Source organism: Urocampus carinirostris, chromosome 5, assembly GCF_059441175.1.
Source record: "Urocampus carinirostris isolate Australia breed hairy pipefish chromosome 5, RoL_Ucar_1.0, whole genome shotgun sequence".
NCBI lineage: Eukaryota > Metazoa > Chordata > Actinopteri > Syngnathiformes > Syngnathidae > Urocampus > Urocampus carinirostris.
The window spans coordinates 46,396,257-46,503,153 of NC_142353.1; the positions used below are offsets into that span (position 1 = coordinate 46,396,257).

Sequence of the window (106,897 nt, forward strand, 5' to 3'; positions counted from 1 at the left end):
AGACATCTATCTATCTATCTCTATCGAGACGTCTATTTATCTCTATCTAGAGATTTGTCTATCTATCTATATATCTATCTATCTATCTATCTTGACATCGATCTAGACATCTATCTATCCATCTCTATCTATCTATTTATCTCTATCTATCTATCTATCTATCTATCTATCTTGACATCTATCTAGACATCTATCAAGCCATCTATTTAGACATCTATCTATCTATCTCTATCGAGACATCTATTTATCTCTATCTAGAGATTTGTCTATCTATCTATATATCTATCTATCTATCTATCTTGACATCGATCTAGACATCTATCTATCCATCTCTATCTATCTATTTATCTCTATCTATCTATCTATCTATCTATCTATCTATCTATCTATCTATCTATCTATCTATCTATCTATCTATCTATCTATCTAGACATCTATTTAGACATCTATCTAGACATCGCTCTCTCGTTGTTGTGCTCTCTCTATTTTTCTCACTCTGTTCTCGTTTTTTCTATCTATTACCTTCTCTCTCTCTTTCACTCTGTCTCCCTTGTCTTGTCTTTTTAACTCTCTCACTTTTTTTTTCTCTCTCTTTCTTTTCTTCTTTGCATGGCTTACTCCCTATTAGTGTGTGAGTTTGTGTGAATGGGTAAGTGTGAAGCACATTGTAAAATGCTTCATAGACTTGAAAAGCGCTTTATAAATAAAGACCATTTACCATTTAGCATCTTGATTATCCTCAAAACGTTTGAAGGCTGACTTCCTATTGGTGTGTGTGTGAATGGGTAAGTATGAAGCACATTGTAAAGCGCTTTGGGAGCTCTTCAGTGACTTGAAAAGTGCCATACAAATCCAGACCATTTACCATTTAGCATCTTGATTATCCTCAAAACGTCTGGAGGCTGACTCCCTATTGGTGTGTGAGTGTGTGTGTGAATGGGTTAAGTGTGAAGCACATTGAAAAGCGCTTTGGGAGCTCTTCATTGACTTGAAAAGCGCTATAGAAATGCAGACCATTTACCATTTAGCATCTTGATTATCCTCAAAACGTTTGGAGGCTGACTCCCTATTGGTGTGTGTGTGTGTGTGTGTGTGTGTGTGTGTGTGTGTGTGTGTGTGTGTGTGTGTGTGTGTGTGTGTGTGTGAATGGGTAAGTGTGAAGCACATTGTAAAGCGCTTTGGGAGCTCTTCCGTGACTTGAAAAACGCTATAGAAATGCAAACCATTTACCATTTAAACGTATGTGTGTGGTAATAAGAACATAAAACCAGGAAATATCGTAAATGTATTTACAAAAAAAAAATCATGTCACGAAAATGACGTAGCATAAAAATAATCACCGAAAATACTCCATGAATTTAAAAGGAAAATAACATTAGGGAGTCCTGGTCCAATCAGGTACGCGCTAGCGGTTGACGGTGTCCGTGCACCAATCAGATGTGTTTTCTGCTTCCGGTCTACCTAACATGGCTAACTAGTAGCACCGCTAGCAAGTTGCGGAAAGCCGTCGAGCGTCGTCAATTTCGGTGTCACATTCCCTTTTACCTTCTGTTCCCAGGACTTGTTTAGGAGACATTTTTACAACTAGAGAGGGGCGTCTGAATCTCACGCTTGGTGAGTATAGACCAAATGCGAACGCTTTGAGTGGGGACTTTAGACAAAAATCATGGTTTGTTGTATTGGGGAGGGGGGGGGGGGGGGGTGCACTCCCCTCGAATACACGATCCGATGCCTCGTTTTTGTGATGCTAATCTATAAAATTGGAAATAGTCTGCATTTCTATAGCGATTTTCAAGTAAAAAAAGAAATAAAGACCCCCCAAAGCGCTTTACAAAGAGCTTCACAATTACCCATTCACACACACACACTCACACACCAATAGCGGCCATGCAGCCATGCAAGGCAACTACCTGCTTAACGGGGGCATTAGGGATTCAGTGTCTTGCCCAAGGACACTTCCACATATAACGTTACCGTCTTCCCTTTTCTTGCAATTCTAGCAAAACACATTTCATGATTGTCCCGAGTTGAAAACTTCTCGTTTTACTTTAAAAGCCTCATTTTCTATAAAGGAGCGCGTCCTAATTGAAAAAGGCTTCGTTAACTGACTAGGATGAGAGAAAAATGCACTTTTGCGTCCAGTTTGATTGTACATGACAACAAAAGGGTTTTTCATAACAAGCTGGAAGCTAACATACAGTAATGCTAACATTAGCACAGCTAGCCTTATCCCAGTCGCCATACTAAACGAATCCTTCATGATTATGTGAAAACTAATTCTCGCTATTCCCACTTGCACCACAGGTATTTAATGTTTAAAAATCAGTACAGTTTGCATTAAGCATTTAGCTTTACGTGTTAGGAATCAAGCAGGCCCCCCATCAGGTAGCTAGCTGTCGGCCTGTAGTTGTTGTTGTTCGCTCGTCATAAACGTTTCTCATTTTGGAGCGTTTCGAAAATGTCTTCGAAATGTCTTTATTCTATTTATAAACATTGACTCCATCGTGCATCTCTCGTGTGTTCTCCATCCCGATAGATCTGGCTTCACATCGGGCCATTTTCGTGTCCGAAGGGGGCTTGACGTAGCAGGGACCGAAACGGAGTCCTCTGGAGACTCTTGGATTGTCCAGCCAAAATGTCTTCTATCTTGCCATTCACTCCTCCCGTGGTGAAGAGACTTTTGGGCTGGAAGAAGACGACCAATGGACCCGGCGGAGCGGGTGGAGGAGAACAGAATGGCCAGGAGGAGAAATGGTGTGAGAAAGCTGTCAAGAGTTTAGTGAAAAAGCTGAAGAAGACTGGGCAACTGGACGAACTGGAGAAAGCCATCACGACACAGAACTGCAACACCAAGTGTGTCACCATTCCCAGGTAAAATGTCAAACAAGTCCTATCATTAAAGAAGTCGTGTCATGACGAGTGGTCGAACGCTTAAGTCAAGTCAAGTCACATTTATTTATGACGCCCTTAATCACAAAAATGTCTCAAAGGACTGCACAGGATTACAATTACACAATTGCACAATGACCTGATCTTAAACCAGCATGCGGGCAAGGAACAACTCAAAAACCTCAGTGTGAGGAAAAAAGAGAAACCTTGAGAAAGGACCTCACATGTGGTAATCCCCCTTCCAGGATTGACCAGGGTGAATCACAATTAGCATTACTGTACACAGAATAGTAAACACTAGGTGAGATGTTGAAAATGTCTGGAAAGTGCAGGACAGCAACCACGCCCCCAGCCTGTAAACTAATCCAGAAAGCCTATGACGGCCACGACGCAGCTTCCCATCTCTGCCAGCCTGTAAATGGAGGGGTTGACATGCATCAGGTCAGACGCTGGTCCGCTGACTCATCTCAAATCGTCCTTCTCCTTCGTATCACCACTAAGCAGGACAATACAGAATATGAGGTGGGCATCAATCATTTGCTTTGGAATAGAAGTGTGTCTTAAGCCTCGATTTAAAAATTTCCGTTGAGGTTGCAGATCTTATCTCCGGAGGCAGGGCGTTCCATAACACCGGGGCCCGGATGGAGAATGCTCTCGAGCCCGCAGACTTCTTGGGTCTCGGAGTCACCAGTAGACCGGCATTTTCCTAGCGCAGACTCCGTGCAGGAACATAGGGGGAAATCAAATCGGAGAGATAAGAGGGTGCAAGCCCATGCAAACATTTATACGTTAATAAGAGAACCTTAAAGTCACGTCTTAAGTGGACTGGGAGCCAGTGCAAGTTGGCCAATACAGGAGTAATATGCTCAAACTTTTTGGTCTTAGTCAAAAGTCTAGCTGCCGCATTCTGAACCAGCTGCAAACTTTTAATGCTAGACATCGGGAGACCAGAAAGCAATACATGACAGTAATCGAGCCAAAAAGTAATAAAAGCATGAATTAAAACCTCTGCATCTGATTGGGACAGCATCGAACGAATCTTCGCAATATTACGGAGGTGGTAGAAAGCTATTCTAGTAATATTTTTCACGTGTGACTGAAACGACTGATTAGGATCAAATATAACACCTGGATTTTTGATCGAGTCACTATGGGTGCTTAAAGAAATGTCTGCTGTATCATGTCGCATCCTTGATGACCAGACTCGCGTGCAGTGGGAACACCGATACGCTGGCAAAGATGTTCTTCTGTCTCAAGATAACACCTAATTTATCGCCTGAGAACTGTTCGAGACCTTACCGAATGAATTTGTTTTGTGTTTTGGAATGTGTGTTTACTACAAAAAAAAACGTAGAGTGTATTTTTTCCTCTTGCCACAAATAACAGCAATATTGTTAGTTTTTTTGCAGCCGTTTTTGTCTCACACATAGCATTCTAAACAATAATTGTTGGTTATTGGACTACAAATGTATTTGTGCTCTAGAAATGGAGAAACTTTTAGGGGCAAAAAAACATCCAGGCTCTCAATTTAACTCGCCATCTTCTTTAGTTTTACTCAGTTTCTACATCCATCCATTATCTGCACCGCTTATCCTCAGTAGGGTCGCGGGGGTGCTGGAGCACATCCCAGCTATCTTCGGGCAGTTGGAAGGGGACACCCTGAACTGGTTGCCAGCCAATCGCAGGGTACGCAGGGACGGACAATTCGCTTACTCAGTTTCTATTTCCTGCGAATTGAAATCATTCCTTTTGAAAAGGATCTGTATGTATTTGTGCACTACAAATGGAGCAAGTTTCATTGGCAAAAAAAAAAACCAAACATCCTGGATGAGTTTTTTACCCATACTCGCCTCGATTCAACTTTCCATCTTCTTTAGTTTCAATCAGTTTATCTCTTTCCTGCTAGTTGAAATCATTCCTTTTGAAAATGTCTCATCATTTTAAATGAAAATGAACAGGGATCTGTTCCATTATCGTGTGTAGTTATCGCTCTTTGCATATGTGATATTTGTAAACGCCATTCCTCAAGGTAGAGTTCTGTCAATGATGACATAGTTTTCTTTATTTTTCACTCTGAAGGCAACAAGAGCCTACTTAAAAAACATGGGTAAACACGGGGTATGAATTTTGATAAATTCTGGTGTTTTCTTTTTTTTCACAGTTTAATTCATTTCTTTTTTATATGTGCAGCAACTGCTCTGAAATATGGGGGCTGAGTACACCAAATACGATAGAACAATGGGATACATCAGGACTTTACAGCTATTCTGACCAAACAAGGTAAATGTTCTCAATACTAAATGCCATTGTTAATTTCCTATTTGATATTTATAGCAGTAAGTGCCGAATGCAAACACACGTATTTGATTGAAATAATCAGATATTTTGCTCCCTTCGGATTTCCTTTTAGATCCCTCGACGGCCGCTTGCAGGTCTCCCACAGGAAGGGGCTTCCTCATGTTATCTATTGCCGCTTGTGGCGGTGGCCCGACCTTCACAGCCACCATGAACTGCGTGCTATCGAGGCCTGCGAGTATGCCTTTCACCTCAAGAAGGATGAGGTCTGCATCAACCCCTACCACTATCAGAGGGTCGAAACCCCAGGTACGTTGGATTTCTAGACCTCATCTGTTATACTTGATATGACAGTTTCTATAACTGGACCATTCCTCCCTGAAAGTACTTTCTGAATTTGTTGAGTTGGATTTTTTTCCCCTCTTGAGACACCAAATATGTTTTTGTTAATCTTCAGTGACAAGTGTTAGCTATAACAGAATTATCCCAATATCTGTAGACTATTTTCACATTGTTGAAGTGCAAGAGCGCTACTAATGTTCAATACAGTTTGTAATTGATCATTTCCCTAGGTAAAAGTGAATGTGCACCCGGTGTAATGGTTCACCTAGTAGGCCTGGGTGATGACGCCTAAAAATATCATCTTCGGGATCTGAACATCAGATGTCAGGCACAGTTTTAGGATAACTAATGATGATCATCTTACTAAAGGTGTTATTATACACATTCCAAGTCAGCTTTATATCGTGATTTCAATACAGAAATCCACTCTATGCAAATATGTGTCAGACCCGTTGTTACAATGTGATGAAGCCAAGAAATGATGACTCCTGCAGGGTATATTGCTGTTTAAAGGAGTAATGTATTTGAGCTCATTATTAGTGAGTTATTTTATCCCGAGAGTAAAATCCCTTAAACATGTTTTGATGAATATCTCTATGTTTCGAAGACTAATAGTGCAGAAACTAAGTGAACTCTGTTGGCTTTTACTATTCCTACAGTTCTGCCTCCAGTACTTGTGCCAAGACACTCTGAAATCCTGACTGAGCTGCCGCCTTTAGATGACTACACTCATTCCATACCTGAGAACACCAACTTTCCTGCGGGGATCGATCCTCCAAATAACTACATACCTGGTGAGGTTGCATTTGTGTCACGTCAGCTTCGGATGTAGACTTGGTCTGAAACATCTTAATGATAGACTTTTTGTTCGACTCTCTCGGAGTCAAATATCCTAATCATCAAATTAACACTTAAGCTTTTTATAGACCAGGGCCATAATTTTGGTTGGGGTTCGGATTTCCAACCATTTTTCTGCAAGATGTGATATAATTAATACCGAAGGCGTATAGGTAAAAGTGGACGTGTTGTTGTTGTTTTTTAGCCAGATGTGGCAGTCGGGATGTGAAACTATATTTTTTGCAGTGAAAATAATGCATGATTATGATTCTGTTCTTTAAACTCATTGTGAGATGTCAATGTATATTCAAAGAATACAAATGTTCAGGTCAAGTCCTGTTTATTTGTTTGGCCCTTAATCACAAAGAGTCTCAAAGGACTGCACAGACCACAGACTATTATGAGAGCATCCCCTGATCTAAAACCGACATGAGGGCAAGGAAAAACTCAAAAACCTCAACAGGAGGAAAATGAAGAAAACTTGAGAAGGGCCCGCACATTAGGTCATCCCTCTTCCAGGCTGCAACGGATGTTGCAATAATAAATAATACACAGATATTGTCAACATAAAATATAGGTTATTGTGACGAGGACTCAAACTCTGATTCCTGATTTTATTTGGTTTCGATCTCAGCTTTTAGATCATTAAACCTCCTGTATTTAACAAAAACTACCAAAACTCGTTCTGCATTCATTACCTACCCCGTAGTCATAAAGTGTTATCAATTACTAGCTTGTATAGGCGTAACCAGATTGCTCAAGCACCCCCAAATTCCACCCAAGCACCCTCAAAAATGATAACATGTTAAAAACTCTTTTCCTTAAAAAAAAAGACAGGCTAGGCTTAAATATGATGGAAAAACCCTATCTAAAAAAAGTAGAACAAAACAAAAATGTGAACAACGCAGCTGCCTTGAAATAGTGCCGTCCATTTTATTGAATTAAATTTAAATTGACAGTTTTAGTTCAGTCAAGTCATGTTTATTTGTATAGCCCTTAATCAGAGTCTCAAAGGGCTGCACAGACCATAGATTTGCAAACCACAGACTACTATGACACCATCACCTGATCTAAAACCTACATGAGGGCAAATAATACACAGATATTGTCCACATAAAATATTGGTTATTCATATGCTATAGAATAGAATTGTGTTTTAAGCTTTGTTTTAAACATTCCCACTGAGGTTGCAGATCGAATCTGTTACATTTAAGTATTTTTGTTTTGCCTTTCAAAACACACAGAGACATGGTCTTTGTCGCTATATACTATTGAATTGTCCTGTCCTTCCTTCATTTGAACAGAAACCCCTCCACCGGGCTACATCAGTGAGGATGGGGAGGCCAGTGATCAACAAATGAATCAAAGCATGGATACAGGTAACACAACCTTGAGTTTCAAATTGTAGCAGTGCTCCTGAAGGCATGCCGTTTGAAGGTTACATATTGCACTGTACATTCTTTTGTCAACAAGTTGCACACTTTAGCCTTCTCCTTTTGAATCGCAGATCTTTTTTATTTTTCATCCTTTTGCCAGGTTCTCCCGCAGAGATGTCTCCTAGCACGCTGTCACCTGTGAATCACAGCATGGGTAAGACTGCAATGCACTTGAATGGATACATTTCATATTTACTCTGAACTCGGGATCGACTGATATGGGTTTTTCAGGACAGATACCGATTATTGGCATTAACGCAACGGATACTTGTTGCTGATATTCATCTGCTGTAAAAGCTTAATAGTTGGCGTGAGAAATTTTTAATAATGCAAAAAGAAACAAAAAACTGTTGTTTTCAATTTATATACAATTTTTAATAGCTCACTGATACATTTTCACTGTAAATAAATGAGAATTTTTACACAACTTACATGACTAATCTTTCACTTAAGCCAAAAACTCATGCTGCAGGAAATAAAATTGGGCTTTGCAGCAACTTGTTTAAAGGTACATGAAAACTTTATTAGCTTCTTGATTTTTAAAAAAAAAGGTCAATTTAACCAACACGACTTAAATAAACTTAAAACTAAATGTGCATGGAAATTTCAACAGATCGGGCAAACTGAAAAGTGTGGGCACTGCTGTTTTAGGGCTAGAGTGACGAACTAATCTTATGGTAACAGCTAATCAATCAGCCTTCCACTTTAGCTTACACGCTTGATTGATGAACGAATGCTAGGATAAGAGCTGATCCATCAGATTTCACCCGAAGGTGCTTCACTAAAACAAGTAAAGTGCTCTTTTTGGGCTTAATCACACTCATGCTTTTCTTCTATTTTAAAATCTCTATATTATCGGCGGCTTGATTCCGGTCTGCAGCGTTTGGTGTCCGTAAAGTTTTGTCTCGGTGGCTCTGCCTTAGTCGCTTTTCCCATCAGAAGGCGTGAGTTGGGGAGAGAGGGCGAGGGGAGGAGCAAGCAAAGCTCTCGCCTGCTCCTCTAACCCAGTTTTAAATATATTTAATCGGCCGAATGATGAAAAAGTCCGGTACCGATATCCGTCAAATTCCCCAATATTGCCGCACGATAATCGATCGACCTCTACTCCGAACCGTAATATGAGGACAATTTCTCCATCCTTAAGTAGACCTCCAACCGGTGACTTACTCCGAACCGGCGTTCTGGTGCTCGATAGCCTACTACGAGCTGAATCAACGCGTCGGGGAGACGTTTCATGCCTCACAACCTTCGCTGACTGTGGACGGATTTACCGACCCTTCTAACTCCGAGCGATTCTGCTTGGGTCTTCTCTCTAACGTCAACAGGAATGCCACAGTGGAGATGACAAGAAGGCATATAGGTAATATGCAGGTTCATGCACGGAAAGCCATTCTATTTGAAAACGATATTTTCAAAGCCACGATTTTGTTAAGAGAACTCTTTTAGCAACTCCGATTCCCACGCTGTGTATAATATTGACTGTATATAGTCTAACTGTGGTCTCGTTTCTGTGCATTCAGGAAGAGGCGTCAGACTATATTACATCGGTGGGGAGGTGTTTGCCGAGTGTCTGAGTGATAGTGCCATCTTTGTCCAGAGTCCTAACTGCAATCAGCGGTATGGATGGCATCCGGCAACAGTCTGTAAAATTCCACCAGGTGATTTGCTGAAACGGTTTGTTTCATGTTTAATAGCAGGCGAAGGTTTACCCACTTTATGAAACCGGCAACTCAAATTCCAGGTGCTTCCAATTCTTCCTCTATTCCAAAACCCTTCATACCACAAAAAGCCTTTAGCTTCTTTTTATGCAAGTTTACTTTTTAATGAGAGTTAAACTGCATCGATGGTATGTCTATGCAAAAACGGTGTATGTTGATGCTGAAAATATCGATTGCATTTTGTACGAACGTCATTTGTATCGAATTAAAATTGTTAATTGGTTTACTGCAAAATTAAAATGTATTTGCTGTTGAACTGAGCATTGTTTAAAGCAGGGGTCAGCAACCTTTTTGATGTGGAGTGCCACTTTCAAATTTTCTTGTAAACCGTGTGCCACACCAAGATTAATGACTCGCACATTTTTTTTTTTTATATCCAACAGAGCTGTCATTTAACACCAGTCCGGATATACACCATGGATATACATTGAAATCGTATAACTCACCATTTTATCTTCCACTATTCTTGTTCATCACTAAACTAAAAAATGGATTAGAGCAACATGTGGAAAGGCCTGTAGCCAACCACGACTTCAACATTTTACCACAATAATTAACCAGAATCAAGCATTCTTCATCAACAATGAACTACAATCAAAAACAAGTGATATGGACAGCTAAAATATCATTCATCAATGAAATCTTATTGCAGAAAATATTAAAACTTGAAATAACAGCAGCAAGGCAGAAGGCTACTTGAAAATAAGTGCAACGCGCTTTAATGTCTAATTCATGTTTCGTCTCGTAATGACGTTTAACACTTGATGTGCGAGGTACAGCGCTCTCGTGGCATAATGCACAAACGGCACGGTCATTTTTTTTGCACAAAGTCCCAGTCATCTGTCCACGCTGGCTGAAAAGAACGAGACTTTTTTTGCTGGAGGAGCCGTCATGATTCATTCATTTATAGCACGCCGGTGTTTCTGTGGCTGCGTTAAAACACAGATCTTTCCCCCTCGGCGAGGCGCGGCACAGAAACGCACTCACGAAGCAGAGGAGGAGGGGCGCACAACTGAAAATGTCTAAATTTCAGGTATAGGTGCGCTTTTAAAAAAAAAAATCATTGTTATTTGTATTATTTTGCCGTGCGCTTGCGTGCCACTGCTGGCATGCGTGTCATAGGTTGCTGACCTCTGGTTTAAAGTATTACTGACTTGTGTTGCATGAATATTAATATGTCAATATGCAAGCTGATTTGACGTTCTCCCGTTTAATTTTTCATTTGAGAACGGATGCATACAAAGTCAATCAATAATTTAGTCACAAATGAGGTATAATTTTAGCACCATACCTCTTTCCGTCCACTTGACTTCTACGCTGAGTCATTATTTTAAGACATCAGTTTTACCCCCAAGCAATGTCCCCTCTAAGCTGCGCGCGTGTGCAATCGCGCACTGCCCGCACATTCTCAGCGCACAAGAAAATCAATCCAACGCAATGTTCCCTCTAAGCTGCGTGTGGGCGCAATTGCGCACCCACCTCCCAGAGCTTTTCCGCGCACAAGAAAATCGAGCCAGCTCCCAAAAATCAGGGCTCGAAATTGCTCATTAAGAAGCGAATTAAGTCAAAGTGACAGTGCATGAAGGTCAAAATACAAGGGTTCCCCTGACGCTGTGTTCTAAATGCGGTATTTTGACGTCAAGGTCGAAGTCGAACAAAGTTGAGTTGAGTCAGTAGAGTTTTTCGAGAACCGGCTTCTTCGGCTCGGCTCACTAAAGAGAACCGGCTCTTTCGGGTCCTAAACGGCTCTTCGGGTTGTTTTTGCTTCTTTCATCCCTACACGACCAAATATTATGTAAAATTGTGCACAAAATGACTTAAAGGAAGGGGGGGAAATAGAACAAAAAAGAAAAAAAAATACCGAAATGAAAAAGTAGTGAAAAGCTGAGAAGAAAGAAACAAAGGGAAGAGAAAAAAGACGGAAAATTCTGGGAAAAAACGGAAAAAAAGGGAAGAAAGAAACAAAGGGAAAAAAGTAAACGGAGAACAAAAAGAAAAAGTAACGGCTAGGAAAAAATAAACACGATGAGATTTTTTTTTTTAAAGGAATTAAAAAAGGGGGGGAAAAAAACGGAAAAACAAGAAAAAGTTTGGTTTGCATTCAAATCATTTCCAATGATACCAAGTCAATCTTGTTGCCAACATTGTACTGCTACTCAAAAATGTAATTAATTACAGTTGTGTATCGTGCAACCGACTCAATAGGCTCCCAAAACTGTTAGTATTATGCGACAAAAGATACCAGGAAAAAAAAGAAATGGGAATCTTGTGAAAGAATTGTAAAAACAAATGACATTTGTAGGCCATCATACATGAGTCAATTCATTCAAAAGTGAAACATTTTTTGCATTGCTGGAAACTCAGCAAAATGTATTTTGATGTCCAGTTTTGGACAATGATTTAGTTGCCACACTTGGGATTGCTGTTGCACACTGTTGTTTCAAGCGTTGCTCACCCACTTTGTGTGAACGCTCAGACCCGTAGAAAATTCGAGGGAACATTGCCCTCAAGTGTTCATATACTTATCAACCCCCTTCTATGTGTACCTATTTCTCCCCATTCAGGTTGCAATTTGAAAATCTTCAACAATCAAGAATTTGCAGCTTTGCTCGCCCAGTCTGTTAACCAGGGCTTCGAAGCGGTCTACCAACTCACCAGGATGTGCACCATCCGCATGAGCTTCGTCAAAGGCTGGGGAGCAGAGTACAGGTGATCGTGTCACAAATATGAAGCTCTTGAACAGAGCACATGAGTGGAATTCTACACACAGTGTTAAATGACCGTAAGCGGCCAGAAGCGTTTTTCTTTAGATGTCTTTCCAGTACATACCTGTCGCGCTCCAGGGCTCCATGCCCTTACAAACTGTCGTATTTTCCCTCACAAAATACAAAATAATCTTACACCATATTTTTTTTCAAAAGTGTTTATTGATGTAGTTTAACATGTTATATTGTACAGTACTTGTGTTTCGTTACATCGTTCTGTACTTATTCTTAATATATATCTATTATCTATCTATCTACCTTGGTCATATCTCTCAAGAGGGGTGACCGACAGCAAGACAAACACATACAACAACAAAGAAAATAAAAGGGGGAAAAAAAAACACACTCCAAATTTTTGGGGCCATGGCCAACCCAATTGCCCAAACACCCAAACAAGTTAGGCACCTCGGCACCCAAGTCAGTCCCTCCAGATGAAACGGAACACCAGAAAGCGGCCATGTCACTCGGGTCAGGGTGACACAACACACTCTTTTGTTCAACAGCTTTCACTGGTTTACCCCTGCCGCATTATAGGGGTGCCCAGCCCATCCTTAAGAACGCAAAAAAATCTTTAAAATAATAATAAATAAATAAATCAGGAACAGTTGTTACAATATCCATGAATAATACTTTAAATTAAAATTTGTAAATAAAGATATTTTTTGGAGGAAAAAAATGAGTCGGCATCTCTATTTTGTAAACCAAAGCACAATATCAAGCGTCGATGCTCGTATTTTCAATTTCAAACAGACGATTTAACATGGACAGAAAATACCAAGCTTTGCAGCCTTGTGACTGGGAAACATGTTTTTCATAAGTCTTGTGAAGTAATCGGCAACTGTTGGAGGTATTTTGTGCTCAAATGGCAAAACGTCATTTCTGCAGCTGTCGAGGAGTAGCTTTATTGTTTTAATAAGCTTATTTGTAAGGTGCCGTTTGAGAAAAAGTGTTTGAGAGCTCTCTTTAAAGAGTTGAGCCGAAAGAGCCAGTTCTCTAAAAAGAGACGGACTTTCTTTCACTACATCAAACCGCTCGCTTCGTTTGCAAAGAAAAAAAACGATGCCGAGATAGAGGCTACCGCGGCGAACTGGTTTGACTTGATTGATATGCCGTTTGGTGATGTAGTGGATGGTACCCATCATTGTCAAATTTGTGTTTTTTTGTATGTCGTACACGTCTGAAAATACATCATAAACGTACTTTGTATGGCAAAAACGTACAGGTTCACAGGTATAACAGTAGGGCTAGTTTGATAACTCGTAAGAAATGCTCTCTTTCGCTTTGGACCATAAATACCGTATCTGCGAATGGTAAAATGTATTTTAATGTTTTTTTTTGTTTTGTTTTTCCAGAAGGCAGACTGTGACGAGCACTCCATGTTGGATTGAGTTGCATTTGAACGGTCCTCTACAGTGGCTAGACAAAGTCTTGACCCAGATGGGTTCCCCTTCCGCACGCTGTTCCAGTATGTCCTAGAGAAAAAAACGGAACACCCCTCGTAAGAAAACGACGACCACCATCAAATTTTAAGATTGAAATCCCGACAGACCGATTTTTCTTTTGTGGATCCTCACCACAGACCTTCGTTCGACACTCGCCCGCCCCCTTATAAGAATCCAAAATTTGGCACTTTGTGAGTCTTCTTTGTCACGCACCTTGTTAAACTGCTTCTCCCCAAATCATATATGAATAGTCACATCTATATGAGGTCAAAAAAATCAAATCTAAAGTGTTCTTGTGTAGCGAAGGAGGGGAAAATACCAAAAATGTTGGAATATTTCTCAGTCGAGGGCTTGCGATAGTGCTCTGGACCTGCCTTCCAGTATTATTCTGAGAATATCTTTCATTTCTCAAAGAAATATCCCCCGTGTTTTGTCAGGATTCAGGTATCTTTTTCAAGGTGGCCGTGGAGCGGAACTTTTCTATATCAAAGAAATGAAATCGACCTCGCTGTACGCTAGACTTGAATCCCCCGCCTCCCCGTTTTTGTTTTAACTCCTGTGTCGTTATAAGACATACGACTTACTTAACTGACAAATAGGAATGTTGGTTTGAAAATCCAAAAGACGTAAACAAACTGAAAGTTCAGTGTGTTTGTTCATTTCTTTGTCATTATATGGCAGTATTTGTGTCCACGGCGAAGTCCCGTCGTAAAGCCCGGGTTTACGAGCTAGGCTCCGAGGGACGCGCCGGGGACCGGGACCAGAGAGGATCGGCTTCTTTTGTCTTTTCCGAGGAGAGGCATTTTATCGTCTCATCGGGATTCGTTGAAGGTATCAATGAGTACGCATCATCGGTTTTAGCCTATATCCCAATTGTTTTGCTACTTTTTTGTATTCTCATGTATTTTTATATAGAAATCGACTTCAAATGTTCTGTCATTCACACTTTCTATTAAAGTCATATTTTCCAAAAAAAGAAAAACAGCTCTAAGGTAAACTGACTTTGAGGGCTCGGATCATTCCGTTATTTGGCCCAAAGGGTTCCGTTTGCAGCTCCTTGTCGTCGTTGCTTGAGTATTTGCAACTGTGCTATATAGCTCGGGGGTCGGGAACCTATATGGCTCAATATCCCGAGTATAAATGGCTCGGAGATAAAAAGCTATTTTCCTTTGCAGCGTTCCAATTCTGATACGTCGAGTTCGGTGCCGAAGCTAGGCTGCCGGTTCCGGGATATAAAAGGCACAGTCTTAACTACAATTTACAGTCAAGGTATCGCACGACGAGACCTCTTTTTCGGCTGTACTTGAAGCTCGTGAAATAATGTATTTTCACTGTTGAGAAAAATCCACTGAACTATCTGTAAACACCCAAAAACGCCGTCCAAGCACATAGAGTAATTTGATTAAGTGGGCGCGAGGGATGGCCAGATCTCTACACACATAGCGTGCCCACCTCACACACGCCCACTGCGCTGAATGTAAATACACCCGTGAATTTAACCTTTGCCTTTTTTGGGTGACATTTTTATAAAAGGACTCTGCTTGCACCTTGTTTTGAAACCGTTCTTTACGGGGGGAAAATGGGGTTTAACAATTTTAAGACAAGTTAAAGTGGAATATTTGTTGAAATGGGACACAGGCTCTGGCATTATTTTGTCATAAATGTTATCAAATCAGTGAAATCAAATGAGCTGAAGAATTAGCTTTTGTCTGGAGAGCGGGTTGACTGAATTTTGTCTTGAAATATACGATAAGGCTTTCGATCCAGAAAAAAATTGGACATATTTTGCTATTCAGGCTCTTTGGGTCCAAAAGGTTCCCGACCCCCGCTTTGGCTCATCATCTCTTGACAAACACCGTGATAGTAGCCTTTTTGTGCTTGGTGGAGATGTCATGTCAGCTAGAATTCAAAAATCTTCTCCTCGCACGGGAGTTGACTTTTCTGTACTCCAAAGAAAAGTGCTAATGTGCCCCCTCACTGGGACCGTTGGTGTTGTGTATTGTATTGTTCTGTCTCTTCAGATCTCGTATTCCGCCACTTCTTTGCTCTTCCCTTCTTGTCAGTGTGTCGCCGGTGCAAGTTTGAACATGTCTCCTTGATCCTTTGTTGTAAATGTGTTGACTTTGAGGCGCTAGCGATTGTACTTGAAAGTGTATCGAGTGACGCTCGGATTTGAGGACGTCGACTATGTTAAGAGGGTTTCGGCGTCGTTCTGATCTTTGGCCTACAACATATGAATGTGAAAAAAAAACCCCGATGTGGACCGTACGTACAAACGCATATTAGTCGTACAGTATTGTGTATTTAACGGTTCTCTTTTTACAACGCAATCAATACAGTAGATGTTGCAATGTTACCAGTAGAGGGCGGTATTATTAGAGCTGGGTTTTCCTCTGACCACAAGCTTTCTCAGGCGTGGGGCATATTATGCAGACCTAATGAAAACACTAATAAAGGGTTTTATTCTCACCTCTTGTGCTTACTCGTTATTTTTTCTTGGTATTTTTGGGTTGACCCACATGGGGCAGCAGTGAGGCACGGTCACAATTCCAAATAAATAGAATAGAATAGAATAGAATATACCTTTATTGTCATTGTTACAAAATGGGTTGAACATATTGTGACAACGACATTGGACGTGGCAATCCAGGTCCACATTTACAGTGAGGATGGAAGAGAACAAAGAAGATGTTTGTATTGTCCTTGTTGCAGGCCTTGTTTTGCTCCGGAAGGGGGGTGAGGGACAGACAGAGATGGTCGGATCCAGCGAGTTGGGGGGAGGGGGGAAGCTCTGTACGCATGTTTGATGTTACTGTACACGCGGCCCAGTGTTTTCCCCCCCTGGTTGCACAGTCCACGTATTGAATGAATTCAGGAAGTACGGTCCTTAAGCATGCCTGATTAAAGTCGCCGGCGACGATAAAAGCCCTGTCTAGGGACAATTTGAATCGGCCAATTAACCTGACATGCATGTTTTTGGAATGTGGGAGGAAACCATGCAAGCACAGGGAGAACATGCAAACTCCGTATAGGAACGTTCGATCCCATGACCTCAGGACTGTGCCACAGGCGCTAACCACTGCTCTGTCGTGCTGCCACAATACTACTACAGTAATGCTATATGACAAAATACCACTACAGAATTATTTACTCCCAAAATACTACTATGGAAATACTACAAAACATTACAAAAATACTACTAAAATACTGCTTTGAAAATACATCAATTATACTTCTACGGGCATACCAAAAAATACCAATACATACTACTATAATATAAAAAACTACAAGAGAAATATTACTCAAAAAAAAACTAGTACAAGAGGTTTACACCAGAAATACTGCAAATGACACTAAAAGCGATGCTACAAAAATACTATAAAAATAAAACTACAGTGACACTGTTCTACAAAAATACTACAGAAATACTAGATATACAACAAACATTCTTATATGGAAATACTACAAAGTACAAAAGAGACAAAACAAAAATAATACGACAGTAATACTACAAAATACTATAATCATAAAACTACTGTCATAATACGAAAATACTCTAAATTTACAACAAAAAATCTACTTTCGAAATACATCAAAATTACTACTAAACACTAAAAAATAGTACTGATGAAATACTACGTAAAATTACTCCAGAAGTACCACTAAAATAGCACGTAAATAAAACCACAGGAACAACCAAAAACTACAGAACTTCAAAAAATCTATCTCTATCCATCTATCTCTATACCTATCTATATCTATATTTATCTCTATCCATCTCTAGCTACCTATATCTATCTATGAATCTCTATCTCTATCCATCCATTTCTATCTATCCATCTCTATCTATATATCTCTATTTGTCTCATATCTATGAATTTCTATCTATCCATCTCTATATCTATCTCTATCCATCGTTCTCTATCCATCTCTATCTATGAATCTCTATATCTCTATCTATGAATCTCTATCCGTCTCTCTCTCTCTCTCTCTCTCTCTCTCTCTATCGTTATCTCTCCCTATCTATCTATGAATCTCTATCCATATCTATCTCTATATTTATCTATCTCTATAGTTATCTCTATCAATCCATATCTATCTCTATGAATCTCTAATTATCTCTATAAATCTCTATCTATGAATCTCTATCCATCTATGGATCTTTATCGATCTCTATCCATCTCGATCTCTATTCAGCTCTATATCTATCAATCTTTTTCGATCTATCTTTATCGATCTATCTATCTAGACATCTCTCTATCTCGTTTATTATTATACAGACGCAGTTGGGTTTTGTGAATCTACCGACTAAGTTTTCCCCTTTTAGGCCGCCGTAGATGACGCACTCGCCAATAGTGGAGTGAAGAAGATGGCATTTACACTTTATTCTCTCATCCAAGCTGCGATTCTCTGCGTCAACGCCGTCGCCGTTCTGCACGAAGAACGCTTTTTGAGTCGAAGTGAGTTTCGGAGACGCAACATTTTGACGAAGTCGACATTTGATCCGGTGACTTGCTCGATTGTTGTTGTTAGCAACCAAGCTAACGTAAAGTAGTACTTCGTTATCGAGGTCATGGTACAAATTGCACCGTGTTACAAAACGTTTTGAAATATCGCGAGGAAAGCTTCAATAAATAAGTGCACAAGACTTAAAAAAATGTATCCCTAGCCCATGTGTAAAAAGGGCTATTCATATTTTATATATTGACTTTTTTGTCATTTGATATAAAAATAAATAGCAGTGGTGCAGTGAAAATTTTGCCTAAATTGTCCAATTTTAATCATTTGGACTGCAGGAATAAAATTAGTATAATGACTTAATGATTGAGGAAGATCTTACGTCTAGTCTCTCATGACTATTGGCAAGGTTGGGTAGGGTTACTTTACCTGGATTACTTTCAATGACTTTTGGATGACTCCGATACCAAATATGCTAATAAAAGACTAAAGAAACCACATATGAATAAAATGATGACTCACAACACATGGTAAACTTTCTCTCTTGGCTTTGATCTCTTTGATCTCCGGCAAAAAGAACATCAAATGTGACAGAAACAAGATGAAAATAAATCCAAACAGCTTGCCAACATCATTTTTGCCGTTCCATGGATTCCGTTACTCCCCAAGCCTGCACAAAATGGAGTCATTTGATTCATATTTAGTTTCTTTTGGCATTAAAGAACACAAAATGCTACGCTTTTTTGTCAGTGATGGACAATTCGGGGCCATTCGTATCCACAAAATGAGTCCGAATAAGGATCATTTTCATTTCAATTTGCTTTTTGTCCTCCGTATTGCAACCTCTCTTGAACCGTTCTCGCGCTTAATGTGCATGCTGTGGCAGTCAACCGTCTCCCTTGCCTGCTCAACACTCGTATTAGCCAAACAACCAAAAGTGACTTACGTTCAGTTAGAGACCCCGGTGGGGACCGATCGCACCCCGGCGGCCAGCCAGGGTTCAAACACAGGACGGTAAACGACGAACCCCTCCCGTTGTCACGGTAACTCTTCTGTGCGTAGTGGGATGGGGAACGGACCGCGGCGTCGGCGGATTCGGCGACGAACCGGGTATCAAATCCCAACTGATGACCTTGATCCGCTCCGTGCGCACCGTCATGAGAGGTGAGTCGCCGAACGTCTCCCGAAGGTCTGGGACGGACACCGATCCCTTCCCGATGTGTTCCCGCAGTGCCTCTGATCGCCGTGAATTCCGTCTGCATGGTTCTGTTGCTGCTGTTCGGATGAACGGGATCGGGAACGCGGACGGAATCCGTCCTCTTCGGAATCTCAGGAAAGCTTACGGGTTCCATACTGTAAGAAACAAATGTATGAAAATAAATTGTCCTTAATGTACCCCCACCCAAAAACTTCACGGCCTGAATGATATATATTGAATTAATAAATGAAAATGAAGGAATTTGGACCTGGGGTCTCACTGACCTTCAAAACGAAGGGGTTTTGCACCTAAATCCCATGACCTCAGTGTCAAACTCCTTTTAACTCGGGGGCCACACGATAGAACAAACATTCTGTCGGGGCCGGAGTAGTAGATTGAAAGAGAAAGAAATAAGAGAAAGAGGGAGGGAAAAGGAGAGAGGGCGGGACAAAGAAAGAAAAAGAGGGAGATTGAGAGAGCGCAAGAAACAAAAGATAAAAAGTCACAAGAGAGGGGGAAAAGAAAGGGAGAGGAAGAAGGAAATCCAAAGAGAAATAGAAAGACAGAATGAGAGATAAGAGAAAAGAAAGCGCGAAGGGTAGGAAGAGAGAAAAGGAAAATGTGAAGTTAGAGCAAAAGAAGTTAAAAAAGACACAGAGAGAGAAAGAGACAAAGAGCAACAAAGGAAGAGAAAAAGAGACAGGGAGTGAAAGAGACAGAGTGGGAGAAAAGGGGTGGAAAAGAAAGAGAGAGAGAGAGAGAGAGAGAGAAAGAAATACAAGTACAGTGTCTTTGTTCGAGGCACCAGGCTTTGGCAACATCAAGTGGACATATTTCAACCCGCATCTTGTTTTTCTCTTGCGCTTCTCTGAGTGTTGTCTCGCCGGCCGGATTCAATCCCTCAGCGGGCCTGATCTAGCCCGCGGGCCGCCTGTTTGACACCTGTGTCCTAAAACCTGATACCACGTATTCCCACCGTTATTTGATTTTACAGCCTCTGAGACACATCCGCTATTCCAATGAATAACCTTAAACCGGTTCACAATCCTTTCGTCATCTTTGGGGCAGGGAGGGATGACGTTTTGTGCACGTCCGCGATCACTTAACCCCAAAATAAGGGGCTGAGAACTTTTTTGAACCATGCTAAATTTATTGCACCCTGGTCGTTCTGGAGGGGGGATTCCCACTTGCCATGGTTTCTTTTTTCCTCACGTTGAGACTTTGGGTTTTCCCTTGCCCGCATGTTGGTTTCAGATCAGTCCTTTCAGACATTTTTGTGATTAAGGGCCAAAGAAAGAAATGGGACTTGACTTCACTGGAGACACAACGTGAGGGTTATGTGTTATTCAACATATACCGTCATCGGATTGTTATACCGTGAGTTCAATGTAAATGAAATATGAAATACTTTATATTAATTTCCAACTACTCCATAATAAAGATGTGAAATAGTTTGGAGTATTTTTGTAAATCATTGTGTTGTTTTTATCACCTTTTGTGGCGATGTTGTCGAGTTTAAAGGGACAGCGTGTGGCGTTTGACCACGAGATGTCGCCGTAAACACGAGCGCTACAAAGCACAAGGAGGAAAACAAACTAAGGAGACCCAAGAGTGACCAAACTGCAACATTTTTCAGGTTTGTTTTTGCACAGCCTTTTTCCAACGAAAGGGAAAATCAGTATATGGAAGATAGGCAAGAAAAGAAATAAAGGAAAAATTAGAAATAGGAAAGGTAAATGAAAACAAGGAATAGAGAAAAAGAAAGGAGGAACAAAGGAAAATAAATCAAAAGAAAAAAATAAAGGAACAAAGAGAGAAAAACAAACAGGGAAAATAAAAGAAAAGAAGAAAAATAAATCAAGAAATTGAGAAAAACAAAGGGGAGTATAAAGGTAATAAATAAGCGAAAAGGAAAGAAAAAACACGGAATAAGGACAGGAAAAAGTACAATAATTAGAATAGATATTTAAATAAGTAAAAAAGAGAAAGGACGGGAAAAAAGCAAAGGTAAAAAAGACAGGTTTTCTTTTGTTTTTCGGGCAATACCTGTAGCAGTCATTATGTCATCTCCCTCAAGGTGAGCCTCAGATTTGTCAAATACACTGTTCTCCACCTACAAGTATTATAAAACACGTTTATATAATAGTTTATTTCTATTTTGCTCATTATTCAAATCAATATATATTTTTTAACAAAATAAATTATTACATGCGTAATTCTTGGCATGACATTTTAATACCAAAGAAGAAGAGTCTCCCCGCCCCCATCCTTTGTGTCCCATCGCAGTTGCCGTCCTTCAGCCATACTTCCGGTGTAAACATTGCTCAACGCTCAAGTTTGCACATTTGGTGTAACTTACTGACTTAAAATGAGAAACTTTCAGAATTACATTTTTGCTTCGTTATCTTTATGCTCTCTCTATTTCGTGTACGCGCACATCTACTCTTCTCACAAACTATTAAGAAGAAATTCACTTCGATCTGAGAAACTCCCAAAGTTTTCCTATCTTTTTCTGAAATATTTGCATGGAGCGCTCACCCGGAAAAGAGGAATTTTGCAGAATCCGCGAGGGAAGAAGACATCGAATGTCGCCTACGCCGTCGAAGACTGCAGGTGAGGAAGAAAGATGGAGAGAAAGGCTAAAAGAGGAGAGGGGAAAGCGAGAGGATTAAAAAAATGGAGAGGAAGAAAGATGGAGAGAAAGGCTAAAAGAGGAGAGGAAGAAAGATTGAGAGAAAGGCTAAAAAAGAAGAGGAGAAAGCGAGAGATTTTAAAAAATGGAGAGGAAGAAAGATGGAGAGAAAGGCTTAAAGAGGAGAGGAGAAAGCGAGAGAATTTAAAAAATGGAGAGAAAGGCTAAAAGAGGAGAAGAGAAAGCGAGAGAATTTAAAAAATGGAGAGAAAGGCTAAAAGAGGAGAAGAGAAAGCGAGAGAATTTAAAAAATGGAGAGGAAGAAAGATGGAGAGAAAGGCTAAAAAAGAAGAGGAGAAAGCAAGAGAATTTAAAAAATTGAGAGAAAGAAAGAATGAGAGAAAGGCTAAAAAGGGGGGGGAGAAAGCGAGAGGATTTAAAAAGAGGAGAGGAAGAAAGATTGAGAGAAAGGCTAAAAGAGGAGAGGAAGAAAGATTGAGAGAAAGGCTAAAAAAGAAGAGGAGAAAGCGAGAGATTTTAAAAAATGGAGAGGAAGAAAGATGGAGAGAAAGGCTTAAAGAGGAGAGGAGAAAGCGAGAGAATTTAAAAAATGGAGAGAAAGGCTAAAAGAGGAGAAGAGAAAGCGAGAGAATTTAAAAAATGGAGAGAAAGGCTAAAAGAGGAGAAGAGAAAGCGAGAGAATTTAAAAAATGGAGAGGAAGAAAGATGGAGAGAAAGGCTAAAAAAGAAGAGGAGAAAGCAAGAGAATTTAAAAAATTGAGAGAAAGAAAGAATGAGAGAAAGGCTAAAAAGGGGGGGAGAAAGCGAGAGGATTTAAAAAGAGGAGAGGAAGAAAGATTGAGAGAAAGGCTAAAAAAGAAGAGGAGAAAGTGAGAGATTTTAAAAAATGGAGAGGAAGAAAGATTGAGAGAAAGGCTAAAAAAGGAGAGGGAGAGCGAGAGAATTTAAAAATGGAGAGGAAGAAAGATTGAGAGAAAGGCTAATAAAGAGGAGAAAGCAAGAGAATTTAAAAAATTGAGAGAAAGAAAGAATGAGAGAAAGGCTAAAAGAGGAGAGGAGAAAGCGAGAGAATTTAAAAAATGGAGAGAAAGGCTAAAAGAGGAGAAGAGAAAGGGAGAGAATTTAAAAAATGGAGAGGAAGAAAGATGGAGAGAAAGGCTAAAAAAGAAGAGGAGAAAGCAAGAGAATTTAAAAAATTGAGAGAAAGAAAGAATGAGAGAAAGGCTAAAAGAGGAGAGGAGAAAGCGAGAGAATTTAAAAAATGGAGAGAAAGGCTAAAAGAGGAGAAGAGAAAGGGAGAGAATTTAAAAAATGGAGAGGAAGAAAGATGGAGAGAAAGGCTAAAAAAGAAGAGGAGAAAGCAAGAGAATTTAAAAAATTGAGAGAAAGAAAGAATGAGAGAAAGGCTAAAAAGGGGGGGAGAAAGCGAGAGGATTTAAAAAGAGGAGAGGAAGAAAGATTGAGAGAAAGGCTAAAAAAGAAGAGGAGAAAGTGAGAGATTTTAAAAAATGGAGAGGAAGAAAGATTGAGAGAAAGGCTAAAAAAGGAGAGGGAGAGCGAGAGAATTTAAAAATGGAGAGGAAGAAAGATTGAGAGAAAGGCTAATAAAGAGGAGAAAGCAAGAGAATTTAAAAAATTGAGAGAAAGAAAGAATGAGAGAAAGGCTAAAAGAGGAGAGGAGAAAGCGAGAGAATTTAAAAAATGGAGAGAAAGGCTAAAAGAGGAGAAGAGAAAGGGAGAGAATTTAAAAAATGGAGAGGAAGAAAGATGGAGAGAAAGGCTAAAAAAGAAGAGGAGAAAGCAAGAGAATTTAAAAAATTGAGAGAAAGAAAGAATGAGAGAAAGGCTAAAAAGGGGGGGAGAAAGCGAGAGGATTTAAAAAGAGGAGAGGAAGAAAGATTGAGAGAAAGGCTAAAAAAGAAGCGGAGAAAGTGAGAGATTTTAAAAAATGGAGAGGAAGAAAGATTGAGAGAAAGGCTAAAAAAGGAGAGGGAGAGCGAGAGAATTTAAAAATGGAGAGGAAGAAAGATTGAGAGAAAGGCTAATAAAGAGGAGAAAGCAAGAGAATTTAAAAAATTGAGAGAAAGAAAAAATGAGAGAAAGGCTAAAAGAGAAGAGGAGAAAGCGAGAGAATTTAAAAAAATATAGACGAAGAAGGATTGACAGAAAGGCTAAAAAGGAGAGGAGAAAGCGAGAGAATTAAAAAAATGGAGAGGAAGAAAGATTTAGAGAAAGGCTAAAAAAGTTGAGATGAAGGGAGAGAATTTAAAAAATGGAGAGGAAGAAAGATTGAAAGAAGGGATAAAAAGGAGAGGAAAAGGGAGATAATTAAAATAAATAGAAACAGAGAAAGAAAAAAGACTAACGAGGGATTGAAAAAAATTGAGGGATACAGGAGACTGAAAGAGAGAATAAAGAGCAAAAGAGACCAAAAATGGACAGCTAAAGAAAGATGGGGAGAAAAAAAAGAGTGAAAGAGCTGAAAAGAAGAAAGTGGGAGCATAAAAAGTGCGTGAATAAAAAGAGAGCAAGACAAAAAAATAGGAGATTGAGGGAAAAATGAGAGAATGAAAGAGAGTGGAAAAAAATAAAAAGAAATAAATTGACAGAAAAAAGGGAAAAATAAAGCAAAGGACAAAGATAGAGAAGAAGAGAGCGAGACGAATAGAGAGAGAGAAAAAGAGAAGCTAGAACGCTTGAAACAACAGTGAGCAACGGCAATCCCAAGTGTGGCAACTAAGTCATTCTCAAACATGTCCAAAACTTGACATCACGTTAATTTTTTTTCCTCTCTTCCTTTTGTTTTTTCATTTTGGTATTTGTTTCTTTTTTGTTCTATTCCCCCCTTCTTTTAAGTCATTTCGTGCATAATTTTAGATAATATTTGGTCATTTTGGGATGAAAGAAAGAAGCAAAAACAACCCCAAGAGCCGTTTAGGACCCGAAAGAGCCGGTTCATTTTAGTGAGCGGAGCCAAAGAAGCCTGTTCACAAAAAACTCTACTGACTTGACTCGACTTCGTTCTACTTCGACCTTGACTTCCAAATACCGCATTTGGAACACAGCGTCAGGGGAACCCGTGTATTTTGACCTTCATGCACTGTAACTTTGCCTTAATTGGCTTCTTAATGAGCAATTTGGAGCCCTGATTTTGGTGAGCTAGCTCGATTTTCTTGTGCGCAATTGATAATGACGAGTAAGGTTTGTTTTCAGACTGGACGCGGCGCTCCTGAGGAAATTTTGCCAAAAGACAGGTTACGGTTGGGATTATCCAGACAGTGAATACAGAGACCTTCCTCAGTGTTTCCCTGAAGTTCTCTGCAGCACTCTTCTGCTGATGGCCATTACTCATCAGAACTTCCGGCTTAGCCCGTTCGGTGAGTCGAAGTGTATGCTTGCCAAATCACGTTTTTGCAATTCTTTCGGAATTTCTCTTTAATCCGTGTGAATCGATCCACGGATTCCTCACTAGAACTCTTGTACTGTCTATTCTGAAAATTCATGTTCCTCCAGAATCCATGAGGTTAAAAGTGGCGTCCCCCAAGGTTTAACTCTAGGCCCACTTCCCGTTGGAGATGTCATCATGAGACACTGAGTCTCCATAGCAACACAGAAGAGATTTGATTGTCTTATTGTACCACAGATCTTTTATACAGCACTTCAAGAGGCAATTTATCGCCTAAAATTGTTTTATGAATAAGTCTGATTTCATTTATATGCATGAATTGCAGAAAGTGCATCTGATTTACTTTTTAAAGCATATTTTTGGACTCTAACAAGTACTTGCTTAAACCGGTCTAGACAAAGGGCTGGTTTGAAGTTGGGATTTTTCCACTACCTCTAAAGACCGACGAACTGGCCGTGCTGGTGAAAAACATCAAAGCGTACAGGGAGTGCAGTTTGCTGTGTTTTATGGAAACATGGCTCGCGTCCAGCATCCCGGACGCTAACGTGGAGCTACACGGCTTCAGCGCTGTTAGGGCAGACAGAGACACAAAAGCCTGCAGGAAGCGGAGAGGAGGCAGACTCGCTATCTACATGAACAGGAGGTGGTGTAACCCCGGGCACAAAGATTTCCATCTGCTGCAGGGACGTCCAACTTTTGGCCTAGCGTGTGACGTCATCCACTCCGCTGTTGCTAAACTACAACACAGCACCCTGAGGCCATCCTGTTAGTAAACAACAAAAGGATACTGCTGGAAGTGTGAATTTCGCTCCGGGCATGAATAAAGTATTTATCTATCTATCCATCTATCTGTCCAGACATCTATCTATCTAGACATCCATCCATCTATCTAGACATAGATGAAATGAAATGAAATGATGTGCATTTCTATAGCGCTTTTCAAGTCAATGACTTCCCAAAGCGCTTTACATTGTGCTTCACATTTCCCAATAGCTGCCGTGATCTGTGCAGCCATGTAAGGCGCTAACCTGCTTATTGGGGGTATTGGGGATTCAGTGTCTTACCCAAGGACACTTTGGCATGTAACACGGATCCCAAGACGAGCGCTCTACCTCCTGAGCTACTGCCGCCCCAGATCTAGTCATATAGCTATCTAGACATCGATCTATCTATCTATCTATCTAAAGTTTGCTGTTTGTCATAGCCCGCCCTCCTGGCATAAAAGTGATTGTTAGCCGTTAAATGTCGACATCATTTCTGTAACGGAAGCTGTTCATGTTTTCCCAAGCCCGAGTCGTATTCCTGATCTGCCAACGGCCTTCGCAGGTCTGGTTTGCGTGCGCCGGAGTATCAAAACGCATCGGCCGGTCGACGAGTTGAAGAAAGGTCCCTTCAGGTTGCGAGTCGAAGTCCTGGTGTACAGAAGCGTGGATGTCGGCGTGGAGGTGGACGTCTTGCTTTCCGCCACTTCCCGTTCCCAGAGTCCGGTGTGGGAGAGCATCATAACGCTTCTGTCCAGGAACAATCACCGACAAGTCCACGACGAGAGTGAGCATGTACATTTTCTTAAGTCCGATACACAGTGTTTGTTTTTTTTCTGAAACAAAACGTAATTAGTTACTGTTACACCTCGAAATGAAACGCAATAAGAGACAAGAGACATTCGTTTCAGATCATGAGGAGATGCGATCAGTTCAAGACCTGACTAGAACCTCAGCCGTTCCTCTTTTTTTATAACTGTTTAGTCGCAGAGGATTTTTATACATAACAAGCGGGCACCGTTGTATACAAAACAGACCAGAGTAGCACAAACATGACACTGCCGTCACGGTTGCCATGGCACCCAATCGGCCTGCCCGTGTGGCGCCAGCTGCGGCTCGTTGACAGATTGGCTTTCCTTCTATTTAAGTTCAGTGTTCTCACCCTCCGTCGGTCATTCCGTCAACGAACCTCTGCCCCGCAAGACGCGGGTTTTGACTCGGTCCTGTTTCCTGTTGGTATTTCCTGTCCCGTATCGTTCACTTTTATTTTGTCCTGTTTGATTTCAGTTTCCAGTTTTGTTTCCGACTATTTTTGTCCCATTTATTATTTTTTTATTATTGGGCGCCATGGCAACCGTGACAGGGTGTTTCGTATTTGCCCAGAAAATGTCCAATTCATACAACAACTTCTTTTTGAATGAAATAGTGTCTTTCCCTGGCAACGAGCTCCTTTAACTGTAGAGTAAATCAGTCGCTAACTCGGTTGCTTTTTGGAAGAAGTAGAGAGTCACTAATAACTCATTACTTTTAAAAGTACTGTGCCCAACAGATTACAGACACCAAAAATATTTACCAATTACCGTATTTTCACTCATAGAAGCCGACGCCCTTTCAACTGCTTTAAAACGTCCACATAATACAATATTTTGAAGAAAACATACACACCAACTGGTGGAAACAGTGAAACCTTCATATTTCTTGACGAGTGCAATAATGAGAGCTTGCAAATAACACTTATCCGAGATAGTCCATATCCATTTTGTCTCTGGGTTTCAAACCGCTGGAAGATCTCCTTCTCCATTACCAGGTACGGTCCAATACATGTTTTTTCCCCTTAGCAACGAAACAGAATTCATATTATGTGTGTATATATATCTCATCTCATCTCATCAGCTGCACCGCTTATCCTCAGTAGGGTCGCGGGGGTGCTGGAGCCCATCCCAGCAATCATCGGGCAGTGGGCAGGGGACACCCTGGACTGGTTGCCAGCCAATCGCAGGGCACACAGGGACAGACAACTCATTCGCTCATTCACACCTAGGGACAATTTGGACCGGCATATTCACCTGAAATGCATGTTTTTGGAATGTGGGAGGAAACCGGAGTGCCCGGAGGAAACCCACGCAAGCACGGGGAGAACATACAAACTCCGCACAGTAAGGCCGCGAGCTGGATTTGAACCCACTTAGGAGGTTCCCACGACCACAGAACTGTGCCGCACATATATATATTAGTTTATATATAAGTTATTTTCATTCCACTATTGTTACAATGCACTATTCTTCCTCATCCTATTATTTTTATTACTTGGGCCAGGTTTTCCAAGCACTAGAATAGCATAGAACATACCTTTATTGTCATTGTTACAAAATGGGTTGAGCTTATTGTGACATCAAAATTGGACGTGGCACTCCAGTTCCCATTTTACAGTGAGGATAAAAGGAAATAAAGAAGATAAAGGAACAAAGAAGACGTTTGTATTGTCCTTGTTGCAGGCTTTGTTTTTCTCCGGAGGGGGGTGTATGAGGGGGCGAGGGACCGACAGAGATGGTCGGATCCAGCTAGGTGGGGGGAGGGGGAAACTCTGTACGCATGTTTGATGTTACTGTACACACGGTCCTTTGTTTTTTCCCCCCTGGTTGCAAAGTCGACATATTGAATGAATTATCTCCGGAGGCAGGGCATTCCGTAGCACAGGGGCCCGGATGGAGAAGCCTGCAGACTTCTTGGCTCTGGGAGTCACAAGTAGACCGGCATTTTGCGAGCGCAGACTCCGTGCAGGAACAGAGCGATAAGAGGGTGCAAGTCCATGCAAACATTTGTATGCTAATAAGAGAACCTTAAAGTCACATCTTAAGTGGGCTGGGAGCCAGTGCAAGTTAGCCAATACAGGAGTAATATGCTTTTTGGTTTTAGTCAAAAGTCTAGCTGCCGCATTCTGAACCAGCTGCAAACTTTTGATGCTAGACATCTTGGTTGAGATTGTATTAAGGTAAAGAAAGGTACACACTCTGAGTCAAAGATTAGGTTTTGATAGCCCTTCAATCAGAGGCACGTCCCATCTGAGCTTTCCCCTAGGTCTGCTTCCAAGACCGGCTCAGGGAGGAATCACGCACACCCAATGGCTACCGGCTCATTTATTGAAAACACATCTGATTGGCTTAAACAAGATCACATGAATACATGAAACGAATCTGATTGGTCTAAACTAAAATGCCATGTTTAAATGAAGCAAATAATGCTAGTCGCTCGATGGGTTGCGAGGATAATAAACCAGCAGGAAAAAAAAAAATATTAGACGATTTACCAACAACTGCATTGAAATGTTAAAACTGGAAATAAAACGTATTGGAAAAAAATACAATTGAAAATCTTTATGTAAGAGGATATTTTTGTTTATTTTTTCTAGGTTTTAGCGCGGCGTACCATGTCTCATCTGTTTGCATCGTTGATATCAATGACAATAAATAGTGTCTTTGAAATCATTGCGGCAGGTGAAGACGACGGCCCGCCGGCAGAAACGCACCGAGTGGATCTCCAAGTCCCGTTGAGTGCCGGGCCGCCCAGCGCCTGGTCCCTCTTGGACTTTTGGGTCCTCTTTGTTCCGGCCTCTTTGCTGGGATTCAAGTCCCGACCCGTTCCCAGTCTCTGGATGTTCTCCGTCTGCCTGGCTGAAATCGAGAAGCGCAACGGTAAATCAACTCTGTGTTTATATAGCGCGTTGTACTCAGAGGAGCCGGGAATCGAACCTGTGACCGCTCTACCCCTGGGCTAGCGCTGCCTCGTGAATTTTTCACGGAGAGCGACACGGCGGATGAGTGGTTAGCGCTTCTGAGGCACAGTTCTGAGGTCATGGGTTCAAAAGTAGTTACCGGCCTTCCTTGTGGTGGGTTTTGCATATTCTCCCTGTGCTTGTGTGGGTTCCACCCAGGTACTCTGGTTGCCCTGCCCCTGCTCCCCACCCTGTGCCTTCTGACCGGATAAGCGACCAGGGGCAGAGCACACCGTAGCAGCTCGGCTACATGCCTGTGTCCGTGAAAGAAAGCGTGTTCGCGATTAGCAGAAAGCGTCGTTGACTTGTTGTAGGGAAGCACGTTTAGGTGGAGACGATCAATTAGCTCTTATCATAACATGAGTTCATCAATCAAGCTTGTCTGTTTGCTATTAGGAGAAAGTATAAAAAACACACTAAAGCCAAAGTGGACGTGATGAGCTCTTATCATAACATGTGTTGGTCCATCTAGTTGTTAACGAATGTTAAAAACGCACAAAGAATTATGGAAACACAATAACATGCATAAACACACACAAAAACGAACGTAAAAACACAAAAATGTATGTAAACGGGCACAAAAACGTACTTAAACGTATACGTACGTAAACACGCAAGCTAACGTACGTGAAAAACGCACAAAAACATGTAAACTCATAAAATATACGTCAATACACATAAAAACATACTGCTTTTGACTGTCTGTAATGGTAACAAAATCCATCCATCCATGATCTGCACCGCATATCCTCAGTAGGGTCGCGGGAGCACTAGAGCCCGTCCGAGCTATCTTTGGGCAGTGGGCAGGGGACACCCTCAACTGCTTGCCAATTAACGTGACATGCTTGTTTCTGGAATATGGGAGGAAACCGGAGTGCCCGAAGGAAACCCACGCCAGCACGGGGAGAACATGCAAACTCCACACAGGAGGTTCGATCTCATGACCTCAGAACGGTGCCACACACGCGCTAACCACTGCGCCGCCGTGCTCAGAAAAAAAAATCATTTGTTACATATAGGGGCGACACTTTCTCCGAAGGTGGAGCGCCCGTCTTGGGACCGAGAGGTCGTAGGTTCGATTCTCGGCTTCTCCGGGTTAAACGTCAAAATGTCCTTGGGCAAGACACTAAACCTTAGTCATATTTTACCGTCCGTGGCTGATCCTATGATAATAAGCGGTTGAAGAAACGGACTGGGAACCCCATTTTATTTTTTTTCACCTCTCAAGGAAACGGAGTCCTGACCTCACCGCTTAACATACTGGTCCAGTTTAAGGAAGGTCTGATGGCGCCGAGCAAAGCCAGCCTTTTGTTCTGGAGGGAGGGGTCATCCCCCCGAGACCTCCGCTTCCGTTTGCAACAACACCGAGGCAGCGCGTCCTACTTAGAGGGATCCGTATCCAGGACCTGACCCGTGAAATCCCCAACATCAATGTATACGATATTCATTCAAATCAGCTGAACTTGGGATCCGTTTTTGTTGAGGAAAGAGAAGTCAAACATTTACAACTCTTTCACAATTTCTAAAAAAAAATAGCCTCGTTTAGAGCTGTTAACTGGTCGTTTTCAAAGAAAGGCCATGACATACCTTCAGAAAAATGTGTCAAATACGTGTTTAATTTTTTTCAGATTGGGAATAAATTTGACCTGAGACCAGGTAAGGCTTCAATCTATTGTCTCCCCTCCTTGATGCCCATGTTTCACTCATCTGCGGGCATTTGATTGCAAAAAAAGAATAAAAACCTTCTATTTTTAGCATTTACAGCGGTGACTTGAATTTTGGACAAAACCTTGAGAGTGTTCCTATTTATAAGAGACCAAAAGTGTCTATATTATCCAAACGGTTGAAGGAGAGGATTCGATTGGGTATGTCTTGGGTTGGGATTTGAGGCCGATTCCACAGGACTGTTAAGGCTTTAAACATTGACAGACGCGGGATCAGATGGGAGAACGAGAGATGGGAGGCTCGACAAGACTAATTATACTCATTTTTCAAATCAGCCGAAAATAACTATGCATAGCGCAACTTAAGGTCCATTTTTCTCGAGAAAAGAGAAGTCAAACATTTACAACTCTTTCACAATTTCTAAAAAAAAATAGCCTAAGTCAAATACACGGTTGCAGAGAGTTTAGAGCTGTTAACTAGTCTTCTCCAAAGAAACGCCATATTCTCCAAACGGTTGAAGAAGAGCATTCGATTGGGTATGTCTTGGATTGGGATTTGAGGCCCATTCCACAGGACTGTTAAGGTTTTAAACATTGACAGACGCGGGATCAGATGGGAGAACGAGACACGGGAGGCTCAACGAGACTAATTAGACTCATTATTCAAATCACCCGAAAATAACTATGCATAGCGCAATTTAAGATCCATTTTTCTCGAGGAAAGAGAAGTCAAACATTAACAACTCTTTCACAATTTCTAAAAAAATTGCCAAAGTCAAATACACGGTTGCAGAGAGTTTAGAGCTGTTAACTGGTCGTCTCCAAAGAAACGCCATATTCTCCAAACAGTTGAAGAAGAGCATTCGATTGGGTATGTCTTGGATTGGGATTTGAGGCCGATTCCACAGGACTGTTAAGGCTTTAAACATTGACAGACGCGGGATCAGATGGGAGAACGAGACACGGGAGGCTCAACGAGACTAATTAGACTCATTATTCAAATCACCCGAAAATAACTATGCATAGCGCAACTTAAGATCCATTTTTCTCGAGGAAAGAGAAGTCAAACATTTACAACTCTTTCACAATTTCTAAAAAAAAAATAGCCTAAGTCAAATACACGGTTGCAGAGAGTTTAGAGTTTAAACATTGGAATCTAAGAATAAACCTTTTTTTACAACCCTAAAGATTTGTTTACCAAATAAAAGTCCTCTACACCGTACCTGTTAACATTTATTTATTCATTGTTTTTACCAATAGTTACATTGAGCATTGTTAGGAAAAAAACTATATTCTAAATGTATCGTTTACCAAATTGTTCGAATGAGTTATCTAAGTCCATTAACCAATTACAAACTTTATCCTCCTAACAATGCATGCTCCTTTCTTAATTTTAGGGAAAAAATTATTGACAAGAGACAGGCTTTTTCACACGGGCAATTTATTGTTAAGTGAATTCCATCAAATTTAGCCAAATTATTGTCAAATGAGTCTAATTAGTTTTTGTCCAGCCTTGCTCCCGTCTGTCTCTGCTCTCTCTTCCGTGTTCCGTCCTTTTGACACGTCGGGGCATTGGCGCGCTGACTCCTCCCCTGAGGCGGGCCAGGTGCCAACCTCCTCCTCGCCGGAAGACGCCGCCACGTCTAGGGGACTCACAACAAGAAAGCTCATCAGAAACCTCGTCTCCTTTTCCCGCGTCACCCCTTGTCCTCGTTCTGGTTTTTATGTCAACATAATTCCTGTCCGGGCCACACTGACCTTTCAAGCCTCCCCTGTGAAAAATCCCCACTGCATTCGATAAAATTTAATTTGTGTTATATGAAATCCCTTATAGTCAATTCAATAAAATAAAAAATCCTTCAGAGGCAAGACTGCATTTAAGTGAGGGATGACTGGATTTCACGTTTCAGCGTGTCCAGAAAAAAGACATTTATTTGGTTCCGAATCAGATCATCGATTATGGGGTCTAGATCGACCTCTTTGGGAGAGCTATTTTAAAAGTTGGCTAACGCTAAAAAAGATACACCAGGCATTCGACTTTTTTACAACTGGCAGTTGGAGAGGGGGAGTGGCCAGGAGAGGAGGAATTTACCCGCTCCCGTCTCCTGGCCGCGCTCCTAACTCTGGGGGGCCTTCCCCCATCAAACTATTTTATTTAAGTAGAACAAAGACAAAGGAGAAAGAAACGCCCCTTTGGGCGCTTCTAATATTTGAAACAGAAACGTGATACTGTCTGGTTAGAAATACACACTTTTGAGGAAATACGTTTAAGCCCACTTTACAATAAGGAAAGACTACAAAAAACTGCTTTAGCCATGTTCTATATTTTCTCCCATTTTTCTTCTTTGACTATAATTTCCCCTCGTTTTTGTGACGACAGCCATTTTTAAAAGGAGTCAAACCAGAATTTACTGTCTGAAGTGTTGGATCCCACACGGGTGGTAGGGGCACCATATCCCGGGGTGTGCCTTGGGCAAGTACAGCCTGGTGGCGCCCATCCTTCTCCAGTCCAATAAATGTTTCCACCCGGTCTTAAACCGGGGACCTTTCGCGCGTTAGGCGACCGTGCTAACCAATGCACGACTCTAACATAAAGTGTGTGGAGTGGAAGTCATTTCAATATTTGATTCCTGCCCATAATGCCTTTTTGCATTTTTCATGGATGTTAGGGATTCGCTTTCTTTATTATTTATCAGAACACCTTGACGCTTTACCACGAAAAGAACGGAATTTTTGTGCTCCTCTGCGCCGTCGTGACATTTACTGGGGAAATATTGCTTATACAGTGGCTTGCGAAAGTATTTGGCCCCTTTGAACTTGGATAGATTCATCCCTGTAGGGAAATTCACACTTCCAGCAGTATCCTTTTGTTAACAGATGAACAGGATGGCCTCGGGGTGCTGTGTTGTAGTTTAGCCACAGCGGAGTGAATGACGTCACACGCTAGGCCAAAAGTGCGACATCCCTGCGACAGATGGAAATATTTGTGCCCAGGGTTACACCGCCTCGTGTTTTGTCACATTTCAGAAATAAAAGGCTTGGGTGAGTAACTTCACGCGTTTGGGTCCTGATCCTGTTCTGGTTCAGTTTTTGAGTGTGTTGACATACGTACTTGTGCATGTTTACATACGTTATCGTGCATGTTTACATGTTTTGTGCATGTTTACGTATGTTTTACTGCATATTCACGTACGCTGAGTGCGCTCTCTCTTACTTTGTCAGTCCGTCAACGAACCTCTGCCCCGCAAGACGTGGGTTTTGACTCAGTCCTGTTTCCTGTTGGTATTTCCTGTCTGGTATTGTTCCCGTTTATTTTTGTCCTGTTTAATATCGGTTTCCAGTTTCGTTCCCGTCTATTTTTTGTCCTTTTTGAATTCGATATCCTGTTTCAATATCAATCCTGTCTGTCCCGTCCTGTCTGGTATCGACCCCATCCGACCGATATCCACTCGGGCAATTGGTATCGACCTTGTCAGCCTCTGGCTTCCTATCATGCCTAACGTGCCTGACTCCCCATTTCCCGTAAAATAAAAGGCTTGTGTGAGAAACGTCACGCGTTTGGGTCCTGATCCTGTTCTGGTTCCTCAGAGTTTTTGGATGTGTTGACATACGTACTTGTGCATGTTTACATACGTTATCGTGCATGTTTACATGTTTTGTGCATGTTTACGTATGTTTTACTGCATATTCACGTACGCTGAGTGCGCTCTCTCTTACTTTGTCAGTCCGTCAACGAACCTCTGCCCCGCAAGACGTGGGTTTTGACTCGGTCCTGTTTCCTGTTGGCATTTCCTGTCCGGTATTGTTCCCGTTTATTTTTGTCCTGTTTAATATATCGGTTTCCAGTTTTGTTCCCGTCTATTTTTGTCGTATTTAAATACGATATCCTGTTTTGATATCAATCCTGTCTGTCCCGTCCTGTCCGGTATTGACCCGATCTGTCCGATATCCACTCGGGCAATTGGTATCGACCTCGTCGGCCTCTGGCTTCCTATCATTTCACTCTCCCAGGCCAGAATGACGTTGAATATCAACACTATATTTTACAGGCAGTGAGGTAGGTTATCCTAGATGTGAAAAAGACCCTGTGGCGCCAGCTGCGGCTCATTGACAGATTGGCTTCCCTGCTATTTAAACCTAGTCCTGTCACTCTCCTTATGTCAGTCCGTCAAGGAACCTCTGCCCCGCAAGATGTGGGTTTTGACTCGGTCTTGTTGCCTGTTGGCATTTCCTGTCCGGTATCGTTCTCATTTATTTTTGTCCTGTTTAATATCGGTTTCCAGTTCCTTTCCCGTCTAGTTTCGTCCTGTTTATCATTCTCTACAGTTTTCATTCCCGTCTAGTTTGTCCTGTTTAATTCCGATATCCTGTTTCATTATCATTCCTGTCGGTCCCGTCCTGTCCGGTATCGACCCCATCCGTCCGATATCAACTCTGGCAATCGGAATCGTTCTTATCGGTCTCTGGCTTCCTGTCTTTCCGTGCACGACTCCCCATTTCCCGTCAAATCAAAGGCTTGTGTGAGTAACGTCACGCGTTTGGGTCCTGATCCTGTTCTGGTTCATGACAAACCAAAACAAAAGCGAAGCGGCTTTTGAGCGTCATAACAGCGAGAAAAATGGCCGGCTAAAAGAAAAAACACAAATTGAAGGAAATAACGACATACTACATATATATCGGGTGTATTTGGAGTATTGATATTGGTGTTCATTGATTGGAGCGTCCTGCAATGTGGGCGTCGGCTTCCCCGGCATGAGGGCGTGGCCATCTCTGAGAGCGACGCTCGTGATGGGGATACACGACCGCTCTTCCTCCCGATGGAGAGATTTTCTTTTCTTTTTTTTTTTCTCTGAATGTTATTCATTTCATCTTTCAATCTGCACACTGCACTTTTCTTCTTCTTCTGTGGTGATTTCATTTCTTTCTTTTTTTTTTTTGCCGGATTATAAAAATTGCTTCGAAGACAAAGGTAAGACACATCTGGCTGTGTGGAATTCATTTGTTTTGAACGGCATGGATAAAATCTTGCGAGATGAGATTAGACATGGCACTCCGGGAAAAACAAAGAGAGAAATAAGAAAAACAAAACGTAGACTGGCCTGAGTTGTGCAATGAAAGAATAGTGCATAACTATTATTTCCCCCAACATTTTTACTGCACTGTTTCTGGTGTTTTTCAAGAATGTTTTTTTCTTTTAATGTATAGTTTGTTTTTGTTGATTGTCGTTTATTAATAAGTTAATTTGTTGAATAAACATTTAAGTTTCAAGTTGCTTAGAATAAAACAAGTGGAAATGAGTTGAAATGTCATTTTCCTTTTTTTATTTTGTCCTCCCTAGCTTTTTCATTTTTTTATTGCGTTTTCTTCTTTTTTTTCATGCTTGTTTCTTCTTATTCTTTTTTTTATATTCTTTGTTTTTCCCCTCGATGTTCTTTCTTTGCTTGATCATTTTTTTGTCCTTTTACCTTCCTTATTTTCTTTCTATGTTATGTTTTCTCCTTCTTTTGTTTCTTTTTCTTTTGTCTTTCTTTTTCTTCTTTATTTCATTTATTTTTCTCTTTTTTCCCTTTTGTTCTGTTTTGTTGTCCCCCCTTTAACTTATGTTGCCTTCATTTTTTTCCCCTAGATTTGCCTTTTTCTTGATTTCTTTTTTTTCTCCTTTTTACCTTCCCTTTTTCTTTCTACTTTATGTTTTCTTCTTCTTTAGTTTATTTTTTAATCTCCAAACAGAAGAGCAGCTTCAGCGACAGACTGCTGTCACAGTATCTATCTATCTATCTAGACATCTGTCTGTCTGTCTGTCTGTCTGTCTTTTTCATCCTAGCTTTTTCCTTTCTCTTTCTTTTTCTTTTTTTAAATTTATTTTTCTCTTTTTCCTTTTTCTTCTGTTCTCCCCCCTTTGACTTGTTTTTTTCTTCGTTTTTCTCTATTTTTGGAATGTCATTCTATTCTTTTGTCCTCCTTTTCTTTCAGACTGCCCTCACCTTTACAGTTTTTTCGGGTGGGCAGCGTGGGTCCACGGGTGGGCACTGAAAGCCCCCCCGGTAACGCCCCTGCTTGTAAACATCAGGATTTTCAAAAATGATACAGCGGGGTTTCAGCGGAACACTTAGTATAGGTCATCAAAGATTGAGTAGGATTGTGTTTTTTTTTTTTTTTTTGAACTCTTAAACAAACTGAAAGATCATTGAATTGGTCTTCTCTTTAAAATGCCACTTCCTATTCTAATGTTAACAGAATTGCAGAAAAGTGAGGTTTTTCAAACTGAAGGAAATGAAAGCTCGCATCCTTTTGGTTTTCAGCGCCAGACGGAAACACGGCCGTTATCATTTATTCATAGAGTCCCGATTCTGTCACGCCTCCGAGTCACTCGAGCGAAAGAGGGTCAGTGTGTGCCGAGGTCTGTCTCTGAATATTCTGCTTCTAGCGGCTGCTTCAAATCATCTTGAAGTAAAGTTACTCACTACTTCTTCCAAAAAGTAGCCGAGTGTCACAGACCAGGAACGGAGACGGGACCCGACGGCGTCCGTTTTACTCAGTTTCTCGAGCGAAGGCAAAGTCGAGAGTGAGGAAAAAAACAGGTCGATAGCCGGGACGGAGGAGCGAAACAGTAACGGGTCCAGAAAAGAGGTCGGCGACAGGTATCAGTGACAGGATAGAGTCGGAGAGTCACAAAAGCTTGCCTAGCTGGGAGCATAGGTTGGCAGACGGACTGACAACAGGTGACAGGAAGGAGTGGGTTTATATAGTGGCAGGGAGCCAATCAGACTCCGAGGCAGTTGGCATCAAAGGTAATCGTGGTAATCATGACACTGACTTAGTAACTGAATGACTCGAACGTCAAAGAAACTCGTTACCAGGGAAAGTCACTCTTCCCAGGACTTGAGAATGAAGGTGATGTCAAGAACCGGAACCGAAGAAGGACCCAGACGCGTGATGTTTCTCACACAAGCTTTTATTTTACGGGAAATGGGGAGTTATGCACGTGAGGCAGCAGTCTGGCGTGGAGTGAGAGGAAGCCAGAGGCCGATGAGATAGATACCAATTGCACGAGTAGATATCGGACGGATGGGGTCGATACCGGACAGGGCGGGACAGACAGGATTGATATAACACTGGAGAGAGAAATCAAACAGGACAAACTAGACGGGAACGAAACTGGAGATCGATATTAAACAGGACAAAATAGACGGGAAGGATACTGGACAGGAAACACAAGCAGCAAACCGAGTCCAAACCCACGTTTTGCGGGTGCAGAGGTTTGTTGACGGCCTGACAAAGGGTGAGCGAGAGCACTGAGCTGAAATAGAAGGGGAGCCAATCTGTCAACGAGCCACAGCTGGCGCCGCATGGGCGGGGCCGATTGGGCGCCATGGCAACCGTGACAGTTGATGTATTTGTAGTGAGCAGTATTCCGGTCAGTTGTACAAGAGAAGAATAGACGGGTAGTTGTGTTCTATTGATTTCACCTCACCAGCAACACATTTCTCCTACACTTTAATTCCCACGGAAATAAACAATATCATAGAATAACAATTGGCAGTAAACAATGTCAAATAAGTTTTATCAATTCAATCTTTAACTCTCACAACCGGAGACAACGGGTCAAGTAGACAGCGGTCCAGTTTTTTCTTCACTACAAAAGTCGACTGTAAACCTTTATTAAGTGTAGAATAAATCACTATCTCTAGTCAGACAACTGCTCAAGTAGACATATGCTACTGTACTTCAAGTATTTTCACACAAAAGAATGTCCAGACCAGAACGGAAACAGGACTCACTTGCGTGACGTTTACCACAAGTTTTATTGAAAGAGAGAGGAAGGGCTGCGCCCACAATCCGGTGTTCGCTGGGCGCAGGAAGCAAGTTGCTCTCGTACTCTGATTGTGATCCGAACACGGAAGTGGATCTTCCCCAGCGAGCGATGGCGGTGTCGGGGACGGAAAAACAGGTCAGTAGCCAGGACTGGGAGAGCGAGACGTGGTCGGGGTCAGAAACGATTCGTAAGCCAGAACGGGAGAGTAGACGTCGTCGGGAACAAAAAGGGGTTGTAAGCCGGGAAGGGAGAGCAGACGTGGTCAGGATCAAAACAGGTCGTAGCCGGAGACAAACAGGAGCAAAAACGGGACAGGTTGGAGTTAGGGTTGGAAAAGGCTTGCCTAGTGTTAACTGAGGTTTGCAGACGGACTGACAAAAGGGGACAGATAGGAGTGGGTATAAATCGGAACAGGGAGCCAATCATGACAGTTCAACAGTATGAAATGCACATAACACCTGTGTAAAATAAATCCAACTCTCACATCCTGAAACAACTGGTCAAGTAGAAATAGGGAACAAAACAAAAACGTAGAAGATAAAAAAACAAAAAAGAAATAAAATGTTTCATTTTAATTGAAATGATTAATAGATAGGTATCTAAAAATGATCTATTCACTGTAATAATTGGTGTCAGACCTACAGGCAACGTTATGATTGCCTCATTTGCTCTGTTTTTACTCAGCCTAAAACAAGTACATGAAGACTCCAAGAAAAGGGGACTGTCATGGCAACGCCCTCTCACCACCAACAGGAGGCAGCGGTGTGCAAATTTCCCATGACGACCAGAAGGTGGCCTTGGCAACCCGCTCTCCCCATGGTCACGTCATCAAAAGGAGAGACACTAGCTCTCAAAGGCTTTCCATGTGGACCCTGAGTTCCAGCACGCAGGACTATCTAGGTCCAGAAGACAACTCCACAGACCCTCCCGATACCCTGACCGAGACCTCCACCCTGAACTTTGCGGAAGACCGAGGAGACGATGGCGGTGTCCCTGGAGGTGGGGTGACCGCGGTGTTCCTCAAGGAGTTTGTGCTCATTGATGACGACGAGGACGGAGACATGTCCCTGAGAGAGAAAACGGTCCACGACTCGACGGTCATGGACGGGAGAGCCGCCGACTTGGTTTGCGGGAGATCGGTCGATAGTTCCGTCGAGGCGGGACTCCGGAGTAGACGGGGATCTTCGGCCCCTGAAGATCGGCTTCCTGAACGGGAGCCTACCCCGGGACATCCCTGCTGCACTTGTGCCATCCTATGATCGTCTTTAGGGTCTGTCCACCAGAGGGCGCCCTATGGGTTTGTCATCGGGACAGGCTTGTCCGAATTAGCCTGACCCTTCGTAAGGACACTTTGGACTTTGTGGGCTCAGTTTTCACCATCACTGTTTACAGTTTTCATCCTGATTTGTGAGGTTTGGTTTTTGTTTCCGTTTTTTGTCGTTGTTGACCAAGGGTCTTTCAAGCCACAAGCTACTTTTTGTTACCGATTTGCGCAAAGGGGACCCACATTCATATACATTTCTAAAATCGCTAGGTGGCTTGCTAAATAGCTAAAGAGAAGCTTGATACTTAGCTAAAAAAAGTCAACCAGTAAAAAAAATTCAAAGAGAGCTAGAAAGCTAGCTAACATTTAGCTTGATAACTTGCAATATTAAAGACAAAATGTTAGCTAGAAAGCATGCGGAAATGTAACATGCCAGCTAGGTCGCTAGGTGGGATGATTGCTAACTACAAAGCTAAAAAGGTAGCCACATAGCTAGCTAAAATAAACTGCTCATGTTTGGCTCATTCGCTCATTGCAAACAAATGTAAAAAGGTACCTAAATAGTTTGCTAAGTAGCTAAATCGGTAGCTTGATAGTTAGCTAGAAAGGTGAACGGGTGAAAAACTAAAAGGGAGCTAGACGGCTAGCTAAATGAGTAAAAAGCCATCTGAGTAGAAAAATTTCTATCCAGCTAAAATCAAAGGTAGACAACTAAATACAAAGGAGGCCAGGATTTAGCCTGATAACTAGCAAAAGGTAAAATGTTAGCTAGAAAGCATGCGAAAATGTAACATGCTAACTAGGTTGCTTGCTCAATAGCTAAAAAGGTAGGAAGATGGCTAACTACAAAGCTAAAAAGGTAGCCACATAGCTAGCTAAAATAAACTGCTCATGTTTGGCTCATTTGCTCATTGCAAACAAATGTAAAAAGGTACCTAAATAGTTTGCTAAATAGCTAAATCGGTAGCTTGATAGTTAGCTAGAAAGGTGAACGGGTGAAAAACTAAAAGGGAGCTAGACGGCTAGCTAAATGAGTAAAAAGCCATCTAGATAGAAAATATTCTATCCAGCTAAAAACAAAGCTAGAAATAGAAAGGAGGCCAGAATTTAGCCTGATAACTAGCAAAAGGTAAAATGTTAGCTAGCTAGCATGCAAACAATTGTAAAAGCTAGTTGATAGCTTGCCAAATAGCTGAAAAGGTAGCTTGAAAGGTAGCTAGAAAAGTAAACGGGTACAAAGCAAAAAAAGGGTAGTCGCTAAAAGGGTAAAAAAAGCCTTTGAAATAGTCAGATGAAAAGCTTAAAACAAACCCTCGCAGTCAGCTTTCCTTTTTTTTTGGTAACTTAGTTTTTTTTTTTAATTGTGCAACTTTCCTTTTTTTATTTACAGTCGCCCTGACTGAAATGTAGTGGGCTAAAATTCTCACAGAAGAGTAAAAGCCATCTCAATAGTCAAATGAAAAGCTTCAAACAAAGCTAGATAGCTAGCTAGAAAGGAGGCCAACGTTTAGTTTAAAATGAAAAGAAAAGGGAGCTAGCTAAAGGGGTATATAGCTAACTATATAGCCGGATGAAAATGAACGGAAGGCTTTAATTGGCATATATTTGTTTGAACTAAAACGTTTTAGTGAGATTTATCAATTGTCTTATTTAATAGTTCACGGTTTTACTTTCAATATCCTGTGACCACTTTAACGGAACTATCAAAACGGCGATGTGGTTTCAGTCGGGCTTTTCAGAGTAGACGCTAAGTCTACTCACAATACACATAGAAACTTGTGTTAGAGAGGTTTTCTTTGGACCACGCCCAGAAAGTGCTTACTCTCTAACAAACGTTTATCGCCATTGTCACGAGTACCGATGCGAATCACCCGTGCCTCGGACTCTGATCGGCTCCCGATTCCGTACTCGTACCTACTCCTCTGTCCCCTTTTGTCGGTCCGTCTACGAACCTCAGTTAACACCAGGCAAGCCTTTTTGGACCCTGACTCCCACCTGTCCCGTTTTTTGCTCCTTTCTGTTCCCCCGGCTCGGACCCGTTTTTGATCCCGACCACGTCTACTCTCCCGTACCGGCTTTCGACCTCTTTTTTTTGTCGCTTTCCAGTCTGCGTTTCCCCAAGCTAAATAAACTGTAGAGGAAATGAATTTGAGTGAAAGGACAAAAATATTGAACTGGAAAAAAACTTCAAATATTGTTTTATTATCAAATCTTACATCACTGGATCATGATTTCATTGTGAGCCTCCGAAAAGACCTCCAACCCTCGAGTTTTACTGTGTTTTTTCAGCGAAAAGGGGCTTGACTCCCCTGATCTACCTTTATACCGGTATTTGGTTTTTCTTATTCACTGTATGAGTATTTTTTCTTTTTTTTTAAATCATTCTTTAATATGATTATTTTTGTTTTTAGATCATTTTCGAAGTAGGGTTTTATGAAAATGTGTTATTGCAACATCCATCAGAGAGACAGCTAGCTCTAAAGCTAAAAAGGTAGCCAGATAGCTAGCTAAAAAAATACACTTTGTTTTGCTCATTCGCTTTATAAAACCCATAAAATGGAATTGAGTTTGTTGTATTTCCTGTAAAACAAACAAAAAATATATGCATCAAATCTCTTTCTACTCTCTTAATTAACTGCTCGAAAATAATAATCACTTATTGAATTCATTGTGTCCATCGAATTGATTTTTTGGAATTTGTAAAATAAAAAGGTATCGTGTTATTTCTGTTATTTCTGTGTCATTGAATTCATGATTAAACACGGGGTTAAATAGACTCAGTCAACCTTAAAAAAAATCGATTTGCTCGGAAATCACAATGACCCGGCACCGGTGAGCTCTTTTCGGAACCGGTCCGCGGGCACCCGAGCTGTCCTCGCGGGGGGCACGTCGGAGACCCCCTGTTGTCCACCATTTTGTTTGTTACTTTGTTGAGGATACTCTCATTAAATTGAGTACCTTGCCTGCGTTTGGGTCCACTGCCAAACTACAACAACTACCTTGCATTTCGAGCACATTGGCACACGCTTTGTTTTCTTTTCATAAGAGGGATCTATTTTATGCGGGTGAACAAACCCCAACCCCCCAAAAAGCGCTTGGAGAAGGATGGGCGCCGCCAGGCTGTACTTGCCCAAGGCACACCCCAGGAAGTCTATCTAAAAAAAACAAAATGAGATTGAATTTTTTTTCCAAACAAAAGCTGATTTGAGAAAATAAATGGGAAGAATTCCCGTTTCGTGTCGGTTTCTTTCTCTTAACGGGACGCTGTGTATTTTTCGACCACTAGATGTTGCTATAGTGTGTCGTGCAACAGAAAATGACTCTACAAGTAGTTAAGTAGGTAAGTAGGGAGGTAGGTAGGTAGTTAAGTATGTAAGTAAGTAAGTAAGTAAGTAAGTAGGTAAGTAAGTAGGTAGGTAGTTAAGTAAGTAGGTAGGTAGGCAGGTAAGTAAGTAAGTAGGTAGATAGTTGAGTAGGTAGGTAAGTAGGTAGGTTGATAGGTAGTCAAGTAGGTAAGTAAGTAAGTAGGGAGGTAGGTAGGTAGTTAAGTATGTAAGTAAGTAAGTAGTTACCTACTTAAGTAGGTAGGTAGTTAAGTAGGTAGGTAGGTAGGTAGGTAGGTAAGTAAGTAAGTAGGTAGATAGTTGAGTAGGTAAGTAAGTAGGTAAGTAGGTAGGTTGATAGGTAGTCAGGTAAGTAAGTAAGTAAGTAGGGAGGTAGGTAGGTAGTTAAGTATGTAAGTAAGTAAGTAAGTAAGTAGGTAAGTAAGTAGGTAGGTAAGTAGGTATGTAATTATGTAAGTAGGTAAGTAGTTAAGTAAGTAAGTAAGTAGGTAAGTAAATAGGTAGGTAGGTAGGTAGGTAGGTAGGAAGGAAGGTAGGTAGGTAGGTAGTTAAATAGGTAAGTAAGTAGGTAGGTAGGTAGATAGTTGAGTAGATAGATAGATAGATAGATAGATAGATAGATAGATAGATAGATAGATAGATAGATAGATAGATAGATAGATAGATAGATAGATAGATAGATAGATACTTTATTCATCCCCGAAGGGAAACGAGAGGCATCCTTCTTCTTGACGCTGCCTCCCCAACACGCTGTCGCATAGAAGAGTAGGTAAGTAGGTGAGTAGGTAGGTTGATAGGTAGTCAAGTAGGTAAGTAAGTAGGGAGGTTGGTAGGTAGTTAAGCAAGTAAGTAAGTAAGTAAGTAGGGAAGTATGTAAGTAGGTAGGTAGGTAAGTAGTTAAGTAGGTAAGTAAGTAAGTAAGTAAGTGGGTAGGTAGGTAAGTAGTTAAATAGGTAAGTAAGTAAGTAAGTAGGTAAGTAAGTAAGTAAGTAGGTAGTTAAGTATGTAAGTAAGTAAGTAAGTAGTTACCTACTTAAGTAGGTAGGTAGTTAAGTAGGTAGGTAGGTAAATAGGTAAGTAAGTAAGTAGGTAAGTAGGTAGGTTGATAGGTAGTCAAATAGGTAAGTAAGTAGGGGGGTAGGTAGGTAGTTAAGTAAGTAGGTAAGTAGTTAAGTAAGTAGGTCGGTAGGTAGCTAAGTAGGTATTATCCTCAATTTACCATTTAGTCATTTTGTTTTCACGTATTTGTGAAGTTTTTTGTAGACGGGGGGGGGGGGGGGGGGGGGGCTTAATCAGTGGGGAGCAGGCATTGGTAAGGGGCCAAAGCCCAATAGTTTGAGTGACAGACAACAGTTGGGAAAAGTCGAGCGAACGGGGAGATAAGGCTTATCTCCCCCTCCCACTGCAACCGACGGGACCCCCCCTAAAGGTTCTCTCCCTTACACTTGACAGGCGAAGACCACTCGAGAGTTCTTTCGTTCTCCGACAGGTTTCCGCGCTTGTTTCGAAAGCCGTCTTTTGGAACCGACGGTGTCAAGGATGTCTCAAGGGTTGCGCGGACGGTGGTGAAACCCTCGCATCAAAACCTTCACCGGACGTGTCACCATCTGCTAAACCGCAAAAACCAGCCACCCTGAAAATCTTATCTCAGTTCCGCAGCCTCCTCGGGGTGTCCTTCCCCAGAGGATCCAAAATGAAAGAAGGAACCGGAAGGACCACTCTCCCGAAATGAAGACAAGAGGACACCGAGCAGAAGATGGACGAGAGACGCTCCGTGGCTTTTTCCGGTTTTCTTCTCTGGGTAGCCGCAGGTGAGCCGAGGAACGCGAAACGGGTTTCCGCCGGGATTTTTACATTCGTATTCGAGATTCAATTGAGCTGGACTAGTAGGTTGAAGAAAAAGAAAGAAAAAAAGGAAAAGAGAAAATGAGACGGGGAAAGAAGAGGGAAAGGAAGAGAGAGAGAACACGGCGTAAGAGACAGAGAAGGTGAGAGACAGAAACATGGAGAAAAAATGAGAGGAATAGAGAGAGAGAACGAGATAGACAGAAAGTGAAAAAAAGGAGAGAGAAACAGAGAGAGAAAAAAAGGAAAAAGAGACTGAAAAAGAAAGAAAGTGAGAAAGAGAAAGATCAAAACAACACAAAAAGGAGAAAAAGAGTAGGAAAAAGAGGACAAGAGTGAGCATTAGAAAAACAGTGAGAAAGAGTGAGACAAAGTGAGAAAAAAGAAGGAAAGAGCAAAAGAGAGAGAAATAGAAAAAAAGAGAAAAAGTGGGATAGAGAGAGGGTGAGAAGGAAAGAGAAAGAAAGAGAAAGTTAGAGAGAGAAAGAAAGAAAAACAAAGAGAGCAAGACAGAGAAAGAAAACAAAGAAAAAAATAAAACAGAGAGAAGATAACGAGGGAAAGAGAGAGTGTGAAAAGGGAAGAGAAAAAAAGAGCAAGAAAGAAAAAAAAAACAGGCTGAGGTTTGGTTTGCCAGGGGCGGACTAGACTGGAACACAGGACGGACTAAGGGTGAGGTCGAGGCGGGCGTGAGCAAGACTGAGAGGGAGTCGAAATCAGGTACAACAGGTATCAGGCAGGAAACGGGGCAAAAACAGAATCGGGTCCAGAAAAGAGGTCGACAACAGGTATCAGGTAGGAAACGGGGCAAAAACAGGTCGATGGCCGGGACGGAGGAGCAAAAACAGAAACGGGGCCAGAAAAAGGTTAGCAACAGGTATCAGGCAGGAAACAGGGCAGGATAGAGTCAGGAGTCACAAAAGTTTGCCTAGCGTATCTGAGGTTCGCAGACGGACTGACAGGCGGTGACAGAAAGAAGGGGGTTTAAAAAAGAGGAAACAGCCAATCGGCGTCCGCGACTCAGGTGCCCCGCATCAGTAATCATCACAGTTGCAGCCAGAACCCCGTTTTACTTTAAAAGAGTCAACCAAAACAGGTTCAAGCTACAACCCGCACGTGGTATTTATTGGTCAGAGATCCACAGAACATTCCATACTTTACTTCAAGTACATCGATTAGCTCTATGCCCTGTAAAAGACAAGGAAAAATGGAGATATTTAAGAGTTAGATTTAAGACTTGAAATGTATGACCTTTTTAACGCTTTAAGACTTTTTCTGTCACGAACCAGAACAGGAAACAGGCAGCAGAACCCACTTGCGTAACGTTACTCACAGTTTCACACAGTTACTCACAGGGGAGAAGAAGAACGAGCGCACGCTCGATCCGGGGATCGTCGGTCGCGGAAGTAGATCGATCGGAACGAGGAAGTGGTCAAAATCAAACAAATCAGGGTGAGAACAAAACAGTAGCAAAACATAGGCAAAAACGGGGATTCACAGGGCTTGACGTGTCAAAACAGAGTTTGGCAGACGCTCCGACAAAAGGAGACTCACAGGACAGCGTTTAAGTAGTTACAGGCAGGGTTGGGTAGGGTTACTTTAACTGGATTACTTTCAATTACCTTTGGATTACTCCAATACCAAATATGCTAATAAAAGACAAAAGAAACCAAATAGGGATAAAATGATGACTCACAACACGTGGTAAGTTTTCTCTCCTGGCTTTGATCTCTTTGATCTCCGGCAAAACGAACATCACATGCGACAGAAACAAAATGAAAATCAATCCAAACAGCTTGCCGACATCATTTTTGCCGTTCCATGTAATCCATTACTTCCCAAGGTTGCACAAAATTTTGTCATTTTATTCCTATTGAGTTTCTTTTGTCTTTTATCAGCATATTTGGAGTATTGGAGTCATCCAAAAGTAACTGAAAGTAATCCAGTTAAAGTAACCCTACCCAACCCTGGTCACAGGGAGCAATCTGTCAACGCGTCTCAGCCGGTGTCCATGGGCGGGGTCAATTGGGCGCCGTGGCAACCGTGACAGAACCTGGCGCCACACGGCGGGGACCAATTGGGCACCATGGCAATCGTGAAGTTTTCAAGACCTTGGGGGAACCCTGTAAAATGATATATTTGGTGATTGAGTCCATTGACTTTCTAAAAGAAGGAATCTTCTTCTTTTAGTGGCGCCATCTACTGCAAACCTTCTGGATGTGTGCGCCAGCTGCCACATCAACGCAACATGCGATGACAAACCTGACAATGCTGGGAAAGTTTGTAACTGCAAGTACGGTTTTGTAGGAAACGGAAGAACTTTCTGTCAAGGTAGGAAATCCATATTTACCGTAATTTCCGCACTATAAGGCGCACCGAGTTATAGGGCGCACCCCGAAAAAATCGTTTTTGGTCCTACTTTTAAAATACATAAGACGCACCTAATTATAAGGCGCTACAATGGGAACGTGGACAAAACAGTCAGATGGTTCAGTCCAACTTATTACCCCCTTAACATTCCCAAAGCTCGCAAAAAAGCAAATACGTGACTCAGACATGTCCGGAAACAGTGTCTGTACGATGTCACTCAAATGCATCGTTCCATCATTCGGAAGTTTAAAGTCTTGGGATTCAAGAAATGCCAACCATTCCTTAGTTTCTATTTTCTTTTTCGCTCGCAACTTTACTGCGCATATGACAATAAACACTTGGAATTGAGTTGAATTTATCTGCACCGCTTATCACAGAAACATCGAGTTCAGCCTGAAACAAGATACAGGGATAATATATAGCCGGAGTAGCTCACCGAAGTCGTTGTGTTCATAAAAATGTGCAGCCGTGGTCCTCTTATATCCATGAGTGTAGTCAATCCAGGAGAATAAAATATTTACAAATATCAGTCAGCCACGTGCTATACGCATTCATTTTTTTCGGCCAATTGCAGGCTTTGTTTTGCCCCTTTAGCCTACCCGAGCCTGTAAATGATAAAAAAGGATCCGCCCCCTTGACCTCCGAATAAGTTTAGCCAATAGTGATCGATTCAAATGATGATTGACACATTGGTTAGCCAATGAAACTCCGGTAAATAAATCCCAGCATACACCGCGGACTATTTGGCGTTCGGGGGAAAATCTAGTCGGCGACTGCTTGCCTTAGTAGCGAGACTTTGCCACTTAATATTGATCCATATATAAGGCGCACTGTATTATAAGGCGCATGGTCAGCTTTTGAAAAAAATAAAGGCTTTTAGGTGCGCCTTATAGTGCGGAAATTACGGTATATCATTCACATTGTTATTATTTTGGGTGGTCCAAGAGGCGTGCGAGGGGTCGGTGAACCACTGACAATGGTTCCAAGAATTTAGCTGGCAGTCTTGGAGATTCAGAAAGGCAGGCGAGACTGAGACAAGAAGGCTTAGGACCGTACCATATTGAGATTGCCCTCCGTGGCAGAATGAGAGCCATGACGGATGGAAAGAGGCACTTGAGCGCACCGCAGTTGAGAAGAAACAAGTGCCAATAACCACGACCGTAAAATAGAACCACCACGTTTTACGACGGTGATTTATTGTCGTGCCGATTGCCAACTTTCGTTTTTTAAGAAATATTGATTGGCTGGATTAAAAACAAAACAAAAAACAGTGCACATTCACGTGAATTGGGGTAAGATTCTGCAGAGTATCGTGAATTCCCCAACAAGTTATGCCAAATACACTCCATGTAGCTACTGTAGCTAAAATAAAAATTAGCAGCTTTCGGTTACAGTCCATATTAGATTTGATGGCACCCTAGATAAAACACATTAGCATACACAGCTAACGTTACCTTACCCTGGCAATAATGAGCAACCTAACCAGCCACGAAGATCAGCACGGGTGTATGGCTATACTCCATTTACAATTGTTAGGAATGAATCTTAAAAATGTAGTGTTGACCAAATTGTTCGAATGACTCCATTAACCAAACACAAACTTCATTCTCCTAACAATGCATGCTCATTTCTTAAATTAGGGAAAATACTTAGAAGAGACAGGCATTTCCACTTAGGGCAGATTTATTCTCTTAAAGTATTTAACTAAGTGAACTCCATCGAATTAGTGGTGCTCGAGTCTTTGTCGAGCCTCTCTCTCGATTCTCCCTCGATCTCTTCCCTTTCTCGATCGTCAGAAGTTCTCCCAGCCCACGCCTTTTTACGCAAGCCGGCGCGTCAGGAACCCCCCCACCCCCACGTGGGCTCCACGGCTCCACCACCTCGGCTCGATGTCTGTCCTTGCGCGTCTGGCCTCCTCTGTCAGAGTCCTGATATCAACAGAACTAAACAAAATATTTGCATTCGGAACGGCATGACTTGAAGCTCACTCAGTGAAAATCTTCATTGTACTCAATAAATGTCACTTGTATTTAATCGTTTAAAATATAAAATCCTTCACAATATAGTGGTACAGATGTGAATATGTCAGGAGATAGACTCTAGAGATTGCTAGCTAGCATTGCAAATGCTAGCCTCAGTTTCTCTAAATAGCTTTTTGTTGTTTACTGTTTACTGGCCTCACCCACTGTTGACTACGGTTTACTAGCATTGGTCATAGTGTCGTCACGTGGTTAGGTCACGTGTCTGCAAAGGGTCCGTGGGCAATGAACTAGCACAGAGCCCAAAAAACTCGGTGCTAATGAAGTGGGAGAGGTGTGATTAGAAAACCATCAGGATAAGTGACACAAGTCAAGTCATGTTTATGTGTTTGGCCCTTAATCACAAAGAGTCTCAAAGGGCCGCACAGACCACAGACTATTATGACACCATCACCTGATACTGTTAACATAAAATATAGGTTATTCATATGCTATAGAAGTTTGTTTTAAGCTAAGATTGATAAAGTTGCAGATCGGATCTCAGGGGGAAGAGCATTCCACAGCACCAAGGCCCCCAATGGAAAACACTGTCGGATTTCTTCTTGGCTCTTGGGATCCCGAGTAGACCAGTGTTTTCAGAGCAAAAGCTCTGGACAGGAACATAGGAGGAAATTCAATCTGAGGGAGCAAATCCATGCCTGATTTTGTACAATACCAAGAGAACCTTCAAATCACATATTAAGCTAACAGGGAGCCAATGCAGGTTAGCTCAAATCGGGGTCATGTGATCTAAGTTTCTCGCTGCAGCATTTTGTACCAGCTGAAGGCTTTTGATTTTAGACTTCGGGAGACCGGGGAGTAGGGCATTACAGCCATCGAGACGGGAGTTAACAAACGCGTGAATTATAATCCCCGCATCCGACTGAGACAGTCTAGAGCGAATTTTAGTCTGGGTTTGAAATTTGAAGCCAGGAAGCAAGGGACCAAAAGACTCAGGAGTAAGAGAGAAAGTCCAACCCGACTACAGGACTGCGACATTGTGATTTGTCTTCATGTAGATAAAGACGAATGTCAGATAGGAGCCCTTAAGATCTGCGGGCAGCACACCAGATGCCACAATACCCACGGCGGCTTCTACTGCACTTGCGTCGCCGGATACGTGGCGTCCAATCACATGCCGGTCTTCATTCCGAACGACGGAACCCATTGCCAGGGTGAGTCCACTGCCGCCAATGTTCCCTCTAATTTCGCAGGGGCAGTAGCTCAGGAGGTAGAGCGCTCGTCTTGGGATCAGGGGGATCCCAGTTCGAATCCCGGCTCGTCCGTGTTACATGTCAAAGTGTCCTTGGGTAAGACACTGAACCCCTAATACCCCCAATAAGCAGGTTAGCGCCTTACATGGCTGCAAGGCCGCTATTGGGAAATGTGGAGCACATTGTAAAGCGCTTTGGGAAGTCATTGACTTGAAAAGCGCTATAGAAATGCAGATTGTTTCATTTCATTTCATTTCATTTCATTTTTATGTTTTCTATTTACTTTTTTTCCTTTGTTTCTTTCTTATCTTTTTTTCTGGCTTTTTTCTGAATTTTTCCTTCTTTTTTCTCTTCCTTTTGTTTCGTTTCTTTTTTCTCAACTTTTCACTACTTTTTCATTTTGCTATTTTTTTCTTTTTTGTTCTATTCCTCCATTCCTTTAAGTCATTTTGTGCATCATTTTACATAATATTTGGCCGTGTAGGAATTAAAGAAGCAAAAACAACTTGAAGAGCCGTTTAGGACCCGAAAGAGCCGATTCCTTTTTAGTGAGCCGAGCCGAAGAAGCCGGTTCTCGAAAAACTCTGCTGACTTTACTCAACTTGGTTCTACTTCGACCTTGACTTCAAAATACCGCATTGAGAACACAGCGTCAGGGGAACCCGTGTATTTTGACCTTCATGCACTGTAACTTTGACTTAATTGGTTTCTTAATTAGCAATTTCGAGCCCTGATTTTTGTGAGCTGGCTAGATTTTCTGCACACACGCAGCTTAGAGGGAACATTGACTACAGCAAACCAAATCGAGCACATTATAAAATCCGTTCCCGATCGGCTACCCAGACATAGACGAGTGCGGCGTGGACGGGATCTGCGGAGAAGGAGGTCAATGCGGGAACCTGGATGGCCATTTTGAATGCAGGTGTCGGCCGGGGTACCGGGTCCGGAACGGGACGGAACCCTTCCGCCCTCTCAAAGACCGGGCGTCGTGTCAAGGTCGGTTTGTGTTGCCGTGTTGCGACGAGCGCCGTCTTGAACGGGTTTTGGGGATCTTTCTGTTCAGTTGTGGATTGCGGCCGGCCGACGTCGGCGGAGGGCGCGACGGCGCTGTCGATAACGGGGACGACGTTCGGCAGCGTGGCCGTTTTCCGCTGCGGAGGCGGCTTCCTGCGAAAGGGCGGAAACCACGTTTCGCGGTGCGGCCCTGATGGTGTTTGGCGAGGACTCAGCTTGATCTGCGAAGGTAGGAGACGACAGGAAGTGACGTCAGGCTTTTGATATCCTATTTCCTCTCGAGGGATCGAGACGGTCGGCTCGATGAAATCTCTCTTGACTCGCACCGATTTACCCTTGCTCTCACACACGCGGTGGAATAGACCCTTTCATTTGTTTGTAAACATTGTGATGCATGCTGTGGGTGGGGCTAAGCCTAGAGGCAGAATCTAGATAGATAGATACCATAGATAGATACCATAGATGACATAGATGACATAGATGACATAGATAGATGTCTAGATAGATAGATGTATAGATAGATGTATAGATAGATGTATAGATAGATAGATAGATAGATAGATAGATAGATAGATAGATAGATAGATAGATAGATAGATAGATAGATAGATAGATAGATAGATAGATAGATAGATAGATAGATAGATAGATAGATAGATAGATAGATGCCATAGATAGATGTCTAGATAGATACCATAGATACCATAGATAGATATATACCATAGATAGATACCATAGATAGATAGATATATACCATAGATATATACCATAGATAGATAGATATATACCATAGATATATACCATAGATAGATAGATATATACCATAGATAGATAGATACCATAGATAGATAGATATATAGATAGATACCATAGATAGATGTCTAGATAGATAGATGTCTAGATAGATAGATGTCTAGATAGATAGATAGATAGATAGATAGATAGATAGATAGATAGATAGATAGATAGATAGATAGATAGATAGATAGATAGATAGATAGATAGATAGATAGATAGATAGATAGATAGATAGATAGATAGATAGATAGATAGATAGATAGATAGATAGATAGATAGATAGATAGATGCCATAGATAGATGTCTAGATAGATACCATAGATACCATAGATAGATATATACCATAGATAGATACCATAGATAGATAGATATATACCATAGATATATACCATAGATAGATAGATATATACCATAGATAGATAGATACCATAGATAGATAGATAGATAGATAGATAGATAGATAGATAGATAGATAGATAGATAGATAGATAGATAGATAGATAGATAGATAGATAGATAGATAGATAGATAGATGGATGGATGGATGGATGGATAGATAGATAGATAGATAGATAGATAGATAGATAGATAGATAGATAGATAGATAGATAGATGTCTAGATAGATGTCTAGATAGATGTCTAGATAGATGTCTAGATAGATAGATAGATAGATAGATAGATAGATAGATAGATAGATAGATAGATAGATAGATAGATAGATAGATAGATAGATAGATAGATAGATAGATAGATAGATAGATAGATGCCATAGATAGATGTCTAGATAGATACCATAGATACCATAGATAGATATATACCATAGATAGATACCATAGATAGATAGATATATACCATAGATATATACCATAGATAGATAGATATATACCATAGATAGATAGATACCATAGATAGATAGATAGATAGATAGATAGATAGATAGATAGATAGATAGATAGATAGATAGATAGATAGATGCCATAGATAGATGTCTAGATAGATACCATAGATACCATAGATAGATATATACCATAGATAGATACCATAGATAGATAGATATATACCATAGATATATACCATAGATAGATAGATATATACCATAGATAGATAGATACCATAGATAGATAGATAGATAGATAGATAGATAGATAGATAGATAGATAGATAGATAGATAGATAGATAGATAGATAGATAGATAGATAGATAGATAGATAGATAGATAGATAGATAGATAGATAGATAGATAGATAGATAGATGGATGGATGGATGGATGGATAGATAGATAGATAGATAGATAGATAGATAGATAGATAGATAGATAGATAGATAGATAGATAGATGTCTAGATAGATGTCTAGATAGATAGATAGATAGATAGATAGATGTCTAGATAGATAGATAGATAGATAGATAGATAGATAGATAGATAGATAGATAGATAGATAGATAGATAGATAGATAGATAGATAGATAGATAGATAGATAGATAGATAGATGTCTAGATAGATACCATAGATACCATAGATAGATATATACCATAGATAGATACCACAGATAGATACCACAGATAGATAGATACCATAGATAGATAGATAGATAGATAGATAGATAGATAGATACCATAGATAGATACCATAGATGGATAGATAGATAGATAGATAGATAGATATAGATGTCCAGATAGATAGATGTCTAGATAGATAGATGGATAGATAGATGCCATAGATAGATGTCTAGATAGATAGATACCATAGATAGATACCATAGATAGATACCATAGATAGATACCATAGATGGATAGATAGATAGATAGATAGATATAGATGTCCAGATAGATAGATGTCTAGATAGATAGATGGATAGATAGATGCCATAGATAGATGTCTAGATAGATAGATACCATAGATAGATAGATAGATAGATACCATAGATACCATAGATAGATATATACCACAGATAGATACCACAGATAGATACCACAGATAGATAGATAGATAGATAGATAGATACCATCGACAGATAGATAGACAGATAGATGGATACTTTATTGATCTCCTTACGGAAATTCACACTTCCAGCAATATCCTTGTGTTAATTATTAACAGATTAACAGGATGGCCTCAGGGTGCTGTGCGAGTCCGCCTCCTCTCCGCTTCCTGCAATTTTTTGTGTCTCTGTCTGCCCTAACAGCACTGAAGCCGGGTAGCTCCACGTTGTACACTTTGATGTTTTTCACCAGCACAGCCAGTTCGCCGGTCTTATTTGGTACCATGATTACGGACGGTACTGAAGGCTTATAACGCCACTAGCCGTTTAGCTGGCTCCGGCTCTGCAGCCACGATAGGGCCCCCTCCATCACGCCGGGACTAGAATTCTTCAAGGCAAGGAGTTGATTTCTTGAATAAATGCGTTAAAACCCATAACCATAGGATAGAAAGTCATCCAAACGAGACAAAAAACAGCGAAGATAGAAACAGACACTTAAAACAAGAAATCAAAAAAAGGGCAAAATAACACGGAGCTGCTGGAAAGGCTGCCGCTCGCAGCGGCGCCTATGATGTCATAGCACAAGGACATAAACATTTATTCCTAAATCTATTTGTAGTATGTCATGTGTTTAAACGACATCATTTTGTTCACTCTTCTTCCAAGAAATTACATGCGGAACACCTCCCGCAGTGCCACACGCTGGCCACATTTGGAATGGCACTTCCACCCCCGGCAGTACTGCAAACTACTACTGTAAAGGAGGATTTCACTCCAGTTCCATATCATTATGCACGCGGAACGCTACTTGGACACAGCCCAACATTTCCTGCAAAGGTAACCGAAGAGCTTCACCGATTGGCCGAAAATCCTTCGGTCACCTGATTCTTCTCCCGCGTAGAAGTCGACTGCGGTTCTCCGCCTGACATCCCTCATACGCTTCGATTATGGGATGGCAAATCCACAGCGGGGTCCCGGGTGACTTACGAGTGTCGATCTGGATATTCCGGCCTCGGAGGAATCCGTACGAGTGCTTGTACGCAGAAGGGGAAATGGGAAGAGCTGTCTTTGCGTTGCCAAGGTGATAAGAAGATACGGTCGTATGCAAAAGTTCGCGTCCCCCCTGATCGTTTTCAAGATTTTCCTTTATCAATCATCGGTTGTTAGGATCAGCAATTTCAGTTCAATACAGTGAATACTGAGAAGTGAAAAAAGTTCATAGGATTTGCATAAAGTGTGTAATAATTAAAAAAATTGGCAGGTTGTTTTATTGATTTGAATACCTTTAGCACTAATTATTGGAACCAATGTTCCCTCTAAGCTGCACATTCCCAACGCACAAGAAAATCGAGCCAGCTCACAAAAATCAGGGCTCCAAATTGCCAATTGAGAAGCGAACTAAGTCAAAGTTGCAGTGCATGAAGGTCAAAATACACGGGTTCCCCTGACGCTGTGTTCTAATCCAATATTTTGAAGTCAAGGTCGAAGTAGAACGAAGTTGAGTCAAGTCAGTAGAGTTTTTCGAGAACCGGCTTCTTCGGCTCGGCTCACTAAAAAGAACCGGCTCTTTCGGGTCCCAAACGGCTCTTCAGGTTGTTTTTTGCTTCTTTCATCCCTACACGACTAAATATTATGTAAAATTGCGAACAAAATGACTTAAAAGAAGGGGGGAATGGAACAAAAAAGAAAAAAGGACCAAAATGAAAAAGTAGTGAAAAGCTGAGAAAAAAGGAACTAAAAGGAAGAGAAAAAAGAATTACAAATTCAGAAAAAAAGCCCCAAAAAAAGAAAAGAAAGATACAAAGGAAAACAAAAAGAAAAAACAAACAGCTAGGAAAAAACAAACACAATGAGGTTTCTTTTAAAGGAATTTAAAAAAATTGATAAAAAACAGGGAAAAAGAAGAAAAAGTTTGTGTTGCATTCAAATCATTTCCAATGATACCAAGTAATTCTTGTTGCCAACATTGTACTTCCACTAAAAAATGTAATTAAATACAGTTGTGTATCGTGCAACCGACTCAATAAGCCGCCAAAAATGTTAGTATTATGCCACAAACGATACCAGGAATAAAAGAAAAGGAAATCTTTCGAAAGAATTGTAAAAACAAACGACATTTGTAGTACATGAGTCAATTCATTCAAAAGAGAAAAATAATTTAGCGTTGCCGGAAACTGTAAGTTGATGTCAAGTTTTGGACATGTTTGATGATTAATTATCTTGCCACACTTGGGGTTGCCGTTGCTCACTGTGGTTTCAAGCGTTGCTCACCCACTTTGTGTGAACGCTCAGACCCCTGCAAAATGACAGGGAACATTGATTGGAACACAACATTTGTTTTGTAAGCTCATTGACCCATGACTTACATACACAGTTGAAGCCAATCATGAGAAAGAGTATTTAAGGCTGCCAGTTGCAAGTTGTTCTTCTCTTTGCATCTTCTCTGAAGAGTGGCAACATGGAAGCCTCAGAACAACTGTCATATGACCTGAAAACAAAAACTGTTCAACATCATGGTTTAGGGAAGGATACAAAAAGCAAGCTCAAAGATTTCAGCTGTCAGTTTCCATGGTGAGGAACATAGTGAGGAAATGGAGGCTCACAGGCACAGTTCTAGTTAAGGCCCGGAGTGGCAGGCCAAGAAAAATCTCAGATAAGCAGAGGCGAATAATGGTGAGAACAGTCAAAATCAACCCACAGACCAGCTCCAAAGACCTACAACATGATCTTGCTGCAGATGGTGTCACTGCGCATCGTTCAACTATTAAACAGAGTCGCTTGAGGTATGCTAAATCACATTTGGACTAGCCAGTTTCGTTTTGGGATGAGGTGCTGTGGACTGAAACTAAATTGGAGTTACCTGGACATAAAAGGGGTGGTATGCATGGTCGAAGAAGAACACAGCATTCCGAGACAAACACTTGCTACCCACAGTAAAATTTGGTGGTGGTGCCATCTTGCTGTGGGGCTGTGGGGCCAGTGCAGGTACTCGCAATCTTGTTAAAGGTCCCATAGATTCCAGTCAGTATCAGCAGATTCTCGCAAACAATGTTCTAGAATCAGTGACAAAGCTGAAGTTGCGCCTGGGCTGGATACTTCAACAAGACCCAAACGCTGCTAAAATGTTACTCAGGCATTCATGCAAAGGAACAAGTCCAATGTTCTGGAATGGCCATCTTAGTCCCCAGACCTGAATATATTGAAAATCTCTGGTGTGATTTAAAGCGGGCTGTCCATGCTCGAAACCTGATTGAAGTGGAGATGTTTTGTAAAGAAGAATGGTCCAAAATACCTTCAACTGGAATCCAGACCCTCATAGGAAGCGTTTAGTGGCTGTTATTTCTGCAAAAGGAGGATTTACTAAATATTGGGTTACCCTAACCCTAACCCAACCCCTAACCCTAACCCTAGCCCTAACCCTAACCCATTTTTCTGTTGGGGTGCCCAAATTTATGCACCAACCAATTTTTGTTTAAGCAATAATGTACGTTTTCTGGAAATCCTATGAACTTGATTTCACTACTCAAACGTCACTGTGTTTGTGTCACGAGGTGGGACCGGCAAACAGAACGGAGGCAGGAGGCAGGAAGGGAGAACTCAACTGCGTACGAGCAAAGCTTTTATTTACCAAAATAAAAGGGACAAAACAGAACAAAAACATTCTTACACTCAGAATGGTCAGGTACAGGTTTCCTCCGACTTAAACTAAACAGGACAAAGCATAACAGAACAGAAAAGATGTAATGATCCAACGCCCGCAATACCCACAACCCAACCTTAAGTAGCAGCCATGCAATTAGCTGATCTGCTTCAGCTGGTGACCAGGGGGCGGGGCAGACCGGTCGCCACGGCGACCATGACAGTTTGTCTGCTTTTTGATCTCTTTAACTGAAGTTGCTGATCCCAACAACCAATGATTGATAAAGGAAAATCTGGAAAATGATCCCAAACTTTTGCATAAGACTGGAACAATTCTGACCATTTGTCATCTTTTTTTTGTAGAAATGAAATGTCAAGAGCCTGTTTTGAAATCTCACGCCAAAAGACTGTGGGATGGCGCGTCGCATGCCGGAAGCACGGTTTTTTATAAATGCGACGAAGGATATATCCCGAGGAGCTCGAGGAACTTCTCAGTGTGTGGACAGGATGGACTGTGGGAGGAATCCGATCTTTGGTGTGAAGGTGCATCCTTTACGGATTAGAAATCAGCCTATTTCTTCCATTTTCACCGCTTGATAAGGCGCACCCGCAAAATATGAATTTGTGTCTCTATAAACAAGTCGTCATTCGGGACGGGAGAGCATACGTGGTCGAGATCAAAACAGATCGCAAAAGATCGTAACGGCTTGCCGTGTAAAACAGAGATTCGCAGACGGACCGACAAAAGGGGACTGACAGGACAGAGTTTAAATACTGACAGGGAGCCAATCTGTCAATAAGCTGCAGCTGGTGCCACGTGGGTGGGGCCAATTGGGCGCCGTGGCAACCGTCACACTTTTGTCCACAAAGCCCATGAACTGAATGATGTATTTGAATTTCTAAAATAGCAACTTATCGTGTCGTTTCTATGTTATTACTAGGTTAATGGTGAAAAACAGGATTATGGATGGATAGATAGATAGATAGATAGATAGATAGATAGATAGATAGATAGATAGATAGATAGATAGATTGATTGATAGATAGATCTATGTTAGATAGATAGATAGATAGATAGATCTATGTTAGATAGATAGATAGATAGATAGATAGATAGATAGCTCTATGTCTAGATAGATTGATAGATAGATAGATGAATCTATGTCTAGATAGAGAGATAGATGGATCTATGTCTAGATAGATAGATAGATCGATCTATGTTAGTTAGATGGATAGATCTATGTTAGATAGATAGATAGATAGATAGATAGATAGATAGATAGATAGATAGATAGATAGATAGATAGATAGATAGATAGATAGATAGATAGATGTCTTGGCAAATAGATGTCTAGATAGATATATAAATGTCTAGATAGATGTCTAGATAGATGGATAGATAGATAGATAGCTCTATGTCTAGATAGATGTCTAGATAGATAGATAGATAGATAGATAGCTCTATGTCTAGATAGATTGATAGATAGATAGATGAATCTATTTCTAGATAGAGAGATAGATGGATCTATGTCTAGATAGATAGATAGATTGATCTATGTTACTTAGATGGATAGATCTATGTTAGATAGATAGATAGATAGATAGATAGATGGATGTCTAGATAGATAGATGGATGTCTAGATAGATAGATAGATAGATCTATGTCTAGATAGATAGATGTCTAGATAGATAGATACTTTTTTCATCCCCGTATGGAAATCCAGACTTCCAGCAGTATCCTTGTGTTGATTATTAACAGATTAACAGGATGGCCACGGGGTGCTGTGTTGTAGTTTAGCAACTGAATGAATGATGTAACACGCTAGTTCAAAAGTTGGACGTCCCTGCAGCAGATGGAAATCTTTGGGTTACACCGCCTCGTGTTCACGCAGATAGCCAGTCCGCCTCCTCTCGGCTTCCCGCAGGCTTTGGTGTCTCTGTCTGCCCTAACAGCGCTGAAGCCGGGTAGCTCCGGGTAGCTCCATAAAAACCCAATGACCCAGCATTGGTGAGCTACTTTCAAAACAGGTCCGCAGGCACCTCAACTGTCCACAGGGGGCACCCTGTCGGAGACCCTTGGTATAAACAGTAAATATTTCTTTTTTTACAAATCAAGAAATTGTACAGAACACAACATTTGCCATTTTCAAGTGGTGGCCTTTTCAAGCGTATTGTTTTTTGTCTTATTAATCTTTCATTTAACCGTGAATCTATCCTTAATATGTCTGTGTGCAGAAATAACATGTGGCCCCCCGCAAGCCTTGCCCCATACTAACCTGTTGTGGGACCGCTCTTCTCGTCCTGGAAGTCTTGTGTTCTATGAGTGCCAAGATGGCTACTACCGGGAGAGTGGAGAGAATATTTCCAGCTGTCTAACGTCCGGAGTTTGGAAAAATGTATCGTTGACTTGCAAAGGTATCGCCATTGAAGATTGAACCACGGGAACCAAGTTTTATTTCATTGATTTACTGTATTTTCGCGACGATAGGGTTAAGAGTCTCGATTTCTGATTTTTAACACGACACAGGGCGCACCGCAGGATAGTGTCATGGTTGCCATGACGTCCAATTTGCCCCGCCCGTGTGGCGCCATCTGCGGCTCGTTGAGAGATTGGATTTCTGTCTATATAAAGCTCGGCGCTCTCCTGCTTCCTTTGTCAGCACGTCAAACAAATTTCTTCCCCGCTAGACGTGGGTTTTGACTGGGTCCTGTTTTCCTGTAGTCTGGTATTGTTCCTGTTAATTTTTGTCCTGTTGAATTTTCTCCAGTTTTCGTTCCCGTCTAGTTACTCCTGTTTATTTTCAATATCCTGATTCATTATCTACCCTGTCTGTCCCGCCCTGTCCGGCATCGACCCCATCTGTCCGATATCAACTCGGGCAATCGGTATCGACTTCGTCAGCCTCTGGCTTCCTATCATATCACACCAGACTGCTGCCTAACGTGCATGACTCCCTATTTTCTGTAAAATGAAAGGCTCGTGTGAGAACGTCACGCGTATGGGTCCTGATCCTGTTCTGGTTCCTGACAGTTTTTGGGCGTGTTGACATATGTACTTGTGCATGTCTACATACGTCATCGTGCATGTTTACACGTTTTTCTGCATATTTACGTACGCTCAGTGCGCTCTCTCTTACTTTGTCAGTCCGTCAACGAACCTCTGCCCCGCAAGACGTGGGTTCTGACTCCTGTTTTCCTGTTGGTATATCCAGTCTGGTATTGTTCCTGTTCATTTTTGTCCTTTTTAATTTCGGGTTCCAGTTTTGTTTCCGTCTGTTTTCGTCCTGTTCATTATCCTCTCCAGTTTTTGTTCCTATCTGTCCTGTTTATTTTCGATATCCTGATTCGTTACCTATCTTGTCGGTCCCGTCCTGTCTGGTATCGACCCCATCTGTTCAGTATCAACTCAGGCAATTGGAATCGATCTCGTCCGCCTCTGGCTTCTTATCATTTTACGCCAGGCTGCTGTGGGTTCTGATTGGCTCCCTGTCCCTATTTAAACCCAGTCCTGTCAATTACCCGTTGACAGTCCATCTGCAAACCTCTGTTTGTACAAGGCAAGCCTTTTTCAACCCTGACTCCCGCCTGTCCTGTTTTTTTGCTCGTTTGTCCCCCTGCAACGACCTATTTTGTTCCCGACCACGTCTGCTCTCAGGTCCCGGCTTACGACCCATTTTTGATCCCGACCACGCTTTGCTCTCCCAGTCCCAACTACCGACCCGTTTTTCCGTCCCTGACATCGCCCTCGCTTGCTACAGAAGATCCGTTACAAATGCACAGGTCAGAAATTTTCCAACAAAGACGGTGCTTCTCGAATATTTTCTGTCCAGGCCCCCCTCGGAAGAAGAAATCCTCTTTACGCTTTCTGTTTTTCGCTGAAAAATACCCCACAGCCTCCTATCGGCATGATGTCTTGCTTTGTCGTCATTTCTTGATTGTCAGCTTATTTTATTTGGCAGGGGCAGAAAATGAGTCATAAGCCGGGACAGGATAGCAGACGTGATCAGGGACAAAAAAAGGTCGAAAGCCTGGACAGGAGAGCGGACGTGATCAGGGACAAAAAAAGGTCGAAAGCTTGGACAGGAGAGCAGATGTGGTCAGGATCAAAAACAGGTTGAAGCCAGGGGGACAGACGGGAGCAAAAACAGGTGGGAGTCAGGGTCAAAAAAGGCTTGCCTAGTGTTAACTGAGGTTCGCAGACGGACTGACAACAGCCGACAGATAGGACTGGGTTTAAATAGGGAAAGCGAGCGAGTCGTAACCCGGGACAGGAGAGCAGACGTGGTCGGGGACAAAAAGAGGTCGAAAGCCAGGACGGGAGAGTAGATGTGGTCAGGATCAAAAACAGGTTGAAGCCAGGGGGACAGACGGGAGCAAAAACAGGTGGGAGTCAGGGTCAAAAAAGGCTCGCCTAGTGTTAACTGAGGTTCGCAGACGGACTGACAACAGGTGAAAGAGAGATGTGGGTTTAAATAGGGACAGGGAGCCAATCAGCAGATGGCGCTAAACGAGCGAGAACGGGCGATTCACATCGGTAATCATGACACTTTAATGATTTGAATGGATGGTTGTTTCATTTTTGGAAATAAATAAGTTGCAACAGTTACTTATTTGAGTCGTTTTTTTCACCAAGTACTCTTTTACTTTTACTCAAGTAATCATTCGGATGACTACTTTTTACTTTGACTGTTTTCAAAATGTCTTTTTTTCTCTTGTCGCCCTCAGAAATGAAGCCAGCCATCCATCAACTCCTTCTTTTAAATGAGAAATGTTTACAATGGAGAGCCGAAAAGTATGGAGAAAAAACTGAAATGTACCAGGTAAGCTAAAGCGTAGCTAGCCGGCTTGCTAACTAGCTAAAAAGGTAGCTCCATAGTTAGCTAGAAAGGCAAAACACTAAAAGGGAGCTATAGAGCTGGCTTTATAGGTAAAAACCCAACTAAATAACAAGATAGAAAGCTAAAAAACAGAGAAAGTATTTAGCTAGCTATAAAGGAAGCCAAAATTTAGCTTGATATCTAGCAAAAAGGATACAATGTTCGGGAGATAACATGCAAAAAATGTTCAAAGCTAACTAGATAGCTTGCTTACTAGCTAAAAAGGTAGCTCCATAGTTAGCCAGAAAGGCAAAACACTAAAAGGGAGCTACGGAGCTGGCTTTATAGGTAAAAACCCAACTAAATAAAAGAGATAGAAAGCTAAAAAACAGAGAAAGTATTTAGCTAGCTATAAAGGAAGCCAAAATTTAGCTTGATACCTAGCAAAAAGGATACAATGTTAGCGAGATAGCGTGCAAAAAAATGTAAAAAGCTAACTAGATAGCTTGCTAACTAGCTACAAAGGTAGCTCCATAGTTAGCTAGAAAGGCAAAACACTAAAAGGGAGCTACAGAGCTGGCTTTATAGGTAAAAACCCAACTAAATAATAATATAGAAAGCTAAAAAACACAGAAACTATTTAGCTAGCTATAAAGGAAGCCAACATTTAGCTTGATACAGAGCAAAAAGGATACAATGTTAGCTAGATAGCATTTAGAAAATTGAAAAAGCTAGCTAGACAAATTGCTGAATAGCTCAAAAATATTTTGACAGTTAACTAGATGGGTAAACAGGTAAAAGGAAGCTTGAAGCCAACTAAATAGCCGGATAGAAAGCTAGACAAAAGATAGATACTGTCAGAACCAGAACAGGAGGAGGACCCAGACGCATACCGTTTTCACACAGGCTTTATTTTACGGGAATGTAGCAGTCATGCGCATGAGAACAAACGCCAGTGATTCGGCAAAGGGAAAATGTAAAGAAGTCCAACGTGGAAAAACAGGAAGCCAGAGGCCGACGAGATCGATACCAGATCCCGGACCGACGGGGTCGATATCGGACAGGACGGGACAGACAGGATCGATACCAGATACACGAGCAGATGCCGGACAAACGGGGTCGATACCTGACAAGACCGGACAGCCAGGATAGATACCAGATACACGATTTGATACCGGACAGACGGGATCGATACTGGACAGAACGGGGACGAAAGGATCGATACCAGATACTGGAGACTGCAGTCAGATATCAGACGGGATGAGACAGACGGGATCGGACCCAGATTTCTGGGAACTGACGCAGGATATCGGACAGGATGAGACAGGCGGAATCGATACCGGATTCCGGAGACTGTAACAAGATATCAGACAGGACGAGACGGACGGGATCGATACCAGACACTGGAGACTGTAGTCAGATATCAGACAGGACGAGACAGACGAGATCGATACCAGACACTGGAGACTGTAGTCAGATATCAGACAGGACGAGACAGACGAGATCGATACCAGACACGAGATTGAAGTCGGATATCAAACAGGACGAGATAGACGGGATCGATACCAGATACACGAGCAGATGCCGGACAAACGGGGTCGATACCTGACAGTGCCGGACAGCCAGGATCGATACCAGATACCCAAGCAGATAGCGGACAGACGGGATCGATACCAGATACTGGAGACTGGAGTCAGATATCAGACGGGATGAGACAGACGGGATCGGTACCGGATACTAGAGACTGGAGTCAGATATCAGACAGGACGAGACAGACGGGATCGATCCCAGATACTGGAAACTGGCGCAGGATATCAGACAGGATGAGACAGGCGGAATCGATACTGGATACCGGAGACTGTAGCAAGATATCAGACAGGACGAGACAAACAGGATCGATACCAGACACTGGAGACTGTAGTCAAATATCTGACAGGACAAGACAGACGAGATCGATACCAGACAGGATTCACAAGTGGGATAGCGGACAGAGTCAAAACACACGTCTTGCGGGTGCAGAGGATTGTTGACGAACTGACAAGGGGTGAGTGAGAGCACTGAGCTTAAATAGTGGGGAAGCCAATCAGGCAACGAGCTGCAGCTAGCGGCAAACGGGCGGGGCCAAGTCAGGGCAATGGGCCACCATGACAGATACTGTAGATAGCAAAAAGGAGGCCAACATTTAGCTTGATACTTAGCAAAATGATTACAATGTTAGCGAGAGAGCATGCAAAAAATGAAAAAAAGCTAACTAGATAGCTGGCTAAAAAGCTAAAAAGTTAGGAAGCTAGCCATAAAGCTAAAAAGGTAGCCAGCTAGTTAGTTAGCTAAAAAAAATTCTTTATTTTGTTGTATTTCCTGTACTAAATAAAACTGTGAGAAACGTTACGCGAGTGGGTCCTGTCTCCGTTCTGGTCCTGACACTTATCACATGATTACTATGTTGTTACTATGTCATTACCAGGTCAATTATTAAAAATAGGGTTCAATCGACTCAAGGCGACCGATTAAAAAATGGTTCTTCTGGAAAATTCCACTGACCACAGGTCCGCAAGCTCCTGAACTGTCCTTAGGGCCCACCATGGAGTAGAGCAATTATTTGGGTCCTAATTTTTATTCATTTTGTAAGGTGATCTACACGGGATCCAGAGATTACGAGAAGAGCTTTTTGGACAAACGGAAACGGATTCTGAGATGGAAGGCGGACAAGATGGAGGTTTGCCTCCACCTGCTTCCAGCCACCAACTACAGCATCTCTGTGACCGCCTTGTCTTCTAGATTCACACTCAACATCGCAGTTAACACCACTTTGACAGGTAGGGTGTCCCCGTAAATAGGCGTCCTGAGGGCCCCCACCACACCTCCGCTATTGTCAAATATGTCAGGACCCGAACAGAAAACAGGAAGCAGAACCCACTCGCGTAACGTTACTCAGAGTTTATTAAAAGAAAGGAGCGCACACTCGATCCGGAGATCGTTGGTCGCGGGGAGTAGATTGCTCGGGACGCGGAAGTGGTCAACATTAAACAGATCGTGGCGAAAGCGAAGCAGGAGCAAAAAACGCAGGGAAAAGATTTACAGGGCTTGGCGAAACAAGAGCAAAAACACTGGAAAAACAGAGATTCTCAGGGAGTTTGGCAGACGCTCCGACAAAAGGCGACTCACAGGACTGTGTTAAAGTAGTCTCAAGGAGCAATCCGTCAACGCGTTTCAGCCGGTGTCCATGGGCGGGGACCAATTGGGCACCCTGGCAACCGTGACAAAAACAAAACCACCAAACCCACTCTCCAGACAAAAACGAATTCTTCCGCACATTTTATTTCATTGTCTGACGTTTGATGATTTGATCAAATCTATAAAATATTCTCAATGTCAGAGCTTGTGTCCTATAATAATATCAATACACCACTTAAAATTTGTCTCCCTCCTGCAGTAACTTAGGAGTACTGAGGTTTAATTGACCGCCCTAAACCATGGTTTCCAAACAAGGTGCAAGCAAAGTCCTTTGGTAAAAATGTCACAAAATACTGCAAACGAGGATATGAATGAAACTTTATCTAGACCGTAACAAAAAAGCAAGTCAGAAAACCAAAACGATGTGAACATGATATGTCAAAAAAGGGGTGGGAAGAAGCATATGTTTATGTCATGCTACTGTCAGGACCAGGACAGGAAACAGGAAGCAGAACCCACTCGCGTAACGTTACTCGTAGTTTATTGGGGAGAAGAGGAACGAGCGCACCCTCGATCCGGGGATCGTTGGTCGCGGAAGTAGACTGATCGGAATGAGGAAGCGGTCGACATCAAACAGATCGGGGCAAGGGCAAAACAGGAGCAAAAATACAGGAAAAACGGAGATTCTCAGGTTTTTACGTGTCAAAACAGAGTTTGGCAGACGCTCCGACAAAAGGCGACTCACAGGACAGTGTTTAAGTAGTCACAGGGAGCAATCTGTCAACGCGTTTCAGCCGGTGTCCATGGGCGGGGCCAATTGGGCGCCCTGGCAACCGTGACAAAATACGCTATTTGCACAATATACAGCATAGATATAATGACTTCCCCTTCTTCCCCGTAGGAACGTGCAATAATAAGGCACGATACACATAACTAAGAACAGCAAGAAAAAATAGCAGCAAGATGCTGTCCTTGAGCCTGCTGGTTCTGGCTCTAAGGAAGACTATTCCTTTCATTCTTATTACAGATTGAAAACTTTTGGCGTTCTTAAAACGAATATAAACATTCATTGAACGAATATCATAAGGGAGGGGGCAATTGCACCCTGGGTAAAAAAAGGGTGTGTCTTATAAACGTGTTTTTTATTCTTCCAGTGAAACATTTCAACATTGAATGTGATTTGACTTTTTCTTTTTTTTTAAATTCTATAATCAAGTTTTTTTTTTTTTTTTTTTTTTTAAATTGTTCAACATGGCAGCACGGCAGCGCAATGGTTGGCGCGCGTGCGGCACAGTTCTGAGGTCATGAGATCGAACCTCCTGTGTGGAGTTTGCATGATCTCCCCGGGCTTGTGTGGGTTTCCTCTGGGCACTCCGGTTTCCTCCTACATTCCAGGAACATGCAATTCAGGTTAATTTGCCCGTCATAATTGTGTGCCCTGCGATTGGCTGGCAAGCAGTTGAGGGTGTCCCCTGCCCACTGCCCGAAGACAGCTGGGATGGGCTCCAGCACCCCCGCGACCCTACTGAGGATAAGCCGTGCAGATAATGGATGGATGGATGGATGGATGGATGGATGGAGAATTCTGCAATGTTGAGCAAATTCTGACATAAAACCAAATATTAGCCCCTTCATTGGATACCAGATCGAGAGTTGAAATGATTTTTAAGATTGACCATTTGCATATTATCCTCTTCTTATTACAGTGTGTATTTTGCATAACACTATTTAAGTGCTCTTTATTAACATGCTACATTATTTTATATTATTTTTCATAGTATTTTATAACACAAGGATACTGCTGAAAGTGTGAATTTCCCTACGGGGATGAAGAAAGTATCGATCTATCGATCTAACTATCTATCTATCTAGACATCTATCTATCTAGACGTCTATGGTATCTATCTATCTATGGTATCTCTGGTATCTCTGGTATCTATCTATCTATCTATCTATCTATCTATCTATCTATCTATCTATCTATCTATCTATCTATCTAGACATCTATCTATCTATCTATCTATACATCTATCTATCTATACATCTATCTATCTAGACGTCTATGGTATCTATCTATCTATCTATCTATCTATCTATCTATCTATCTATCTATCTATCTATACATCTATCTATCTATACATCTATCTATCTATCTATCTATCTATCTATCTATACATCTATCTATCTATACATCTATCTATCTATCTAGACGTCTATGGTATCTATCTATCTATGGTATCTATGGTATCTATGGTATCTATGGTATCTATGGTATCTATGGTATCTATCTATCTATCTATCTATCTATCTATCTATCTATCTATCTATCTATCTATCTATCTATCTATCTATCTATCTATCTATCTATCTATCTATCTATCTATCTATCTATCTATCTATCTATCTATCTATCTATTTAGACATCTAGACATCTATCTATCTATCTATCTATCTATCTATCTATCTATCTATCTATCTATCTATCTATCTATCTATCTATCTATCTATCTATCTATCTATTTATCCATCTATGGTATCTATGGTATCTATCTATCTATACATCTATCTATCTAGACGTCTATGGTATCTATCTATCTATGGTATCTCTGGTATCTCTGGTATCTATCTATCTATCTATCTATCTATACATCTATCTATCTATCTATCTATCTATCTATCTATCTATCTATCTATCTATCTATCTATCTATCTATCTATCTATCTATCTATCTAGACATCTATCTATCTATCTATCTATACATCTATCTATCTATACATCTATCTATCTAGACGTCTATGGTATCTATCTATCTATCTATCTATCTATCTATCTATCTATCTATCTATCTATCTATCTATCTATCTATCTATCTATACATCTATCTATCTATACATCTATCTATCTATCTATCTATCTATCTATCTATACATCTATCTATCTATACATCTATCTATCTATCTAGACGTCTATGGTATCTATCTATCTATGGTATCTATGGTATCTATGGTATCTATGGTATCTATGGTATCTATGGTATCTATCTATCTATCTATCTATCTATCTATCTATCTATCTATCTATCTATCTATCTATCTATCTATCTATCTATCTATCTATCTATCTATCTATCTATCTATCTATCTATCTATCTATCTATCTATCTATTTAGACATCTAGACATCTATCTATCTATCTATCTATCTATCTATCTATCTATCTATCTATCTATCTATCTATCTATCTATCTATCTATCTATCTATCTATCTATCTATTTATCCATCTATGGTATCTATGGTATCTATCTATCTATACATCTATCTATCTAGACGTCTATGGTATCTATCTATCTATGGTATCTATGGTATCTATGGTATCTATCTATCTATCTATCTATCTATCTATCTATCTATCTATCTATCTATCTATCTATCTATCTATCTATCTATCTATCTATCTATCTATCTATCTATCTATCTATTTAGACATCTAGACATCTATCTATCTATCTATACATCTATCTATCTATCTATCCATCTATGGTATCTATGGTATCTATCTATCTATACATCTATCTATCTAGACGTCTATGGTATCTATCTATCTATGGTATCTATGGTATCTATGGTATCTATGGTATCTATGGTATCTATCTATCTATCTATCTATCTATCTATCTATCTATCTATCTATCTATCTATCTATCTATCTATCTATCTATCTATTTAGACATCTAGACATCTATCTATCTATCTATACATCTATCTATCTATCTATCCATCTACGGTATCTATGGTATCTATCTATCTATACATCTATCTATCTAGACGTCTATGGTATCTATCTATCTATGGTATCTATGGTATCTATGGTATCTATCTATCTATCTATCTATCTATCTATCTATCTATCTATTTAGACATCTATCTATCTATCTATACATCTATCTATCTATCTATCCATCTATGGTATCTATGGTATCTATCTATCTATACATCTATCTATCTAGACGTCTATGGTATCTATCTATCTATGGTATCTATGGTATCTATGGTATCTATGGTATCTATCTATCTATCTATCTATCTATCTATCTATCTATCTATCTATCTATCTATCTATCTATCTATCTATTTAGACATCTAGACATCTATCTATCTATCTATACATCTATCTATCTATCTATCCATCTATGGTATCTATGGTATCTATTTATCTATACATCTATCTATCTAGACGTCTATGGTATCTATCTATCTATGGTATCTATGGTATCTATGGTATCTATCTATCTATCTATCTATCCATCTATCTATCTATCTATCTATCTATCTATTTAGACATCTATCTATCTATCTATACATCTATCTATCTATCTATCTATCCATCTATGGTATCTATGGTATCTATCTATCTATACATCTATCTATCTAGACGTCTATGGTATCTATCTATCTATGGTATCTATGGTATCTATCTATCTATCTATCTATCTATCTATCTATCTATCTATCTATCTATCTATCTATCTATCTATCTATCTATCTATCTATCTATCTATCTATCTATCTATCTATCTATCTATCTATCTATCTATCTATTTAGACATCTAGACATCTATCTATATAGACATCTCTCTGTCTGTCTGTCTATCTATATCTATTTAATTCTCTCTAACAAATTCTTCCGTTTTTGTCTGCACGATTTGACTTTGAACTGGAGAGACTGTGCAGAAATTTCGCCATTTCCACTGAAAATGTCTTGACACGTGACATCATTCGACAGCTCCCGCCGTCCCCGATGTCCGCTACCGAGAATACGATACTCCGGTACCGACTCTGAGCTTTCGCCGCTCACCCGCAACTCTGGACCCTATAAGGTAAATTCACAACGGAGAGACGTACCTGTACGTGGTCGCTAAGGGATTGAATCCGGCCCGCGAGACAACACTCAGAGAAGCGCAGGAGAAAAACAAGCTGCAGGTTGAAATATGTCAACTTGATGTTGCCAAAGACAGGTGCCTCGAACAAAGACACTGTACTTGTACTTTTTTATCTCTCTCTCTCTCTCTCTCTTTTCTCTTTCTTTCTTTCATTCTTCCTTTCTTTCTTTCTTTTTTTCTCTTTTCCGCCCTTTTTCTCTCACTCTGTGTCTCTCTTTTTCTCTTCCTTTGTTGCTCTTTGTCTCTTTCTCTCTCGGTGTATTTTAACCTCTTTTGCTCTGACTTCCTTTTTCCCTTCTCTCTTTTCTCTTTCTCTCTTCATACCCTTCGCGCTTTCTTTTCTCACCTATCTCCCTCTGTCTTTCTATTTCTCTTGGGATTTCCTTCTTCCTCTCCCTTTCTTTTCCCCCTCTCTCACGACTTTTTGTCTTTTGTTTCTCACGCTCTCTCCCTCTCTCTCCTTTTCTTTCTTCGTCCCACCCTCTCTCCTTTTCCCTCCCTCTTTCTCTTATTTCTTTCTCTCTTTTTCTTTCTCTTTAATCAACTAGTCTGGCCCCCGACAGAATGGTTTTTCTATCGGGCTGTAAGTCAGGACGGGAGAGCAGACGAGATCAGGATCCAAACAGGGTTGTAGCCGGGGACAAACGGGATCAAAATCGGCACAGGCGGGAGTCAGGGTCGAAAAAGGCTTGCCTAGTAAACACAAAGATTTGCAGACGGACTGACAAACGGAGAGTGACAGGACTGGGTTTAAATGGCAGGGAAGCCAATCTGTCAACGAGCTGCAGCTGGCGCCACACAGGCGGTGCCAATTGGGCGCCATGGCAACCATGGCACAAACAAAAAACAAGGACCTAATGTATTTTTTTGCTTTCAATCTTAAAATAAAAAAAATACTATTGGAAATAATACAACTGAAACGCATCAAAAATACTACTACAGTATATAATTCAAAAATACTAAAATACTAAGCCGGGAAGGGAGAGCAGACGTGGTCGGGATCAAAAAAAGGGTCGTAAGCCGGGACGGGAGAGCAGACGAGATCGGGAACCAAACGGGTCGTAGCCAGGGACATACGGGAGCAAAAACGGGACAGGCTCTCTCTTTTCTTTTCTCTCTTCCAACCTTTCGCGCTTTCTTTTCTCTTTTCTCTCCTTCTATTTTTTATTGGATTTTTTTTCTTCCTCTCCCTTTCTTTTCCCCCTCTCACGACTTTCTATCTTTTGTTTCTCACGCTCTCTCCCTCTCTCTCTTTTTCTTTCTTCGTCCCGCCCTCTCTCCTTTTCCCTCCCTCTTTCTCTTATTTCTTTATCTCTCTTTTTCTTTCTCTTGAATCAACTAGTCCGGCCCCCGACAGAATGTTTGTTCTATGGTGTGGCCCTCGAGTTAAAATGAGTTTGACAAAAAGGCCAGACGTCGCCTACTGTAGTGCTACATTGAGAGGAAAGATGAGGAAAGTTATGTTAAAGCTGTTGGCAGCGGGCAGCGTGAAGCCAAATAAAATAAGATGTCAATCAAGAAATGACGAGAAGACAAGACTTCACGCCGATATTTTTCAGCGAAAAGAGGATTTCTTCTTCCGAGGGGGGCCTGGACAGAAAATATTCAAGAAGCACTGTCTTTGTTGGAAAAATTCTGATTTGTGCATTTGTAGTGGATCTTTTGCAGCGAGCGGGGGCGATGTCAGAGACGGAAAAACAGGTCGGTAGTCGGTACTGGGAGAGCAAAGCGTGGTCGGGATCAAAAATGGGTCATAAGCCGGGACAGGAGAGCAGACGTGGTCGGGATCAAAAATGGGTCGTAAGCCGGGACGGTAGAGCCGACGTGGTCGTGAAGAAAATAGGTCGTCGCCGGAGACAAACGGGAGCAAAAAACAGGACAGGCGGGAGTCAGGGTCGAAAAAGGCTTGCCTAGTATACACAGAGGTCAGCAGACGGACTGACAACAGGGGACAGACAGGACTGGGTTCAAATAGTGACAGGGAGCCAAAATAAGACGATTTGAATGTCAACTGTTTTTTTTTTCTTTTCATGTTCCAGTTTTTACCAAGCGTTGGTACTTCCCATCGATGGAATGATGCTGTTTAACTGTTCTTCTCCTCCGAACGAAGATCGGGGCCACATTGCGGCTGAGATGGCCGCCAAACAAGCCGGAACAGAAATCTCTTTCAATCTAGGAGACGCTCACTATTACGGAGGCTACTTCAATACTCCTCTCCAGAAAGGAAGGAGCTACTACGTGGTTCTGCGCGTGGTCAGTCGGTGGAACGAGGTGAGCGCGAGGACGGCACGATAAAAGAATACCAGGACTTATTTTTCTGTGTGTGGTTTTAGGAATCCAAAAGTTCCTGTGTCCTATGGGCTAAAATAACAGGTAGGTTCTGAAACTCCGACTACTTTCATTGAAAAAGACATCAGTGCCAAGACCAGAACAGAGACAGGACCCACTTGCGTTGCGTTCCTCAAAAGTTTTATTGGGAAGAGAGGAAAGGGTTGCACCCGCGATCCAGTGATCGCTGGAGGCGGGAAGCAGGTCGCTCTGAACGCGGAAGTGGAACTTCCGTGGCGAGCGATGGCGGTGTCGGGAACGGAAAACGGGTATTCGGGACAGGAGAGCAAAAACGTGGTCGGGGACAAAAAGAGGTTGAAAACCGGGACGGGAGAGCATACGTGGTCAGGAAAAAAACGGATCGAAGCCGGGGGATAGACGGGAGCAAAAAACGGGACAGGTGGGAGTTTAAATAAGGAGAGGGAGCGAGTCGTAAGCCGGGACAGGAGAGCAAAAACGTGGTCAGGGACAAAAAGAGGTTGAAAGCCAGGACGGGAGAGCATACGTGGTCAGGAAAAAAACAGATCGAAGCCGGGGGATAGACGGGAGCAAAAAACGGGACAGGTGGGAGTTTAAATAAGGAGAGGGAGCGAGTCGTAAGCCGGGACAGAAGAGCAGACGTGGTCAAGGACAAAACGAGGTCAAAGCCAGGGTACAGATGGGAGCAAAAAACGGTACAGGTGGGAGTTTAAATAAGGAGAGGGAGCGAGTCGTAAGCCGGGACAGGAGAGCAAAAACGTGGTCAGGGACAAAAAGAGGCTGAAAACCGTGACGGGAGAGTATACGTGGTCAGGATCAAAAACGGATCGAAGCCGGGGGATAGACGGGAGCAAAAAACGGGACAGGAGGGAGTCAGGGCCGAAAAAGGCTTGCCTAGTATACACTGAGGTTCGCAGACGGACTGACAACAGGGGGTTCAAATAGTGACAGGGAGCCAATCAGAACCGAGCACAGGTGAGTCACATCAGTAATCATGACAATGTATTATTACTTTGTTGTTATCAAGTTAATGATTGAAAATAGGGTTGAATAGACAGGCACCTCAACTGCCTTTAGGGGGCGCCACGTGGGAGACCCCCGCTGACGCTTTATTTGAGTTCATGCAAATATCGGTCGGGGCGATTACGGATCCAGATTTGCAAAAATCTATGCATGTTGGTTCCAGGCACGTCTTATATTCTGAAGATTTCCTCGTTGTGTGCTGCCGCCTCCGTCGGATTCATCGCTCTGGCACTTTTGCTCGGATACGCCTCCACCCGGTAAGGATGCTATGCGTGAAAGGAATAATAATAATAATAATAATAATAAGTATAATAAAGTCAAACTTGATATGAAATGTGACAGAAGAGAATATACTTACGTCGCCTCGCCGAGTTCCTCCAACTGAGCGCCACATAACAAGGGGGTGAGGTGGGAGGAGTTGAAGGAGGAGGGGGTGAGCGAAGCAGTAACTCACCATGACTAAGCATTGTGTCAGGGCCTCCCCCTCCCCTTCACAATAAGAGTGTCCCCACCGTGTCCTCAGTTGACATAAGCTCGCGCTCAATGGCGTCAAGTCAATAAATGCTTTTAAAAAGGTAAGGTATATTTTTTAGACCTGCGAAGCTCCGAACCCGCAAAAGTGGAACCGCCAACTAGCGAGGTTCCACTGTATTCTATTTTACTTCTTTAGTTAATATTAAATTGTTATGTATAATTGCTGCTGACATTGGAATAGGTCATTTTATTGTCACAAGCCAGAAACGGAGACAGGACCCAATAGCGTTCGTTTTACTCAGCTTTATTGATAAAGAGAGAGCGGTGCTTGCTTCCACCATCCCATGATCGTCGGTGTAAACTATTGCCTAAAAAGTGTGTATTTCTAACCAGATGGTATCACGCTTCTCTGTTTCAAATATTGGTAGCGCCCAAAGGGGCGTTTCTTTCTTTCTTTGTCTCTGTCCTACGTAAATAAAACAGTTTGAGGGGGGGAAGGGCACCCCAGTGTTAGGAGCGCGGCCAGGAGACGGACGTAAGTTCCTCCTCTCCTGGCCCCTCCCCCTCTCCAACTGCCGGTTGTAAAAAGTTGAATGCCTGGTGTATCTTTTAGCGTTAGCCAACTTTTAAAATAGCTCTCCCACACCATGTAAGAGGTCAATTTAGAACCCACAGTCGGACGCGGGTAGCTGATGGCAGGAACGCGGAAGTGGCACCGTGTCGAGCGAGGGTAATTGTAGGCAGCGGGAAAACAGGTCGATGGCTGGGACGGAGGAGCAAATGCGGTAACGAGTCCAGAAAAGAGGTCGGCAACAGGTATCAAACAGGAAACAGGGCAAAACGGGTCGATGGCCGGGACAAAAGAGCAAAAGCAGAAACGGATCCAGAAAAGGGTCGGCAACAGGTGGCAGGCAGAAACAGGGCAAAACAGGTCGATGACCGGGACGGAGGAGCAAAAGCAGAAACGGGTCCAGAAAAAGGTCAGCAACGGGTATCAGGCAGGAAACAGGGCAAATACAGGTCGATGGCCGGGACAGAGGAGCAAAGGCAGTAACGAGTCCAAAAAAGAGGTCGGCAACAGGTATCAGGCAGGAAACAGGGCAAAACGGGTCGATGGCCAGGACAAAAGAGCAAAAGCAGAAACGGGTCCAGATACAGGTCGGCAACAGGTATCAGGTAGGAAACAGGGCAAAACAGGTCGATGGCCGGGACAGAGGAGCAAAAGCAGAAACAGGTCCAGAAAAAGGTTGGCAACAGGTAGCAGGCGGGAAAAAGGGCAAAACGGGTCAATGGCTGGGACAGAGGAGCAAAGTCAGTAACGAGTCCAGAAAAGAGGTCGGCAACAGGTATCAGGCAGGAAACGGGGCAAAACGGGTCGATGGCCGGGACGGAGGAGCAAAAGCAGAAACGGGTCCAGAAAAAGGTCGGCAACAGGTATCTGGCAGGAAATAGGGCAAAACAGGTCGATGGCCGGGACAGAGGAGCAAAAGCAGAAACAGGTCCAGAAAAAGGTTGGCAACAGGTAGCAGGTGGGAAAAAGGGCAAAACGGGTCAATGGCTGGGACAGAGGAGCAAAGTCAGTAACGAGTCCAGAAAAGATGTCGGCAACAGGTATCAGGCAGGAAACGGGGCAGGAGAATGTCGGCCAGTACAGAGCTTGCCTAGCTGAAAGCGTAGGTTCGTAGACGGTCTGACGGCTTCCTCTTGGAAGACGGGGGTTTAAAAAGAGTCCGGGAGCCAATCAGCGACCAGGGCTGTTGGCGCCAACGAGGCAGGTGCCCCCAATCAGTAATCATGACATTTATTTTGAAAACTTTGACATAAGATCATTTGTATGCATTTCTTTGACTTGATTTAATGGATGTTTGCTCAATTCCTTCACAGGTTTTGGAAGAAAAAATGACAGTCATTTTCTGCACTTTGTAAATACTTCCAATAAATATTGACCAGTGTTGAATATTTCTCCTTTTCAGTGTGAAAACGTATTTCTTTATTCATTTTGTGAAATAATGGATCGCTATTGTACCTCTTCAATTTGTATATTTGAATGAAGCGTTGATCAAAAAGCCATTTCTGTCAGAACCAGAACGGAAACAGGACCCAAATGCGTAACGTTTCTCAAAAGTTTCTTGACAGAAAGAGGAAGGTATAAAACCAACAATTACATGTTTTTGTTTTTTTATGTTGTTAGTTTTAGATATTAGGTGAGTGTAAAAATCAAATTATTGCTCATGTTAATCGGGATCATAATAAGTCGGGTAGATGTGTTTTGTGCATGTCTTCGGGTCAAAATGACCCACCATTGTCATTGCCAGGTGTCACGAAGCGGGTCGGGAAGCAGGAAATAGGAACTCATTTGCGTAGACGATCTGTCACTTTAATTGAGAAAGAAAAGTTGTCCGACACACAAACGGACCAAAAACAAAACAAAGCAGGCTCAAAGGCTGTCAAAGATTACAAACTAGGCATTTCTCAGAATCAAACAGAACTTGCAGGAATCTGGCAGAATGTTACACCGGAGTGCAACAAAGTCCAACAAGCAAAACAAGAATAAACGGGTATCAACAAGTTTTCAACAAGGGTAAACAACGATCTGGCAAAGGGCAGTTCCAAAAGGCGCGTTTAAGTACCCATAGGAGTAATCAGGAAATGCAGGTCAGCCGGTGTCAAGGGGAGGGGCCAGCTGGGCGCCATGACAACCGTGCAGGACAGGACAGAAAGAAAATCCCCTGCATTAGTTTTTATTTAGCTTTAATTGTTATGACTTTTCATAGATCGGTCTTAGCAGTAAAACACATATACTTTCGATTCACATTTCCATTTAAGCTGTATAAAAAAGTACAAAGATATTCCTTAAAGGGACAGTGGGTCATATTTGACCGCTAGATGTCACTGTATGGTGTGGTGCAAGCACAGATGAGTGCAACAAAGCACAAATAAAATTACAAACTACGGAGACTACAAATGACGGAACCGCACTATTTATCTTATTTAATAAACAAAAAGAAAGAAGAAAAAATATATAAGGGCGATAAGAGAAAAAGACAGAGAAAAAAAATAAAAACGAAAGGCAAAATAAAGAATAAGACAAGGGAGATAGGAAGGGAAAAAGAATGAAAAAAGAAATATAAATAAGAAAAAATAAACAAATAAACTACTAAATAGGAGTCAAGTCAAGTCATTTTTATTTGTATAGTCCTTAATCACAAAGGGTCTAGAAGGGGGGCTGTAGATTATGCAAACAGGTTAGTGTGAAATACATTGTAAAGCGCTTTGGGAGGTCTTCGGTGACTTGAAAAGCATCCCTGAAAAACACTGAAACTGTAGCATTTTGCTATAATTATTTCCATTTTTATATTCAGTGTTTCCTGGTTTGGGACACTCACACTAGTAGAGTTTGCTTCAATAGCTGAAAATCCTGTGGCCATTTTCAGTTCGGATAACCCCGCCTCAGATCCTTTTCCTCACATGGTCAGTCTGTGCGTTATCCTCCAAAAACGTGCAATTTGAACCATACATAGGGTAGGATATCGGGATCATACTCCTATTTTATATCCTGCAGTCCAAATGATTAAAATTGGATGATTTAGTAAATGTTTTCACTTCACAACTGCTATTTAAGGTCAACAAAATCATAGTGACAGAAAACATGCAAAAATGATTCATTCGGAAAGAGGGAAATGATAACTTAAGGGGTTGTCGTGAATTCCTAATCCCAAAGGTGAGAACCACCAGGAAAAGGACGTGTGTGTCTGTGTGCGGAGTCAAACTTTGGAACAATTTACAAGACGATATTAAACAATGTCCAACTATTCACGTGTTCCAATTTAAATACTGCAGTCCAAATGATTAAAATTGAATGATTTAGTCAAATTTTTCTCTTCGCAACTGCTATTTAAGGTCAACAAAAACACAGTGCCAGAAAACATCCATAAATGATTCATTCGGAAGGAGGGAAATGATAACTTAAGGGGCTGTAGTCAATTCAAAATCCCAAACTGTGAGAACAACCAGGAAAAGGATGTGTGTGTCTGTGTGCGGAGTCAAACTTTGGAACAATTTACAGATCAAACAATGTCCAACTATTATTTTTGTTCTCTATTTACTTTTTTCCTACATTTCTTTCTTTTCTTTTTTTCTGGCTTTTTTTCTAAATTTTTCCTTCTTTTTTTTCTCTTCCTTTTGTTTCCTTTTTTCTCAGCTTTTCATTACTTTTTCATTTTGGTATTTTTTTCTTTTTTGTTCTATTCCCCCATTCCTTTAAGTCATTTTGTGCATAATTGTACCTAATATTTGGTCGTGTAGGGATTAAAGAAGCAAAAACAACCCGAAGAGTCGTTTAGGACCCGAAAGAGCCGGTTCCTTTGAGTGAGCCGAGCTGAAGAACCCGGTTCTCGACAAACTATACTAACTTTACTCAACTTTGTTCTTCTTCGACTCGACTTCCAAATACCGCATTTAGAACACAGCGTCAGGGGAACCCTTGTATTTTGACCTTCATGCACTGTAACTTTGACTTAATTCTCTTTTTAATTATCAATTTGGAGCCCTGATTTTTGTGAGCTGGCTAGATTTTCTTGTGCACTGAGAATGTGCGAGCAGTGCGCAATTGCACACGCGCGCAGCTTAGAGGGAACACTGCTCACTGTCCCTTTAAAAAGAGGACAAAAGACGAGGGTTAAATGAACAGTAGCGTGTCATTAAACTCCGAGGCACAGGGAGGCGCTGTCGCCTTTATGTCAGAGAGTATGTATCACTGCTTACCTAACGACAGCGGGAACTGGAAGAGGAGGCCGGGGAGAAGCTGTCTTCTGCTCGCCATCGTTTTGTTGACAAAACAAACTACGCGGTGAGTGTGTTTAAATGACGAACCACCATTAATTCATGAATTGGCCGGCACTTAGCTGCTAGCATAACAGACTGCTGTGATGCGGAAGAGCTGAAGAACGCAAAGGCTAACGTTTTTAGCGCATTGCATCAGCTAGTATCTTTCATGAGAAGTCGTTGTCAGCTTTTGTGTTATACATGTAGTTCTGACACCGCTTAAATCATCTAAAATTATATTTTACGTAGCAATGGCTATTTTGTCGAGACTCTCAGATGCCCTAACGTTATCTGTTGTGAAGAGCTCTGATTGGTTAATCACTGGATGACGTCACATACGGCGTGAGGTTCCAGTTTGGCTTTAAACATAACTTTATCTTTTTACAAGGTTAACGTTTTAAATATACAGGGTTGGGTAGGGTTACTTGAACTTTTGGATGACTCCAATAGCAAATATGCTAATAAAAGACAAAAGAAACTAAATAGGAATCAAATGATGACTCACAACACGTGGTAAGCTTTCTCTCCTGGCTTTGATCTCTTGCAAAACCAACATAAAATGCGACAGAAACAAAATGAAAATACATCCAAACAGCTTTTTGCTGTTCCGTGTATTCCGTTACTCCCCAAGCCTGCACAAAATGGAGTCATTTTATTCATATTTAGGGTTTTTTTTTGTCTTTTCTTTGCATATTTGGTATTTGAGTCATCCAAAAGTCATTGAAAGTAATCCAGATAAAGTAACCCTACCCAACCCTGTAAATATCATCGTTAATGTCAATAGTATTGCCCTTTCCACATCGGTTAACTGCTGTTAGAAGTGTCGATAAAAATTGTTCAAACCTCACATTGTTTATTTGCTGTTTAAAGTGTCAATAAAACTGTTCAAACTAAAAAAAAAACTAATGTCTTTGAATCAATATCCATGCAGCGTTTCACTAACTCGCCTTCCTTTATTCGGGTTGATAAAGGTAACATCAAAACATACGAGTAGAAAGTAAACATGGCGAATAAAAGTTCCATTGTTCGATACTTTACTCATACACGTAGAATTTGTTTGTAAAATAACACACAAGTACTAATATCTGACATTTGATTTGTATTATTAGATAGATAGATACTTTATTTATCTCCGTAGGAAAATTCACACTTCCAGCAGTATCCTTTTGTTGTTTATTAACAGATGAACAGGATGGCCTCGGGGTGCTGTGTTGTAGTTTAGCAACAGCGGAGTGGATGACGTCACACGCTAGGCCAAAAGTTCCACGTCTCTGCAGCATGTTTTGTGCATTATGCCTCGAGAGCGTTGTACCTCACACATCAAGTGTTACACGTCATTACGAGATAAAACATGAACATGAATTCAAGGATGAGTCCGACATGGCGGAGACATTAAAACGCGCTGTGTCCAGGTAGGGCAAACAAACACAGACCCTGAAGACCTTTGTCACTGCTAAAAACGCCACCACTGAAGCAAGCTATCGCATTGCTCACTGCATAGCAAAGCACGGAAAACCATTTACTGATGGCGAATATTTTAAAGAAGCCTGTGTGTGTGCGCGTGCCTTTTGCTTTGCTGCTGTTTTTTTCAAGTTTTGATATTTTCTCCAATAAGATTTCATTGATGAATGGTATAGTAGCTGTCAGGGTTGGGTAGGGTTACTTTAACTGGATTACTTTCAATGACTTTTGGATGACTCCAATACCAAATATGCTAATAAAAGACAAAAGAAACTCAATATGAATAAAATGACTCAATTTTGTGCAGGCTTGGGGAGTAACAGAACACATGGAACGGCAAAATTGATGTTGGCAAGCTGTTTGGATTGATTTTCATTTTGTTTCTGTCGCATTTTATGTTTGTTTTGCCGGAGAACAGAGAGATCAAAGCCAGGAGAGAAAGCTTACCACGTGTTGTGAGTCATCATTTTAATGATATCAAGTAATTCTTGTTGGCAACATTGTACTTCCACTCAAAAATGTGATTAAATACAGTTGTGTATCGTGCAACCGACTCAATAAGCCCCCCAAAATGTTAACATTGACAAAATATATCAGGAAATAAAAAGAAATGGATATCTTGTGAAAGAATTGTAAGAACAAATGACGTTTGTAGGCCATCGTACATAAGTCAATTCATTCAAAAGTGAAAAATAATTTTGCATTGCCGGAAACTCAGTAAAATGTAACTTGATGTCAAGTTTTGGACATGTTTGCTCATGACTTAGTTGCCACACTTGGTTGCCGTTGCTCACTGTTGTTTCAAGCGTTGCTCATCGACTTTGTGTGAACGCTCAGACCCCTAAGGAAAATGACAGGGAACATTGGTCCCTGCGTCCTAGATGCATGATTTTTGCTGGGGACGCACAGTCTCAAATCAACGTGCGTCCCCGTGACGCAACTTTTCTGACACAAAATTGTCATTATAACCCGATGACTTTTTTTTCTAAACAAAGATTTACCGCACTCCAAACTTTTCGTCAGGCAGATCCGGCAGATGTTGTTTTGGTCTCGCGGTTCGAGTTTTCGTCTGCACGCCCATCTCGAGTTGTGTGGTGAAAAGTTTTCTTTTTAAAGAACCGGCTTTTTCGGCTCAACTCATCCAACGGCTCACTTGCTTTGATGCATTATATTACGAATTATGATGTTGTATAATAAAGTTAAGAAAAAAAGGAAGTATAAAAGGAGAAAATGAAAAAAGACAGGTATATTACCAACAATAATTTGATGCAGAAAATGAATTCATAATTTGATGATTAAAACTGGATGAATACATAGATTTTTTATTATATATTTGTGGCCGATTTACGATTTCAACCTCGATAACACATAATTTTGGGGAGCCATAGATCTCTGTTGGGACCCATAGATTTTTGAGCATGCAAGTCCCCGGGACTCATCACGTTTCAGAGGTAAAATGAACACTGAGGACTTTTTCTCCAGTTAAAAGACATTGTGATACACAATCTGCTCATAATGTGTGGCGGAGTAATGCACCATGTCGTAAAGACAGTAGTCACTTTTTTAAACTTTTTGAAGCGCGTTACAGTAAAAAGTTTACAGGAACGCGTTCTTTTATAACACTGTTCATGACACGCTTTGTGTGTTGCTCTATGAAATGAAATGATCTGCATTTCTCTAGCGCTTTTCAAGTCAATGACTTCCCAAAGCGCTTTACAGTGTGCTTCACATTTCCCAATAGCGGCCTTGTATTGCAGCCATGTAAGACGCTAACCTGCTTATTGGGGGTACTAGGGGTTCAGTGCCTTACCCAAGGACACTTCGACATGTAACACGGACAAGCCGGGATTCGAACTGGGATCCCTTGATACCAAGAAGAGCGCTCTACCTCCTGAGCTACTGCCGCCCCTACTAAACATACGAGTGTATGATTGAATAGTGTATAACTACATTTCCAATTCAATGGCCTATCAAATGAACATGAGCTCTTTATTTTCAACAGGTGTCCCGCTGCCACCTGTAACTCACTATGGCCCAGAACCAGGTCGTCCTGCAGTTCCACTTTGCCACGTACGGCGACTCCATGCTGCAGAAGATGAACCTCCTCCGGCTCCAACGGCGCTTCTGCGACGTCACCGTCTGCATCAACCATCTTAAAGTCCCCGGGCACAAAGTGATCTTTGCCGCCGGTTCCTCTTTCCTGAGAGACCAGTTCATCCTTCAGCAGGACTCCAACGAAGTGCAGATCTCCATGATCCAGGAGGCAAAAGTTGGCCAGCAGCTCTTGTTGTCCTGCTACACAGGCCAACTGGAGTTTCCTGAGCTCGAGCTGGTCAATTACCTCACGGTGGCGAGCTTCCTTCAAATGGGCCACATTGTTGAGCAATGCACTCAAGCCCTCAACAAGTTCATCAAGCCACAGCTTCTTCACAGACTAGAAGATAATGAGATGAGAAGCGAACAGGAGCCCAGCCAGGGCCAAACGGGTCAGAAGATCGAGCATATAGAGGACGGTATCGGTACGGACGACGAGGACGATGTCATTATCCAACCTCAATCGCCTCAAATGCTGGCTGACAAGGGAGAGAGCGACATCAGCATCGTAAAAGTGGAGTCCGCGGAGGCTACCTTCCCCTGCAGCTCCCCGGCGGTTTTGCGGTCCCCCGAGCCCCAGCATTCACTCATCAACTCCACCGTCGATAGTCGTGGGAGTGAATCCACGGCACCCCTGGGTATGCCGGATGAGACTTATAACCCGGCATCCCGGTCCAACCCCGCAGAGAAAACCGGCGGTCACCAGAGGATCTACGACAAACCTCTCCAGTGGTACCACCAGTGTCCCAAGTGCAGCCGCGTTTTCCGGCAGTTGGAGAAATACGCCAACCACCTGAAGATCCACAAGCTCTTCATGTGCCTCCTGTGCGGCAAGACCTTCACGCAAAAGGGAAACCTGCACCGGCACATGCGCGTCCACGCCGGCATTAAACCCTTCCAGTGCAGAATATGCGGAAAGACCTTTACTCAGAAGTGCTCTTTGCTGGATCACTTGAACCTGCACAGCGGGGACAAGCCTCACCGCTGCAATTACTGCGACATGATGTTCGCTCACAAGCCCGTTCTCCGCAAGCACCTCAAACAGATCCACGGCAAGAACAGCGTGGACAACGCCAACGAAGGCAACCTGCACGAAGGCGTGCCCGAGGACAACGACGCCGCTGCGCCCTTTTACCCTCAATCCAACAATTATGAGACGGAATCCAAGGACACTTATTACGGGAAAGTGACTTTTTAATACCTGCCCTGTATTTATTAGTCGTGAAGGCTTTGCGAAAGCATCGCAGAGCAGCCGGTTACATTTGAACTGTTGTGGTAACAAGTGAAAGGACTTGCAGGTAAGCTGTAGCCGCACTTTCGGTAAGTTTACTGAGACAATGGCTATGCAGGGTTGGGTAGGGTTACTTTAACTTGATTACTTTCAATGACTTTTGGATGACTCCAATACCTAATATGCTAATAAAAGACAAAAGAAACTAAATAGGAATAAAATGACTCCATTTTGTGCAGGCTTGGGGAGTAACGGAATACATTATATATATACCACAGCCATATCCCCCTAGTGGGAGGTGGTCTAGAGTCATTTCTGACTCTTTTTGGGAGATTGATTCAGAGGAGGGGATTCCCAGCCCCCTTGCTCAACCTAACTGAGGTGTTGGGAGTCATTAGGTGAGCAAACCCCCCAATTCCAACCCCTAATGCTGAACGCCAAGCAGGGAGGCAACGGGTACCAATGTCTTAGGTATGACTCGGCCGAGGCTTGAACCACAACCTCCCAATCTCGGGCCGGGCGCCATACCCCCAAGGCCACCGGGCTGGTCAACGGAATACATGGAACGGCAAAAATGATGTTGGCAAGCTGTTTGGATTTATTTTAATTTGTTTCTGTCGCATTTTATGTTCGTTTTGCCGGATATCAAAGAGTTAAAAGCCAGGAGAGAAAGCTTACCACGTGTTGTGAGTCATCATTTTAATCATATTGAGTTTCTTTTGTCTTTTATGAGCATATTTGGTATTGGAGTCATCCAAAAGTCATTGTAAGTAATCCAGTTAGAGTAACCCTACCCAACCCTGTGGCTATGTATACATGTAAAAACTGATTAGATTGAGACCAAAATTTGGGTTTTTGGACCAAATAGAGAGGTTCCTCTTCATACAAGCACCTCTGAACACGATATTTTCGATGTACACGTTTTTTCAACAATACCTCAATAAGGAAAATCCAGTTCATATGCACTCAATGAGGGTACCATTAAAGACCACTCCAGACCCCTCATTACTCGTGACTGCTTTCTGCCAGCATTGGGTTGTCCAGTTTGCTATGCAAACTATCTATCTACCTTGGTCATATTCTTCAAAAGGGGTGACCGACTGCTAGACAAACACATACAATAACAAAGAAACTAAAAGAAGGAAAAAATAGCAAAAAACACACGCAAACATTTTTGGACCATGGCCAACCCAAATTCCCAAACACCCAAATAAGTTAGGCACCTCGGCACCTAAGTCGGTCATGCTTTCGTCTCTCCAGATGAGATGGGCCATGTCACTCGGGTCAGGGTGACACAACACACTCTTCAGGGCCCGACAGCTTTCACTGGTTTACCCCTGCCGCATCATACAGGTGCCCTGCCCATCCCTTAGAACGCGTCCAAACATCCCACTATCCTTTTACACCTCTCCACTCATTCCTATCACCAACAATGCAAACTACTACAGGCAAAAGAACAAAAACATTGTGCTTTCAAAATGTGTGCGCATGTTCCTTTAAAATGGCAGTAACTAAGTGTACAGTAAGCGCTTACGTATCATCGACAGTCTCTCGATCTCATACCTGTCAACCTTCGCCGATTGCTCCCCTTAAAAATGATTGCATTTCCTCCTTATTAAGCAATAAAATACCTTACAAACACAACGCGCAAACTACTTACTCCCTGCAAAACAGACTACTTTATGTTGAATACCGCTACAGTATTAGCAATCTACAATGACGTCGTTTGCTTCCTCAGACGGACGATTCGGAGTCAAAATGGGCAAGAAAATATCAGTCTTTTGAAAAAAAAAAGTATGAAATTTTTATATTGCATAAAAAATGTGAAATGATTAAAAAAAAAAAGTATAAAATACTGGAAAACGTATAAGTTTACATGGACTTGCAACCACCCAGTTACGGTACTAATATTAAACTTTTTATTTAGTTACTATCTTATTTATTTCATGACTGTATTTCTTTTCCTAATAATTACTCTTTGACTGTTTTTAGGAATCAGGATATTGCGTTTCATAGCTAGTTAGGGTTAGCTTGTATTGTTTTGGGAAAACTGGAGCAGACCAATTTGTTTTTAATTATTTAATCTATACACCGAAGCCTTACCACCCCCAAGCAATGTTCCCTGTAATTTTGCAGGGGTCTGAGCGTTGACACAAAGTCGATGAGCAACGCTTGAAACAACCGTGAGCAACGGCAATCCCAAGTGTGGCAACTGAGCCATTATCTAACATGTCCAAAACTTGACATCACGTTACATTTTGCTGAGTTTCCGGCAATGCAAAATGAATTTTCACTTCTGAATGAATTGACTCATGTACAATTGCCTACAAACGTCATTTGTTTTTACGATTCTTTCACAAGATTTCCATTTCTTTTTTTTTCCTGGTATTTTTTGTCACATAATACTAACATTTTTGGGGGCTTATTGAGTGGGTTGCACGATACACAACTGCATTCAATCGCATTTTTTAGAGGAAATACAATGTTGGCAACAAGAGTGACTTGGTGTTATTGGAAATGATTTGAATGCAACACAAACTTTTTCTTCTTTTTCCCCTGTTTTTTTCTATTTTTTTTTTAATTCCTTTAAAAAATCTCATTGTGTTTATTTTTTCCTAGCTGTTCCTTTTTTCTTTTTGATCCCTATTTACTTTTTTCCCCTTTGTTTCTTTCTTTTCTTTTTTTCTGGCTTTTTTCTGAATTTCCTTCTTTTTTCTCTTTTTGGTATTTTTTTTCTTTTTTTTTCTATTCCCCCTTCCTTGGAACACACATAATTTTCCTGATGGTTCTCACCTTTGCGATCATGAATTTACGACAGCCCCTTAAGTTATAATTTTCATTTATGGATATTTTCTGGCACTATGTTTTTGTTGACCTTAAATGGCAGTTGTGCAGTGAAAAATGTGACTAAATCATCTATTACGGACTAAACTCCACTACCAAAGTACTCAGTCCTGCTGCCGAGTCAGCCACCAAAGCAGAGTCATCTGACTTACATGCAATCCCTACACTCCCTGCTCTTAAAGGCAGCTCACACACCACTCCGTCCATATACAAATTGAACAGATATCGTTATTTCATATCGGGAATATTCGCTCGATACACAATTGGAGCGACGAGCGCACTCTTGGAACGATTTAAGTCTGTAAGAAGAGGTACCACTGTAATCCTTTGACATGGCTCGCATATCATTTTTAACTGTTCCACGATTTCGATTTGTTCTCTACTATATGGAAGCCCTATGCCAAAACGTGGATGAGGTTTTTTCTTAAGAAAAGTGATCGGAGTGTGTTTTTCATGTTCAAATTGTAAAGTTATTGAATGTAACCCTCTACAAAAAAAGAACGCAGACACTGATTTAACTGGTGTATGTCTTGGATTAATAACAAGTGTTATTTCAATAGAACTACGGAAGTACTGTATTATTTTTGCTGGCATTTTTTAAGTGCTACAACAAATGAAAAGAAAAAAAACTCCATCAATAAATCGGTAACTCATGCGCTTCTCACTTGATTACTGTACTATAACGTACTACTCTCGGGTCTCCTGAAGTCGAGCGTCAAGAGCCTGCAGCGGCTACAAGCGAGGCTTTTAACCAATAGAAGAAAGATTGATCACATGATTGAGCTAACTTGCATTGGCTCCCTGTTCGCTTAAGATGTGATTTCTAGGTTCTTTTGGTAGTATACAAAATCATGCATGGACCCCTATGTTACTGCTTGGAAAACCCTGTTGTTTTTGTGATCCCAAGAGCCAAGAAGAAATCCGACAGTGTTTTCCATTGGGGGCCTTGGTGCTGTGGAATGCTATTCCCCCTGAGATTCCATCTGCAACCTCAGTGGAAATATTTCAATCTAAGCTTAAAACACACTTCTACTCTATAGCATTGGAATAAACTTATATTTGATGTTGACAATATCTGTGTATTCAACATCCTTTTTGGCCTGGTCATCCTGGAAGAGGGAGGACCTCATGTGCAGTCCCTTCTCAAGGTTTCTTCATTTTCCTCATGTTGAGGTTTTTGAGTTTTTCCTCGCCATCATGTAGGTTTTAGATCAGGGGACGGTGTCTTAATCGTCTGTAGGCTTCTTGCGATTAAGGGTGTCACAAATGAACATGACTTGACTATTATAACATTTTGGATTTAATGTATTCAACTTAATACGCAGGGCAGTTCTGAGGTCATGAGATCGAACTACCTGTGTGGAGTTTGCATGTTCTCCCCGTGCCTGCGGGGGGGGATTTCCTCCCACATTCCACAAACATGCTTGTCAAGTTGATTGGCTGGTCCAAATTGTCCCTAGGTGTGAATGAGTGAGTGGATTGTCCGTTTCTGTGTAGCAAGCAGTTCAGGGTGTCCTTTGCCCACTGCCTGAAGATAGTTGGGATGGGCACCAGCACCACCGGGACCCTACTGAGGATAAGCGGTGCAGATAATGGATGGATGGAACTTAATACGCTGAAAACAGTGTTGATTTTACCTGTGAAAAGTGAATATAACACACTGCCCCTTTATGAAACTAATTTTCAAATGTTTTTACAAGACGGCTATACCAATACCAAATATGCTAATAAAAGACAAAAGAATCTAGGAATCAAATGATTCCATTTTCTGCAGGCTTGAGGAGTAACGGAACACATGGAACGGCAAAAATGATGTCGGGAAGCTGTTTGGATTTATTTTCATTTTGTTTCTGTCGCATTTGATGTTCGTTTTGCCAGAGATCACAGAGATCAAAGCCAGGAGAGAAAGCTTACCACGTGTTGTGAGTCATTTGATTCCTATTTTGTTTCTTTTGTCTTTTATTAGCATATTTGGTATTGGAGTCATCCAAAAGTCATTGAAAGTAATCCAGTTCAAGTAACCCTAGATAAACAGATATGGCACACAAACACATCCTAATTTATTCTAATACTACTAATAAACCACTTTAAAAAAAAATACATTTTAAAACAACTAAAAAAATAAATAAGGAAAATAAACATTCACCGCCTGGTTGTGTTAGTTCGGTCCAGTTCCTCTAGATGGCGGTAAACGCTGTGTCGTCGCTGTTAACCCCCCGCGAACTGGAAGCAAAAGAAGATCATCGAAGTAAACCTCTGGTCGAAGGAATCGCCATTATTTATTTTCTACCCTTTTATGAAATGTTTGTCATGTATATGTTATTTATAAAGTCTTACTTTTGATATGAAGCCGTAATTTAACGTTGTGGGCAAACAAGCGGCGACCTCGAGATGCCATCCTAAAACTGCTAGCCTGGCAGCTAACGCGATGTTTCCGTTTTTCTCGACGAGTATTTGACAATGAGGGATGTAGTTTTGTGCAAACAACAGGTTTGATTTAGGGAAGCGAGTTGGAGGATTTTTCCCTTGGAAAGACGAGAGCAGAATGACAGGTGAGTTGGATGACATCGACTCTGCGCCTGCCGTCAATGTCTTCGTTTTTGCTGACTTTTTCAATCAAGTCCTGTTTATTTGTGACGCACTCAGAAAAGCGCAAGAGGAAAACAAGCTGCAGGTTGAAATAGGTCCACTTGATGTTGCCAAAGCCAGGTGCCTCCAACAAAGACACTGTACTTGTATTTCTTTCTCTCTCTCACTCTCTTTCTTTACCTCCTTTTCTCCCTCTCTCTCTCTTTCACTCTCTGTGTCTCTCTTTTTCTCTTTCTTTGTTGCTCTTTGTCTCTTTCTTTCTGTGTGTCCTTTTTTCCTTTTCTCTTTCTCTCTTCATACCCTTCACGCTTTCTTTTCTCTTTTCTCTCCTTCTGTCTTTCTATTTCTCTTTGGATTTCTTTCTTCCTCTCCCTTTCTTTTTCCCCCTCTCTCACGACTTTTTATCTTTTGTTTCTCACGCTCTCACTCTCTCTCTCTCTCTTTTCCATCCCTTTTCTCCCACTCTCTGTTTCTGTCTCTTTCACTCTCTGTGTCTTTTTAAATTAATTTGCTCTAACTTCCTTTTTTTCCTTTTCTCTTTCTCTCTTCCTACCCTTCGCACTTTCTTTTCTCTTTTCTCTCCTTCTGTCTTTCTAATTCTCTTTGGATTTCTTTCTTCCTCTCCCTTTCTTTTCCCCTTTCACGACTTCTCTTTTTATCTCTTTTGTTTCTCACGCTCTCTCACTCTCTCTCTCTCTTTCTCTTCCTTTGTTGCTCTTTGTCTTTTTCTCTCTCTGTGTCTTTTAACCTCTTTGGCTCTAACTTCCTTTTTTCCTTTTCTCTCTTTTCTCATTCTCTCTTCCTACCCTTCGCCCTTTCTTTTCTCTTTTCTCTCCTTCTGTCTTTCTGTTTCTCTTTGGATTTCTTTCTTCCTCTCCCTTTCTTTTTCCCCCTCTCTCACGACTTTTTATGTTTTGTTTCTCACACTCTCTCCCTCTCTCTCTCTCTCTTTTTCTTTCTTTGTCCCGGCCTCTTTCCTTTACCCTCCCTCTTTCTCTTATTTCTTTATCTCTTTTTCTTTCTCTTTCATCTACTAGTCCGGCCCTCGACAGAATGTTTCTTCTATCGTGTGGCCCCCGAGTTCAAATGAGTTTGACACCCCTGAGCTAGCGATTAGAAGTGGGTTTTATATGAATAACTTATATTTTATGTTGACAATATCCGTGTATTATCTGTTATTGCAACATCCGTTGCAGCCTGCTCATCCTGGAAGGTGGATGACATCATTCAGATTCAGATCTACTTTATTGTCATTCTTGTACACGTGTATACAGAACGAAATGTCGATACATCTGACCCGCACAGTTTCCTTGAATGTACAGATATAAATAAAATGTTGTATTGAGTTGGGGTATTGAGTACTAATAATATACTAAAAAATTATGGCTATGTATAGTATTTTACAGTAGTGCAAAGAGTGCAAGAGGAGCAGCTAACCAGATGTGCAAAATGGGCAGTCAGGTAAACAAGTCAGGTAAACAGTAACAATAACACTGTAGTACAATAGTGCAGAGGAGAACAGATGTGCAAGGAGTGGCTAGCTATAAAGAACTGCCAGTAGTGCCAAAAAGTCAAACAAAACCAACAGATGTACAGATTAGCAGCAGTTTAGATTTACTATGTGTTTGAGTGACCGTTTAACAGTCGAATGGCCAGGGGGACAAGACTATTGCGGAACCTGGTGGTCCTGCACGGCACACTGCAGTACCTCTTCCCAGAGGCTAGCAGAGTGAACAGTCCATGATGGGGGTGAGAGGGGTCCCTGATAATGTCTTGGCTTGGGATAGGCAGCGCTTCTGGCCAATGTCCTGAATGGAGGGGAGAGAGGTCCCGATGATTTTCTCTGCTGTCCTTGTCACCCTCCTCACACTACCCCAGTCGGAAGCGCTGCAGCCTCCACACCACACAGAGATACAGCTGGTCAGGATACTCTCTATGGTGCCCATCATGTGTAGTCCCTTCTCAAGGTTTCTTCATTTTCCTCATGTTGAGGTTTTTGAGTTTTTCCTTGCCCTCGTGTAGGTTTTAGATCAGGGGATGCTGTCATAATAGTCTGTGGTTTGCAATCATCTGTGCAGCCCTCCAAATGTTATTGAAAGTAATCAAGTTAAAGTAACCCTACCCGACCCTGCTCACTTAGATAAAAAGATGGATGTCACTTCACTTCTGAAAAAACTGAAATGTTACTGATTGATCTCCCCAGATGACGCCATACTACTGGACGTGCCTGTCATTCAGCAGCTGTATCATTGGGATTGCGGCTTAGCATGCTCCAGGATGGCGCTCAAGTAAGCATCCGTGTCACTTTTTTTTGTTTTCCCTTTTTTCTCTTATAAGTCAGGAGTTGCTACATCTTGCTGATGTGCAACCATGATACATTAATGGTCAAAACTAGGATTATTTATCTATCTATATCTCATCCATCTATCTTCCTGACATCAACTGGACATCTATCTATCTTGACATCTATCTATCTCAACATCAATCTATTTATCCATCTAGACATCTATCTAGACATTGATCTATCTATCTATCTAGACATGTATCTAGACATCGATCCATCTATCCCACTAGACATCGATCTATCTAGACATCTATCTACACATCGATCTAACTATCTATTTAGGCATCTAGACATCTATCTATCTTGACATCGATCTATAGATACATAGATACTTTATTCATCCCCGTAGCGAAATTCCCACTTCCACCAGTATCCTTTTGTTGTTTATTAACAGATGAACAGGATGGCCTCGGGGTGCTGTGTTGTAGTTTAGCCACAGCGGAGTGGATGACGTCACACGCTAGGCCAAAAGTTCCACGTCCCTGCGGCAGATGGAAGTCTTTGTGCCCAGGGTTACACCACCTCGTGTTCACGTAGATAGCGAGTCTGCCTCACCTAATACCGTACCTGTATAGCATACTACCTATACTACTAAATAAAACATTATTGGTTGCTTATTAGGAATCCATAGAGCTCGATGTCTTTAAAAGAGGGTTCTCAAATTCGGTATACTTAGGGGCCACCAGTAATTGGGTCAGAGAGAGGTGGCGCCGCATCAGGTTTTCCAAGGCAAAAAGTCCGCAAAGGTCAAAGTTAAGATGCATCCAATGTCGTTTAAGCTTCAGTTCTACAGCAAGTCGAGTCCTATTTATTTGTTTGGCCCTTAATCGCAAGGAGTCTCAAAGGGCTGCACAGATTACAGACTATTGCAAACCACAGACTAATATGACACCATCCCCTGATCTAAAACCTACATGAGGGCAAGGAAAAGCGACAAAGCTAAAGGGAGATAAAGATAAAGAGAGAGATGAAGATAAAGAGAGACAAGGATAAGGAGAAATAAAGATAAAGAGAAATAACAATAAAGAGAGAGTGAGAGAAATAACGGTAAAGAGATAAAGAAGTCAAGTCAAGTCATTTTTATTTGTGACGCCCTTAATCACACAGAGTCTCAAAGGGCTTCACAGGTTATTACACAGACTATTTTTTCAGACTATTATGACACCATCCCCTGATCTGGAACCAACATGAGGGCAAGGAAAGTCTCAAAAACCTCTACATGAGGAAAATGAAGAAACCTTGAGAAGGGACCGCACACTTGGCATCCCCCTTTCAGGATTACCAGACAGCAAAGGATGTTGCAATCACAAATAATACACAGATATTGTTCACAAAAAGTATAGGTCATTCATATGCTATAGAGTAGAAGTGTGTTTTAAGCCTAGATATAAACAGTTCCACTGAGGTTGCAGATCGGATCTCAGGGGGGAGAGCATTCCACAGCACCAAGGCACCCACTGTCGGATTTCTTCTTGGCTCTTGGGATCACGAGTAGACCAGTGTTTTCAAAGCGAAAGCTCTGTTCCGGAACATAGGGGGAAGTTCAATCTGAGGGAGCAAATCCATGCGTGATTTTGTATAATACTAAGAGAACCTTGAAGTCACATCTTAGGCTAACAGGGAGCCAATGCAGGTTAGCCAAAATCGGCGTGATGTGATCGGACTTTTTTTGTCCTAGTTAATAGCCTCGCTGCAGCATTTTGTACCAGCTGAAGACTCTTGATTCTGGACTTCGGGAGACCAGAGAGTAGTGCATTACAGTCATCGAGACGGGAGGTCACAAACGCGTGAATTATGATCTCCGCATCCGACTGAGACAGTATAGGACGAATTTTAGTAATGTTGCGAAGATGGAAGAAAGCGGTTCTAGAAATTTTCTTCACATATCATTTGTAATTTTTCTTCACACGTGAAATAATGGTAGAGAGAGAGAGAGAGAGAGAGAGAAAGAGAGAGAAAAAAAATGAGAGAGAAAGCAGTGACTACTTTCGTTCCACTTTTCAATTTTTATAAAATCCAAAGCTATTCTTTTGCACAAAATGGTAGATCGACACAGATAATGTGTTCAAAGTGATAGTATTTTAAGTGTACGCACTGCTGCGGGTTTACCAGACCATAGGAAGATTCTGGTGGGCCACTAGGATTCAATCAGAGTCTCGTAAACTTGTATTATAAAAAAAATATGATATTATATTTATATATATTATTTATATATTATATTTTTAGATATTCAGTACCGCACACTCGTGCATTACAAAATGTTAATAAACTCTTGTTTCACTTTCTCAGCTTATAGTTTTATGTCAGACGCAACGGGAATCAAACCCCGGTTGCAGCGACGAGAGCACTGAATTGTATCCACACGAAAAGGCAGTCGAACTGATTTCATAATCACACTCTGTTCAGTCACAGTACCAGAGACGAACGTTCATTGGATTGTGCGTTTTACATGTTGCAATTACAAAAAATAATCGCAACTCTGAGAAACAAATAGAGGGGCACACATTGATCATAGATTTAGCTTATTGGCTAACAGGGTCGGGTAGGGTTACTTGAACTGGATTACTTTCAATGACTTTTGGATGACTCCAATACCAAATATGCTCATAAAAGACAAAAAAATCTAAATATGAATAAAATGATGACTCACAACACGCGGTAAGCTTTCTCTCCTGGCTTTGATCTCTTTGATTTCCGGCAAAACGAAGATCAGATGCCACAGAAACAAAATGGAAAATCAATCCAAACAGCTTTTTGCCGTTCCATGTATTCCGTTACTCCCCAAGCCTGCACAAAATGGAGTCATTTGATTCATATTGAGTTTATTTTGTCTTTGATTAGCATATTTGGTATTGGAGTCATCCAAAAGTCATTGAAAGTAATCCAGTTCAAGTAACCCTACCCAACCCTGTTGGCTAACAAGAGCGACTAGAATGAACTTCAGCCACCAAAGCAGTGTCATCTGACTTCCAAGAGCAATCCAGAGTGAGACAATTCAACAAGAGGCTTAAGTCACCACACTCACGATGGACGGATCAAGTCTTTGACATTCAGGACCGATATCTTTTGTCCCGACAGGTACCTGCACCCCATCAGCGACGAGCAGTTTCAGAGAGCATGCTGGGACCTGAAAATGACCGAGAGCGTTTGGACCATCGACTTGGCCTACCTCATGCGCCATCTGGGAATCAAGCATTGCTTTTGCACACAGACCATCGGAGTTGATAAGGGCTTTAGGAACCAGGTAGAGTGAATCAGGGGCGAGGGGGAGTATATGCTCTAAATCCCTTCTCTATTTGTGCAGTCCTTTTATAAGAAGCATTTTGACACCGAAGAAGATCGAGTGAATGAGCTTTTCCTTAAGGCGGAGAGGAAAGGCGTCATTGTGAAGAAATGGTATGTGCTTGTGTCTTTTGTGTTGAGCACGTTGCTATTTTACGACATCCTTCTCTCATAGTTTGCCCTCAAACACTGAAGTCAGATTTTAAAACAAGTATATTTGACTTTACGTAAGATAAAACAATGTATAAAATAGAATATAACTTCAACCCTTGTCCTTAATAATGTTTTTTAAAACCAGGAGTAAAAATGTCAACATATTACTGCAAACGATAAGGCTATCATCGTATTTACCTTCGGTGCAGACTGCACTGAGCAAGAGAGAGAGAGAGAGAGAGAAGGGAGAGCCTAGTGCTGTGTGCAGAGATCCGCCCACCTCGACTGCTTGCCCAATCAAATTGCTCTGATCGGTTTGCTGGTATTTACAGTTTGATCTAGTGGTTTTCATCATAAACTTTATAAAATCCATAAAATCTTCATAAAATCTTAACAATTAACATACATAGTTTAATTGGCTTCCATTTAAAGAGTTTCTTGGCGACCCTCTGCCAAAACCGGGTATATTCCAATCAACTGGACCCGTCCAATCGTTAGATGTTGCTTCGGATTTGCTTATATCGAAATCGGGTTGTAACTACCCGACTTTGGAACGCCACAGAGAATTACGCGATCGTCCTATTTTATCTTAGAGCGCAGGTGTCAAACAGGCGGCATGCGGGCCAGATCAGGCCCGCTAAGGGATTGAATCCGGCCCGCAAGACAACACCCAGAGAAGCGCAAGAGAAAAACAAGTTGCAGGTTGAAATATGTCAACTTGATGTTGCCAAAGCCAGGTGCCTCGAACAAAGACACTGTACTTGGATTTCTCTCTCTTTCTCTCTGTGTCTCTGTCTCTCTCTCTCTCTCTCTCTCTCTGTCTAAATCTCTCTCTCTCTCTCTCTCACACCCCTTTTCTCCCACTCTCTGTCTCTTTCGCTCTCTGTGTCTCTCTTTTTCTTCCTTTGTTGCTCTTGGTGTCTTTCTCTCTCTGTGTCTTTTTAACTTCTTTTGCTCTAACTTCCTTTTTTCCTTTTCTCTCTTTCTCTCTTCCTAGCCTTCGCTCTTTCTTTTCTCTTTTCTCTCTTCTGTCTTTCTATTTCTCTTTGGTTTTCTTTCTTCCTCTCCCTTTCTTTTTCCCCTCTCTCACGACTTATTATCTTTTGTTTCTCGCGCTCTTTCTCTTTTTCTTTCTTTGTCCCACCCTCCTTTTCCCTACCTCTTTCTCTTATTTATTTCTCTTTTTCTTTCTCTTTAATCTACTAGTCCGGCCCCCGACAGAATGTTTGTTCTATCTTGTGGCCCCCGAGTTAAAAGGAGTTTGACACCCCTGTCTTAGAGCCATATGTACCCGTGTGCAGGGTTGGGTAGGGTTACTTTAACTGGATTACTTTAAATTACTTTTGGATGACTTCAATACCAAATATGCTCATAAAAGACAAAATAAACTAGATAGGAATAAAATGACTGAATTTTGTGCAGGCTTGGGGAGTAACGGAATCCATGGAACGGCAAAAATGATGTCGGCAAGGTGTTTGGATTGATTTTCATTTTGTTTCTGTCGCATTTGGTGTTCGATTTGCCAGAGATCAAAGCCAGGAGGGCAAGCTTACCACGTGTTGTCAATGAAAGTCAATGAAAGTAATTCAGTTCAAGTAACCCTACCCGACCCTGCCCGTGTGTGGCCGGCGAGCCATAGGTTCCCGACCCCCGGTCCGTGAAATCTAGTGAAGGGACCCCGTCTTTTTCCGGTCCAGCTCGGTGAGCGTGGAAGAAATCGAATCCCACCTGGAAGAGAAGCACGTGGCCATCGTGCTGGTCAACGCCGTCCTCCTGAGCTGCGAGCTCTGCGCCTCGCCCGTCAAGTACTGCTGCTTCCTCCCCGCCGGCCAAAAGTGTTTCTGCCGGAAACCCGAGTACCAGGGCCATTTCGTGCTGCTGCGCGGCTTCAACAGGACCACCGGCTGCATCCTGTACAATAACCCCGCCTATTCCGACCGTGAGTATAAGAATAGGCACAAATTCCATCCTATTGCACGCTCTATTTTTTTTATCGTTTGCTCTTGAAGAAAATGTCCTACCTCGATTAGGAAGCAATACTTTAAAGCGTTCATCATAGAATTCAAGCTGCTGATTTGAGAACGTCAACGACTAGCACTCATGAAAAGGAAACTCGGTTTTCATTTGAGCTGTGAAAAGTGATGGGTCCCGGGGACTCGCTTGCTCAAAAATCTATGGGTCCCAACCAATGTTCCCTGTCATTTTCCTTAGGGGTCTGAGCGTTCACACTAAGTGGGTGAGCGACGCTTGAAACAACCGTGAGCAACGGCAATCCCAAGTGTGGCAACTAAGTCATGAGCAAACATGGCCTTGACATCAAGTTACATTTGGCTGAGTTTCTGGCAATGCAAAATTATTTTTCTCTTTTGAATGAATTGACTCATGTACGATGGCCTACAAACGTCGTAAGATTTCCATTTCTTTTATTTCCTGACATATTTTGTCGCATAGTATTAACATTTTTGGGGGCTTATAGAGTCGGTTGCACGATACACAACTGTATTTAATCACATTTTGGAGTGTAAGTACAATATTGGCAACAAGATTCACTTGATATCATTGGAAATGATTTGAATGCAACACAAACTTTTTCTTCTTTTTTCCGTATTTTTTTTCCACCTTTTTTAAAATTCCTTTAAAAAAATATCTCATTGTGTTTATTTTTTCCTAGCTGTTACTTTTTTCTTTTTGTTCTCTATTTACTTTTTTCCTACATTTCTTTCTTATCTTTTTTCTGGCTTTTTTCTGAATTTTTCCTTCTTTTTTCTCTTCCTTTTGTTTCTTTTTTTCTCAGCTTTTCACTTTTTTCATTTTGGTATTTTTTTTCTTTTTTGTTCTATTCCCTCCTTCCTTAAAGTCATTTTGTGCATCATTTTACATAATATTTAGTCGTGTAGGGATGAAAGAAGCAAAAACAACCTGAAGAGCCAATTAGGACCCAAAAGAGCCGGTTCCTTTTAGTGAGCCGAGCCGAAGAAGCCGGTTCTCGACAAACTCTACTAACTTTACTCAACTTCGTTCGACTTTGACTTGACTTCAAAATACCGCATTCAGGACACAACGTCAGGGGAACCCGTGTATTTTGACCTTCATGCACTGTAACTTAGACTTAATTCTCTTTTTAATTATCAATTTGGAGCCCTGATTTTTGTGAGCTGGCTCGATTTTCTTGTGCGCTGAGAATGTGCGAGCAGTGCGCAATTGCGCACGTGCGCAGCTTAGAGGGAACACTGGTCCTAACAGAGATCTATGGCTCCCCAAAATTGAGTGTGCTCCATGCCCTTACAAAGTGTCGTATTTTCCCTTACAAAATACAAAACATGTTTATTTATGTAGTTTAACATGTTATATTGTACATGTGTTTCCTTATGTCATATATATTGTTAATGAGCATTTTGTTGAGATACTGAGTTGCTCGACACGAATGAGGTTTTTATATAAAAAAGTTCCAAAATGAAGTCGCTTGGACGTTCACTGTTGAAGGAAAAAAATACATGCAAATAGAATGAAGTAGAATAATACATTTTCTCATTCAAATTATGAATTCATTTTCTGCATTACATCATTGTTGGTAATATACCGATTAAACGGATCACCACAAACCAGTCTTTTTTCATTTAATCCTTTTTTTTCTTAACTTCTTTATACAACATCATCATTCGTAATAAAATGCATCAAAGCAAGTGAGCCGTTGGAGAGCCGGCTCTCTTGAATGAGTTGAGCCGAAAAAGCCGATTCTCTAAAAAGAGACGGACTTTTCACCACCCAACTCGAGATCGGCGTGCAGACGAAAACTCGAACCGCTAGACCAAAACAACAATGGCGGATATGCCTGACGAAAAGTTTGGAGTGCGCTAAATCTTTGGTGAAAAATGATAATGACAATTTGGTGTCCAAAAAGTTGCGTCTCGGGGACACACGTTGATTTGACACGATGAGTCCCCAGCAAAAAGAATGCGTCTAGGACAAGGTACTCTTCTATTACATTCCCCAAAAATGTAGATACAGTCATTTTAGTAACGTTTGCGCTTGGAGGACAGTCCGCCTTCCGGGATGCATTTTAACGAAGCGCAGTAACGCGTACCGGCGGCGAAGAACTGGGAAGCATCCAGACTTTTATACGTTTTTAGATCAGCACAGGTGTATGGGGATACTCCGTTTACACTACAGTGGTACAGATGGTGTGGACTGAAGTCGGGCAGACTGGACGATTTGGTCAGATGTTTGAATATGTATGGAAGAAGAAAAAAAAAACGAGTGATTCCGCAGAGAAATGTGAATTCCCCAACACGTTATGCCAAATAAACTCCATGTAGCTACTGTAGCCAAAATAAAAATGATAAACAATTTGAGCAGCTTTCGGTTAGTCGATTTGAGATTTGATGGCACCCTAGATAAAACCTATTAGCATACACAGCTAACGTTATCTCACCCTGGCAATAATGAGCAATCTAACCAGCCACGAAGATCAGCACGGGTGTATGGGTATACTCCATTTACAATACAGTGGTACAGATGGTGTGGACCGAAGTCAGGCAGGCTGGTTGATTTGGTCGGATGTGTGAATATGTCAGGTGGAATACTGTATGGCAGGGGTGTCAAATTCATTTGAACTTTGGGGCCACACGATAGAACAAACATTCTGTCAGGGGTTTGGAGTAGTAGATGATTCAAGAGAAAGAAAAAGAGAGAGAAAGAAATAAGAGAAAGAGGGAGGGTAAAGGAAAGAGGCCGGGACAAAGAAAGAAAAGGAGAGAGGGAGAGAGCGTGATAAACAAAAGCTAAAAAGTCGTGATAGAGGGGGGGCAAAAAGGGAGAGGAACAAAGAAATCCAAAGAGAAATAGAAAGACAGAAGGAGAGAAAAGAAAGCGCGAAGGGTATGAAAAGAGAAAAGGAAAAAAGGAAGTTAGAGCAAAAGAGGTTAAAAGACACAGAGAGAGAAAGAGACAAAGAGCAGCAAAGGAAGAGAAAAAGAGAGGCAGAGTGAAAGAGACAGAGAGTGGATGAAAAGGGGAGGGAGAGAGAAAAATAAATCCAAGTACAGTGTCTTTGTTTGAGGCACCTGGCTTTGGCAACATCAAGTGGACATATTTCAGCCTGCAGCTTGTTCTTCTCTCGCGCTTCTCTGAGCGTTGTCTCGCGGGCCAGATTCAATCCCTAAGCGGGCCTGATCTGGCCCGCAGGCCGCCTTTTGACACCTGTGCTGTATGGCTTGGTAGCTAGCATTGCTAAATTGTTAATGCTATCCTTGGTTTCCCTAAATAGGGCAATATTCCTTTCACTAGTCATTGCCAATCGTGTTGAACAGTATAGCTTTGTTGAGGTTTACTACCGTCCGTCATGGTGCAGTCTCGTGCAGAAAATACAGTAGATGATTTTTAAAAAATTTTTTTTTTTTTTTTTTTTTTTGGGTCATGTTATGCGGAGGACACAAATCCGTGACTCCTCCTCATGAGATTTGACGTGTGATCGCAGGGGTTTGCTGCTCCACCGTCGGGAACTTCGAGGAGGCTCGGCGAAGCTACGGGACGGACCAGGACATCCTCTTCGTCTTTAAAGCCGGCTGAGACGCGCTTTGGCCACATTCGGGACTTCACTCCAGGTCACGTTTGTGTTATTTATTTATTTATTTTTTTTTGGGCGAAGGCGTTACCTCACCACTTCTCCCCAACCGCTTCGCCTTCTTCCACATCGGTGCTATGGAGCTCGGCGTCTGTCGTTTTTAGATGCGTTTTGAAAAATGTCTTTCCGTCAATTGAGGTAGACGCCTCATCCGGGTCTTATGTCGTCACCATGGTCTTTATTGATGTATTTAGCACTTCTTACCTTGTCCTCCTAGCTCAACTTCCACTCGTTTTGTTTACATATTTACAAGTAAGGAGATACAGTGCCGGGAAATAGTATTGCCCCCTTCCTGATTTCTTTTTTTTTTTTTTTTGCATATTTAGCACTCAGAAAGGTTTCAGATCATCCATCCATCCATGATCTGCACCGCTTATCCTCAGTAGGGTCGCGGGGGTGCCGGAGCCCATCCCAATTGGTCGCCAGCCAATCGCAGGGCACACAGAGACAGACAATTCGCTCGGTCGTTCACACCTAGGGAGATTTCGGTTAAGCCAATCGACCTGACATGCATGTTTTTGGAATGTGGGAGGAAACCCCCGCAGGCACGGGGAGAACATGCAAACTCCACACTGGAGGTTCGATCTCACTGCGCCGCCGTGCTCCGGTTTCAGATCAGCAAACACGTTTTAATATCACATACAGACAAATGCACTTTTCAAATGTGGATTCTATTAAGGCAAACAAAAATCAGAACTGGTCCTGTTTGTAAAAGTCATTGGCCCCTGGACCTAATAGCGAGTTGGGATAACAGAAATCAAGCGTATACAATCATTGGTCATGAGTCTTTCACAACGCCGTGGAAGAATTTTGGCCCATTCTTCTTTGCAAAAATAGTTTCAAATCTGCCCTATTGAAGGGTTCTCTAGCATGAACTGCCCCTTTAAGGTGACACCACTGTATCACCATAGGATTCTCATCTGGACTTTGGCGGGTATTCCTTGACTTGCCTGTGTGTTTTGGATCATTTATCCAAGATCGCTTGAGTTTGAGGGCACAGGATCTTCTGAAAAACACAAGAATTCATGATCTTGTGAACTAGAGCACGTTGTCCTGGTCCTGAGACAGCAAAGCAGCCCCAGACCATCACACTGCCACCACCATGTTTTACTGTTGGCATCATGGTGTTTTTGTCAAATGCCGTGCCATTTTCACGCCAGACTGACTGCACATCTTATACATTTTTTTGACACATTAGTCTTCATGGTTTTTTTTTTTTTTTAAGTTTTGAGAATAATCAAGATGCTTTTTGGAAAACGTTATAAAAAGTTCAATTTTTGACACATTAGTCTCCATGTTTTCTTTTTTAAAAGTTTTGAGAATAATCAAGATGCTTTTTTGAAAAAGTTATAAAAAGTTGAATTCTTGACACATTAGTCTTCATGGTTTTTTTTTGTTTGTTTTGTTTTTTTCAAAAGTCTTGAGGATAATCAAGATGCTTTTTGGAAAACATAAAAAGTTCAATTTCTGACACATTAGTCTTCATGGTTTTTTCAAAAGTTTTGAGAATAATCAAGATGCTTTTTAGAAAATGTTATAAAAAGTTCCATTTTTTATACATTGGTCTCCATGTTTTTTTTTTTTGTTTTGTTTTTTTTCAAAAGTCTTGAGGGTAATCAAGATGCTTTTTGGAAAACAATTCGTTTGTGTTCCTTGGATGTTTTTCGAGGTTGTTTGTCATCTCCTGGATGAGCCGTCACGGCAATCTCGGAGTCCTCTGGTGGTCGATCGCTTTTGGGAAGGTTTGCCAGCCAAGTTTTCTGCATTTGTGGAATATGGCTCTGACAGCGGTTCGCTTTGGAAATGTTTTTGTGACCTTTCCGGACCCATAGATTGCAGTCCCAACCGATTCCATTGAATGGATTTCTTGATTCAACTGCGTTTGGTCACAGTGACTTTGATGTAACAACGAAGTTACATAGGGCCAGGTAGGGTTTTGATTTTTTTGTGTCTTAAAAAAAATGGAATCTACATTTGAAAAGCGCATTTTGTATTTCCTTGGAAATTCTCTGTGCGATATTAAAATCGTTTCATGATCTGAAACCTTTGTGTGTCATAAATATGCAAAAACTGGAATTCAGGAAGCGGGTAAATCCAATGAATGAAATGGATTTCATGGCACTGTACTAGGCACTCTTCACTTTTGGGTGGATGGACTCGGACACGTTTCGTTTACATTTTTTCGACAGTTTTTGAAAGTCTCAGGTAAATCGAATCCGCCTTATGAATAGAAGTCAGAGGTATGCTCATTTCACAAAATGTTTTCCAATGCGCTACAAGAAAATCAGTTCTTAACCCTATTTATCTTCATGTATTCTTTAAAGTTGTGTGTGTATTATTTCTCCACTAGATGTCACTGTTGTGCAGGGCTCGGCAACCGGAAATGTTGACGTTCGTCAAGGCAAATGAAGGTTTGGACTTAAGTTTTAAATCATACTGATAGCAGGGGTTTCCGAATTGCAGCCCGAGGGCCAATTGCGGCCTGCAAGATGATAGCTTAAAGGCCCCCCACCTCAATGTGAAAGTTTAAAGGGACAGTGATGTGCAGAAGAAGTCTGGGGCAATCATTACAAAAGTTCACTCCAAAAACATGCAATTAGAATCATACACAGGGTAGGATATCGAGATCATACTCCTATTTTATTCCTGCAGTCCAAATGATTCAAATTGGATGATTTAGTCAATTTTTTCACTTCACAACTGCTATTTGAGGTCAACAAAAACATAGTGACAGAAAACATCCAAAAACGATTCATTCGGAAAGAGGGAAGTTATCATTTAAGGGGCTGTCGTGAATTCATAATCCCAAAGGTGAGAACCACCAGGAAAAGTATGTGTGCGTCTGTGTGCGGGGTCAAACTTTGAAACAATTTACAAGACGATAATAAACAATGTCCAACTATTCACTTGTTCAAAATAGTTGCTATTGTTATATCATAACTCTTATTATTATTATTATTGCTTTTGGAGTATTTAATAGGGAAGGGAATAGAAGCATTTGCTTCTGACTACCCCTTTTCCAACATATGTAACATTATTTTGTTGAGTTATTGTTTTTGTTCTGTTTTTATTTTAATGTCCGAAAAAAGTTTTCATTCATCCGTTCATTCATGTAATGGTACCGACCTTGAATATGATTTTTTTTTCATTAAAAATCCAAATTGCCCAAACTATTCTATTAATGAGAAGTATGCGTGTACCTTGCATCACGCGAGTTAATCGTCGGCCATCTTGCTGTTCCGGGTATCCTCGTCTCATCTCATTTGCTGCACCGCTTATCCTCAGTAGGGTCACGGGGGGTGCTGGAGCCCATCCCAGCCATCTCCGGGCAGTGGGCAGGGGACACCCTGAACTGCTTGCCAGCCAATCGCAGGGCACACAGGGACAGACAACTCGCTCGCCAATTCACCTGAAATGCATGTTTATGGAATGTGGGAGGAAACCGGAGTGCCCGGAGGAAACCCACGCAAGCACGGGGAGAACATGCAAACTCCGCACAGGAAGGTTGGTAGCTGGATTTGAACCCATGACCTCAGAACGGTGCTGCACACGCGCTAACCACTGCGCCGCCGTGCCGCCCTCCGGGTATCCTAAAACCTCAAAAATGTTGTGCAAGAAAACGGGAGGTCAAATTATGCATTTTAGTCACTTTGAGTCGCCGTAATCTGTTCTTCCTTGCGTTTCTCGTTGGTTGCACTACACAATACAGTGACATCTAGTGCTCAAAAAAGAAACATCATCCCATTCATGGAAACAAAGCCCATGAAAAGGATGCATTCATTTGTAGTTTTTCACATGATTTCATTTATAGTTTCACATTCTTAAGACCTCAATTTGTGAAATAAATATGATTTGAACAGTGGAATGTTTGTATCAGAGCTTTCCTCGTAGAAAACCCATTTTCCCCGTTTTATCAGGACCCTAGCTTCAGAGGTCCCTGAGTAAATTGAGTTTGAGACCCCTGGCTGACATGGGAGGTAACACTATATATGTACCGTAAATTCCGGACTATAGAGCGCACCTGATTATAAGCCGCACCCACCACATTTTAAGAAGAAACCCGATTTTGTACTTACACAAGCCGCACCTGTGTATAAGCCGCATGGGCCCACATTAAAAATGTAACACAAACACAAAATTAACCTAAACCAGACTTCCAAGTCCCCCGATTGAAACTAAATGTCCTTCATTAAAATCCACAGTCTAAAAATCACAGCCGGCAAAAAGAACGGAAAATGATACCGGTACTTAAGGTGTGATGCAGACCTGCAGAGTCCGGGTCCCGTTGAAAGAATTCCAAGGAAAAAGTGTATATTTCCAAAGGTAAGGGTGGGAAAAATATATCAGATGAACACACTCACGCAACTCTTTTTTTCTTTAACCAACTTTTTACCCCCTCTTTTTGTCCGTCCCTCACTTTTAGCGGTTCCCCTTAAACTCGTCACCCCGCGTTTGTTCCGCCCCTCCTTTTTCATTCACCCGTGCAAAACATATCAGAATAAGTGTCTAAAATAAATACATGACAAAAATATACAGTTGCAAATACATATTATACATGGGTTACACATATTTACAAAGAAAGACGGTACACCGTAAGAGTTTTCAAAGCTTTAATAATAATAATATAGCTTTGACAGGGCAGTTCATGGTAGCAACACTCGAGCGCCGCTGGCGGCCGTTAGAAAAATGACATCAATTGGCCGCATCACTGAATAAGCCGCAGGGTTGAAAGTTAGGGAAAAAAGTAGCGGCTTATAGTCCGGAATTTACGG

At 41.6% G+C, this 106,897-nt stretch overlaps 7 protein-coding genes across 14 annotated transcripts; all 7 read left to right on the forward strand.

Annotated features, from left to right (window-relative positions):
* The first annotated feature begins 1,468 nt into the window (after window positions 1-1,468).
* On the forward strand, window positions 1,469-16,193 carry LOC148366535 (SMAD family member 2). Of its 2 annotated transcripts, none has more exons than XM_088336999.1 (11): window positions 1,469-1,614; window positions 2,537-2,871; window positions 5,080-5,169; window positions 5,300-5,493; window positions 6,186-6,320; window positions 7,668-7,742; window positions 7,900-7,953; window positions 8,944-9,159; window positions 9,320-9,457; window positions 12,082-12,226; window positions 13,635-16,193. In XM_088336999.1, exons 2-11 carry the CDS (start codon window positions 2,636-2,638, stop codon window positions 13,756-13,758), a joined length of 1,407 nt encoding a protein of 468 aa, XP_088193125.1. In that variant the 5' UTR covers window positions 1,469-1,614; window positions 2,537-2,635; the 3' UTR covers window positions 13,759-16,193. The 2 variants fall into 2 exon arrangements, with proteins under 2 accessions (XP_088193125.1, XP_088193126.1); XM_088337000.1 differs by having other exon boundaries at window positions 8,947-9,159.
* A 1,830-nt stretch (window positions 16,194-18,023) lies between these two features.
* On the forward strand, window positions 18,024-20,838 carry LOC148366536 (immediate early response 3-interacting protein 1). Its single transcript, XM_088335254.1, has 3 exons — window positions 18,024-18,184; window positions 19,245-19,346; window positions 19,414-20,838. Exons 1-3 carry the CDS (start codon window positions 18,094-18,096, stop codon window positions 19,467-19,469), a joined length of 249 nt encoding a protein of 82 aa, XP_088191380.1. The 5' UTR covers window positions 18,024-18,093; the 3' UTR covers window positions 19,470-20,838.
* A 437-nt stretch (window positions 20,839-21,275) lies between these two features.
* On the forward strand, window positions 21,276-31,623 carry LOC148366537 (uncharacterized). Of its 2 annotated transcripts, XM_088335255.1 has the most exons (5): window positions 21,282-21,993; window positions 25,247-25,410; window positions 26,766-26,987; window positions 29,695-29,892; window positions 31,201-31,621. In XM_088335255.1, exons 1-5 carry the CDS (start codon window positions 21,749-21,751, stop codon window positions 31,380-31,382), a joined length of 1,011 nt encoding a protein of 336 aa, XP_088191381.1. In that variant the 5' UTR covers window positions 21,282-21,748; the 3' UTR covers window positions 31,383-31,621. The 2 variants fall into 2 exon arrangements, with proteins under 2 accessions (XP_088191382.1, XP_088191381.1); XM_088335256.1 differs by lacking the exon at window positions 25,247-25,410 and having other exon boundaries at window positions 21,276-21,993; window positions 26,728-26,987; window positions 31,201-31,623.
* A 4,816-nt stretch (window positions 31,624-36,439) lies between these two features.
* LOC148366538 (uncharacterized) lies at window positions 36,440-41,412 on the forward strand. Its single transcript, XM_088335257.1, has 2 exons — window positions 36,440-36,605; window positions 40,137-41,412. The coding sequence occupies exon 2, from the start codon at window positions 40,151-40,153 to the stop codon at window positions 40,709-40,711; it is 561 nt and encodes a 186-aa protein (XP_088191383.1). The 5' UTR covers window positions 36,440-36,605; window positions 40,137-40,150; the 3' UTR covers window positions 40,712-41,412.
* Window positions 41,413-45,513: 4,101 nt separating this feature from the next.
* susd1 (sushi domain containing 1) lies at window positions 45,514-77,767 on the forward strand. 4 transcript variants are annotated; one of them, XM_088335259.1, is made up of 16 exons: window positions 45,514-45,871; window positions 48,096-48,236; window positions 51,313-51,468; window positions 52,351-52,503; window positions 52,571-52,750; window positions 55,972-56,142; window positions 56,207-56,386; window positions 59,308-59,487; window positions 61,180-61,359; window positions 63,670-63,764; window positions 66,391-66,577; window positions 71,720-71,813; window positions 73,916-74,147; window positions 74,210-74,249; window positions 75,370-75,463; window positions 77,565-77,764. In XM_088335259.1, the coding sequence occupies exons 1-16, from the start codon at window positions 45,817-45,819 to the stop codon at window positions 77,581-77,583; spliced, it is 2,157 nt and encodes a 718-aa protein (XP_088191385.1). In that variant the 5' UTR covers window positions 45,514-45,816; the 3' UTR covers window positions 77,584-77,764. The 4 variants fall into 4 exon arrangements, with proteins under 4 accessions (XP_088191385.1, XP_088191386.1, XP_088191387.1 ...); XM_088335260.1 differs by lacking the exon at window positions 61,180-61,359 and having other exon boundaries at window positions 77,565-77,766; XM_088335261.1 differs by lacking the exons at window positions 55,972-56,142; window positions 56,207-56,386 and having other exon boundaries at window positions 77,565-77,766.
* A 2,667-nt stretch (window positions 77,768-80,434) lies between these two features.
* On the forward strand, window positions 80,435-88,789 carry zbtb26 (zinc finger and BTB domain containing 26). Of its 2 annotated transcripts, none has more exons than XM_088337001.1 (2): window positions 80,435-80,529; window positions 83,968-88,789. In XM_088337001.1, exon 2 carries the CDS (start codon window positions 83,995-83,997, stop codon window positions 85,255-85,257), a length of 1,263 nt encoding a protein of 420 aa, XP_088193127.1. In that variant the 5' UTR covers window positions 80,435-80,529; window positions 83,968-83,994; the 3' UTR covers window positions 85,258-88,789. The 2 variants fall into 2 exon arrangements, with proteins under 2 accessions (XP_088193127.1, XP_088193128.1); XM_088337002.1 differs by lacking the exon at window positions 80,435-80,529 and adding an exon at window positions 83,786-83,890.
* Window positions 88,790-90,363: 1,574 nt separating this feature from the next.
* On the forward strand, window positions 90,364-105,104 carry gucd1 (guanylyl cyclase domain containing 1). 2 transcript variants are annotated; one of them, XM_088337007.1, is made up of 6 exons: window positions 90,364-90,686; window positions 92,927-93,011; window positions 96,146-96,311; window positions 96,372-96,463; window positions 98,200-98,441; window positions 101,979-105,104. In XM_088337007.1, exons 1-6 carry the CDS (start codon window positions 90,680-90,682, stop codon window positions 102,068-102,070), a joined length of 684 nt encoding a protein of 227 aa, XP_088193133.1. In that variant the 5' UTR covers window positions 90,364-90,679; the 3' UTR covers window positions 102,071-105,104. The 2 variants fall into 2 exon arrangements, with proteins under 2 accessions (XP_088193133.1, XP_088193132.1); XM_088337006.1 differs by lacking the exon at window positions 90,364-90,686 and adding an exon at window positions 91,763-92,197.
* Window positions 105,105-106,897: the final 1,793 nt, after the last annotated feature.

What these genes read in the sequence shown, in the direction of transcription:
- LOC148366535 (XM_088336999.1), top strand. Translation starts at nt 2,636, where the DNA reads ATGTCTTCTATCTTGCCATTCACTCCTCCCGTGGTGAAGAGACTTTTG. An exon ending in AGCTATTCTGACCAAACAAG is followed by an intron (nt 5,170 to 5,299) that starts GTAAATGTTCTC and finishes ATTTCCTTTTAG; the next exon opens with ATCCCTCGACGGCCGCTTGC. An exon ending in AGTCTGTAAAATTCCACCAG is followed by an intron (nt 9,458 to 12,081) that starts GTGATTTGCTGA and finishes CTCCCCATTCAG; the next exon opens with GTTGCAATTTGAAAATCTTC.
- LOC148366536 (XM_088335254.1), top strand. Translation starts at nt 18,094, where the DNA reads ATGGCATTTACACTTTATTCTCTCATCCAAGCTGCGATTCTCTGCGTC. An exon ending in AGAACGCTTTTTGAGTCGAA is followed by an intron (nt 18,185 to 19,244) that starts GTGAGTTTCGGA and finishes TTCTGTGCGTAG; the next exon opens with TGGGATGGGGAACGGACCGC. An exon ending in CGTGCGCACCGTCATGAGAG is followed by an intron (nt 19,347 to 19,413) that starts GTGAGTCGCCGA and finishes GTGTTCCCGCAG; the next exon opens with TGCCTCTGATCGCCGTGAAT.
- LOC148366537 (XM_088335255.1), top strand. Translation starts at nt 21,749, where the DNA reads ATGAGAAACTTTCAGAATTACATTTTTGCTTCGTTATCTTTATGCTCT. An exon ending in TACGCCGTCGAAGACTGCAG is followed by an intron (nt 21,994 to 25,246) that starts GTGAGGAAGAAA and finishes GTTTGTTTTCAG; the next exon opens with ACTGGACGCGGCGCTCCTGA. An exon ending in TGAAATCGAGAAGCGCAACG is followed by an intron (nt 29,893 to 31,200) that starts GTAAATCAACTC and finishes TCACCTCTCAAG; the next exon opens with GAAACGGAGTCCTGACCTCA.
- LOC148366538 (XM_088335257.1), top strand. Translation starts at nt 40,151, where the DNA reads ATGAAGACTCCAAGAAAAGGGGACTGTCATGGCAACGCCCTCTCACCA.
- susd1 (XM_088335259.1), top strand. Translation starts at nt 45,817, where the DNA reads ATGGACGAGAGACGCTCCGTGGCTTTTTCCGGTTTTCTTCTCTGGGTA. An exon ending in TGTATCGTTGACTTGCAAAG is followed by an intron (nt 61,360 to 63,669) that starts GTATCGCCATTG and finishes TGTCGCCCTCAG; the next exon opens with AAATGAAGCCAGCCATCCAT. An exon ending in AAAAAACTGAAATGTACCAG is followed by an intron (nt 63,765 to 66,390) that starts GTAAGCTAAAGC and finishes TCATTTTGTAAG; the next exon opens with GTGATCTACACGGGATCCAG.
- zbtb26 (XM_088337001.1), top strand. Translation starts at nt 83,995, where the DNA reads ATGGCCCAGAACCAGGTCGTCCTGCAGTTCCACTTTGCCACGTACGGC.
- gucd1 (XM_088337006.1), top strand. Translation starts at nt 92,164, where the DNA reads ATGTGCAAAATGGGCAGTCAGGTAAACAAGTCAG. An exon ending in CAGTCAGGTAAACAAGTCAG is followed by an intron (nt 92,198 to 92,926) that starts GTAAACAGTAAC and finishes TGATCTCCCCAG; the next exon opens with ATGACGCCATACTACTGGAC. An exon ending in ATAAGGGCTTTAGGAACCAG is followed by an intron (nt 96,312 to 96,371) that starts GTAGAGTGAATC and finishes CTATTTGTGCAG; the next exon opens with TCCTTTTATAAGAAGCATTT.